The 144,179-nt window shown below is 35.8% G+C and overlaps 5 protein-coding genes, 2 long non-coding RNA genes and 1 other non-coding gene across 8 annotated transcripts; 3 read left to right on the top strand and 5 right to left on the bottom strand.

Moving 5' to 3' along the window:
• Positions 1–31,894: 31,894 nt before the first annotated feature.
• LOC110792951 (calcium-dependent mitochondrial ATP-magnesium/phosphate carrier protein 2) lies at positions 31,895–43,039 on the bottom strand. The gene is made up of 4 exons (XM_021997774.2): positions 41,893–43,039; positions 33,499–34,284; positions 33,296–33,386; positions 31,895–32,379 (listed from the first exon to the last, which is right to left on the bottom strand). The coding sequence occupies exons 1-4, from the start codon at positions 42,311–42,313 to the stop codon at positions 32,202–32,204; spliced, it is 1,476 nt and encodes a 491-aa protein (XP_021853466.1). The 5' UTR covers positions 42,314–43,039; the 3' UTR covers positions 31,895–32,201.
• Positions 43,040–64,331: 21,292 nt separating this feature from the next.
• LOC130462640 (uncharacterized) lies at positions 64,332–68,837 on the bottom strand. Its single transcript, XM_056831342.1, has 4 exons — positions 68,240–68,837; positions 67,722–67,883; positions 64,992–65,355; positions 64,332–64,841 (listed from the first exon to the last, which is right to left on the bottom strand). The coding sequence occupies exons 1-4, from the start codon at positions 68,522–68,524 to the stop codon at positions 64,585–64,587; spliced, it is 1,068 nt and encodes a 355-aa protein (XP_056687320.1). The 5' UTR covers positions 68,525–68,837; the 3' UTR covers positions 64,332–64,584.
• Positions 68,838–81,318: 12,481 nt separating this feature from the next.
• Positions 81,319–84,161, bottom strand: LOC110777354 (uncharacterized). The gene is made up of 5 exons (XR_008924501.1): positions 83,663–84,161; positions 83,401–83,570; positions 82,088–82,367; positions 81,868–81,934; positions 81,319–81,706 (listed from the first exon to the last, which is right to left on the bottom strand). It is a non-coding gene; the product is annotated as an uncharacterized lncRNA (long non-coding RNA).
• Positions 84,162–84,496: 335 nt separating this feature from the next.
• Positions 84,497–87,457, top strand: LOC110777357 (protein FAR1-RELATED SEQUENCE 5-like). The gene is made up of 6 exons (XM_021981959.1): positions 84,497–84,602; positions 85,207–85,287; positions 85,397–85,547; positions 85,623–86,315; positions 86,461–86,625; positions 86,986–87,457. The coding sequence occupies exons 1-6, from the start codon at positions 84,497–84,499 to the stop codon at positions 87,455–87,457; spliced, it is 1,668 nt and encodes a 555-aa protein (XP_021837651.1).
• A 15,758-nt stretch (positions 87,458–103,215) lies between these two features.
• LOC130463367 (uncharacterized) lies at positions 103,216–104,024 on the bottom strand. Its single transcript, XM_056832476.1, has 3 exons — positions 103,675–104,024; positions 103,453–103,585; positions 103,216–103,278 (listed from the first exon to the last, which is right to left on the bottom strand). Exons 1-3 carry the CDS (start codon positions 104,022–104,024, stop codon positions 103,216–103,218), a joined length of 546 nt encoding a protein of 181 aa, XP_056688454.1.
• Positions 104,025–108,525: 4,501 nt separating this feature from the next.
• Positions 108,526–112,098, top strand: LOC110780303 (putative 60S ribosomal protein L37a-1). Its single transcript, XM_021984720.2, has 6 exons — positions 108,526–108,557; positions 109,148–109,229; positions 111,227–111,266; positions 111,598–111,686; positions 111,781–111,863; positions 111,948–112,098. The coding sequence occupies exons 1-6, from the start codon at positions 108,526–108,528 to the stop codon at positions 111,997–111,999; spliced, it is 378 nt and encodes a 125-aa protein (XP_021840412.1). The 3' UTR covers positions 112,000–112,098.
• A 447-nt stretch (positions 112,099–112,545) lies between these two features.
• Positions 112,546–112,633, top strand: LOC130464728 (small nucleolar RNA Z102/R77). The gene has a single exon (XR_008925081.1). It is a non-coding gene; the product is annotated as a small nucleolar RNA Z102/R77 (small nucleolar RNA).
• A 7,992-nt stretch (positions 112,634–120,625) lies between these two features.
• Positions 120,626–124,636, bottom strand: LOC110777353 (uncharacterized). The gene is made up of 4 exons (XR_002530428.2): positions 124,384–124,636; positions 123,875–123,935; positions 122,379–122,477; positions 120,626–121,075 (listed from the first exon to the last, which is right to left on the bottom strand). It is a non-coding gene; the product is annotated as an uncharacterized lncRNA (long non-coding RNA).
• Between the last annotated feature and the right edge of the window lie 19,543 nt (positions 124,637–144,179).

The raw sequence follows: 144,179 nt of genomic DNA on the forward strand, positions 1-144,179 counted from the left end.
ATAAACTACTCTAGAAAACAATAAACACACCAAAATAAACACACCAAAAATAAGTAAAAGCAAAAATAATAAGAAAACATACCTAATATGTACAAGTGAGTGAAACACCCCCCAAGCTAAATCAGACAATGTCCTCATTGGCTCAAGGGGTATCAAACCATCTCGATCTCATCAGCATCAGTGACGGCCTTGGCCATCATCACCATCATCTCTACCAACATGCCCGCTAGGACCTACTCCAAACCCTCCGTACTGGGTAGGTGTGAAGGTGCCCATAGAACCAGGAGCTCCATATCCCTCCGCGGGATAGGTAAACCAGGAAGGGTGCTGATAATCTGGGCCAATGTAGCCCTGCCTGGCATACTGATCGTAGAACGGGAACATGGTCCTCTGGTGATCAGTTGCGAACTCACGGAAACCGAGCTCAAGTCTGCCCAACCGCTCATGAATGGACCCCTCCTCCTCCTCTAAAGTCGGGCCACCCTGAGGCCTCCCCTCATCCCCTCGACACCCCCTCCTAAAGTAAGTGCGAGGCTCTGGCTGGTACTGGTGGGGCTCTGGCTGTGGGTCAGGCTGGGGCTGGGGGTTAGGTTGTTTCTCTTGCTTAAATCCAACATATAAGTAATGAGCCTGACCGGGTCTGAAACTAGTGCGGCCTTGAGGGTCAGGCAAGGAGAAAAGCATGTTCCCCTCAAACATCCAATACATGGCTCCCGGCCTAAACAACCCGTGCTCACCCTGTAGTCGGCGGAGTCCAGCAAAGTAGGCCAAGTCAAGTAGGTTGCTACCCAGAACTGGAGTCTGGTTAGCCTCAGCGAAGTTAACCGTGGCCATGGCTATGTGGGTGATCAACCCACCAATGGTAATGAGAGGAGTATGGGTGGTGGTGGCTATGGAATAAAATTGAGAAGCCATATGGTGGGCAAGGTTCATTTTATATCTATTCTCCCCTTCTAAAACAAAGCCACCCAGAATCTCAAGCTCTGTACTCCTGATGTTTTGAGTCTCCTCCCTCCCAAAAATCGTAAACCCCAGAAACCTGTAGAAGACAATAGGGACCGGGTGTTGTATCTTGGAAGCATGCAAATGTTGCATACTCCCGGGATTGGCATTACCCGTAAGCTTTCCCCACATTTCACAGTTATTATGGGCTCCCCCAGGTTTCCTACTAGGTGCGGTAGACAACCCAAAAAGCCTACCAAAATCAGCTAAACTCATAGTAACAGTTCGGTTCATCAAGCGAAATTGAACCGACGACACAGTTCGATAACCATCTTTACGCAAGTTGAAAGAGATCAAAAATTCCAAAGTTAACCGTCTAAATGTAAGACGCAGCATGCTATACATATTTCTCATTCCAACACCAATAAAGACCCGTTTGACATCACTTTCAATACCCATTTCATGTAAAGATTTTTGGCAAATAAAGCGAGTAGGGATTACCTCCCTCAGTTTGAGGTGGATGAAACGTGCTCGTTGCTCCTCCGAAACGAAAATAATATCCGGAAAATCCCGGTCGGGCTCAAATTGGGGCGGCGGAGGTGGTGGTGTCGGCTCCCGAGCTCGGCTCGTTGAAGCTTCATGCTGATTCCTTGGTTGCCTCGTGCAATTCCTCTTTGGTCGGTTAGCCATGGTGGAAAATCTGAATTTTTGAGGTTTTTGAGCTTTTTGGGTGAATTTGGGGGTTTTGTGGAGATTGGAGCAAACTGAAATCGGTTGGGTATAGGTTGTAGAGGATGGTGAGAGGATGATTTTGGTGAAAAGATTGTTGAATTTGGTGGAGATTTGAGGGAGATATGGTGGTTGGAAGTTTTTGGAGGTTGGGGTTTAATGGAGGAAGAGAGAGAAAGTGAGGTTGAAGATGAAGAGGAAGTGAAAGAAAAAGGAAGTGCTCGTGCTTACATATCGCTGAAATCGCAATTCGCCCGATCGGGCAGAAGCTCGCCCGATCGGGCGATTTTTGAACAAATTCTTTTGATCTGTGCGCGCCCGAACGGGCGCTCCTCGCCCGATCCGGATCGGGCGAAATGCAATGCCCTTTTTGTTGACTTTTCTCAGCCCAGAACCCTTCCTTGACTATTCCACGACGTCATCATCAACCGCCCGATCGGGCGGAATTTCGCCCGATCGGGCATTCCACTCGCCTTTTGTGTCAACGGGCCTCCGTCGCCCGGTCGGGCGAATTGCCAAACTTTTCTTTGAATCGACACGCGCCCGATCGGGCGCACCTCGCCCGATCCGGGTCGGGCGAAATGCAGGCTGCTCCGTTTTGCTTTGATTCAACTTTTTTTTCGAACTTTGAGCCTTAGACCTGCATAACATTAAACACCAAAACCGTAAAATACCCTCATCCCGCCTCTCCAATACCAAAGGCTACACTGAATCACACACTTGATCAAAAGGTATACTAAAACACACAAAATGAAATCAAAAGGTATACTACGGAAAGCAATAAATGGATAATGAAATACTCATCCCCTATTAGATTGATGCAATGTCCCCATTACACAATCTCGGTTTATACGCAGACAATCGACGGGAAAGGGATGAGAGCCACGACAGCTCATCGAATGGGGGCACCAAAGATGGTGCCATCTGGTGTCACATCGATTGCCTTGGATGAGCTGTGTGGTGCTGGAAGTGACAGATCACGACCCCTATCATGAATGCGGTGCCCACCGTTCACCGAGCTTTCGGTCTTTCGGGTCTCAGCATCATCAAATCGTGCTTCCTTTCGAACCCATGCCAAAGAGTTCATACTCCGATCACCTCCACCTGCAAAACAATTTGAAACATGTGCTTTTTCCGAGGAGTTATTAGAGTTAGTATGAGTCAATTCAGTATTAAAATAATCATTAGAAACATTGACTCCAAAACATGACTCCTCTACCATAGGGCTCTTAGCAACATGGGTTAAATTGAAAGTAACCTTGTCATCCCCCACATTTGAGGTCATCCCCCACATTGAAAGTAACCTTGTCATCTCCGGCAACGGCGCCAAAATTTGACAGGCTAAATCGCACTCCTATCAAAGATAAACCTAATGTTCACCAACTAAAAATATAGCAAGGGAAGCAGGGATCGTATCCACAGGGAAACAACGTTCTTCTACTATTAATTAACTAATCTAGACTACTGGTAACAAAGGGTTGGATTGGTTTGTATATTAAGCTAAGGCAAATAATCAAATCGGAAAATAACAATATTAAAAGAATCTAGGGCAGCGGTTCACCATAAACACAGACCAGGATTGGACAACGGAAAATAACAATCAATTAACAATCATTACTAGAAAATCATGCATCTCTCGAATCTTATGAATTCCTTAGGATAGAACAACTAGCGGGCTCTCGCTACGTACTAGAAATAATTCCTATCTAATAGCCACAGACCAAAAACATTAGATTTATACCTCTCAGCGCATAATCTAAGGTTAATCAAACTCAAATCAAAATAGTCCGGCCGAACAGAATTGACGAGCAATAATAATAAGCTATAGAAATTATAATCAATCAACCAAATATCATGTTCACATATAATCCCAATCATGCATTCATGGATCCCCTAAACCCTAGAAATTAAACTACTCACTCATGATAATAAATAACAAAGAAATTAACATAATAGAAAACATGATTAAAGCAATAAACTAAATTAGAACAAGAAACAATACCTAATTGAAGAACAATGAATAATGAAAGATTGAATTTTTGATTGAAAATAAAACTAAGTGTTGGAACAAATTTGAGAGAATAATAAGCTAAGGAAATAAACTAAGGTTCAAAACTTAAATTCAAAGGTGTCCTTCAAAAATAATAAAGGCTAGCTTATATAGTTTTCCTAAAATAAAGCTTAAAAACGGAAAAGAAACCACGCGAAAATAGCTGGAGGTTGGCGTCGCCCGATCGGGCGACGCTTCGCCCGATCGGGCGAAGTGCTCGATAGTCGGCCCGATCGGGCCAAATTCCGCCCGATCGGGCGGTTTGCGAAGTATCCATATTGCCTTCTGATGGGCGCCCGAAACGGACCGGGCGAGCTGCGCCCGATCGGGCGCGTGTAGATGACATTAATTCTCTTTTAAATCCGCCCGATGGTCGCATTTCGCCCTCAGCTCACAGGGCGATTTGCAATCTTCAATATCCTTCGCCCATATCACCAAGTCTAACTCTCGGGGCTCAACCATAAGCATCTAAGGCTCCCGAAAGTCGACGATAAAGGTCCCGGACTTCCTCGGGCTCGAGTAGTGGCCTAAATCAACATGAAACGGGTCTTAAAAAGACCAATTTCTCATAATCAAACCTGAAACTCAAGGCACACTCAATAAAGCATATTAGTACTAAAAACGGCTCCTAAGAGCTCATTTGACGCATAAAAGTACTAAGGGACGGGGGTGAAACACTATATAAAACACACATATCAGTTATGCACATTTAAGCTTCGTTAGTTCATTATCGGTCACGTTTTGACTAAAATGGCTAATTTCGGTCCCAACTTTCAACTAATGAACTTAAATGAGTATTTTAAAGTATTTCCATGTTTAATACACTTATTTTTATGTTTCAAAGACTCATTATCACCATTTTGGTGAAGTTATGCACATTTAAGCTTCGTTAGTTCATTATCGGTCACGTTTTGACTAAAATGACTAGTTTCGGTCCTAACTTTCAACTAATGAACTTAAATGAGTATTTTAAAGTCTTTCCATGTTTAGTACACTTAGTTTTATTTTTCAAAGACTCATTCTCACCCATTTTGGTAAAGTTATGCACATTTAAGCCTCATTAGTTCATTATCGGTCACATTTTGACTAAAATGGATTATTTCGGTCCCAACTTTCAACTAAAGAACTTCAATCAATATTTTAAACCATTTACAAGTTTAATACACTTAGCTTTATGTTTAAAAGATTCATTTTCACCTACTTTGGTCAATTTATGCACATATAAGACTCGTTTGATCATTATAGGTCAAATTTTCACTAAAATGGCTTATTTCGATCCCAACTTTCAACTAATAAACTTAAATGATTATTTTAAACCCTTTAAAAGTTTAATTCACTTATATTTATGTTTCAAAGACTCATTCTCACCCACTTTGGTCAATTTATGCACATATAAAGCTCGTTTGATCATTATAGGTCAAATTTTCACTAAAATGGATTATTTCGATCCCAACTTTCAACTAATGAACTTAAATGAATGATTGTTCTGGTGACTGATTTTATTCTTCATCCTCATTGTTCTCTCCAAAATGTCTTTTTTTTAATAACACGACGTTTTATTGGAAAGTCGGGCTCAACATTCATTTCAATTGCAACACTTTTAGCAAGATCCAAAGTTTTTTGTAAAGCCTTCCTCTCGATACTTTTCAAAATATGAAGACATATTTTTCAATTGTTTAATGGTAGCATCAAGGCACATAGACTTAGATTGCAACTTTTTGCCAACAACATTAATAGCATATAATATATCATACCAAATGACCATACCAAGCAAAAATTCAAAACTTTTTAGGGCATTGATCAAGCTCTCCGCTTCACTTTTTGCCAATGCATCCTTACCCCAAGAGTCAAATAATTCTTTCAAAGCCAACATTATTTGGGGAACATTGAAATCTAATAGCTTTAACACTCTCAATTCGACTCTCCTAACGAGTATTAGGCAAATATTTCATAGTTAAACCAGGAACATTATCAAGCAAAATTTGCCAAAAAAAAAAAGAATAAAAACGTTGAATGATTCCAAAAAATGAAATAGCCTTAGTACAAGAAAGTGCCATATCACCAAGAGTAAGATTAAGACTATGGCAAGAACATGGCATGTATAATGCTTTAGGATTAATTTCAAGAAATCTCTTTTGAACACCTTAGGGCTTTCCTTTCATATTGGAACCATTATCATAACCTTGTCCTCTCACATCATCAACATTAAGATCAAGAGTCTTTAAAACAGATGGCAATTCCTTAAAAAGTCCTAATCCAAATGTATCATCAACTTTCAAAAACTCCACAAAGAACTCCTGAATTTTTATTTTATTTGACATATTCACACAACGAATTATAAGAGTCATTTGTTCTTGATGGCTCACATCAGGAATGCAATCAAGAATAATAGAAAAATATTTTGCCTCTTTAACAATCTGAATGATAGACTTCCTAACACTTTGAGACAAAATATAAATAAATTCATTTTGAATTTTATGTCCAAGATAATGATGATGATTTCATTGTTTTGAATACGTCTCAAATGATCTTGCATTACCAAATCAAAATTCGCAATCATGTCAACTGATCCAAGATAAATGTCATTGCTATCTGGAAAATTTCGTATTTACTACCTTTTAAATACCCGGCTTTTGTAATTACTACCTTATGAAATTTTTATTTTATTTTACTACCTTAAACTTCCTATAATTTTTTGTTTACTACCTCTTAACAGTTTCCATCCAAAATTCCGTCACGTAGGGCCCCCTAACGTCTTTAATTCTAGTTTCCCTCTTTGTTTTGAACTTCCTTTCACGATTTCTCTCTCTTCTCCTTCAATGTTTAATGTATCTTCAACCTCTCAATTTTCTCTCTTCTTCACTTCCTCTCAACCACCTGTTGGTACTTCATCATTAATATTTTCGTTCAAATCAACTCATCAAATTTCCCCCAAATTTTTTGCTTCGAATTTTTTTTCTCGAATTGAGTCAAAATTTGACGAAATAGGATTTTAATTCACCCTAATATCTCATAATTTCGCTCACAAATCTTCTTTCCAACCTTGAATCTTTCCAATTTTGATTCTTGAGTTTTCCCCCAATTTCTAGGGTTCATACCTTTTATTCGCAAAATTGAGCGATTTGCCCCAATTCAATTTTGCTAGGTTTTTCGATTGTTTTGGTAATTCTTTTGCAATTTCAGTGTTCCTCAAATATGGATTTCTTGAATTTTTTTGGGCAATTTCATATTTGCAAGAATCTGAAAATTGGTGATAGATTCTCGAAGGTTTTGGGCAATCTGAAAATTGGTGATAATTATTTTTGGGCAATTTCACATTTCTTGAAGGTTTTGGCGGAAAAGCCAAGGTTTAATTCCCAATTTCATCTGTTCAATTGAATTTCTTGTTGTTGGTGGTCTTGTGTAAGAATTGAAGTGAGTTTTGGTTGAGATCGTTTCGATTTTTTGATGGATTCGCAAAATTTGATCTCATCTTCTTCGACGAATGTCTACGAGCAGTGGTATAGCTCCTTCTTCAATACATTTGTGCCCTGGTCTGCTGGTCTGTACAATGGTCATGTGATGATCTTTCCTCTGGGCCTCTTATTTGGTGCTGAACTATTTCTCCGCAATATCTGGCTTTGTCCAATTGCTCTGCTTGTGTAGCTTTGTCGCCCTCAATCACAAAACACACATTGAATCAGCTGGTTGAACAGATTTCTCGCCCATTTGTTGTTCATGAGAACAGTACTACAAGCAACTGCAAGCAAGTATTGAAGTTCAACCTTGCCAGACCTCTCTGTTGCTGCTCCTTTTCTTGCTTAATGGAAATCCAACAATCCAGCATCATCAACTGAGGCGACAGTCTGCTATTATTAATTGGGCTTAGCACCTGTTACTAGGTGTTAGACTCCAATTATTCCAGCCTCAAGTCGTCCCAGCTGCATACACAAGAATGGGGTGTGATGTGTTTTTTTGGTTTATCTCTCACGTTTGCAGACTGTAGTGAACTGTGGACGCTCGACGATGCTGTGAAATGGGCCTTCCTACTCTTGCGGCGGGATATCAATAACATAATCATGTTTTTGATAACATGATTATGTTATCAATTCGAAAAATTGTAAGCTAAATTTGACAATTCGTTTGAAGAAGAAAAAACCCCCAAATTGGATTTAAACCCTAAATTGAAGAACAACAACATAAAATTATTACCTTTAACGAGAAGATTTATCCTTGGTATGAGCACAAAACGGATGATTGACAAAATGAAATAAAACCCCTAACCTAATTGCAGAATTGGAAGTGATTTGAAAAGTTGAGAAAAAATTGGAGGAAATTTGAGCAAACTCGTGGTTGAATGAAAGAATATAAGGAGGGAAATCCTAAACTAGCCGTTAGTGGGCCCCACGTGACGGAATTTTGGATGGAAACTGTTAAGAGGTAGTAAACAAAAAATTATAGGAAGTTTAAGGTAGTAAAATAAAATAAAAATTTCATAAGGTAGTAATTACAAAACTTGGGTATTTAAAAGGTAGTAAATACGAAATTTTCCTTGCTATCTTGATATAATTTTTCATTGGATCCTCGAAAGGCAAGATTATTCTTAGCAAGAAATTTCACAATAGAAAATAATCTTTATAAAACTTGTCTCCAACGCTCTTTTTCTTTCATAATTTTTTCTTGCACGTGTTTATCAATTGTTTGATTTTTGTCTAATCTTATTCTCAATTCATTCCAAGTATTCATATTAGTCATATGCTCGGCACTATTTTCATGTTGTTTGAGCCTTTGGCTAAGATGCTTCCAATCACTTAAGCCATCATTTGCTAGCAAGCTTAAGTTAGTAGAAGATTTAAACAACTTACAACAGAAACAAAATACTTTATCGATAGGTTTGCAATAAACTAACCATTTTCGATCACTAACCTCACCATTGCTCAATTTTCTGGAATAATAAGAATATGAAAAATGCCTAAAAAATTTGTCCAATGGAAAATCAAGATTCGTCTCTCTTGTAGGCCCTTTTTCAACTAGAATATATTTCGATTTATTATCAAGATTTTCCCAATATCTCGGATCATAAATATTCAAATATGAAATTTTTGGTTCATCATCAGGAGATACATTCGGTACATCATTAGGAACATGACCATCATTTTCATCAACCTCAACATTATCATCATTCTCATTAACTTCGACATTATTATTATTTTCATTAATTTCGACATTATCATGATTTTCATTAACTTCAACACTATCATTAATTTCATTTAAGTAATCTAAATTTTCATTAGTGTGATCCAAATTCTCATTTGCACCTAACCTTTTCACCACAAATTTATCCATGGCTCCATACTGTGATTTCCTTATCTCTTCCTCTCTTTTTCTCTTTTTTCGTTTCGCACTTCCAGAGAACATCTTAAATAAAATAAATAAAATACAAAGTAATAAATCAATTAATCAAATATTCAAAGAACAATAGCACCTGTAAATTGGAAATTTAGATAGAACATCAAAAAATTAAATCTCCAAAATTCAATTGATTATTGATTCTCAATATGTAACAAAAGATACAAATTGAAAACAATTAGAATAGTAATAACTAAAATTCATTGCCAATACAACATCAAAAATTAAAAATTCACAAATTGAAATTAAAAGAACTGGAACTAAAATTTAAAGACTTTAATTGAAGTTAAAATATTTAGAGCTGAAATTAAAATGATAACTAAAACGAATCAAGAAATGAATCAATGATTTACATAATAACCGATAACTAATAGGCATACCTGATAATCTAATTGAAATATTGAATCTGGCAGTGCCGCGGCTTCCGACTTCCGAGTTCCGCCTAGTCGCCTACCCTTGACGTGCCGACGGCCTGACGAGTGATGACTGCCGAGTTTACACCTTCCGTCGGACCGCCTGAGTGACCTGACCGACTCCCCTTCGCACCGGAGCACCCCCACCTCCGCCGCTTTGCATTGCGCTGCCGTGAGAGTAGCCAAAATCTCAAAAAGATAAACACTTTTTAATAGAGAAAACCACTAACAGAAGAGAGGGGTGAAGGATTGATGATTGATGAATAATCTCCCGATTCTCCCTCTATATATCTTGATAAAAATATTTCCGTTGCCATTGTGTTAATTAGAGCTTGAAAATTTAAAGTTTAAAACTAGGGAATTGGAGAAGAAAGTGAATCAATTATTCAATTAATTTGATTCGATTTAAGATTTAGCTATTGAATTATTGAAAAATGAAAATCTTGAACGACATTGATGATTGATGATTGATGAATAACTAAAGGAAGAAGTTCAGAAAATAGAACGAGGAAGGAAATTAAAGGGCCGGGACGGAAGATTCGAGGAAATGAGGAAGGTGAAGTTTTTGGAAAATTTATCCGTGATTTTAGCATTGCGAATTGTAACTGACATTTTGGTGGTCTTCTTTAATTTGACTCTTCCGTGATTTTTTTTTCCTTTCCCATTGAACTAAATATAGTAACCTAATACTCCCTCCGTCCCAGATTAGTTGTTACACTTACCTTTGCACATAGTTTTAGGTGATAAGTGGTTGTTTGGTTATCAATTGTTATTTTATTGAAAAAGTAGATGTGATAGGAGTTAGTGGGATATTTTTTAATTGAATGAGAGAGGGTGTGGGGACAAAAAAGAATTTAGTGGGAAGAGAAAGACAATATAATAATTGTTGGGCCATTCCTAATCTAGAAGTGTAACAACTAATCTGGGACGGACGAAAAAGGAAAGTGTAACAACTAATCTGGGACAGAGGGAGTAACTATTTTTTTGGGCCCCCTTTTGGCTTGGGCCCTAGGCGGTCGCACTCTCCGCCTACCGCTAGGGCTGGGCCTACTTGCGCGGAAGTAGCTTGGGAAAAAAGGTAGCCGGTATTCCTAATCCTAAAATATGAGGAGTTTGGGATTATCCTAAATCCCAAGAGTTTGTGATTATCCTAAACTTCCTAATCCTAGGGGTTTTGAATTATCCTAATTCTAGTAGTATTCGACTGCCCATTTTCCTATAAATGTATGACCCATGGTCATAAGTTTATAACACACATACTTACATACACTCTAATACAGTTGTATTTTTCCTATCACATTAGTGAGATTCTAATTCCATAATAACTTAGATTATATTCTAATGGTTGAACATAAGGCGGATCCGAACGTGTTGTGGACTATCTACAGATGGGCGACATTTGGAGCTTTATACTTGTTCTTGTGTCGGTTCAGGAACAGCTTGGGAAGGTACGCATCACATAGTATGTTTTTAGAATTATGCTAATTGATTATGTGCAATTAATGTGGATTATGAAAATTTATGGTTTTTCCGCATGCAATTGATGTGTACACGGTAAGAATCAGAGTGAATTTCATGCAATTTATAATTTAAGTATTCACTCTGATTCTTACTGTGTATTATTCATTTCCTTTGCTTTTTTTACTTATGAATTTGATGTTTCACGCTTGCGAATGCATATTTGTAGTCATTAATATGTCTAATTATACATTAGCTGAAATTATAAACAGTTGATATTTTGAAAATATATATCGAGACGAATCTAACATCTTACCTGAGTAACATGGCAATATAATTCATTGAGTGGACAGCGGTACAATTACCCCATACCCGGGATAAAATGGTAATTTTCTCTCATGAATTGAAAAGTCAAACAAAATACTAAGTATTAGCAACAATGACAGTAATTAGTACAACAATGACAGTATTTTAATACAACAAAGACAGTATTTATGCAAACGATGACAATACTTATATAACACTTGTATACATACTTTTACCCATTCATTTAATATGCAACACTTTTATCCATTCATTTAAGTGGTCTATTTACTTTTTATATTTCATTACAGTTGTATACATAATTTTTTTTTTTTGGGTGATTGTGACAGTATTTTAATACAACAATGACAGTATATATACAACAATGACAATACTTATATTACCGTTGACAGTGTATAACAAATTAGCAACACTTTTACACATTTATTTAAGGTTGGGCTATGTTTCCAACTTTTTTTTAAAGGTGGGTATGGGATCCTTATTTCGCTGGTGACCAGCGATGTAGACAACCTCATAATTCATTATAAATCACAAAAAATAATACTCCCTCCTTTTATTTAATTGCATCACTTGTATGGGCACACAGTTTAAGGTGGCCCATGCAAGAATAATATTAAATGGTGCAAGAGAGAAGTATTTATTGTAAAAATGCAAGTGGGGGTGAATAATGAAATAATATGAAGTGGGGACCAAGTTTTTTGAGAGGGTGGGGTGGGGGGGTCAAATTTTATGAAGTATTTCAAGAGGGTCATAGATTGGGCGCAATTAAATAAAAAAATACCCAATTAGGGTAAGTGATGCAATTAAATAAAAATGGAGGGAGTAAAAAGGATTGTATGATTATTGTAAAATTGTAAATGCTGCAAGTAAAAAAAAAGGAAGAGTATAATTTATATGTCGTTATTTTATACGAAAAATTTATACGTCTTTAATTGATGATTTGATCTATTTGTTATACGAAGTACTAGACTTGTGGTCCTGTGATATATGTTTCTATATAAATACAATATTTTGATTGAAATACATACAATTCACAAACTTTTCAAGTCACGATAAGAAAAGGCGCCATGAACTAAATATAGAATCATTCTAAACAAGTCAATAAGTGTTCCTCTTTTTTCATCGGGTCTGTGAAGAGACTAAAGATCTTGAGTGACCAGTCCGACAGAACAACTCAAAATATAAATAATTATGGTTAATTTCTTCATGCTCATTCCGAGTTCAAAGTACATTTGACTACTAATACCTCTAATTGTCAATTACAAAATGTTGTAAAAAGTTTTTTTTAAAGGAAAATGTTGTAAAAAGTTGATATAATGAAATTATAAATTTTGACTAATTCGACGACATATTCAATAATAACATTTAATTTTGTATACATTTAACAAAAGAAATCAAGTCAAAGTTAGTACTTCCTCCGTTCCGGATTTGTCGCACGATATGCTTTTGGGCTAGATTTTTTGTAGTGGGAAATGAAGGGTAAAATTACTTCAATGCCTATATAATAAGTTAGTTTAAAGTAAAATTAGGAAGTGTATACAAGTGGATGGGAATCTGATTTTGGGATCTGATTGTTACTGTTGCATATGGGTGGAAAGTGGGGAGAGGGCTGCTTTTATTGACATTCATGGGGAAAGGTGATATCCCACCAAAATTAACGCAGAAAGTCTGACAATAATACAATTTCAGTTTTGAAATTCAAAACCCTACCAAACTAATTGAACAAGATCAAGAAAGTATGAAACTAATTGAACAAATACAGAGATGAGGAACTGAGCATCTTATTCACAGGCCACAACAACAACCTTATCAAATCATTCTCATATTTCAATACTTGAAATACAGTACAATAAAACAAAACTAAATATACAACTGAGATTGCGTTTGAGACTTGTACTCCTTGTGTTAGACCCAATGAATTTCTTGTGTTGTCTAATGGAGCATTGCCTGCTGTAAACGGCTCAAGTGCCCAATTTCATTTCCCTGACAGTAATGAAGACACTCCCAATAGGGGGAATGAACAAATTGTACCTATAGATGAAATCAACCTTGGTGTCATTAATGTAGAACTGAAAACTGACCCTACAGGTTTGGAACAAGCGGCAGTAACAAAAGAGGTTCTAAAAGATACCATTTCCGTAAATATGGAAAAGGATATTGTAGAAAATAATTAAATTCATCTGGTAAGCAAGGCAGAAAAACACGCGATTTATCGAGCTACTAAGCTCGCTAATCGCGAAAAAAAATATAAAAAAAACAACAACATGTAACCCTAACATAAAAATCATTTGTATCCCAAAATCGAGTTAAAAATGTCAAATCAACAAACAAAACCCCAAATCATAGATTCAAACTAACCCAAACCCTTAAAGGAGAGGTTTAATTCATACTAGATCTGAATCTCCGATCACCTTCAAACCGGATCTGAATCTCTGATCACCTTCAAACCGGATCTGAACCCTAGATATTCGCCCCTTTATTTGTGAAGAATATCTGGGTTTTTTCTGTGGGATGTAAACAGGGGACTTTACAGGTAGTGTGTTTTTTTTTGTTTTTTTTTTAACAATATGACTAAAAAGGAAACAAAACAAATAACAAACAAACAAACAAAGAAACAAAGACAACAAATAGAGCAACCTAAGAAATTAAAACCTATGACACAGAAGCTGACGACGACGAGCAGAAGTTGCCAGGTTATGGGCAGGCATAACCAACCGACGAGAAACTTTACGAGCGCAAAACCAGTCCAAATCATGAAGGATGTCACCTAACTGATGAACAATCCAGAGAACAACAACCGGGGCGGGATGAGACCCTGAAATCAAATCCACCACAAGTGAAGAGTCTGAACATAGTAAAATACTAGAATAAGCTCGCCTAACTGCCATCTGGACTCCTTGTAAACAAGCTGACAACTTGCCTGAAGCGCGAAAGCCAGTACACAGGCCTGGGCCCCACCCCCCACATGGGACAAGGAAATCGGATCCTGGAGAATCCAACCTATCCCTGCATCATTAGACGTAGACATCCAGGCCCCGTCCGAAAGAAGACAAATATCCGCACTAGCACCAGAATGAGGAAGAGGAGATGACCCGGGAACGAGAGCAGGCCGAACTGTACGCCTTAGACCACATTGATAAACCTTGGAACGACGATGAAGTGACCGAACCTCAGAACACCGAACCCTCCAACCATCCATGATGCTTTGAAAAGCTCCCGGATCCCACTCAGCATCACGGAACCGAGCATGATTACCCATAACCCAAATAGTCCAAAGCATCGAAATAAAACTATCCAAAAGACCCATGGGTGCCATTGAAAGATTAGCAACAAACCGAAAACACCATGGAATAAACGAGTCCGAAGAAAACAAAGGAAAGAACATACGGAGAGGACCAGTGGACCAGAGATGGAGAAGCAAAGGACAATCCCTAAACAGGCGAGACTCATTTTCCGGCTCCTGATGACACAAAGAACATAAAGGATCAACTGGCATACCCCGTTGACCGAGAGAAGAAGCTAGTGGAAGAGCATGGCGAAGCAATATCCAAAGAAAAAGCTTAAATCGGGGAAGAATGTCCAATCCCCAAAGATGTTTCCACCAAGTGGAAGAAGGAACAGAGGATACCGAAGCAGCCTGATGAGAATCCCGAAGAAGCATTGCATAAGCCGAGCGAACCGAGAATCTTCCATCCGGAGCAAACTTCCAGTACATGAAATTATCCATCACTGAGGAAGGACGTTCTAGAGCCAGGATATGGCATGAGACATTATCATGGAAAAGGCGCCGAACCAAACCAACATTCCATGCGTAAGAACGCGGATCAAGTAGAGAGTACACATGGGTGGGACAAGCCAACCCACTAACAGACGATTTAAAAGCTACAAGTGCAGAAGAGACCCAAACATCATCAAGAATACGAATACGAGTACCCAAACAAGGCTTCCAAGCAATGCCCTGACCAAGAACCTGAAAACCTTGTGCAAGGCTCCTGAAACCCCAGGACGGACAAGAAACCCTAAATGAAGGAGGATGGATGGCCAAAGAAGGGTACCGAACCTGGTAAATACGAGACAAAAGCAATTGGGGATGATGAACAATATGCCAGGCTGTCTTAGCTAACAGAGCTTGATTGAAAGTACTAATCTTCCGAATTCCCAGCCCACCCATACCCTTAGGCAGGTGGATAACATAACAAGAAACCATAGCCATATCCCTCGACGCTTCAGAAGAACGCCACCAGTAACGAAGACATAAATTGTCAATGAGATCACAAATGGATTTCGGAATCAGGAACACTGAAAGAACATGGGTGATGGATGCCACCAACACAGAGTTGATGACCACCAACTTTGCAGCCGCCGACAAGTGCAGCGACGAGAAATTCGCCAATTTACGAGCTATAATATCCACGGGGAAAAAGAAAGCAGAGCACTTCGAGCGCCCCAAGTCAACCAGAACACCCAAATAAGAACCAAGGGAAGGGCGCTGATGAAGATGCACATTGGCCGCCAAATAGTCACGATAATCCTGAGGGGTGTTGGGACTGAACTTGACAAAAGACTTATGATAATTAATCACCTGACCTAATAAAGAGCTAAATTCTTCAAGGATTGAAATCACCTGGTCACAAGCCTCGAGAGAAACCCGAAAGAAAAGGAGCGAGTCATCGGCGAAGAACAAATGAGAAATCGGGGGAGCACCCCTGCATACCGAGATACCCTCAACAAGACGTTGGTGCTCAGCCCGACGCAATAAAGCCGAAATAACTTCCATGCATAAGACAAATGAGTAAGGAGACAAAGGATCCCCTTGCCGCAAACCACACTTGGGAATTGAAGGAAGGATCGAGTGGGTTCCCCATTGACCAAGACTTGATATGAGACCGTTGTAACACACTGACGAATAATGTTAACCCAGTAAGGAGGAAAACCAAATTCATGCAAAGCTTGGAACAAAACATCCCAACAAACTCTGTCATAAGCCTTATAAAGGAAATAATGCCCTTGGTCCAAGTATGCATTCTATGTTAAGTCTAATAAATGCGGTTCAGTATTAATTAACAAGTTAATAATTCAGTGAGATCAAGTGAACTGAATGCCTAGCTAGAGGCCGCTTCAGTTCAAGTGGAATTAATGATATTAATCCACAGCTTACTCTTGACTGAACCCGTAGGGTCACACAAATATTACGTAAACGGATCAAGTATTTAATGGCATTAGATACTCCATCTATGGATATTCGGAATCGACGGATCTTGGTTTCAGTGGGAGCTGAGATCGTCACAGGCAAGAAATGAATACTCCGGAAACGATGATATTGCCGGAAACGGAAATATGGATCGTATCGGAAATATAAATATTATCCAAGTCGTAGATGTTGCCGGAAACGGAAACATGGTACGTATCGGAAAATATTGTCGGAAATGGAAATATTACCAGAATCGGAAATATTGCCGGAAACGGAAATATTGTCAGAATCGGAAATATTATCGGAATCGGAAAATAATTCCGGAAACGGAAATATTAAATATTTGTTCGAAACGGAAATTGATTCCGGAATCGGAAATATTAAATATTGTTCGTATCGGAAATGAATTCCGGAACCGGGAATTTAATCGGAAGTGTATCGTACGAATTAGCATCGGACGAGGCCTGCCGGACGAAGGCCCAGCACGAAGTCGGGCCATCGCCCAGCAAGCCAAACGCGCTCCACAAGCCCAGCCAAGGCAGCGCCCAGGCCTACCGCAAGGCAGGCCCAGCGCGCGCCAAGGCCACGGCTGCGTGGGCCTTGCTGCGTGGGCTGCTGCTCGCACGCACGCGCATGGGCGGCCCTTGTGGCTGCCGTGTGTGTGTGAGTTTGTGTTCATGCATGATTCCTAAAACTATTAGAATTAGTATATGATTAAATTCCTATTCCTAAAAGGATAAATTAATTAATTAGAGTTCTTATAGGATTCTAAGTTTAATTAATTCGTATCCTACTAGGATTCCAATTCCCTTTCCATAACTCTATAAATACGTGCCTAGGGTCACATATTTTCAGAGATTAATTCAAGTATTCAAAGTGAGTTTTGAGAGAAAAATTCAGTCATATTTCTTACCTAAGAGTGCCGAAAATTCTAGTACCTTAAGGGCGATTCTAGTTGGTCAATCTTAAGGCGGATCCGGACGTGCTGTGGACTATCTACGGAGGGACGACACTTGGAGTCCTAAAGACTTGTTCTTGTTCGGTTCGGGCGCAGCTAGGGAAGGCACGCAACAAAGAGTATGCATCTAAACTATGCTATATGATTATGTGTAAATAATATGTATTCCTGGCTAAATGGTTTTTCCGCATGATTTATGAATTGTCATATGTATCATAACCTAACAGTGGTATCACGAGCCCCTTATTATTTTCATAATCTAAATTGCATGAACATGGTTAAATATTACAAATTTGCAAGAATTAAAAGGGGTGATTAATTTTCGTAATTGTTAATTAATTGCAAATTGCGTTTATTTAATTATACGTACTCAGTTTTTCGGCATTTTCTTCGTTACTCATCCAAATCGAGTGATTTTTGTGTCAATTCCGCATGTAAAAGGCATTCTAAAATTTTGACAAAAATAGCATTTTTCTGCCGAACCCAGAATTCTCAAATTCGAAGCCTAACTATGACTTTTCGAAGGTTTTAGTTTTTCGAATGCAAAATTTCGTAAATTTAAGATGTTAAATTAAATATTTGCGATTCTTGTTGATAAATCTTGAATTTTTGATTGACCTACTGTATATGTTTAACAAGTTTGAATGCCTAGCCTTGTTAATTATGCAATCTAATTTGTAATTATGATTAATTTGTTGAAAATTAGAATAATTTAGAATTAATTTGATTTTCATAATTAATTATAATTTAATTAGAAACCTATGATTAAAAACCACCATAAAAATTGTAAATTTATGATAAATTTTAAATTTTTATGACCTAGACTTGAATCCATAATAATCGGAAATCAATTGGATAATAAATTTTCGATTTTTTCGCCCTAAAATTATGAAATTAATATTATTTATTAATTTGTCATTAATTTTAAATATAAATTTTAATTTTTATGCGATTCGTTCATATAACTTGCACGCACAAAGCAATGGAGGCTTCGTGTTACCCTTAAGGGGTGTTGTATAATGCGGGCATGCGACGACGAGCAAGGGAGCTCGTCGCCCGTGCGGCACGAATGCAATGAGCAAGGCATGGTGCACGAGCACAAGGCAGCAGCCCTGCCTTGTGTCGTGGGCCACGAGCTATGGACGAATGGGCATGGGCGAAAGGCAAGCCAAGGCAGTCGCGTGTGGGCAGCAAGCGAGCTGCGCCACGACGCGCACTGCCTCGCGCAAGAGCGCGCAGCCTCGCGCGCAGCGAGCGCAAGCTCGCGTGCCACGAGCGCTGCGCCCAGTGTTGAACGCGCGCAATTGCTCGCGCACAGCGAGCGATGGCTCGCGCGCACAGCGAGCGATGGCTCGCGCGCACAGCGAGCGATGGCTCGCGCGCACAGCGAGCGATGGCTCGCGCGCACAGCAAGCAATGGCTCGCGCGCACAGCGAGCGATGGAGCACGCGCAGTGAGCGCTGGCGAGCGCGCACAGCGAGCGATGGCTCGCGTGCGTCGAGCGCTGGCGCGCGCGCAGCAAGCACCATAGTGTGCGATGGCTTGCGATGGTAGATGCAGCAGCTATGCGACGAGCGCATGGGCTGCGCGCACATGGCCAGCAATGGCTGTGTGCGTGCGGCCCATGGGCGTGCGATGCGTAGGGTGTTTGCGTTACGATTAGATCGTTTTGAATGTTTAATTTGAAATTTTTCAGTTTACGTAATTTTAATTAATTTTAAAATTAATAATTTAAATTATTTTCTAGGATTTTAATTTTGAATATTGTAATTATAATAAATTTTATTTATTCTAATTATTTTACTAAAATTAAAATCATGAATTAATTTAAATACGACTGAAATTAAATTAAACTTTTGGATTCAATTATAAATTTATATGAGCTTTAAATTTTAATTAAATTTGTATGTTTCCGGTTAGACTTGAAATACATTTTTATGTTTAAAATTAGTAAAGCATATGAATTTATTGGTTTGAGTGGGAGCCCTTTTAGTCATAAAACTCTTGATTAGGTCTACAAATCCTTAAGGTTAAAACAACTTGATTAGAATTAATAAGGACTGAATAATTGGTAGAGTATTGGTGCCCTTGATTAATTGCTGCAAATGTTTACGTGATGCATAATGTGTTTTACTAACCAGCTATGTGGGCCATTCATGATAATGAATGGGTGAATGGTATATATTGTATATGTACTGTTTTTCAGGTTATGAAGTGACTAGTATGGCCCAAATAGGATAGAAAATATGGTCTGCGTACCATTAATTTGAATGTAATTGGTCTAAAGTACCAAAGTTATTTTTGAATTCAAATATGGTCTGCGTACCATCAAATAGTTGTAATTAGTTATAGCTTATCCTATTTGAAGAAAATGGTGCCTCCCACGGAGATTTTCAAGACGGACTTTGAAGTCAAAGCTTCAAGATGAAGTCGGGCCATACTAGATCACATTTATCTTATGCATGTTTTAAGTTATTTATTGCTTTTAAATATGTCTTAAAATGCATGAGATCAAAAGCTTGATTATGTTGCATGATTAAGGATTTTAGTTCACTTAAAATCTAACCAACATAGTAAGAGCCTTAAGTTCCAAACTTAAAAATTGAGTTAAAAGGTGCCATGCCAAAATATACACTTGCTTGGATATCCTTTACATCAATCTAGTAATAGTTTTCGCTCAGCGAGGTGTTACTTATTGGTCCTAAAGGGGCAAGGTACACAAATAATTGTGAGTACATGTTAGTTTTGGTGAAACTCAACGATATAAGTAAGGAGTCCTTTTATGTCGTGGCAAAATCGATAGGTTTACCTAATAAGTTCTTAGACGTACCTATCAACCAAGAATAGTTTCTAGACTATTAGCAAAAGGCTTTTGCTTACCTAAGATATTTTAGGATTAAGTCGACAAACTGTGCTTAGTTCTTCAATGATTTTAGGATCTTGGAATCATTTTATTCACACCTGCCGGAACACATAATTCGAATAAAATGCTAATGACTTGCTTAGATTGCATGATTGCTTTCATTTTCAAGTTATTATTCATGATAAATGTTTAGACTTTGCATGCTTCAATGTATGTTTTAATTATTGTTTATAATTAAATATCTTGCACTGCAATAAATCCTTTTAGAAAGGTAACAGTAAATTTCCTCGATTGGTAGTGAATCCAAGAACGATTCACGGAAATGAGAGAAAATGAGCAATTTAAAATGTACGTTTCTTTTAGCGACTTTTATGGTTGTTTTCGAATATCAAAATCGAATGGCAAACCAATTGGTGCTTGTGAATTCAAAATACAATGTAGTTTTGAGATCATAAAGCATTGAGTTTAAACGCTCAGCTTTACCAATGGTTAACAACCTAAAATATTTTTTCCATTTAATTCTCGAATGAGTCTAGACCCTAGACATTCGAATAGATCGATGCTTAGAGAACTTTAGAAGCTTCTGGTAAGATCATCTAGTTGAAACAGAATATTCAACATAAATTAAATAGAAAGAACCTTGTTGGAGTGACATTGGACATGTCTAACAAAATATAAAAGTCAACACTAGAGAAATCAATTCTTAAGGCTATAAGAAAGGGTACAAGAAATAGGAAAACAAGGAACAAATGAAAGGAATTTACGATTCCGTTTCTACCTATAAGTTTATGTTTAAAGAGAAGTGACCTAGCAATCAAACTTCCTTGGTATCATATACCGCTTGAGGTTCTTACTTTGGTAATAACTCAAACAATGGAAGCTAGGCTACACTAATGACCTACAAGTGGGAAATGAAGCATGGCAATGCTACATTAGTTGTAGGGTCATCTAATTTGTTTTAAGTCCTTTCAAAGGCTGGAACTTAATGGCTATTTTGTTCCATAATCAACATACCTAAATTTCTGTTTTCAAACACAGAAAGACTCACATTCAAGAAAAACAAAAACAATGTTTGTTTGTTTATTTGAATGAAATGGTCAATTACAGGTTGAGTCAATATGCTTGATTAAAACAAACAACTCTTTAAAGAACTTTACTAGGTTCAAATCAACCCCTTGATTTGAGTTCCACTAATCTTTGGCATTGTTGCTTAGACCATATCAACAAGTTAACATTCAAAAGCTCTATTTTGATGGACTTTTGAAAGTTGATTGATTTCTAGATCATTTTAAGACAACTAGTCTTACTTGTTGAAAGTAACAAAAGATATGAACTATTGTTAGAACGCCTAGACAATAGAGTTCAAAGCTAAAGAAAGATTTTATGACTTTATTATTTCACATGGATTTGAGTGAATATAGGTTTATTTACTCAAATGTGATATAAGTTGAATCTGTTTGGCTAGTTCAAAGATTCAGAAGTATAAAATCCACTTGGCAAGAAATCATAAAGATCTAGGTTAGATCATGTTGATGATTACTTGAGACCAAATATGATCATCAATGATTGTGTGTTGTAATTTCACAATCTAGGTCCATAAGATATGGCATATCTTAGTTGGAATAATCGAAGTCAATTAGTACTTGATTCGATTAATGATGAATCATAAAGACTTTTCCTATAATTTCTAAAACAAAATGCTCAACTACCACCAAACTAAACCAAATTCGTCAAAGCTATTGAAAAGTAATTTCAGAATAACTTTTCATAAAATATATCTAGAGAGTTGCAAAACTCAGTGGGAGCTTAGTGTTTGTCATTCGACAAACTAAGGCCCAAGTATAGATATATGTTTCATTGTGATTTATTCAAATGAGACACAAGGGTATTGTTTCTACCACGAATGTTTGAGAACATAATGTTTGTTTGCTCGAAATAATGTCCTTTTGGAGATTCGTTTCCAAAATGACAAGTGGGAGAAAATAGACCTCGAAAGTCTTCGAGGCAAACAACAAACATAAACGGACATTCCGGAGGCTTTTCGAAGTGCTTCAGAAAATCCGAACTTATTCTGTAAGGACTTTAGAAATGGCTTTAAAGAATAGACATCTCTTAGAAGACTTTACAAGTGCTTCAGGAGAACAGAATATTCAAAGGACTTTCAAGTGGCTATTGATATTCTATTGTTTGATGTTCTAAACCCTAGTAGGCATAGAGTTCAAGTCACTGGAACTATGAGATTCTTCTATTAGATAGTGAAGAAACATGGAGTTCAGGTCACTGAAACTATGCAATTCTTCTATTAGATAGTGAAGAAACCTACAACTTGCGGTCAAACTATTATCATATAGATTAATGATTTTGTGACTTGTAAGAAAGCTATGACGAAATATAGATTCCCTAAAATGGTTAGAGGCCATATATAGACTATATGTTTAATTGGTTAAAGGCCATAAAACATACTCAATGTTTTGATGACAAAATTGAAATTTTGTTGATTTGCAAGAATAGTTTCACACCTATTGGTTGCAAGTTTGTTTTAAGGATAAAAACCATCAAACATGGAATTGTGTTCACACACAAAGCTAGATTAGTTGCTAAAGGTTACAAGAAAATTCATGGCATGGATTGTGTTGAAACCTCATGCATAATCATAATGCTCAAGTCTATAATTCAAGCAATGATTGCATATTGGTACATATGGCAATTGGATGACAAAACATCTTCCTCAGTCAAATGTTGGAAGAAACTATGTACATGGCATGTCATAGGATTTGTGGATCCAAATAAATGCTTGAAAAGGAATGCTAACTTATGAAATCTAAGTACAGATTTAAGCAAGCAATTGGGAATTGGAACTGTATTTTAGTGAAGCTAATAAGCACTTTAGTTTCATAAAATATACATAATTCTTATAGATATATAAGAAGTTTAGTGGGAGTACGTAAAACTTAATTGGTCCTATGTGTATCACACACATATCTCTCTATTGAGAAATAACATTCAAATGCTAATGACTTAGATTTGAGATTATTCATCAATGATGGACCATGGCGGAACTTAGTACATACTGGGTATTAAGATCTATTTACAAAGATCTTATATTATTGTTTTGGATTAAGTAATGGCATTTACTAAATCAAACACGAAATACTCCATTGGAGATATTCGACCCATGTGAATAAATCTAAGTAATGAATGTTTGAACTATGTATAAGCATTTACTAAGTTAAACATCAAAGAATCTAATGAGATTCTTCACCTATATTATATGTCAAAGAATTTAGTTGGATTCAGTATCTACTGTAACTGAATGAGCTAAAGTTACATGAATAGAATTCAATTGGGAATTATTCTGCAAAAGAATTTATCATGTATATAATATAATATGAGGATCGCCAAAAACGTATCATATGACTTTAGGCATGACGAACATATACCAATCTCTATTGATCTAAGTAAAGATCAACTAGATTGAGATCAAGAATACTTATGGTACTTGAAAAGGTACATAGGAATAGTTCTTGATTCAAGGAAATAAAGATATGCTAAATATTGATGCTACACGCATAAACACTGGCAAAGGATCAAGCAAGACCCTTTGGAGTTAACCATTGATAAGGACGAGCTATAGAGCATCGTGTTTTGAAAATGGCAACATGGGTTGGAGACCATGAGTTGTTGCGTGGGAAATTAAAATAATAATTTCTATGTTCTAAGATATAGTTGGAGAGTCTTCCACATATCTATGAACTGCTTGGATAGGTAAATCCAAACAAAGCATCACTAGCAACCTATACAGTTGAAGTAAAAGTAATTATTGCCTAAGAAGCAATAAAACAGGGTTATTTAAAGTTCTTCACTGAACTTGGGTAGATCACCTATCTGCTGGCTTGATGGTTCTTCATTGAAAAATGCGTAGAACCACTCTTGAAGCAAGAAAAACGTCTGCTAACTTGATGGTTCTTCATTGCAAAATGAGTGAAACCACCATCAAAGTAAGAAAGACTAGATCACATAATAAACAAACTCGAAAAGATCTTATCATCATATCTCGAAGAACATTCGATGAAAAGGATATTAAGATTGGCAAAGCATGATAACTAAACCTATGCAACAAGTGAGAAGCAACACTCACATTGTAGCACTGGAAATCAAGCATAGCTTTGAATTCCATGAACTGTTTTAAAGATGGGTTTGAGGCCCATGGTTGTAAAACAATGGGGTTAAACATTTATCATATATGAAATGTATTTTCATATTCCATTTAATCTTGGTTTAGTATTAAATGATGAGTCCCTTCAATTTGACAATATATTCAAGATAGACTGTCAGGACCAGTCCTGTGACTAAGAAATGTCTATCAAGTGAACTTGAATGTCAAAGGTTGAAAATGGTCCCTAGTCGGAGTTTTCTATAAAATTGGACGCATAGAAAACGTTAGACGACTAGAATGCAAGATGACTAGTAGTTCTGTTTCTTGAACTATATGGACATGGCAATGTCATAATCATTTGCATAGATACTTACTTTGGGAAGACTAGTATCGGACAAGACCTATGAAACTTTACTGTAAGAGATGAAAATCTGTCATAAGTAAATTTCATTAAAATTATTAGACACTAAATCCTCAATACCTGAGTGATTTGAGATTACTTGTTTGAGAACTGGTTGCTTTGACGTTAACCAACCGTCGCACCGTAAAAGGAGGCTATAAAGGCAACGCTCAGGTAATCACCTATCAAACGAAGTCTAATCTCAAGATCGCAAGATTGGGATTGTCCTCCCATAAATCGGGATGAGATGCTTAAAAGTTGTACAAGGCCACTCGGAGAGCTAGAAACTGTGAAATGCATGGCCGTGCTCGGATAAATCATAGGCTATGATTATCTGTTTATTTGATCAGTTGAACTCTGAAACCGAGGAACACCTCTGGACATAATAAGGATGACGACTCTTACCTTATGTTCAAGAGCAAGCATCGAGCGACAAAGGAATTAGGAAATGCACACTTGTCCCTAAGGACAAGTGGGAGACTGAAGGAAATAATTCCCTTGGTCCAAGTATGCATTCTATGTTAAGTCTAATAAATGCGGTTCAGTATTAATTAACAAGTTAATAATTCAGTGAGATCAAGTGAACTGAATGCCTAGCTAGAGGCCGCTTCAGTTCAAGTGGAATTAATGATATTAATCCACAGCTTACTCTTGACTGAACCCGTAGGGTCACACAAATAGTACGTAAACGGATCAAGTATTTAATGGCATTAGATACTCCATCTATGGATATTCGGAATCGACGGATCTTGGTTTCAGTGGGAGCTGAGATCGTCACAGGCAAGAAATGAATACTCCGGAAACGATGATATTGCCGGAAACGGAAATATGGATCGTATCAGAAATATAAATATTATCCAAGTCGTAGATGTTGCCGGAAACGGAAACATGGTACGTATCGGAAAATATTGTCGGAAATGGAAATATTACCAGAATCGGAAATATTGCCGGAAACGGAAATATTGTCAGAATCGGAAATATTATCGGAATCGGAAAATAATTCCGGAAACGGAAATATTAAATATTTGTTCGAAACGGAAATTGATTCCGGAATCGGAAATATTAAATATTGTTCGTATCGGAAATGAATTCCGGAACCGGGAATTTAATCGGAAGCGTATCGTACGAATTAGCATCGGACGAGGCCTGTCGGACGAAGGCCCAGCACGAAGTCGGGCCATCGCCCAGCAAGCCAAACGCGCGCCACAAGCCCAGCCAAGGCAGCGCCCAGGCCTACCGCAAGGCAGGCCCAGCGCGCGCCAAGGCCACGGCTGCGTGGGCCTTGCTGCGTGGGCTGCTGCTCGCACGCACGCGCATGGGCGGCCCTTGTGGCTGCCGTGTGTGTGTGAGTTTGTGTTCATGCATGATTCCTAAAACTATTAGAATTAGTATATGATTAAATTCCTATTCCTAAAAGGATAAATTAATTAATTAGAGTTCTTATAGGATTCTAAGTTTAATTAATTCGTATCCTACTAGGATTCCAATTCCCTTTCCATAACTCTATAAATACGTGCCTAGGGTCACATATTTTCAGAGATTAATTCAAGTATTCAAAGTGAGTTTTGAGAGAAAAATTCAGTCATATTTCTTACCTAAGAGTGCCGAAAATTCTAGTACCTTAAGGGCGATTCTAGTTGGTCAATCTTAAGGCGGATCCGGACGTGCTGTGGACTATCTACGGAGGGACGACACTTGGAGTCCTAAAGACTTGTTCTTGTTCGGTTCGGGCGCAGCTAGGGAAGGCACGCAACAAAGAGTATGCATCTAAACTATGCTATATGATTATGTGTAAATAATATGTATTCCTGGCTAAATGGTTTTTCCGCATGATTTATGAATTGTCATATGTATCATAACCTAACACCTTATTCATGTCCAGCTTGACCACATCAAAGAACTTCTTCCTCGCTCTAGCTCTATTAACGAAGGACATGAGTTCATGGGCTACCAGACATTCATCCGACATTAAACGACCCGGAACAAAAGCATTCTGAGTATCAGTAATCAGGGAAGACAAAACCAAACGCATCCTATGGGTAAGACACTTGGAAATACACTTATAAATGATATTACAAAGACCAATCGGGCGAAAATGAGAGACTGACTCCGGATGCACCACTTTTGGAAGGAGAATCAGGAAAGTGCGGTTCCAATCTCTAAGCATAAAACCATGGGTGAAAAAAAAAACTGAATTGCATTGACCACATGGCCACCAACAACATTCCAGTGAAGTTTAAAAAAAGCGGCAGAGAACCCATCAGGGCCCTGGGACTTGTTATCAGAAATATGAAACATGGCACGACGGATGTCCTCAGGAAAAAAAGGAACCATAAGCAGGGCCTGATTCGCGTTCGACAAAGAAGGCAAGTGAAGGGAACTCCAGTTATACACAAGCGGATCAGCTGAAGGTTTACGAGCTTCGAAAAGATCAAGATAGAACTCCGAAATGAGATGGAGAAGTTGAGGACCATCACTAACAGTGAGACCAGCACTATCTTGCAAGCTATAAATATAATTCTTCCTCTCCTTGGACTAAACCGAAGCAAAAAGGAGCTTAGAATGAGTATCACCAAACGCATCCCATTTAATCTTACACCGTTGACGTCAATACATAAACATGGCCTGAGTCCGGGCCACACATTCGTCTTTAGTAGTAATAAAGAGGGAAGCCGAGGGCCCTGTTGAAATTGAAGCAGCCGCAGAAGCAACCACCGAGGACACCTCCCTCCAATTTTTCCCCCAAAGGCGATGATTATGAATACACCAAGAGAAGAGGAATTTCCGAATTAACGAAAGCTTGGAACACAAAGTGAACATCGAAGATCCCCGAAAGCGTTGATTCCAAGTAGTAAATGACAAATTCTACAACAGGTTTAGCTTGAAGGCACCAGTTTTCAATATGGTACAGTCGTTGAGCACGAGAAACCACATCCGAAGATAAGATAATTGCAGAGTGATCCTGAAGAAAAATAGGTTGATGACTGACAGAGGTATTAGGATACAATTGCAACCAATTCGAAGAGGCATAAGCCTTATCTAAGCGCTCAAAGGAAATAATATTATCTCGATGATTGTCCGTCCAGGTAAAAGGCGAGCCAAAAAGGGGAATATCAAGCAAGCCATTTTCAAGACGTCATTGAATAAATTCAAACCTGCCCGGAATACAATGTTAACCCCCTAATTTATCTAGATATTCAACTTGATTAAAATCCCCTATAAGAAGAATTTTAGGATAATTTGTAATGATAGTTGCAATATCATTCCAAACAGAAGAACGATCCTGCACATGAGGCGCCCCGTACACAAACAGCATGTGACTTATTTCATTATCCACAACATTTGTACAAAAACACAGTACAAAACGACTACAAACTGAAATAGGGGAAATAAGTACATTCGACGACCAAAGCAAAAGTAACCCACCACTTAAACCTTCCACGTCAACCTCACAAACCCCAGGGAAAGAGAGGGAAGACAACTTTTGACAAGCACTAGCTAAAGACACCATAGTTTCCATAATAAACATAATATCTACACCAAAAGAGCGAACTAACGAAGCCAAATAAGGAATCTTAGGGGAGTCCGCATTACCCAAACCCCTACAATTCCAGGAGCATATTTTCACTGATCATCTGGTGGCCCATTAAGGTCGACCACATTACCTAACCCAGCACCATCGTGAGGAACACTATCCAACACCACAGGAGCATCGATCCCCTTAGAACAAGAGCAACATACCCTCTTTTTCACGGGCAAAGCCAAGGAGCAAGAAACAGAAGCAGGTGAGTTTTCCAAGCCTTTCCCCCGCATCCCATCCTAAATTTTACGCTCCACTGGGCAAATATTTCGCACCCATTTCCACACCCTGTCATATGTTCGAGACAACTTCAGAGGAATGGGGTGTTTCCCATTCATAGAAGAAGAAGAAGACTCACCAGAGAAGGTAGACTCGTGGGAGTCGACCATAGATTTCGGTGAGTAGTCCATTGGTGTCGGCTCACTGTCATCATCAACCGACGACTCCGAACGTCAATGAAGAACCACCTGGTCCGAGGACTGGAATCATGAGGCGTTGGGGAACAGTAAATTTAGAAGGCCGCGGATGAAGAGTCGGCATCATAATCGTCGTCCGCCGGTGCTGGGTGGTCGGGAAAGGAATCCGACGGTGACGGTGAGGGAAACCCGCAAAGAGATTGTTGTCTTTCTGGCGAATTCCGAGTGAGGGAACCTTCCTGAAACCCATGCTAGTTACTTGGCCCAGGACCAAACGGGTCAGGAAAAACCGGCCCATGTGAGAGGATACCACCCGCACCGGATACAAACATGGACTGGAAACCATTTCGAGGTCCAGCATGCCTTGAGAAGGCCAAATTATGAGTGGGCCTAGAAACATGAGAAGCAGGCAAGCCCAACACAATCTCCCTTTGTTGAGGAGGAGGAGATGGGTTGGGCTCAATTAACCAACCATGAGCTTGGGCCGCAGGAATCAAACCAAGACCAACAGATCCATCCCAACCAACATTATGAGGATCCAAAGAAATGGGCTGAACCTCAGCTTGTTTACCCTTGAGATCAGATTTTGGGCCCAAATAATCAGGCCAATCTTGAACAGGAGATCCATGATCAACTAATACCCCTTTACCTTTGTCACGATTAAGAGGTGGGGGAGGCAAGGGAAATGACGTGGCAGCATCAGATGAAAAAGGATGAACAGGCAAGGGTTGACCCAGAATACCCGAAATATACGTAACTGAATTTTGACACGTACCTGGGTTGACCTACGAACCTGGATTATCATGCAAGGCAGGCTGCTGGGTGTTATTGACATTACCACGTGTCTCTTGATGAGAAGCCTCGTCATCATTAATCCCAAATTCCTCCCTGATCCGACGACTAGCACCCATATCACGCCGAATAACTTGATTTCCATACCCACGAAAACCCGTTCGAGACCCGGCCGAGTAACGACCCGGAGATTGATTATCACGAGGCGTCGGTGGAGGAGCACCATCCGAAGAGTCAGAGTCTGATCCTGATCTATCAGACCCATCCTCATCCTCATGATCATGGTGACCATGCAGTGTAAAACGGACCTTAGTCGTCCAAATGGAGGGAGTGGGAAAAATACCTCGTATCGCATTTGAATATAACGGCGTATCCGTAGGACCATAAAGAACACGCAAACCACGTTCTTCAAATTTATGAAAGCGGTGCTCCAACAACGTGGTAATTGTGGATGGTGGCATACGACACGTGGTCAGACCGTGTCCGACAAAACCACACTTTTACAGAATCTGAAAATTCCTTCGTATTTAAATTGAACCCACGTAACTCGATTATCCAACGTGAGAAAGAAACACCCAAGAATAAGAGGAGAACCTAAGTTTACGCAACCGGAAATTGAGCTTCATCTACCATAGTTATGTCACCAACATGAGACAACAAATCAGACGCAACTTCAATAGTAGAGAACTGAAGGGGGAGACCTTCAACCTTCACCCAAAGCTCTCCATGGTTAAGGTTAAGATCCTTGACCACCATATCACCGCGCACACGTTGAAGAACAACCAAGCTCCCTTTAAAATGGACCCAGCCACGAACGTCCAAATCCTCAACATCTTCTTCATTTTGACATTGAAAAATTAAGTCTTCACCATATGCACGAACACGAACAGGCTGGCGAAGATGCCAGTGACGATCCACCATTTGTTGAATTAGGTTGAGCTCATACACACGAAAATCCCATACCCTACCAACCACAACACAGTCTCAATCTATTGGATCTTTTTCATGTATGGGAGGAGCGGTATCAACCAACACACCAATTCTATGAGGATAAACAAAGCTTGAAGGATTGAGATTAACCATGACAGGCGAAGAGGAGAAGAAAGAGTAACTAAGAGAAAGAGAGTGATAAAAAGGAGTAAAAGTAGACTGAATTTATACGAAGGAAACAGAGATAATTATGGAAAGTAAAAACAATTTATATTTATCTAGGTTTACTCGGTTATTTTTGTTTGATTGCAGAAACAACACTGAAGATAAACATAGAAGGGGATAAAAAGATGAATTGATGGTAGACTACAGAGGATAGAGTTATTTTGTTTGATTGTAGAGTAGGGCTGAAGAACATGTAGAACGGTAAAGGTGGAAGTAAAAGCACTTGATGTTCTCGGTGTATTTTGTTTGATTACAAAAACCACACAAGAAAAACAAAAAAAGGGAAAAAAAGGATAAGTTTCTAATAGACTATAGAGTCTAGGGACAGAATTATGTTTGTTTGTAGGGTAGGCCTCAAGAACATGCAGAACCGTTTGTAGAGAATACTCTCTCACTAACTTTTTCTCTCTCTAGAGTTTTCAGAATTATTACACAATGTGTTACAGGTTGTGTTTGGTAATCTCATTAAATAAAGATGATAGATGAATTTTGAAATAAAATTGGGGTTAAAATGAAAAGGAAAAAAAAAAAAAAAAAAAAAACTAGGTACCATTTTTGGTGAAGGATGAACGATGATATAAGATGAGAGGGATGGAGCAAAGGAGAGAGACGAGAGAGGAGGTGGAAGGATCGAGAATATGAGATGAGAGAATAGTACGTGACTTTTATTTTACTTGGATGATGTTAATGGTAGATGTTAACTAGGAGTAAATGGAGTATTAAGGTAAATTGTTGTGTATTTAGTAAGGACAAAGTAGTCAATTTACAAGGAAATGGTGCAATATTTGTGAAATTTCCTAAAGAGGTATATGGTGCGATAAATTCGGAACGAAGAAAGTATATAAAAGTATAAATAGTGCAAACAGTCCAAGTGTTGTAGTTATTCAGGATGGGAAAATTGCAAAGTCAAGTTGCCCGTGTCATCACAAAGTCTACTCATTTCGCTCTTTATTAAAGGGAAGAACAAAAGAAAACCTTGAGCTTCCAAAATGCGGACATGCCACAAGCGCACAAAAAGAATGGCATGCAAGGGTACCTGTAAAACAAGGCAGTTTTAAAAGGGGGGAATACAGTTGCCGTTCTAACGAAAGCAAACTTCCTCAAGTAACTACAAAATTTGTAATCAGCTGTTTCTATTACGTTGCTGATCATACTACGATCATGATGAAACATTGATTGAGAACAGAGATATTCAAATCATTAATTAATACACAATTCTACCATGAAATCTAAGGGGCTTTGGGGGTATGTATTTAATCAAAACAATAACATATCTACTCAATACGAACCCATTATTCCTGGTCATCCATGTCGGAGCACCAATATCGCCAATTTCATCCAAATAGTTAGCCATGTCAAGGTAAAAACATCTTGCAAAGCTACATCTTATTCCAGCTCCAGCCGCTTCTTCATGGCCTCATAAGCCAAATAAGTAATACTTGCAGATGGAATCACTTTTAAAAGATTGGGAAACAATCCTTTGTAAAATCCCCTTAATCTTTCCTTTTGATAAGTTGTCCAGAAAACTTCAGACATTCCAGCTTTTGACTGGCTAGCTTGCATTCTGTAAACAGGGATGACATTAGGGTAAATTAAAACTGCTATTTGGATCACATAGACTGATACTACAGCAGCAAATTTAGTCATATGAACAGCTGCGATATGACATGTAAGATATTATTAGAACTACAAAGCAAACATACACACATTAAGGCTCCGTCTCCCTTAGAATTTTTTTTCTCTTTTTCTATCCATCTCTCCTTTCCTCTTCTATTTTATTTTTCTCTTGTAAGGAAACAAACACAGGAAAACTAACGGAGCCTTAATGTGTGTATGTTTGCTTTGTAAAGGGGATTTTACAAAGGATTGATTCTAAGAGTGTTTTATTCACTAATTTTCACTTATTTTTTTCAAACTCATCTTATCTGAACCTATTAGAATTTATTTTCGTTATAAATTGTACTTGCATAGCCCTAAGTGGAAATAAGGTGAAATAGAACAAAGCTTAACATGAAAATAAACCCAAGGAAAAAAAGGGCTCAAGGGTGAGCTAGAACCCTTCTCTTCAATTCCCTCCACTTCCCTTTTTTCTCTCCCTACACTCCAAATACATTAAGGGGGGTGTTTAGTTCACGGATTCTAAGTATGAGGTATGAGTTTAGAATGGTATAAACATATACCATGTGTTTGGTTGGAAAATTTAAGAGTTTCAAACCCCCAAGGTATGGGGTTTAGAAACCTAGGGGGAGGTGGGTTTGGCTCATATACTCCAGGTATCAAATAAATGGAAAAAATCTATCCCCAAATTGAACTAAGCACATGATATTAAGAATCAAGTTCCAAACCATACCAACTAAATATCATTCCTGATTCCAACCCCATCCCAGTGTGCGAACCAAACGCCCCCTTTAATATGCAAACCAACAGATAATATCCAATGAAACATTGACAAGGTTTGCCAATAGACATTGATGACTTACCTTGTCCTGACAACCTGCAATGGATAAACACAAGTTGCTCCGACAGCACCAGATATGGTTCCACAACCCAATTGCACAAGAGGTCCAGGTTCTGCAGATTACATAAAAGGTTCAGTTTGAAGGATGAACTATCAGAATAAGTAACTGACTTAAGCAGCCATCAGTTTTTGAACAAACAAATCACACTTTTATATTCAACTTACCATTATCATGAAGAAGGTGTGTTTTAGCCATATCCTTCAGTGTTTCATAAGCAGCAAGATCTATGCCCGCGTAAGGAATTATACCTAAAAGAGATGGGAAAAGGCCCTTGTAGAAAGCTCGTGACCCTTCTTTCACCCATATATCCCTTGTTAACGCACCTATTCTAGGTACTTTTCCATCCAGACATTCAAATGTCTGCAACCTCGTCTTCACAAGATCAATTGGATAAATTGTAGTCTGCGCAACAGCACCAGCTAGGCCACCAGCAACAAGGCGACCCATACCACCAATATCAGCCTTTTCTCCTCCTCTAGCATCCATTATGACACCTTTAAGCAATTCATATGTGTAAAATCTAATGGCGCTTTCAGGTGCCACCTTCACAACATTTAATCCATTGCCACGAAAAAATGCAGGAACCTTTCCTTCTTTCCATATTCTCCTTACTTCCGGCATGATACGAGCATCCGTCGTCTGAACTTGCAAACCCACTTTCAAACGATCCAAAGGAGCAGTAGCAGTGCGGGATGCAGCACCCGCAATACCTCCTGCGATTAAGTATCTGCCAGCATGGACATGCTTACTGACACCTTCTGGTATAACAGTTTGTTCGCCGATATCAACAAGACAGACCCTCTCCCAGTAATGATAGATATTTGCAATTGTTACTTCATGAGGATAAAGAAGAAGAAAGTCTCGCCATTCTTCAAAGGTTATGACACCATCATTATCCTTATCCACACGCTCAACAAAAAGAGCAAGTTCCTCGTCATTGATCTCAATCCCTACATAAGAAAGACTGCTGTGGCTTATAGGATGAACAGCAAACCAAAGACAATTGACAGAAAGCAAGCACTTAAATGCACAAACAATGATACAGATAAAAAATGAATGAAGCATTAAACACCATAAATACAAATGTCACCTCTATATAGAACTATTTACTCTTAAAACTATTACATCTACGACATGGGACCGTACGCGTGATAGCTAATAGGTACCCTACAACCCTATAACGGATGTCTCACTTAACATTTCAAAGCTCCTAGAATAAATTTCCATTTCCTTCCATTCTGAGTTTGTTTGGTAGGATATCTCATGCTCAAGCTCAACATTACTCATCAGCTTATTTATACTTTAGTACGACAAAAACCACCACAATTAGGTTGAATATGTTTCCAAGCTATATTATCTTTAATTTGGTTTGTGATACTGCTTGTTCTGCGGATTACACTTCCACAAAGTTAATTATTTTCTTTGGTCAACTCAATGAAAAAAGAGGGGCTCAGACTCCTGGCTGAAAAGTCTCTTTACTGCAGCTGTAACTCAACACCTTTTCACAGCTTAAGAAAATGAGAAACATAAACAAATAATGAGAATCTAAAGGACACAATCTAAAGGCCAGAAGAAAGATAAAAAGAGAGCAGGAAAAAAGGAGAAATGCAATATGTTCAAGCTCCCCGCTTGCTCTCCATTCCTTTATTTTTATAGCACACATTCATCAGTAAACGAGATTCCCAGCCATACTTGAGCAAATATTTTGTCAACTTGAACAGGATCTATGCTCCAGCGTAAAGCTCAATGAAAATACCAGATGAGAAAATCTAAATGTATATGTCTAGCAACCAGTTTCTCAAACCATATGGCAAACAAAGTCTGTATATCTCAAACACAAAGAGAGAGAACAGAACTCATTAACCAAGCTCTAGCGCGGGCAAAGCTGTGGCTATTGGGTTACTTGCTAGTATGGTTACAGAATCAATTGGCGGCACTAAAATAAGTCTTAACAATCAATTTAAATAAGTTCGGATAAATTATGATATTCTCCGTTCTTGAATATCTGTCCTATTCCCTTATTTGAATTGTTTTTTATGTTAGTCCTACTTAGTATCTTTCTTTTTTTAGCCAATATTTAAACCCATTATACCCTCATATCAAAATTGTATTTCCAGTTCCGTCCCAAATAAATTCCCTTGTGGCCTTAATATTTTCAGTCTCCTACGATCCAAAGGACAAGTGGCTTTAGAATGGATTGTCCAAGATTCCAAACAAGACCAAGGGAATAACATATAAAAACGGAGGGAGTAAGTGAGAATAACGTGAATATAACGCACCTTGAATTAGGGCAATTACTAGGTTAGGTCTTACACAATGCACGAATGTTATTAAATACTTCATTCGTTTCTTTTAATTGAATCATTTCCTTATTGAAAGTTGCATATTAATTGCATAATTTCCTTTTATAGTTCACATGCCTTTTGTCCGTTCACACACAAAGTACCCGTTATATACCTGGTACATATTTTATATTTACCGTTCTTACCTAATCTTCTCTCTTTTGATTTTTTATCACATGGGAATTTTTGAGATTTTTGTCCATTTCCGATGGAGCGAAAGATTCGTTTGTTCTTTTGGTTGTGGGATGTAATGGACTAAATCAAAATGGCTCTTAATACCTCTACGCTTCCTTTCCATGAGGTAGAAGATGGTTGTCCCGTTGTTGTCCCGTTATCGCTATAGGGTCAATTGGAAACAACCTCTGTGCAATTGTAGGGGTAAGGATGTGTACGTCCGACCCCCACTTACCCCGCTTCTTATGGGGGCCTCTTTGAGGCAATGAGGTAATGATAATGATGATGATGGGAATTTTTGAGATTTACTATTTTTCTTAATGTTTGTGCTCAACCCAAATGGTGAAATTAAACTAAAATGGGGGAAGTACTTTTTAAGTTTTTGTTCCATACTAATTTACCAAAGAGAATTTTTCAATGAAGTAAAATAAAATCAAGTTTTGTGTTGGATTATTAGAAAAATAGAAAAGAGTTACTTTTTGTTCGAATTATAATGTGATTAGTACAATTTTATGAGTTCAGGATTTTAAACAAAAAATCTAAGTTGAAAAAAAATAAGAAAAAACCTTATCGAATCAAGTACCCGTTGCAGTTGGAATTGAATGATAAATTGATAACCATAACCATATCGGTTAGAATACCCTATTTTCTAGACCGGATATATGATCGGGTTTCGAATTTTTAAGTAATTTTGTTGAACCCACTTTTTGACACTTACATAAATGTAACAAATGAAAATAAATAAATATATTCTTGTTTGAGTATGGACGTATAGTAACAAACATTTATTTTCAACTATTGTAGTCTTTTTTTAAAGTCGCTAAGTAGGCTAAGAGTATTATGAGTTTTTAATAAAATACTCCTTCCTTTCCAATTTAATCGTCACTCTTTCTATTTACATCTGTCCAAATGTCACACTTCTTTTACGGCATGGACCCACTAATATTTTTTACATCTCTCTTACTACTATCAACAGTTAAGGCCCCACACCCACTCACATTCAATAAAAAATTACTTCACCATCCCCCTACATCTAGTTTTCTATTAAAATATAATAGGTAAGCATACATCAACTTATCGAATAAAAGTCGGGGAAAACTTAGGCGTGACAATTAAATTGGGACGGAGGGAATAATTGTGAAAATCATACTCCCTCTATCCCAATTTAATTGTCACACTTTCCATTTATGATCTTCCCAATTAAATTGTCATATTTTCTTTTATGGCATGGACCCCCTAATATTTTATTATCTCTCTCTTTCCACTACCCAAAATTATGACCCCACATCCTCACATTCCATTAAAAATATTCTTCCACTATCTCTCACCCCACCTACTTTTCTATTAAACTATAATAGATAAACCTACAACAACTTATCGCATAAAACTCCGTGAAAAACTTAGTGCGACGATTAAATTGGGACGGGGGGTAATATTTTAAATCATGGTACTAGTAAAAATACTACGTACTGTATACTTCATCCGTTTCACAAATATTGCAATCATGTGGGATTTTGTTAGATTCATATCGATATATAGTTTTCTAAATATCAACTTTTTATAATTTTTACTTACACATAATTTGAGATATTAAGAGAAAGTATATTTTGGAAAGTGTAAAGTCAACCATGGTGCAATATCTAAGGAACGGAGGACTTTGCAAGTTTAAATCTGGAGGTCCAATTGATCTAATCACATTATAATTCGTATAATTTATCCTAAACTCATAACATTTAGGGTACAATATTAGTCAACTTATATTTAAATCTAAATCTGGAGGTACAATTGATCCCTAAATGTTAAACAAAAAACAAAATTGATCCTCTATAAAGTCACACAATGTCTATTATGGAATAGAAACAAACAATTTCAATAACTTTGTAATTCAAAGTTACACCATCAGCAGTCAGCTCACGACCACAATTATGCAAATCCCACAAGAACATTGCATTCAATCCAAAGCCAAGCTGCAGTTGATGGTACTATATCCCCCACCCCCAATTCCATAAGATATAAGTTAACCTCGAACAGTTGAAGAGGCATAGATGTAAAAAGAGCAATGTTGCCTCAACTCTTCATTTAATCTTATGTATTCGATTTATCGTCGGTCATTCAACACTCCAACACTGATGATATCAATATCAAATAATTCAAATTACAGTTTAATACTATCTTAAAGTCTTGAACCACATATTGGAAGATAAATTATAAACAGGGAAAAGAGGATAAAAGCTTGTGCTAAGCTCAAAAATGGGATGGTAATTCAAAGTTTCACCATCAGCAGTCAGCTAACCACCATAATCCCCCTTATGTAAATTCCACAAGACATTCGCATTCAATTTAATCCAAATTAATCTGCCATCTACTGATTGACCTTGAAAATCCAAAACCAAAAGCTCATCTGCATGTTATATAGTGATCCAACCCAAACCCAAGCTACAATGGATGGTTTTAATAACTTTGCAATTCAAAGTTCCACCATCAGCAGTCAGCTCACCACCAAAATTCCCCTTATGTAAATCCCACAAGACATTTGCATTCAATTTAATCCAAGTTAATCTCACATCTACTTCCAGAGAATCAGTCTTCGATTAACCTTGAAAATTCAAAACCAAAAGTTCATCTGCAGGTCATCTAGTGATCCTACCCAACTCCAGCTACAACAGATGGTTCCATATTCCCACCCCCACCCCCCACCCCCCACCCCAACATTCCATAAGATATAAGTTAACCTCAACAGTTGAAGAAACATAGATGTAAAAAGATCAATGTTAAATCTTCACTTAATCTTATGTATTGGAGTTAGTGTTGGTCATTCAACACTCCAACATTGATGACATCTAAATAATACAAATTACAGTTCACCACTATCTTAAAGTCTTGAACCAGATATGAGAAGATAAATTATAAAAAAGGAAAAGAGGATAAAAGTTAGTGCTATGCTCACAAATGGGATTGATACAAGGACTTTAATAAGTACTAAAAAAAATTAAGCTAAAATAAGTATAATTATATCTGCGAACAAATTAACATACAAGTCGCATGCAAAACTACAAAAATCTGGAATACATTTAGGTAGACAAATTGCAAGATGGACTCCTCCATTAAATAGCACCATGAAGCGGAATTTTGATGATAGGTATGCAAAATGGTGCATTCGGCTGCTTATGAGCAGTGAAGCTTGCAGTGACACTAGAAATCGATCCACTCGATTATTTTGTCGAATTAGATCGATTTCGTACTCGTATTAGTACGAATCGCACTAAATCGGAGTACGAACAGGCACCAACCGTATTATGTGACCCTGGTGACTGACACATGCCTACCTAAATATAACCATGGAGCTGAACTAGCAGAAGTAACAGCAGCAATAGCGGCAATGGAGATAGAGTTGGAAATGTCTAGAAGAATATTGCTATAGAAGGTCATGTACAATTAGTAGGTGGTGGTAAGCTGTTGCAACAAGGTTTAGCTAGATAAATACTCTGATTGATTCTATTTAATGAAAGCTTTCCTTTTTCTCTCAAAGAAGGGATATATTTGACGTATATAGAGAAAATCTCTCTTTCATCACTTGGGAGCTGTGAGAGATGAAAGTCTCATAGCCGGTTTTGAAGAGAAAGACTTTTTGAGTCACTCTCTCACCCTAGTCAGAGCCTAATAAGCATTGCCTTTTTTTTCCTATTACTCTGAAAGTAACTACTTGATCTTTAGACACTTGACTTTTCGATAATCCTTTTTCTTTCTCATCAAACAAATAGCATCTTATATGGAAACTGTAGCTACACTTGGTATGGTATTGAGGGATATCATTAGTCGTGCATTCATTCAGAGGTCAAATTGAAAATATAGTTATTACATAGATCGAATCAAACAAATAAACATGCAAGCATGATAAACTTATATCCGTGTCCAATTTTTTAGACAAAATCTTCTAGACCAAGCTTTTGAGTAGAGCCATGACAGTCGGATACTAAGATCTGTACCCAAATCAAAAACTCGTAACATAAGCTACACTTCACATCCACAATACTACAGTCACTATCAGTCAACCAAGGACGACCCCTACTCTCTTCAGTTATCAAGTAACATAAGCTACTCAGTTGAGTAGACACTACAGTTTGTTATGTCTAGAAATAGGAAATCAGTTGCATTCCCACTATGCTAGCGAAGCTCATCCAAGATTTCAACAGCAGATATGAAGCATGATACTATAGATCTGAGTGCCACAGCACGATGAGCTCAAATGAATAACCACTTTAAGAAAACATGAAAGAAAGCTAGAACTAAGTTGATCCTCTTTGTAAAATCTTCCCAACTAGGCAATGAATTTCTTAAGAAACAATTTGTAACAATTTTTTATTTTTTAGTTAACCATTGTCAAACACTTGAAAATACTAGCCAAAGCACAAATCAATTCCATGAAGCTAATCCAAATTAAACATCAACCACCACAAACTCTTCCTTCTTAATTTTATCCCCAAAAAATATGAAGGTGAGATAAAATGAGTCGATCTTCATCCACACTTCACCCATTTAAACTAAAGAAAAATTTAATGGCCTTAGTTTCTCACCCCTTTTAGCCTTCACATCTTTCCAGATCATAGTCTCTCACTTCAGCCAAAGATGCAAATTCCCTTACCGGTGGTTGGTCTTCAACATTTACCTCAGTCGGTTGTAATAGATCGATCATTGTTGTCAGACAGTTTATTGAATTTAGACTGGTTTGTACTGAAATAGCCAACAGATAAGTATAATCTTTCATCATATCTATCCACAGTCCACACAATACCCTCTTTCATCTTTAGATTGAGGAATGAGGATTTGTTTGTATCTCGCCTTATTCAGCCACTTGCCTTTGTAGTTGACTCTTGAGAGCATTATCATTCCACAATGTCCAATTGACCATCCAACTTTATGGCTAATTTGTTACTGGATTCATGGAGTATGAGCCTTTTATCTATTGGTTCGTTATTCTATACTTTGTTTGTAAAGATTAGTAGCTAGGTTGTACATAATACAAGATTTTTTTCCTTCCCTCTTTTTATTACGTAGTTTAAATTTTTAGTTCGGTGTAGAATTTTTGGTGGTCTTGGCTTCGGGCAATTGAGGAATCATCGAGTAGATCCAAGAGTTTTCATATTATGGCGCAGTTTATCTTTCCCCAGTGAAAGGTTACATGAACGTTTCTTTAGGTTGGGCCTAGGAAAATGGTGCGAGTTGACACGAGCTTATTTTAGTGTGCTCTTTTATCTTTATTTTAGTTTATCCGAGCTTGTAATACATCCTTTTGGATGGTTGAGGTTGGTGCTTCTTGTGTAGGTACAACCTAGGTTTTCTTTCCTAATTAAAAAATTACAACTAGGCAATGAATTTTTGGAACTAATTTCATAATTTTCTAAGTTATCTACAGTTAGACAATAATCAGTAATTCAATGAAGCTATTCAATATTCAGATTAAATAGAGTATATTTTGTAGTCATCAATTCATGATAGTGACAGGAATACAAACACATTTAGAAAGAATATGTTCCACTTTTCAAGAGTTAATGAAAAATTAAGAGATATTCTTCCAGGGCGAATATGTCGACTATAACAAAACTGAAACCTCGATTGTGGAAAAAAAGCATATCGGCATTCAGCCTCGTACCTCTAAATCATAAATCTTATATGGCACTCTTACAGACATAATCACAACCAATGATTAAGATACGAACTAATAAGAAAAACTATGAATAAAATACGAATTGATTAGGGTAAAATATACTCAAAATCAACATATGGCCAAACACAATGGAAAGTAAAGCGCATAAGGATCAGCAATCATAAAAGATACCAAAACAAAGAAAAAACTGTGTGCTTATATATGATGCCTGGTAGTGAAATATGAGAATCCTAATGACTTTACACACCAATCTTTTCAATGTCTTAAATTGGAGCACAGTGCCTAATTCAAATAAAGCACATAAGGATCACCAATCATAAAAAATAAATCAAGCACCACAAGTAAACATATAGAATGAAATAAACATATATGGTTACCTGCTTTGAGAAGTGCATCGTAGAGCTCTTCCGGCAAAATGCAACCATTGTGCTCCACATCAATAGTTTGGAAAATCCGATACAATTCAAGCTCTTTATCATCCATGTACCTCCGGAACTCCTCATAATCGACTCGCCCATCCTTATTAGCATCACAAACATGCAAAAGATCCCTAGCATACTTGTAATCCGATGGAATTTGAAGCGCGGACAATCCAGTTTCAATCTGGCCATTGTCCAAAAACCCAGTACTCGCCTTATCGAAAAAGTTGAACAGACTACGAATCCTCAACTCCCTCTCATCCTTAGTTTCTTGAAGGGCCAACAAAACATGTTCCATAGAAACCGGCCCAGGTTTCTTCACAGGATTACAACCCTCACATCGCTTCACATCCTTATCATTCTTCATCTTCCCCTCCATATTTTCTCTTTTTCACAAATTACTTACACATTACAAATCGCAATTTATTTATAACAGTACACCCCGTCAAACAACTGTTCAATGTAACTCCAAATTCTCAAACTCATCATCTCTTTTCCCCCATCAAATTCCAATTAACAAGAAATATTCAAAAAAAATCCCTAAATTCCCAAAGAGACCTAATTTCAATGGTTTTGACCCTTTCAGTCTGAAGGGTCAAACGGGGTTAACTTGTTTGAATAATGATAACAACAATCTACTACTACAAAGTTTTCGTAATCATCAAAACTGTGACCTAAATTTGTCACTCAAAGTCGAATTGAATACAACAAAAAGTTGATTCAACAGTAAAATGACTCGAATTAGAAGTCGTCTTATTTTCGGTGGTCAAAATTCTTACCGAAGCGCAAAAGGAGATAAAGGGATTCAAGGAGTTTGGGAAATTGGAAGAGAGATAAAATTCCTCAGGTTAGCTAATAGCTGAAGTTGTGGATAAATGGCTGCAGGGAGAGAAGGAGGAACGATCTCCAAGAGCACACCGGAATCAATGGAGGTAGTTAGGTCATCGCCGGCGGAGATCGCCGAGGGAGGGAGGAATAGACGGGAAGGAGAGGGGAAAGTGCATTGTGAGGAGGAGAGAGAAAGATCGAGAAATGTGAAATGTGGATGCTGATTGATCGGAGAAAGTGTAAGGTGTATGAATGACGCACAATAAGGGGGAAAGAAACTAGGAAAGCTGAGTAATTAGATGATATTTTTATGGGAAATTCTCATTAGTACACTTATAATATTGGCTTTTGCCAACGATATACTCAATATAAATTGACTTGTCAATAATACACTTATAATGTTAACTTTCTTATTACCATAAACTTTTCTATTAGATAGTTTAACTTTAGTTAACCATTGATTAAAAAAATAAAAAGAATAATAAAAAAAAAAACATAACCCTTTAAAGTTCTAAAAACATAACCCTTTAAAGTTTTAAAAACATCAGCGTTTCTCTTTTCTTCCTCTCTTCTTCCTCTGGCATCTAATACAACAGTGGTAAACTATGGCAGTATATGACTGTTTGGTGTAGCTACCTGCACAAATTTGAGGTCAATATTTATGAATTTATCAGTAATAGCAATATATAGAAATGAATTGTTCGTTGGAGTAAGCGTCGGAGCTGGAAATTGATGCTTGAATTCCCATCAACCTTGCTTCTTCAACCACAATGTTAAAACATATTATTCATACGAAGCATGGAGTAATATGTAGTATTATGAGTTGATCAAATGACTAATTTGGAGGTACGGTGCTTGCCTTCTTTTACTGATGAGAGGAGTCTTAATTATTATTTTCTTTAATTTATTTATTTTTATAATTTTAACCGCAGTTAAATATTTAATGGAATGATTCATGGTAATAAGGAAGTCAATACCTTAAGTGTACTAATGGAAATATAATTAAAAATAAGTGTATCGTTGGTAGAAGCCAATAGTACAAGTGTACTGATGGGAATTTCCCTATTTTTATTTATGTTTTCAAAATAAATAATTCGAATTTCTTAATATTTTTAAATTTGTTAATAAGAGCTTTTTTTTTTTCATTGTTGTTGCTTCGTAAAAAGGAAAATCTATCTATCTATCTATGTATCTATATCTATATACTAGATTTTAGCCCGTGCGATACACGAATTTTATTAAATTGTTAAGTTAAAATAAAACTCTTATACATAACAAACTGCTAGATTTATATAATGGATTATATTAGTTTTTTATTTTGGATTGAATTTCATTTTAGATTTATTTTTTAATTATCAAAGTGTTTGATTTTGGATGAAGTTGTATGTGTAATATTAGTAATTAATTAAAAATATTTACGTGGCACCTAATTATTTATCTACGTAGCACTCGATTTTTTTTAATTCAAAAATAATTTTGAAATCTTATTTTTCGTTGGCCAAAATCATTAGATTAAATTTCTTACATGGCTCTCTAATATTGGATTAATGTTTGATTTTGTATAATTCAAAAATAATTTTGAAATCTTATTTTTTATTGGCCAAAACCATTAGATTTCCTACGTGACGCTCTAATATTGGATTACTGTTTGATTTTGGATTAAATTCTATTTTATATTAGTGTTTGATTTTGGATGAATTATTTTATTTTATTTTTAATTATTTGAATTTTGGATAGAGTTGTATATATTAGTAATTAATTAATTAATTAAAATATCCAGGTGACATCTAATTAATTATCTACGTGGCACTCAATTTTTTTAATTCAAAAATAAATTAGAAATCTTACTTTTCATTGGGCGAAACCATTAGTAATCCTATGTGGCGCTCTAATATTTCAGCAAAAATGCCTCCTTTATATATATATACTAGTCTTATATGCACGCGATGCGTGCGAGATAATATCAGAACTTTAACGGTTTATTGCAACTAATCACCCAAAATAATTTTTTTTTTTTGATAGCACAAAAACAAACAATCAAACAACTGTTCCCTTTCTTCCGTTAGTCGCTAAGATGTGGGCCGGAGAGATGGTTGTTCATAAAGTTGTTCATAAAGTTCATCTAAAGAAAATTTACGCATATCTAAAACAAGATTACAGGCATGTCCAACTAATACAACTTCAATGGGCCAATAACTTCAATGGGCCAATTCCTAGCAAATGGAGAAGGCTTGAATTGAACCCCCCTTAGTCGGCAAGAACGTAACAGTATATTCTGGTATGCAAACTTGAGAGTGGTAAAAGATAGAGTAATAAATACATGGAAGCTTAGAAGATGAATAACTCGTAAGTGAATAACTCAATATCATGTGATAAGTTTCCTAGAGTTTGAGTTAGTTTTCTCACCTTAGTTTTTGCTTTCCGGGAAGGACCGAAGAAGTGAACTAAAACCACTTAATCATTCAGAAGCATATTGCATAATATTCCTAACTGCAGTTTGCAGAATATCCATTGTTCTTTAATGATGTTGTGACTCTGTGAGCCTGCAAGGCATCATAATCTTAACCAATGTTGTTCATTCCCTTGGACAAAGTAGAACTAACTACTTAGTTCTTACCGATATTAGATTGACTACATGTTGGCTACATACACATCAAAACCTTCACATCTGCACAAAGAACAGATACATATACTTCGTATATAACAATGTAGTTCAGCCAACATGCGATTTTTTGAAAGTCCTAATATTTTCACATGCAAATTGTTGTCAGTCTTAGTTCTTACTGCATTAAGATGACATTAACCTTTGGAGTTCGGACTGCAGTACATGTACAGTAGGTGTATACACCAGATTTTTCTCCCCACTGAAGTTTAATTACACAGTCTAAACTTTATCCTTCTTCAAATATTTTTTCAAGTTAATAGAAACCAATTCAAGAAAGAAAGATTTAGCCTTGTCTATACCTTCAACAAGTTCTCAAGTACACTGATATTTACCTTAGAAAATAATAGACTGATTGTTACAGTCCTGATATGATTGTTACAGGCATAAAAAACTTAAAATTTTATTATTATAACTAATCCCAACAAATATTAGGCAAGAAAATATTCGCAAAGTTCATATTTAAAAACATTAAGGCCATACTATAGGTCAATTTTGCAATCTAAGTTCATATTAACTAATCACAACGATTGCATCAATCAAAAATTTATTTATGTAAGAAATGAAAATAATAATACAAAGTAATAAACATTTTACATTAGTTTCATCTCCTAATATTTGCTGCTGAAATACTGACAACCAAAAGATATCTAAGATTAGAAAAGAATAAGTGACATTGTCATAAACAATAAACTACAAAGGGAAGGAAATATTTAAAAGGGATGAATTTGAATCAACAAATATTTAAAAGGGATGAATTTGAATCAAACTAAGTACTACTAATACATCAGAACACATAGTAGAAGAAGCATTTCTAATACGGCTCCATGGAGAGTAAAGTTTTAATAAGGTCCAGTGCAGTTTCGGGCATATCTTTACAGCTAAGTAGCTAACCATTAGAGAACTCTCGTAACGTTGTTGTGGCTTAAAAAGTTTTGCATGAGGAAGTTTAGATTTCTTCCAGTTGTTGCATAAACCCTAAAAAACAAAGAGACGGAGTGAGTATGAAATGATGAATCTGTTAGGTTATGACAAATATAAAACATATATTTCATGCGGAAAAACCATAAAGCCAGGTATCCAAATTAATTGCCACATAGTCAATTAGCATAATTTAGGATACATACATGTGACGCGTGCCTTCCCTAGCTGCTCCCGAACCGAACAAGAACAAGTTCAGGACTCCAAGTGTAGTCCCTCCGTAGATAGTCCACAGCACGTTCGGGTCCGCCTTAGATTCAATTAACTAGAATATAATCTAAGGTTTTTTTTAGGTTATGATGCATATAGTTGAATATAAGTCATGCGAAAAAACCATAAAGCCAGGACTCCAAATTAATTTCCACATAACAATTAGCATAATTTAGGATGCATACTCTTTGTAGCGTGCCCTCCCTAGATGCGCCCGAACCGAACAAGAACAAGTCTAGGACTCCAAATGTCGTCCCTCCGTAGATAGTCCACAGCACGCTCGGATCCGCCTTAGGTTTAATTAACTAGAATTGCGCCAAAGGTACTATGAAATTTTCGATTTTTATGACAAATAAAAGTCTGAGTTTAAGCCTAAAACTTGAATGAATACTTGAATTACTCGTTATAAATTGTGAACTATGATCACCTATTTATAGGGTAGGAATATGGTATTGGAATTCTACTAGGACTTTAAGAATCCTAATTCTTTTAGAATTAGAGTTCCATTAAAACTAGTAAATCAGAAAATTAATCTAATCCTAATCACTTAAGGATTCGAAGTATGCACAAACTCCAACACGCACACGAGCATGGCCCACATGCGAGCAGGCCATGCCTGCGCGCACGCAAATCCCGCAACAGGCCTCGCAGCCCATACGAGCTCGCTGCCATGTGCTCGCAGCCTTGGCGCGCTGGGCCTGGCCTTGTGCTGAGCCTGGCGTTGCCTTGGCTGCTGTGACGCGCGCTGGGCTTGCTGGACGTGGGCCTGGCTTCGCGCTGGGCCTTTGTCTAGCAAGCTCGTCCGATGCTTATTCGTACGACGCGCTTCCGATTAATTATCCGATTCCGGAATTCATTTCCGATGCGAATAATATTTAATATTTCCGATTCCGGAATAAATTTCCGTTCCGAACAAATATTTAATATTTCCGTTTCCGGAATTTTTCCGATTCCGATAATATTTCCGTTTCCGACAATATAGTCCGTTTCCGGCAATATTTCAGATTCCGGCAATATTTCCATTCCCGATAATATTTTCCGATACGTACCATGTTTCCGTTTCCGGCAAACATCTACGACTTGGATAATATTTATATTTCCGATACGATCCATATTTCCGTTTCTGGCAATAGCATCGTTTCCGGAGTATTCATAATTTGCCTTTGACGATCTCAGCTCCCACTGGAACCAAGATCCGTCGATTCCGAATATCCATAGATGGAGTATTTAATACCATTAAATACTTGATCCGTTTACGTACTATTTGTGTGACCCTACGGGTTCAGTCAAGAGTAAGCTGTGGATTAATATCATTAATTCCACTTGAACTGAAGCGGCCTCTAGCTAGGCATACAGTTCACTTGATCTCACTGAATTATTAACTTGTATAATTAACACTGAACCGCATTTATTAGACTTTAACATTAAATGCATACTTGGACCAAGGGAATTATTTCCTTCAGTTTTATGTTATTCGAAATTAATTATTTGGCAAATTATTAAGCTTAGTTTAATCTTAAAGCTATATGAATACTTATGATTATGTCTTATAAATTGTGATTATGTATCACCTAATATAGGGAGGAATTATCGGATTTAGATATCCACTAGGATTCAATTTACTAATTCAGTTAGAATTCTATTAAAATTAATCCTTTGTATTTTAGTGTTTAATTAAACGACTAACACTAGTGGATTTAGGAAAACAACTAACCGGACAAATCCTAAGCATCTAAGGATTCGTAACATGCATGAACACAACACACACACATGAGCAGCCCACAAGGGGTGTTGTGCGCGCGCTGCCCAGCAGCGCTGGCACGTGGCCCATGCAAGGGCGCTGCCAGCCTGCTGCCTTGCTTGCCTTGGCTGGGCCTAGCCTTGCTTCGTGCTTGGCTGGGCCTGCCTTGCTAGGCTGGCTGCTGCTTTGTTGTTGCTCGCTTTGCGCGGGCTTCGCTAGGTGCGGGCCTGGCTTCGTGGTGGGCCCTTGCGTCTAGCAAGCTCGTCCGATACTTATTTCGTACGTCGCGCTTCCGATTCGTTTTCCGATTCCGGAATTCATTTCCGATTCGAACAATATTTAATATTTCCGATTCCGAAATTTATTTCCGTTTCGAACAAATGTTTAATATTTCCGATTCCGGAATTTATTTCCGTTTCCGATAATATTTCCGATTCCGGCAATATTTCCGTTCCCGGCAATTTTTCCGATTCCGGCAATATTTCCATTTCCAATAATATTTTCCGATAGTACCATGTTTCCGTTTCCGGCAACATCTACGACTTGGATAATATTTATATTTCCGATACGATCCATATTTCCATTTCCGGCAATATCATCGTTACCGGAGTATTCATAATTTGCCTTTTGACGATTTCAGCTCGCACTGGAACCGAGTTCCGGTAATTCCGAATATCCATAAATGGAGTACTTAATTCACTTAAATACTTGATCCGTTCACGTGCTATTTGTGTGACCCTACGGGTTCATTCAAGAGGAAGTTGTGGATTAATATTATTAATTCCACTTGAACTGAAGCGGCCTCTAGCTAGGCATACAATTCACTTGATCTCACTGAATTATTAACTTGCATATTTAATTAATACTGAACCGCATTTATTAGACTTAGCATTAAATGCAATTTTGGACCAAGGGAATTATTTCCTTCAGTCTCCCACTTGTCCTTAAGGACAAGTGTGCATTGCCTAATTCATTTATCGCTTGATGCTTGCTCATGAACATAAGGTAAGAGTTGTCATCCTTATTATGTCCAGAGGTATTTCTCAATTTAAGAGTTCAACTGATCAAATAAACAGATAATCATAGCCTATGAATCATCTGAGCACGACCATGCATTTTACAGTTTCTAGCTCTCCGAGTGGCCTTGTACAACTTTCAGCATCTCATCCCAATTTATGGGAGGACAATCCTAATCTTGTGATCTTGAGATTAGACTTCGTTTGATAGGTGATTACCCGAGCAATACCGTTATAGCCTCCTTTTACAGTGTGACGGTTGACAACGTCAAAGTAACCAGTTCTCAAACAAGTAATCTCAAATCACTCAGGTATTGAGGATTAGTGTCTAATAGTTTTAATGAAATTTACTTATGACAGATTTTCATCTCTTACAGTAAAGTTTCATACGTCTGTCCGATACTAGTCTTCTCAAAGTAAGTATCTATGCAAATGATTGTGACATTGCCATATCCACATAGTTCAAGAAACGGAACTACTAGTCATCTTGTATTCTAGTCGTCTAGTGTTTTCTATGCGGCCACCTTTATAGAAAACTCCGACCAAGGACCATTTTCTACTTTTGACATTCAAGTTCACTTGATAGACATTTCTTAGTCACAGGACTGGTCCTGACAGTCTATCTTGAATATATCGTCAAATTGAAGGGACTCATCATTTAATACTAAACCAAGATTAAACGGAATATGAAAATACATTTCATATATGATAAATGTTCAACCCCAATGTTTTACAACCATGGCCCTCTAACCCATCTTTAAAATAGTTCATGGAATTCAAAGCTATGCTTGATTTCCAGTGCTACAATGTGAGTGTTGCTTCTCACTTGTTGCATAGGTTTAGTTATCATGCTTTGCCAATCTTAATATCCCTTTCATCGAATGTCTTTCGAGATGGGATGATAAGATCTTTTGAGTTTGTTTATTATGTGATCTAGTCTTTCTTACTTCAATAGTGTTTCTACGCATTTTGCAATGAAGAACCATTAAGTCAACAGACATGTGATCTACCCAAGTTCAGTGAAGAACTCTTTACGTAAACAACTCTGTTTCATTGCTTCTTAGGCAATAAGTACTTTTACTTCAACTGTATAGGTTGTTAGTGATGCTTTGTTTGGATTTGCTTATCCAAGCAGTTCACGGATATGTGGAAGACTTTCCAGTTGTATCTTAGAACATAGAAATTAATATTTAATTTCCCACGCAACAACTCATGGTGTTCAATCCATGTTGCCATTTCAAAACACGATGCTCTTTAGCTCGTCTTTGCCAATGGTTAACTCCAAAGGGATCTTGCTTGAGTGTTTATGCGTGTATCATCAATATTTTGCATATATTTATTTCCTTGAATCAAGAACTATTCCTATTTACCTTTTCAAGTACCATAAGTTTTTCTTGATCTCAATCTAGTTGATCTTTACTTAGATCAATAGAGATTGGTATATGTTCGTTATGCCTAAAGCCATACGATACATTTTTGGCGATCCTCATATTATATCATACATGATAAATTCTTTTGCAGAATAATTCCCAATTGAATTCTATCCATGTAACTTTATCTCATCTAGTTTCAGTAGATACTAAATCCAGCTAAATTCTGACATATAATACACATTAAGAATCTCATTTAGACTCTTTGATGTTTAACTTAGTAAATGCTTATACATAGTTCAAACATTCTTTACTTAGATTTATTCATATGGGTCGAATATCTCCAATGGAGTCTTTCGTGTTTGATTTAGTAAATGCCATTACTTAATCCAAAACAATATCATAAGATCTTTGTAAATAGATCTTAATACCCAGCATGTACTAAGTTTCGCCTTGGTCCATCATTGATGAATAATTTCAAATCTAAGTTGTTGTGGGATCTTTTACGGTGATGACGTGTCACGCGTTCCTCGGAGGTATCAAGTATGAGCTGGCACGAACTTCTAGCAACCTGCAAAACAAGAATATTCTCGTAGGAATATTCCCTCCGATGCCTAAGTAAGTATTGGCTAGAGAGAGAAATAATTTGTAGAGAGAAGGCAGAGCAAAGATAGTTTTAGGTTGGTGGGAATGAATTGAATGCCCCTTTTACCTAGGGATCTGCACTATTTATAGTGCTAGGGTTTCTTGGGAATTGATCCCTAAACTCTGGATGCATGATTGGATGCTTTATAAGATCGGGACACGTGTCCGATAGTAGGAGGCTTGATTAGACCTGTTGGACCTTTTGAATGTTGGGCTTGCCTGCAAGCTTTGGGCTTTTAGACATAATGGATCAGGATCCTTCTAAGCAAATACGTCTCATGGCCTAAGCGATGGGTCTTGGATCTGGATGCGGGCATTGGCTATGTATGGGTTCGAGGTATGCCTGCTGGTGGGCCTTCGAGCCTCCTTTCTGGGCTATCATAGTACAGTCATGTGGCACTCTTTAGTTTAGGCCACATCATAAGTCAGTAGAATTTGAATGTTATTTCACAATAGAGAGATATGTGTGTGATACACATAGGACCAAATAAGTTTTACGTACTCCCACTAAACTTCTTATATATCTATAAGAATCATGTAAATTTTGTGAAACTAAAATACTTGTTAGCTTCACTAAAATACAGTTCCAATCCCCAGTTGCTTGCTTAAATCCATACTTAGATTTCATAAGCTAGCATTCATTTCATACATTATTTGGCCGGATCCACAAATCCTATGACATACCATGTACATAGTTTCTTCCAACATTTGATTGAGGAATACCTTTTGTCATCCAATTACCATATGTACCAATATGCAATCGTTGCTTGAATTATAGACTTGAGCATTACGATTATGCATGAGGTTTCAACACAATCCACCCTATGAATTTTCTTGTAACCTTTAGCAACTAATCTATCTTTGTGTGTGAACACAATTCCATGTTTGATGGTTTTTATCCTTAAAACCAATTTGCAACCAATAGGTGTAAATCTATTCTTGTAAATCAACAAAATTTCAATTTTGTCATCAAAACATTGATTCTGTTTTATGGCCTTTAACCATCTAAAAAATTTGAGTCTATATAAGGCCTCTAACCATTTTAGGGAATCTGGGTTTCGTCATAGCTTTCTTACAGGTCACAAACTCATTAATCTACATGATAATAGTTTGACTGCAAGTTGTAGGTTTATTCACTATCTAATAGAAGAATCTCATAGCTTCAGTGACCTGAACTCCATTTTCTTCACTATCTAATAGGAGAATCTCATAGTTTCAGTGACTTGAACTCTATGCCTACTTGGGTATAGAACATCAAACAGTAGAATATCAATAGCCTACTTGAAAGTCCTTTGAATATTCTTGAAGCACTTGTAAAGTCTTCTAAGAGATGTCTATTCTTTAAAGCCACTTCTAAAGTCCTTAAAGAATAAGTGTTCGGATTTTCTGAATAACTTCTAAAATCCTCCGGAACGTCCGTTTATGTTTGTTGTTCGCCTCGAAGACTTTCGAGGTCTATTTTCTCCCACTTGTCATTTTGGAAATGAATCTCCAAAAGGACATTATTTCGAGCAAACAAACATTATGTTCTCAAAAGTTCGTGGTAGAAACAATACCCTTGTGTCTCATTTTAATAAATCACAATGAAACATATATCTGTACTTGGGCCTTAGTTTGTCGAATAACAAACGCTAAGCTCCCACTGAGTTTAGCAACTCTTTAGATATATATATTTGAAAAGATATTCTGAAATTACTTTTCAATAGCTTTGACGAATTTTGTTTAGTTTAGTGGTAATTGAGCATTTTGTTTTTAGAAATTATAGGAAAAGTCTTTATGATTCATCATTGATCGAATCAAGTATAATTGACTTCGATCATTCCAACGTAGATATGCCATATCTTATTGAGCTAGATCGTGAAATTACAACACACAATCATTGATGATCATTTTTGGTCTTAAAGTAATCATCGTCATGATCTAACCTAGATCTTTATGATTTCTTGCCAAGTGGATTTTATACTTCTGAATCTTTGAACTAGCCAAACAGATTCAAACTTATATCACTTTGAGTAAATAAATCCATATTCACTCAAAACTATGTGAAATAATAAAGTCATAAAATCTTTCTTTAGCTTTGAACTCTATTGTCTAGGTGTTCTAACAACAGTTCATATCTTTTGTTACTTTCAACAAGTAAGACTAACACGTCTTGAATGATCTAGAAATCAATTAACTTTCAAAAGTCCATCAAAAGAGAGCTTTTGAATGTTAACTTGTTGACATGGACTAAGTAACAATGCCAAAGTTTAGTGGAACTCAAATCAAGAGTTTGATTTGAACCTAGTAAAGTTCTTATTGTTTAAAGAGTTGCTTGTTTTAATCAAGCATATTGAATCAACCCGTAAATGACAATTTCATTCAAATAACAAATAAACATTGTTTTTGTCTTTCTTGAATGTGAGTCTTTCTGTGTTTGAAACAAAAATTTAGGTATGCTGATTATGGAACAAAATAGCCATTAAGTTCCAGCCTTGAAAGGACTTAAAACAAACCAGATGACCCTACAACTAATGTAGCATTGCCATGCTTCATTTCCCACTTGTAGGTCATTAGTGTAGCCTAGCTTCCATTGTTTGAGTTATTACCGAAGTAAGAACCTCAAGCGAATATGATACCAAGGAAGTTTGATTCCTAGGTTACTTCTCTTTAAACATAAACTTATAGGCAGAAACGGAATCGTAAATTCCTTTCATTTGTTCCTTGTATTCCTATTTCTTGTACCCTTTCTTATAGTCTTAAGAAATGACTTCTCTAGTGTTGACTTTTATACTTTGTTAGACATGTCCAATGTCACTTCAACAAAGTTCTTACCATTTTATTTATGTTGAATATTCCGTTTCAACTAGATGATCTTACCAGAAGCTTCTAAAGTTCTCTAAGCATCGATCTATTCGAATGTCTAGGGACTAGACTCATTCGAGAATTAAATGGACAAGGATATTAGGTTGTTAACCATTGGTAAAGCTGAGCGTTTAAACTCAATGCTTTATGATCTCAAAACTACATTGTATTTTAAATTCACAAGCACCAATCGGTTTGCCATTCGACTTTGATACTCGAAAACAACCATAAAAGTCGCTAAAAGAAACGTACATCTTAAATTGCTCACTTTCTCTCATTTCCGTGAATCATTCTTGGATTCACTACCAATCGAGGAAATTTACTGTTACCCTTCTAAAAGGATTTACTGCAGTGCAAGATATTTAATTATAAACAATAATTAAAACATACATTGAAGCATGAAAAGTCTAAACATTTATCATGAGTAATAACTTGAAAATTAAAGCAATCATGCAATTTAAACAAGTCATTGGCATTTTATTCGAATTTATTGTTCCGGCAGGTGTGAGTAAAATAAATCCAAGATCCTTAAATCATTGAAGAATTAAGCACATTATGTATTTAGACTCAATTCTAAAATATTTTAGGTAAGCAAATCCTTTGCTAATAGTCTAGAAACTACTCTTGGTTGATAGGTATGTCTAAGAACTTATTAGGTAAACCTATCCCGTTTGCCACGACATAAAAGGACTCCTTACTTATATCGTTGAGTTTCACCAAAACTAACATGTACTCACAATTATTTGTGTACCTTACCCCTTTAGGATCAATAAGTAACACCTCGCTATGGCGGAAAACTATTACTAAGATTGATGTAAAGGTTATCCAAGTAAGTGTTATTTTGGCATGGCACCTTTTAACTCAATTTTTAAAGTTTGGAACTTAAGGCTCTTACTATGTTGGTTAGATTTTAAGTGAACTAAAATCCTTAATCATGCAACATAATCAAGTCACAATCTCATGACATATTTAGAGCAATAAATAACTTAAAGCATGCATAAGATATAAATGTGATCTAGTGTGGCCCGACTTCATCTTGAAGCTTCAACTTCAAACTCCGTCTTGAAAATGGATTGGAAACTCCGTCTTGAATTTCACCATGGGAGGCGCCATTTTCTTCAAATAGGATATGCTATAATTGAAGCTAATTACAACTATTTGATGGTACGCAGACCATATTTAAATTAAAAACTTTGGTGCATTAGACCAATTTTACATTCAAATTAATGGTACGCATGCCATATTTTCCATCCTATTTGGGCCATACTAGTCACTTTCCATAACCTGCAAAACAGTCCATTTACAATATACCATTCACCCATTCATTTATCAATGAATGGCCCACATAGCAAGTTAGTTGAACATATTATGCATCACATAAATATTTGCAGCAATTAATCAAGGCTTCCAATAATCTACAAATTATTCAATCCTTATTAATTCTAATCGAGTTGTTTTAACCTTAAAGGAATGTAGACCTAATCAAGAGTTTATGACTAGAGGCTCCCACTAAAACCAAGAAATTTACATGCTTTACGAATTTTAAACATAAAATTGTATTTCCTAGTCCAACCGGAAACTTACAAATTTAATTAAAATTTAAAGCTCATATAAAATATTATTTAAATCCTTTATTTTATTTTCAGTTGATTAAATTAATTAATTTAAATTTTATCAAGGTTTTAATTTTAGTAAAATAATAAGTATAAATGAATTAATAATAATTAAATTATTCAACATTAAATTCCGAGAAAAAATTAAATTACGAATTTAAATTTAATTAATATCGTTTTCAACCGAAAAATTAAAATTTAAAACGAATCAATCGGGCCAAGACAAGGCCATAGGCTTGCGCCCATGCCTCGTCGAGGCCTCGAGCAGCAGCGCCCATGGGCTACCACTCGCAATGGTCGTACCGCAAGACACGAGCAGCCACACGTAGACGCAACAAGCCGAGCAAGCCACGCCTACGCGCAACATGCTCCCTCGCTGTGGCATGGCTGCTGGACACGGCTGCGGGGCAATGCTTGCTGGGCGAGCCAGCGCTCACTGCCTTGCTTATCGCCTCTCTCCCCACGTGCACATAGCACAACGGGGCTGCTGCCTTGCGCGCATGTGCCACGGCCTTTCTCGTTGCATCGTACCGCATGGGCGATGAGCTCCCTTGCTCGTCGTCGCATGCCCGCACTATACAACACCCCTTAAGGGTAACACTTAGTGTCCATTGCTTTGTGCGTGCAAGATTCGTGAACGGATTTCATAAAAATTAAAACTTTTATTATTTAAATTTATTGACAAATTAATAAATCATATTAATTTCATAAATTTAGGCGAAACTTCGAAAATTTATTATCCAAATTAATTTACGATTATATTTATTTTCATGGATTCAAATCTAGGTCATAAAATTTTAAAACTTTTCAATTTTAACAAATTTTATGGTGGTTTTTAATCATAGGTTCCTAATTAAATTGCTAATTAATTATGAAAACCAAATCAAATTCTAAATTATTCGAATTTCAACAAATTAAATACAATTACAAATTTGGTTGTATAATTAACAAGTGTAGGCATTAAAATTGTTAAACATATATAGTAGGACAATCATAGATTCAAGATTTACATACAAGATTCGCAAATATTTAATTTAATAACATAAAAATTATAAATTTTGCGTTCGAAAAACTAAAACCACCGAAAAGTCATAGTTAGGCTTCGAATTTGGGAATTCTGGGTTCGATATCAAATCTCTAATTTTAGTCAAAATTTTAAAACGTCGTTTACATGCGAAATTCACTATAAAATTATACGATTCCGACCATTATTGACTAAACTGCCGAATCCTGCGAACATATAATTAAATAATCGCACGAATTTGCAATTAATTACAATCAACGAAATTAATCACCCCTTTAATGCATTGCAAATTTATAAAATTTAACCATGTTAACTATAATTGATTATGGAATTAATTAGAGGCTCGTGATACCACTGTTGGGTTATGACAAATATAAAACATATATTTCATGCGGAAAAACCATAAAGACAGGAATCCAAATTAATTACCACATAGTCAATTAGCATAATTTAGAATACATACATGTGACGTATGCCTTCCCTAGCTTCTCCCGAACCGAACAAGAACAAGTTTAGGGCTCCAAGTGTAATCCCTCCGTAGATAGTCCACAGCACGTTAAATTCCGCCTTGGATTCAATTAACTAGAATATAGTCTATGGTTTTATGTTATTCGAACTTAATTATTTGGCAAATTATTAAGCTTAGTTTAATCTTAAAACTATATGAATACTTATGATTATGTCTTATAAATTGTGATTATGTATCACCTATTTATAGGGAGGAATTATCGGATTTAGTTATCCACTAGGATTCAATTTACTAATTCAATTAGAATTCTATTAAAATTAATCGTTTGTATTTTAGTGTTTAATTAAACGACTAACACTAGTGGATTTAGGAAAACAACTAACCGGGCAAATCCTAAGCATCTAAGGATTCGTAGCATGCACGAACACAACACACACACACGAGCAGCCCACGAGGGGCGCTGTGCGCGCGCGGCCCAGCAGCGCTGGCACGCGGCCCATGCAAGGGCGCTGCCAGCCTGCTGCCTTGCTTGCCTTGCCTTGGCTGGGCTTGGCCTTGCTTCGTGCTTGGTTGGGCCTGCCTTGCTAGGCGGGCTGCTGCTTTGTTGTTGCTCTCTTTGCGCAGGCTTCGCTAGGCGCGGGCCTGACTTCGTGTTGGGCCCTTGCGTCTAGCAAGCTCGTCCGATGCTTATTTCGTACGTCGCGCTTCCAATTCGTTTTCCTATTCCGGAATTCATTTCCTATTCGAACAATATTTAATATTTCTGATTCCGGAATTTATTTTGGTTTCGAACAAATATTTAATATTTCCGATTCCGGAATTTATTTCCGTTTCCGATAATATTTCCGGTTCCGGCAATATTTCCGTTTCCGGCAATATTTCCGATTCCGGCTATATTTCCATTTCCAATAATATTTTCCAATACGTACCATGTTTCCGTTTCCGGCAACATCTACGACTTGGATCATATTTATATTTCTGATACGATCCATATTTCCATTTCCGGCAATATCATCGTTACCGGAGTATTCATAATTTGCCTTTTGACAATTTCAGCTCCCACTGGAACCGAGATCCGTCGATTCCGAATATCCATAAATGGAGTATTTAATTCACTTAAATACTTGTGTGACCCTACGGGTTCAGTCAAGAGTAAGATGTGGATTAATATTATTAATTCCACTTGAACTGAAGCGGCCTCTAGCTAGGCATACAGTTCACTTGATCTTACTGAATTATTAACTTGCATATTTAATTAATACTGAACCGTATTTATTAGACTTAGAATTGAATGCATACTTGGACCAAGGGCATTATTTCCTTCAGAATCAACACATGATAAAGTAAAATAGAATTGTACATTTTACACTCATTAATCAAAACTGATTACTTTTAGATCAATGTAGGAAATAAGTGTTTAGTTTTATAACTTTTAGACAAATTTGATTAATTGGCCTCAACATTTTATCAGGCACAGGATCAAGGTTGAAGGTGTTTCAGCTAAACTAGAGAGAAACACATTTAAAAACCATCGAAATTCAGTATTAAAAAAAGACAATACTGTCAGTTAACATAATCATAATGCTAATTTTCAGTCTACCTATGAACTTAATAAATCAGACCTAAAAATTTCGTCAATCAGTTCTGCGGGCTAAAGAGATAAGCATTTCTTAACACAAATAACTCAACGAAATGCGCTTTTCATTCTTGGCAACTGGGGGTTCTTGCAGCTAAGAAACCAAATTTTGATCCTATTTCTTTGCATATAAACTAATTGTCTTGGTTATTCAAATATCATGTTCTTACTTCATCACCAGAAACATCGAATTGAAAATTAACCACAACAATCAATTTTTTCAAAGGAAAACATTGAAAATTTCAAAAGAAAACCAAAACAGAATCAAACCAAATAGATGCAAAGAAAAGTCAGGGGCACAAAATATCATCAACTCCAGTAACCCAAAAGCTAAAAATTCAAATACATTGAAGAGCATACAAAGATTCACAAGTACCCATGTAAAAATAGATTGAAGAGCATTCAAAGATTCTCTAATCTAGCTGTAGTCTCAAAAAGATTATTCAACTAATTCAGGTTGTGATGCCCAAGAAACTTAGCAGGTCATAATGTAAATTGGTAGTGAAGGATAGTGAAGGAAAAGTAACTTACGCAAGATTAAACCCCCAAATCTTACAAATTTGAAATCGATCATCAATAATATTGTGAATGTCCAAAACATTAACGACATAGGGGAGGCAATAGAAAAGAACATACCCAATTGTCGGAGTGATAATAACATCTGCCATGGAAAATATTTTGTAATAGAAATGCATATGCCGGTTCCTGCAGGCAAATGAGAGAAGTAGTGCTACACCAAGTCATCAATCATCTCTCCAAGAAACCATAATAATAATCAGGAAACCTATTGAATGCATAAAAACATTTAATTCATGGAATTTGGGAAACCTTCGGTGAGGAATTGTAGAATTTACACAAAAGATTAAAATACAGAAGAAGCAGGAAGATTACAATTCAAAATTAAAGTTTCAAATAAACCCAATTCAATGTAATCAGAAGATATTACCAAAAACAAAACAAAAAAGTCCGATAACAGAAAATCAAAAACCAATTCAACAAAATATAACTCATTTTGAAACATTCGAAAACACAAATAGTATTAAAAAAAAGTAAAATAGGAAAATTGAAGTTTATCCAGGTGAGAAATTTATTGGTTTTCAAGATTTTGTCGAGAATTGATAGAAACCCACAACGTTTTAGGAAAAAGAGGGCTGAATTTCAATTTGGATTCAACAATCAGATCTGACAAAATTGAGCCAAAGTGACCAGACGAAGCGACATCAAAACTCACCAGCGCCACCCACGAAGAGTAAAAGGCATTGAACAATCGCCCTCCACCTCCTCAGACTCAACAGTAACCTCATCAACAGCGGAGTAATGAAGAATTAGCATGGAGTAATTAGATAAATTCAAAAAGATTCAAATGTGAGAGGAGATAGAAAGGGAGAGGATGAAGAATTACCATGGAGTTGAGAGGCGAGAGAAAGGGCGTTGGAGTTTAGAGGCGAGAGAAAATGTGCGCTTAAACTCTGAGAGTTTCTAGGGTTTGTGAGGAAGGCATCCTGTTAAATTAGAAATGAGGGTATTTTCGTCAATTGCTAAGGGGACACGAAAAGTGATTTTACCGAAACACACTCAGCTGTTCCTTTATATAATAGAGATTTATTAGTTTCCTAAGTTTACCTTTACGGCAAATCAAACATATAGGTGTTTCACATATTAAGTATGCCAGAGAATAGAATAATTGCAGTAAAATCATAGGAACTGCATAGTGTGAATCGAATTCAATTCAGCAATAAATAAGCAGAATCACATAAAACAATCAGCAGAACCAATTCAAGTTACTCATCAGAACCAATTCAAGTATATCAGAGAATAGATTAAGTATTGTATAATAGAGAAGAGATTCTCTAAAGTTACTCATATTGAGTGAATTCAAGTTAGCTACATTTTGGTTTGATTTGAAAACTGAACGGAACATAAGAAAATTAGTATTGCTACTTACATCATAATTAAGCTTCGCTGATCTGGTGGAAAATGTTTGACCAATTGTCTCCTTTGCATACATCTGGATGATACTGCAATGCATTACCACCAAATTACAATCAGATCGACAGTAATTAAAGAGAACACACTTCAAATTCCACAAAAATCAACCGGAAACCATAAATTATTCATAAAATGCTGCTCAAATAGTGAAATGTTTCAAATTAAAAGAAAAACGATGATTTTTTTTTACAAAGTCGGACATCTCCGGTCAAATCAACTGTGAAACAGAAACAATTTATCTTTCAAAGCCCCTTGATTTGCATATTTCGACAATCAAGAAAATAAACTGGTTCAGACTTCGCATAGACTCATAGAGGACACTTAGTATTAGTGTTTGCACCATTGTTACTCCATGTTCTCCCGAGTTTCAAGAAACTATTTTATTTTAGTAGGTGGGAGTACTTTCTCTAGATAAACAAAGTCCCGATTTTGATGGTGTTTAGCCGCATAATTTTTGTTGAAATAACATTCGAATATTGTGCGTTAAGTCCTACTTTTAACGTAATGTGTTGAGAACCAATAAAAAATAAATGTGTTATTTGGTTCTATACCAAGAAAATCAGACAAAGTAATCAAACTTTACTCAGTTAAAAATATTACAGTAATTTAAGAGCAATAAAGTTACCATGTGTATGTGCATTATGAGATTACTTCCTCTTGAGAATGCCACTGATTTAAGTTATTACCAGGCGAACAATTAGGGCTCCAATTACCAGCATCAAGAAGACCTCATCCCAACCATTTCTTGAAAGGAATCTAGTGAGAAGAGGACTTAATGCTGCACCGGCTGATCCTGTACCATAAATAATAGCACTAACAGTTACCTATGAGTGTCCAAATCCGCAGAAACAGCAGTAATATGAACCAAACCGAAACATCAAAATAACAGATTAATTTCTCAAAATAAACCAAACTGATATCCTGGGGTTGTGTCCCTTCCACAGAAACAGAAGGCTTAGGCTCATTCTCCAAATCTCCATAACACCATCTTAATAATACACTCTGAAAGATTTCAAACAAACAACAAAACTTCATTATAATTTATTACCAAACCACCACATTATCTCTCTTAGAGGCATTTCATCTAACACTTGGTGCTAAAAAATAATTCCAACCAATTTAACTATATACATGCAATTTCCACATGAACCACATTAACTGAAAATAATCACCGTGATTTTCAAATACTGAAATTCCACATTCAACACAATTTTTTTTTTCCAATTTCCCATTCAAAGAATGAACTAATCAAAACAAAGAAACAAAATAGATGCCAGAAAGTAGAAAATCAGCGCCAAATTTTTCAAAAACCCTAGCCTCATGCGATTCCAAAATAATTGATTGATGCCAAACAAAAAAACTTAATTTCCGAATTCAAGCTATTAAATTTGTCATCTAATAGATGCGATTTGAAAACCCTAATTTGATTATTGTTTCGCTCAAAAATCAAAACCCCAATCCGCAAAAGCCACTCGATGTTGACAAATTAACTCATAATTCCTCAGCAATTGACCAACTTTACTCTTGGAAAATGAAGTCACGCATTTATCAAAATCATTGAATCGTGAAATTGAAGGATCAAACAATTCGAAAAACTGAGGAAATTAATCGATGTATCAAATCACAGAAATCGTTACATTGAATCGGAGATTCAAGGAACTACTAAGCGAGAAGAACCAAAATATGAATGATTAAAACTAACCTTGAGAAATGCAGAAATAGCTATTGTCAATTAACAAAAAAATTGATTCAAGGATCCGAAAACAAAGCACTATCGATCGAAAGAGGAGAGAGAAATAGATGAGAGAGTGACAGGGTCGAGGGAAGGAGATTGAAGATTTGAGGGAGATCGGAGGAGATGAAGATTTGAGGGTTTGAGGGTGATCGAGGGAGATCGAAGATTTGAGGGTTTGAGAGAAGGAGAGAGAAAAGTGCGTGAGAGTGATAGACTGATAGGGAAGCGGATGAATGAAATGCGTGTTAAAAGGTAGAGGGTATTTTTGTAATTTACTCGGTGGACACGAAAAGTGTGTTTACAGTAATACCCCTCCCCTCTTGGCTTATATAATAGAGATTATAGAGATTAGATTCAATTCTCTAAGCTTAATAAGTGTACCGGTCAACATATGACTCCTAATATATATGCGCTACTTTACTTTTTTTTTTTTTTTTTTTTTGGCTGTAATTACAAACAGAGAACAAAAACCTACTAAACATACATATTTTTCCTAATCCTATCTACCTGAGTACGGATTTGCATAATTTCATCCTTATTACAATTTCTAATACTACATTTTCTGAAATAGCTTGCCAGCTTCATGATCTCCTTGCAGATGCTATTCATGTTCATCGCACAATTTGGCCAATTTCTTATGGCCTGAATGACCTTGTCGCTCTTCATCTTGACTTCAATATTGCTGGACCCTTTCTCTACTGCTCTTGCTAAACCACTACATATTGCCTGTGCTATCGCTTGTCAACTTTTGTGTTCACAATCTCTGTCCCTTGTTTTAACATCCACCCAAAAATTGCACATATATTATGTGTTCTCTTTGACTTGCTCCACATTCCATCCACCAGGAGGACATCTGTATTTCCTTCCTCTCCTGTGCTCTGACTTCCCATCCAAATATTCTTACCTTGCCATCTGTTTGTCGAAGCTGTATTGCCTTCAGTAGAAGTTTTAAGAGCACTGACTCTAGCTTTGTCAGCCCACATTGAATTAGTATCAAATAGATCATTCACCTTGTCTACTTGTTGTAGTATATGATGTTGCCCATTCTTGAGATTAACTTGTCTACTTGGTAGCCAATCGCCAGGTTGAATTCTTGAATTACCCTTGTATATGATCTTATAAAAATCCATCTTTCATCCCTTGGACAATTTTTTCGTAGGCTCACCGTTCACCAAAATCGAATAAGACACAGTTGTGATGCACTGCATAATCCAATGTCTCCAACGTGCTGGAAATCCAATAGTGTTTAACAGCCATTCCACAAACTCCCATTTCACTCTATCGTACGCCTTATTCATATCAATTTTGAGTATAGCCAATCTGTTGTATCCCTTCTTCTGCCGTTTAATATGAGTCAAAATCTCATGAGCCAACATACAATTATGTAACCTTGTTACTGGAGTACCGGGGAGAATAACCAGCTGCCCCTTAATTTTAAGACCATGTAGTGATGTCGATGATATGGTACAAAATATCACTAGTCAATTCATATTCATATATTTGGATCAAAATTGTTGGGAAAATATGATCTCGTCATGCAAACACATTGTAATTGCCTCATATTCACCTGTTTCTATCATCCGTCTGCCGGCAATTCATTATACGTACATGAAGGTTAGCTGGTGGAGTTGGAGTAGCATCTAATGGTGTACATGCTGCCGTAAGTTCAGTTTGTTACATACAACTTTAACTTACATCAGTTATATATGACACATTCACTACGTTACACACTTACACAGAACTAGCTGGTTACAAAGAACATACACTACATATTACAAAGTAGTTTATACATATAAGGAATTGTCACTTCATTTTCGGAGACAATCGACGCACAACTCGCATTGAAGATTGCAAATGCACACTTCACTTTGATGACCCATTGCTTTCTCAAACCCAGCCTGCTTGCTCTCCTTGCATGCGCTCTGACATGGTTTTCGTGACCTGAAGTAAGTTTTCTCTGTGAATAGAAGAATTCTCCACCTGGCAACACCATAACTCCTCTTCCAACTCAAAGGACATATCCTGTAAGGTAGTGCCTGTCGCAAAATTGACTTCATTTTGCCCGTCTTTCAGCACTGGCTGTTTTGGGACAAGTATATCCAACTTCAGAGAGCCTTCCGAATGCGACTTTTCATAAGGCAAACCTGATCAGTGCTCATATGACGTCAACAAAATTCACAAAGGAAAAGGAAAAGGAAAAGGAACCAAAATATAATTTATCACATGAAATTAGATTTTCACATGGTGCTAATACTGCTAAAACAGAAAAAGGACTCAGAATAGCTATAACTTACCACATGAAATTGGATTTTCAAGTGGTGCTAAAGTTATGATAACAGATGCTTCAACATTCTTCACCAGGGATCCATCCATATTCAGTAAAATGTTATTATTTTCAGTTGTCATCACTGAATCTAATCCGTTTCCTGAAATATTGTTTTTAGCTGAATGAAGGACTGTAAGGGATCCTGGTGATATCCCATCTGCTACACCAGACGACCCGTCCACTCCATTCTCTATTTGTACTTGATTCTCTTCTGAGGGAAAAACAAGAGCGCGCCTCACCGCTGCGTCAATTTGAATTTCTGATTCAAAGCTCAGGTAATCTAATTCTTGACCCTCTTCCATCCCTTGCTTAAACTGACAAGCTCCCTGTCCCTGTAACATGAATATCAACCACTTATTCACAGTCAGCTTGGATTGCATTTCAAACGCCAGAAAGCCCATTTTTTACTCGAAGAGAATTCAGATTTTACAGGTACAACTTTTCCATTTATCTTTCAACAAGTTTTACAATTAATTCTCAACATAACTTAATGCAAAAATCTATACGTCCCCATAAATGTGGAAAAAACCAAGAGTTACCAATATGATAAATAGCTAGGTGTAAAAGCAAAATAAGAACGGCATCATGCAAGGCTTCATGATATTTTTTATAACAACGGAACTATTCTATTAGAAAACACATGGACCTCAAGATCAACATGCACATCTGGAATCCTGGATAAATCAAATTTAACACATCGATCAGTTAAAACTCATACAAAATGATGACAAGTTACAGCATAAATCTGAAAATTTAACAAACACAACAAAGGCAAGACATCTAATAAAGTTATGTAATAAGAAAAATAAGTAAAGAAGCACATAACCAAGCAAATTCAACTTTTGATCTATTGGAAAGTGTAGAATGGCCTACTATAAACAAGCCAGTGTCTAAAATATGGACGACCTTAGATTAAGGCTAGGCCAACCTTATGAAAGTGTAGAATGGTCTACTATAAACTATAGGAAAGTTGTAAAGAACGGATATTCTTGAGCATAAAAATAATGGCAGAAACTATAATAATTTGCCTGAAAGATGATTAACACAAAAGGGGATACAAAAGTAGTGACTTGAGGCCACCAATATCCAGATTTAGTGACTTGATCGAGGTCAGTGTGATTGTGAAGTCCTCTAAAAATTGCTCTTGTGGCTTGGGATGAAGTGTGCTATCCTAGTTCTGCAAGAGGCTGAGGCTGAGGCTGAAATGTTAAGAACTAGAATCACTGGAGTATCATTGGAATAGAGCTGCCATGACCAACTTATGTTAGGCTCTTTCCCATTAGCAAGACAATTTGAGGTTTAGGCCTAGGAAAACAAGTGTGGTTCACATATTATATGCAATCTTCTTTCTGAAGTTCATGTGAAGAGCTATATGTTCTTCATCACACCATTGGTTTGAAACAACTCCAAAGTCAAATGATTCCTTATTTAGTAATTTGAGGAAACAAAACCAATGAGTTCGAGAATGTGTCACTAAGAAAATCTACTACAGTGGCCAAAAGTGCAATTCCAAGGGAGTGTTTGGTTGAGTAAAAATATTTTCAACGGAAATGATTTCACGTAAAACTTTTTTTCTTTTCAAAGTATGGGAAACCAGTACCACTTTCCTTCCCTCCTCCTTAGTCCTTACCTCCTTTTTTGCTGTCTATCCATCCTTGCCTTGTACTACCATTTTATTTTTCAATATAATTTTTCTTGTGAAGAAACAAATAAAAGAAAACTAGTTAGGACTTATGTTTTCTCTTGATAATGTTTGAATATTTCCATGGAAAATCATTTTTTATTCAAAATGTATCAAACAAAAATGAGACCAACAATGTGTTTGGATAGATAAATATGAATGGAAAAGGAGGGAAGAGAAAGGGAGGGATTTAACTTCCCTTATTTGAAAATGACTTATGGGGAGGGGAGGGGAGGGGAGGGGAGGGGAGGGAGGGATCCATTGTTTTGGAATGATCCATTTTCCCTCCCTTTTAATAAACCAAATGATAACATCAATCGAATTCATCTATCCCGCCCTTTATTTGTATCCTTCCAATGTTGAAAATATTTGGAAGGAAAATACAAACTCACTCTTCCCGCCCCGCCCCTCACCTCCCTTTCTTTTCTCTCTTCTCCCTCCCCTCCCTTTCCTTCCAAAATTGTTATCCAACCACATTGCAAATCAGTTATATTAAGGAAAACCATGTCTCCACTCAAAGCAACAAAGCTCACTTGTTGAACACTATTAAGTATTAACCCATACAACAATACAGTACAACTGTACAAGTTATAGCAAAAGAGACCACAAAAGTATAAAACCTTCCCTTTCAATACTTTATAAGCATGTCACCAAGCCCTAATTTAATTGTCACACTACTAGTTTAAAGTACACTAACAATTATCAAAATGGACACCATATTTTGATTTAGGTACTCCATATTTATTGCATTATGGTGTGCCAAAATCATTTCCGAAGCCTAACAACTCAACGTGTCTATAAATTCCGGACACACGGAGCAATTACAAGTTGCAAAAAACAACCATTACATTTGGTAAACAAATGGGAAAAACATTCCTCTGGTTCCCACACCACACTACAGGGGAAAATGTTTTTTGTCCCAAAAATGAACACATGCAACAAAAGGTAAAATAAGTTACCAGAAAAATAAATCCTATAAACAAGATGATCCAAATAGAATTAAATTAAAATACTAACCTTTTCAATAGGACAGACGAAATAACTATGCCCATCTTCAGCTTCAACTGTACAAACCCCTGCCCCACATCCACACGTTGGAAATGGTTTTTCGGGTGGAACCGCACGAATTTCATCCATCGTCATCTTATTGCACCATTTAAAATAGTCGCAATGATTTTCCTACATCGATCAATAATAAGCTAAATTAAAGACTTACCATTTTAAATATGGAATCGGTAGTAATCAAATACTAACTCCATTCCATGATACATGAAATATTTCTTTTTACACGTATTTTTTAATACGTTTAAATTAATATTCTAAAGTATATGAATATGGGTAAAGCTTATAAAAAATTGATATTTGAAATATTTGCATTAATACGAATTTATCAAGATTTTATTTGAGTATGTTTTTTCGTAAGTAACAACTAAAAGAACATTATTATTGGTGAATAGCTTTTAAATGAGAAATTATACATATATTTTGGAACAGAGTTAGTATAAAATAGAGGAAAAGGAAATCGAATTACTTACAAATTTGCCGGGGCAAACGTAGTATTCGCGGTTGGGGTTGTTCTTGCTGGCAGAGACACGGATTTCGCAAAACCCGGCACCGCAAGGGCAGTGAGTGGCCGGATAATCATAGGTGCGAGTAGGATGAAAAATGGGGGTCCGATTCTTGTAAGGACTCCGGTTGTTGACTGAACTTTCAGGGCAGTTCTTAGCCCAGTGACCCGCCTTATTACACCGGTAACAGATATCGTTGGTGGTTTTGCTTGGTGTTTGAGGCGACTGTTGCTGGTGGTGTGTTGGATGCATTTTTATTTTATTACGGAGTACGGAGAGGGAGGTTTTGGAGTGATCAAATTTGCATGTAAGATGAAATGATTGAGATTTTATAACTGATTACTCCAATTTTAAATGGAAGTAGTAGGAGAATCTGAAAGTATGTACATTTGGAGCTCTTACGAATTACAATTACTCTCCCACTACTCTCCAATAAGAATTATCTCTTAGCCAACGTTGGGGCTCTTAAGTGGTTCTTGATGGGCTCTCGAGTAACTCTTTACGGAGATCTACCTCAAGGTAGCTCTTGTCTAAAAGTCCTTCGAGAGTTATTCCCATTGAAAATTGGAGAGAAAAGTTGCTAGTAACTTAAAGAACAATTAATTGTGGACTATCAAATAGTTTGGAAAGCTCACTTGAGAAACTAACCAATATTGGATGTTTTTAGAAATGAATTCTTGAGTGTGTCTTATGAAGAAAGAGTGAATAGTCCTCCAATAACACTTTTAAAGAATCAACCAATATACATGCTCTAATAGAGATATCATACAGTACAGTACAGTACGAAGTATGTTGTTGTCATGTGAAGGAATAGAGAACCGAAAGTCTGAAACTATGAGCACAATTCTGTACTACTCCCTCCGTATTTTTTTAAGAGATACACTTGGTTGGGCACAGGTCTTAAGAAGAATAAAAGAAGTGGGGTTGGGGTAGATATTTTAATAAATAAGTACTGTGGGGACCATGTCCTTTTAAACAAGTTGGGGTGGGAGTGGGGTGAGTGTAGTTGTAAAATTATTTTTTTAATTGGATGGTGGCCCATAAAGTGTAGTATATATATTATTTAATTAGGTGGTGGGGTTGATAAGTTACCAAAAAAGGCAAGTGTATCTCTTAAAAAAAATACGGCCAGAAAAGGCAAGTGTATCTCTTAAAAAAATACGGATGGAGTAACACGTTTTTTGGGTAGTCTAGAAGAAATTGTGTCAATTTTTTTTTTCGACAACTACACATTGTGTCATAATCTAATGAGTCTCGTGTATACATGACCGTTGTTGCTTGGTAGTCTAGTACGGAAGAGGAAATTACCAAAAATAATAATAATAATAATTTGTCATAAAGAACCTGTTAAAGGTCAAAAATTTCAAAAGGTCTTGTGCGCACAAGGTGTACAATAAATTTATTGTACACCAAGATAATTTTTACTCATTTTTGTGTAACTTTAACCTAGTTATGATTAACTTTTATATTAGTAAAAAAAATTTGATAGATAAATATTTTAAAGTGTTAAATGATTATTTTTATACATTATTAGTGATTTAGAAGAAATAAGTTTTATTAAAATGAAAAAAAAAATTACTTAAAAATAGATAACTTTTACATATATAAGCTTAACTTTTAAGCATTTTGAGTTAACTTTTACTCTGGTGTACAATATTTATTGTACAACCTTTGTAAATAAGAATTTGTGCAAAAATTTTGAGAAAATTTTAAAAAAAATTGTTGTAAGATAACAGTATGACTTAAAATGGTTTATTTTATGGTAAGATGGGACCTTTATCTATTTTCTGAACTTTAATTTCAATTTTTCGATGTTGACTAACACTTGTCAGTCACGTGGTTAATAAAAAATTATTTTTCATTTTCTTATTTTTCCCTCTATTTCCTCCAATACTTTTTTTTTAATTCCCTCCAATACTTTAACAAACGATAGAAATCACACTTGGAATGGGTGGACAATTATCTAGAACAGCGGGTGCTGTAGCGAAACTGATTGCAAAAGAAGGGAAATCGGCCACATTAAAATTACCTTCTGGGGAGGTCTGTTTGATATCCAAAAACTGTTCAGCAACAGTCAGACAAGTGGAGAATGTTGGAGTGAACCAGAAAATGTTGGGTAGAGCCGGATCTAAGCGTTGGCTACGTAAGCGTCCTGTAATAACCTAAATACCTAAAATACCTAAAATAAAAAAACAAAAAAAATTAACTTTGCAATTACACTAATATAAACCTGGTCCAACGTGGACCAGGGTAATGGATTAATTTAGTTGGGCAACATGTGTAACTGTCACGTGACAATTCTTTCGTGATTTTAAATAGTAACTATATGAGTATTACAATAATTATGTGTTTTAAAGAGTTACTATATGTTTTGTAGAGTTTCTATACGATTTGTATCTATCCCACTTTATATACGTTTTAAAAATAATTATTTTTCAAATTTTCATATATGCATTCTGTTCATTTCTCTGTCTTTATTTTCTCTCTATGCTTTTCAGATTTTTGGCCAAAGTTCTAGGGTTTGTTCAATTTTTATCTTATAGTTCTCATAATTGGATCTATTAGATGAGGAAAAAATGGAGGAAGTAATAGATCAAGAAGGAGGTTCGTCATTACCGAAATCGAATCGAAAATTTTGTGCTCGTCTACAAATCATCGCAAGAAATTTGAGAGATCACATCTCGGTTCGTTGTTTTTTAAAGTATTCTAAGTCTATTTTTATTTAAAATTAGAAAATATTTGTTGTTTGGAAAAATTAACGTTTGTGTTTTGCCGAAATACCGTTTTCACTTCGCGAATTCGATCAGTGATTTCACGATTTTAAATAGTAACTATGTGAGTTATACAGTAATTTTATGGTTTAAAGAGGCAATGTGATTTTTAGAGTTTCTATGCGATTTTAACTATAACATTTGCTTATTGTATGTTATAATGATTTATCGACTATATTTGACTATAAATTTCATGATTACGTGACTATAACCAAAAGGTTTGTGCTCTTCTACAAATCGATGTAAGAAATTTGAAAAATAATTGGGCCTACAAATTCCCTATTTTCTAAATTGCCATATGTATGAAATAGTTACTATGTTTTGTTCATGTTTTTGATGTTATTCTATATTTTATGACCATCGATAATATTTATAGATACTATATCTTGTATAATAGTAACTATATGTTTGATATAGTTATTATGTATATTATAATGTTCTTTTTATGCTCTTTGTTGTCCACTATGTTATTAGTAATAAGAGTTACTATGTTATGATCACAGTAACGTAACTATATGATCATAACAATAACATTATCGATCTGCAACTGATCTGCTAGTACATACTATCATTAATATAAAGAGATATTATATCATGTATAATAGTAACTATATGTTTTAATAGTTACTATGATATCATTATGTTCCCTTTAAGTTATTTTTTTGTACTTTAGGGTGGCTATATTATTATGACAAACACTTTTTTTTGTCCTGATTGAACTGTATAATAATTAGCTTCAATATACTATGTTGATATATACTTGGTGATGTTTGAATATTCGTAAAATTAGCTTTAATATACTTTTGAGAACATTTTTATACTACTATTGAATAATAGTTTTGAGGTATCTTTTCTGGTAGTCATTTCTTTGATGCTTCTGTAAAAAAAAAAAATTCAATATATATTTTAAAAAATTGAATACAAACTTAGGCCCTGTTTGGTTAGGAGCTGTTAGCTGTTAACTGATAGCTGGTTTGACTAGCTGTTAGCGGTTAACTGTTTGCATTAGCTGATTTGACTAGCTGGTTGCATTAGCTGTTTGTGTAAAAGTGTTTGGTAAATTAGCTGTTAGCTGTTTAATATGTAAAATGACCATTAAGGACATTGACATACTTTGTTTTTTTTATTAATATTAGACAAATAGTTTATTGTGTTAATTTTTCTCTCTTTATATTCTTTTAATAAACAATGACTGAATAAAATAATTTTTAAAAAAAAAAAATTAATTAATGTTTTTTAATAATATAGATTTTTCAAATAGAGAAACATTACTAATGATATTTCAAGCATAATTGCAATATATTTCAATTGCTTCAAAGTAGTAATATAAATTTATTACAACAAAAAACGAATTTAGTAAATAGGGTGAAATGAAAAAGAAAGTGTGAGTAATGTTTTTAGGGGAAAAATAATATAGGGTACCAATGTTGATAATGGTTGTAATTATAGGCAATAGTAGGACAAAATAGTCATTAATTTTCATCCACTTTCTCTAACCTCTAATTGCAAAAAGCTCCTATATTGAGCTTTTTCAAAATTAGCTTTTTCACCCCAAAACTCTCTTCCAAACCTCTCCTAACCAAACACTTCCAAATAGTTTTTTCTAAAAGTCAAACCTCTAATTCATTCCAAAAAGCTCTTTTTCTCTCAAACCTCTCCTAACCAAACACCCCGAACCAAACAACATGAATGGGAGATAGAATTCATTCCAGGATTAAACCAAACAGTTTTAAATTGATATGGGAAATAGAATCCATACTCCGTTGGTATGAGACGTTATTCCAAACCATTCCAGATTAGCGAACCAAACGACCCATTAGCGATTAAGGAGTAAGAACTCATATCTTGCACTATAATAGCCAACAAAAATGATTTCAGATCAAATGAGGAAAAATAAATCTAGATTAGACCAAAGTGAATTAAGAGAAATAATACGAACTAAATAGGATCTAAATCAGTTTACTTTAAAAAAGAGGGGAAATAAATTAAAATATATAAATAAAAATAAAAATATAAATAGATTGGGTTCTGTGAAATCCATCCCTCCCAAATGTCGTTTGGGTTTTTCGCGAGTTCTGAAAGGGGCGCTTGATAAGGTGATTTGCAGGCCAGATGACATCGCTTGTTGGGTTCAGTTGCTCGTGTTACCTCTTTGTGTCCTCAAGACTTTTTCTCCACGAAGTAATCGTGAGTGTTCCTCCGGCGTTAGGCGGCGGCAACAGGAAGAGAGTATCACCTCTGCTATTCGTTCTTGGGGTGTGCCTGGTGGTTCTGAGCAACTTGTCATAGACACATTGGCTAGTGTGTCTCCCCCTCTATTGGATGTTGACGACGACCATGGTTTGGCGGAGCGTAATATTAAGCAATGCAAGAGAAAGATTTCTGACGGTCACTACACTGCTGCCGTTAGGGTTCTTTCTTCCTCAGGTCTTGCCCCTTACAATGATGCTACTCTTGCAGATTTGCAAGCAAAGCACCCTTCCGTTCCGGTCCCTACCTTACCGGATATCCCTGTTGATCACCACCTTATTGCTTCCTCCGCTGTTGTTTTGGAGCAGATTATGGGCTTTCCGCGTGGTACTTCGTGCGGTAGAGATGGCTTGCGTGCTCAACACCTTTTGGATTGCTTGGGTGGTGCTGCTGTAGCTGTTTCTGATGAGTTGGTGGATGCTATCACTCAGGTTGTTAATCTCTTTCTTGCTGGAAAGTGTCCCGCTGAGCTTGGAGGATACATTGCTAGTGCTCCTCTTACGCCACTTATTAAGCCTGGTGGGGGTATTCGGCCTATTGCCGTGGGCACTATTTGGAGGCGCCTTGTTTCTAAGGTCGGGGCAGCTTTGATTGGTCCGCGTTTAGGAAACTACTTTGGAGGTCTTCAGTTTGGAGTTGGGGTTCCAGCTGGTGGTGAGGCCATTCTCCATGCTGTCAATCGGTTGGTTGAGGCTCGTGGGGCTGATGTTGGCCTCTCTATGTTATTGGTGGATTTTCGGAATGCGTTCAATTTAGTTGATCGTTCGGCTTTGTTGCGTGAGGTACGGCTTCATTGTCCTGCTCTTTCGCGTTGGGTTGAATTCTGCTACTCTTCTCCAGCGCGGCTGTATTATGGGGAGCATACCTTGTGGTCTTGTCAGGGTGTACAGCAAGGGGATCCTCTCGGCCCTTTGCTTTTTTCTCTGGTTCTACATCCATTGGTGTGTCGAATCAGAGACTCATTTGATCTATCTCTTCAGGCTTGGTACTTGGACGATGGCACTATCGTTGGTGACACTTTGGTGGTTGGACAGGTCTTGGAGTTGATTTTGGAGGAGGGTCCTCATTTAGGTCTCCATGTTAATGTTGAGAAGACGGAGGTTTTCTGGCCTTCGGAGGACCCCCGCAGTCGTCTAGAGGGTGTCTTTCCTACGGATATTGCTCGTCCTGCGCTTGGTGTTAAGTTGCTTGGTGGCCCAGTCAGTACGGATTCCTCTTTTTGTAAGGAGTTGGTTTCGCAGCGTGTGTCGAAGGCTGTTGTGTTGATGGATGCTGTAGCCAAGCTTAATGATCCCCAGTGTGAGTTGTTGCTTCTTCGTGCGTGTACTGGAGTTTCTAAACTCTACTTTGCTATGCGCCCTTGTCCGCCTCATCTTTTCGAAGCGGCCCAATTATCCTTTGATGTGGCTTTGCGGGCTTCTTTAGAGCGCATCGTGACTGCTTCGGGACCTGGTTTCGGTGACTGGCAATGGCGCCTTTCCACCTTGCCTTATTCTTATGGAGGATTGGGTGTTTATTCAGCTGGTGATGTTCGGCATTTTGCTTTTCTTGCATCCCGTTTGCAGTCTTCTGGTTTGCAGGATTCGCTTCTTCGGCTTTCAGGTGTTGATGGTCCGGGACCGGCCTTTGACGATGCTCTTGGTCTTTTCAATAGGACCGTGGAGACCGACCTTATGCGTAGCCCTAGTGAGATCGCTGCCCCCAGACTCATGAAGAAATTGGCAGACATATATTTCACGAAGGTTACTGCTGATGCGGAATCCGCCTTCTCCTTATCTTCGCGTCTTGTTGCCCTATGGAAATCACGGCAGGGGGATCACTCCTCGGCTTGGTTGCGGGCAGTCCCCATCTCGGGGTTAGGCCAGACTATGAACGGTAAGACTTATCGTTCGGTTCTTTGCTATCGGTTGGGTATTCCGTTGTTCTCTTATTCGACGCCGTGTTCTGCTTGCTCTCGGGTTTTCGACGGGGACATTTATGGGGATCATGCCGTGTCTTGTGCTGGGATTGTGGGTATCAAACATCGGCATAATGTTGTTCGTGATACCCTTTTGGATATTTGCTATCGGTCGGGGATTTCTGCTCGCAAGGAGGTTGATGTTGGGCTGACTAGTGAGAGTGATGGAGCTCTTCGTCCTGCAGATATACTGCTTTACTCATGGGATGGTGGTCTGGATGTGTGTGTTGACTTGACTGGGTCTTCCCCTATGACGCAATCTGGGTTGTCAGGCTTCGTTCCGGGTCGGGTTGTGGCGGTTGCAGCGCAGCGGAAGCAGAATAAGTATGGGGCACGTTGTAGGGCTTTGGGTTACGGTTTCTTCCCTTTTTCCTTCTCTTCTTTTGGGGAATTAGAGAAAGGGGCTGTTTCTTTGCTGAAGCGGGTCCAGGCGTACTCCAGGGCTCAAGACATTGGGGCACGGGCAGCTGCCCACATTTTCAGCAGGATCGGGTTCGCCATAGCTAGAGGAGTGGGGGCCCAGATTGTATCTCGGCTCCCCTCCAACTTCTTGTAGTTCATTTGATCTTTGTAGCTTGTTAAGCTTGTAACGTTTTATAATAATAATAATAATAATAAATAGAGATAAATTAGTAAAAGCAAAAGATATGGTCAGAGAGTAAATTTTAGGCCCTGACATATGAGCAGTAACAAAAAGACAAATACTGACACTACGGTCAGCAGTACTCCGTAGCATATAAGCAAGTCGTAGTCTCGTTGACTAGAATTAGAGGTAGGTGAGGTGGCAGAAAGTTAATTGACTTTTAATTTATAAGATGGTAGTTGATGATGGGATATTTTTCATAATATAGTGGAAATGTGTCAAATATTTTAATGTTTTTTTAAGGAAGTAAGAATATATGTGGATTCAAAATAAGTGAAAGAAATGATATATTATTAGTAAAAGGGTGGATATTGATGAGAAAAATAGGGGAGATTTATATGGGCCATTAATTTTTCATTCAATGGTTGATATTATTCAAATTCTAGAACTCTAGAGGATCCGAAACAGGGCAAGTATTAAGGGACGAATTTATAAAAAAAGTGATATGAATATTAAAGGACAGAGGAAGTACCAATTACTCTGTATATAACATAAACAAATAAACAAAATATAAATAAGGACAAGAGGAAATGACAAAACCAATAAAAGAAAGAGGGGGAAAAAGACGAGGAAAAAAGACAATCAGAAGGGAGGGAAGAAGAAAAAAAGAGACAGAGAGAGAAAGTGTACTATATTTTTTAAAGTACTACTCCCTCCGTCCCAGAATACTTGCAGCTTTTCTTATAAAGTCGTTTCAGATTATTTGCACCGTTTCTATAGATGGTAAACTTTTATAAATATTATATCAACTACCCCTTCACATGTCATTTTGTGGTCCCATGCACCATTCCCCTCATATCTATCTATACCTATTATTTAAAAAGAAGACAATTAATTGTTAGACGACACGTGTCACCTGCATCTTTCACCCACACGTATCACCTCCATCTTTCATCCTTTTAAAAATAAAAAAATAAAAATTCATTTTGTTGTTTGTTATACGAAGTATTTATTTTACATCTTCAACACCTCTTACATTTGATCTTCCTAGGTTAACATCAATTTACTATTTTGTTAATATTAAACCCAATATGACAATGAGTTTCCGTTATGGTATATTACTAGATATTTATTTAGGAGATATATTATGTTATTGTATTCCTATTTTACGAGTTGTATTTTAGGGATAGATTTGTTAGTATATTGGTTTCTCCTAAATTGTAATATTCTAGTAATATTGTGTTTCCTAATACTAGGGCTAGGGTTAGGAAGTTGGGGTATATAAATATGATTTATATACCATTATGATTGACATGTTTGAGATCCTGAGCTTGAGCATAATTTGAGAGAAACACCTGTGAGGTTGATTGATTGTATTGTTAATAACGGTTTTGATCAATAATACAAGTTGGGACGTGGTTATACCACGTTATTTATATTGTGTGTGTTTTATCTAGATTGTTATCTCGTACTATTCCTAACATATTTAATTCATATATTCATTCAACGTCATGCACTCCATCTCCCACTCTAACACTCAATATTAATTCACTATCTAATATATTTTTTTTCAACTTTCAAATTTCACCTCTATATAAATCATATATTCCCACTAAAATCACAAACCATCAATATAATCAGCACTTTAAAATACGGCTTAACAATCACTATATAATCGGTCGCTGGGCTCAAAAGCTAGTTTATATTAAAAAAATACCCCACTACCAATTACTCCTCCGTATTTATTTAAGAGATACACTTGGTCGAACACGGGTATTAAGAATAACAATTGAATGAAATAAAATAATAAAGCACGTGGGGTTGAATATATTCCGTATATTTTAGTAAGTAAACAAGTGGGGACCATGTCATTTTGGGAGGTAGGGTGAGTTTCTGAAATTATTTGTTTAATAGGATGGTGGGTCATAGGGTAAATTAGATGTATTATTTAATTAAATGGTGAGTTTGATAAGTTACTAAATATGACAAATGTATCTATTAAATAAATACGGTCGGAAAAGGCAAGTGTATCCCTTAAATAAATACGGAGGGAGTACCGCCTAATTAAATAATAAGTCAATTACTTTGTATTAAACTCTGTGCCGGTCAAACCGGTTCAAGTATTCCGGGACGGATGGAGTATTTGTTTAAAATAAAATATTATTTCTTTAAAAAATGTATCATTTCTTAAAAAAATACCATTGTTTCAATTTTTTGTAGCATTACTTCATTTTTTAGTATTCATAATCAGTCTAAAAGTAATAATACAAATATTACGGAGTATTACAATAAAAAAAAAAGTTGATAATAAAAAGTTTTTATCTTTTTTCTATTTAGTCTTTTTTTTTTTTTGTTATGTAATTGGTATTTCCTCCTAGAATTAAGCCTATTGTTATGTTAAAATTGAATTATGCCTATGTTATGTTCTAAAAATCTGAGGTATTGTTTGGTTTTTTTGTTTTGAGGGAAGGTATTGTTTGGTTTACATAAAAATAATAATAATAATAATAATAAAGAAGTTGAAGTTATTTTCTCCATATTTTATTATTTGCTTCCTTTATTAAAAGTGCTGGTTAAGAATTGAGTTTAGTTGCTTGAGTGGAATTGGAAATAAAAATAAAAATTGGAGCTTAATATTTTTTGGGAAATTCTCTATGGTAGCATTATACTTTTGCAAATTCTCAATGGTAACAAAAATTTTGCTACTTTCTCTAAAATAGCATTAATAACATACAGTCTCTCTAATATAACATTATTTAAGTAATTTCTATCCAAATAACCAATACAATACTAACTATGGTTAAATATCGGTAAAAATTACTAAATAACCCTCTTTTTATCATCCTCAAATATTCCCAACAAATATAATTCACCAATATTGGGGGATTAGTTCCACCAAAATTCGGGGATCAGTTCCTCTGCAAAACCTTCGTTTCGAAATTCCTCCACGAGTCTTTCCTAAATACTCCTATTAATCTTCATTGTGGTTCCGACGGGAGCTGTTGCTGCCTATCTTTTCAATTCTAAAACTTCATACTGAGCACCACCGTCTTCTAATACCGTAATACCAGTTAGCAATATTCCTGACACTTCGGCAGAACTGAGAAGAATTTACAAAGCATTAGATTTTAGTGTCTTAGCTGGCTAATGTCATTTGGTCATTCCATTTCAAAGGCAAACCAAATATGCCATTTCTACCTGATTGAAAGGGTAAACTACAAAATTCTTGTTAGGCGCACATGTGATTAAGCATCAAACACTTCAATTTATATGTATGTTGCAATAAACTTTCACGCTCGAGCATATTCTTAATCCTAAACATCCCATTTTCCATATTCTTAACACGGTTCAACTCCAATCTGCGTATATTTGAGGTTTAATTTTCGTAACAATCAATTACAAGCTTCAGATTTGACCACAAAATTGACACGAAAATCGGATTTAATATAGAAATTGTATTTGAAAAGGATCAATGAAAGGGGATTATAATTGAACGGAATGAGGGGTTGTTGGTAATTGAATGAAATGAGGGGTAAGTAAACGAAATAGAAAACTCATAAGAAGAATAGCTCCAGGTAGCAGATGGAAGATGTGAGAAAAAGACGAAGAACATAATTGGGGAAAATGAGGGGTTGTTTGGTTTTTTGGTTTTATACCCTAGTGGAATGAGTTAACCATGATTAAGTTTAATTACGTTAATTAGGCTAAAATTACAAAAATAATGTTTTATTAGAGAGAATGTATATTATTAATGCTACTTTAGAGAAAGTGGCAAAATTTTTGTTACCATTGAGAATTTGCAAAAGTATAATGCTACCAAAGAGAATTTCCCATATTTTTTATATCCTATCCGTATTTTTGGCAACCTTTACCCCATTTTTTTAAATTCTTTTCATTCTTCCTACTTTTTTATGGTATCCACCACAATCATAGATTCATAGACCAGTTTTTTGGTAACTTTTATACTACAATTGCTTCTTTTCTTTCCGTTCAGTTTCTAAAAAATTGTCTCATATGATTTTTTACTATCTCGAATACATGATTTAAAACGTAAATATCTCTAGTTCTACACACGTGAAAATATTAGAAATTGATATTCCGAATATATATATTGAAATGAATCTAGCAAGACATTACATGACAATATTATTTCTTATATAGGCAATGAAAATTCATGGTCAAAGTTTTTAAAGTTTGACCCAAGAAATTACAATGGGACAATCTTTTAGGGAAGGAGCGAGTATCTACTATTTCACTTGCTTCGTTATTACTCCCTCCTTTAGGATACTCGCAACACTTGTTATTCTCCTTTGCTCCTTAATACTTGTAACACTACTATTGTTGAGAAGGTACCACACTTATTTTATTATTTCTCCATCCCAAATGCTCCCAACTGATACTCCATCCGTCCCTTAATACTCGACCTATTTTGACCGGACACGCTTGCCAATGCACAACTTTGACCACCAATTTCAACTTTGACCACCAATTTCTTTAACTACATATTATAAAAACTTATAAAAATATTAATATCTTGAAAATATATATTAAGATGAAGCCAACAACTTATTATATACTAAAATTTGTTTTCATATACTAGAAATAAAATAGGGTCAAAGTGAATTATGTAAATAGTGCAAAAAATCAAAACAGATCGAGTATTAAGGGACAGAGGGAGTATTTAGTAAGTTTATAAAAAAATAATTATGCCTAGACACCTTCTCACACCAACAAAAGTAATGGTCTCACCATCCTTGTGAAAACAATAAAAAATATCTCCACTAACCCATTTGCACCTTTTAATCCTGTTCTTTTTTGCTTAACTACAGTAACGAGACTTATTTCCCAGTTTAGTTCAGTTCAGGAGAGAGTAGAGATATTTGTAACATTCAACTAATGAAGTACTATATATTTTGTAACATTCAACTAAGTTTTGTTAATACTTATAAGTTTTGTTAATACTTATGTCGGTCAACATATAACCCTATACGGAGAGAGTAGAGATTAAAATTGTGGTCCCTATAATAATTTAAACTTGGGAAGTTAGATTGCCATGTACCATAATGATGACCTTCCATGGCTTCCAACTACAAACCATCTGAATAAAAGTAAAGTTTTTTAAAATATTACCTCACCTGTATTGGTTTATTGCCCTTTTAGTACATACTCCACTCCGTATATGTTTTCAGTAAACTTCGCCAAGATGATAAATGGCCTCTGCCGAATTATGCTTCTCTATCAGTTAATATTTTTTTCTGAAGTTGCCAAAATGCTCTTATACATGTCGGAGGAAACATATAAAATGCCTCCGAAGATTGGTTTACCTGGTATCTTACTATCTCCTGATCTTATGAATACTGTCAAATACTGTTCGTGGAGGTAGTCTTTATCGCCTTCTCCGGTAGAGATTACATGCTGTTTTAAGGAATATTCTAAAGTCATCCTTCAATTCTCAGCAGCTGTTACTAAAATACTAAACAACTCCTCAGGCACTTTGGTTAGTGAGTAGTGACCTGCATGAAAACTTCCAACAAATATGAGCCCTTACCAGTTTCTACCACAGTTTCGTAGAAACCTCTGGGTATATTCTGAACTCTGTTCAACTTTACTACTAAAGTAACAACTACACTATTAGCTAACTTTGCACTTCGATCAATTAGGTTTATACAGATTTCATTAATAACATAAAACTAAACATCTAAGGATACTATATTACTATAGTTAATCTCATCCCTTCAAATGTAGCTTCTGCGGTATATACTTCCCTATGTTATTGATGTTTGGAGCTCCCATAACATCTTTACACATTGCACCTCACTATAAGCTACGACGGCAACGGAATCCTTAGAATAAGCCAAGTCACTAAGCAAGCACTGCCTCCAAAAATGGAAACTTAATCAGATATTGTAAAATACTTGTTTGGAGTAAGAACAAGAGACAGTTGCGAAAACATATAAATGCAAGCTTTCAAGATATTCAAAGCAGCAAATGAAAAGATGGTACAACTTGTTTGATGCCAATTAATCTTTCTTACCTAGAAGAAGCATGTTAGAACAGTAGTCAATTGCGAGGGAACCACTTAACCACCATACTCTGAGAATCTATAAGAAGCAAAAGAAGATGATATAAATCTGACAACTATTAACAACAAAGATTAGAAACAATTCTAAAACTAGTTAAAAGCGTATAACATATCAGATTTAATTTGAAAATTGATTCTATTGTATTGACACGTCCTTAAACACAGGTTATACCTGTTGATGCAAGAGCTGCCACATCCAATGGGCTAACGGGGCTTGTTACAGGACTAGAATGAGTCATGTTGTCTCCAGAAAATGTTACACTTGAAGAATTGATTTCGATTTCATCTAAGGGAAAGTCGAGATCCATACCACCGTCTTCAAATTCCTTGCGAATCATGTCAATCTCATTGGCTATGCTATCATTATAAGCTATGGTATCTTTAACCACATTTGATGTAGGCTGATAATACTTTTCATCCTTCCATTGCCAGAAATTGCAAGCACCTTGTAGCTGCACATAGCCCTTAAATCATTAAGCTCGCCTAGCCAACAAGATCTTGCAAACTTAATATTTCAAAGGGATAAATCAACACTATCTAAAGTAAACAACTAAGTAATTGTAGAGACTAGGATATTATTATCCGATTTGCAGCCTCAATAAAAACCTCTTGATAAACACTATATTTATGAAACTGAACTCAAGTTGGAATCCTTTCAGTCTCTGTTTACGGTAAGTTTGCTGAGAGTTGGCCCTTCAAACTTCAAAGGGAGATGACATGAAACTTAAAATACAACATGAGAAGTTGACAACCAAAATCTATTGCTACACGTTGTTCAATTCCAAAAATTATCAGGAGATTATAGAATTGCAGTAGTTTTATAAGCTCAGGTAAAAGTAAATTAATAGAACACAGTAAGCGGATTCAATGCACGCCACTTACACCTAGGGCATGCTTGAATTGAGGGTAATGTATTAAAGGGGTAATAAAAGTCAAACTACGGTAATTGAAGGTGATGATGAGGGGATGAAGTGGTGGCAAAGGGAACACGCTAGTGTTGGCAAGAAGAAAATAAAAGGGAAGGGGGAACAAATACCCTCATCATGGGGGAAATAGTTACCACAACTTTTCATCACAATACCACCACACCACCCCTTGCAACACCTCAATTAACCTTCATTGTCCTTTTATTATGGTATTACACCCGATCCAAGCGTGCCCCTAGAGTGAAAACTGAAAATTAACCCACAATGACCACTTAATCATAAAATACAACCATCATCGTATTATTATCAATAAAATAACAAGCACGCATGAGTCATTATCATCATTCATCACCATTTTACCAACAGTCCAAAGGTGAGGATTATTAACAAATAGGACAAATTCAAACTTCACATTCCGCAATGGACCACAACAACATCCAAACAACATATATTGTATATTGTATATACACCAATAAGTTTAACTACCTCTCTAATAATGATAATTAAATAGCGGTCCCAATTGCGATTAGTAATTAAAAACTCCAGAAAAAGTTCTTACTTTCTTTTGCAAGCAAAATAACTCCGACCAGAATCAGGGCCTTCTCTTACAATTTCTAACCTGCAAACTCCAGCCCCACATGAACAAATTGGAAAAATCGGAGGAGATTTATGCAATATCTCATGCGCCTTTAGATCCTCACATAATTTGAAGTACCCACAGTGCAATTCCTACAACCAACCAAAATCTCCCAATTACAACAAAATTTTAAAACTTTAATTAAGAAGAAAGAAAGAAAATCCAGAAATTTTGAAACACTTACATAAATGTTAGGGCAAGTGTAGAAACATTTTTGAGTTTTAGGAGTAATCTTGATTTTGCACAAACCTCCACCACAACGACAATTTGTGACTGGGAAACTTTGGAAAGATGATGACATTGAAGGCTTCAATTTCTTGTTGAGGTTATACCCACATGATTTTTCTGGGCAAAATGTAGAAAAATGACCAGATTTACCACAATTGTAACAACTTATTTGCCTCTTCATCACTCCAAACTTTATTTTTTTACAATAAAGATTGATCATTTCTTTTCAATCATCTTTTAAATTTTACCAAGTAAAAAATTGACTGATTTAATGGCAGCTTTTTTAACTATCTTTTAAAATTGAAAAATTGACTGATTTTATGAATAGTAGTAAACCTTATTACCAATAGCGGAACTTTAAAACTTTTAAAGTGAAACTTGTGAGTCGAAGGAGTTTAGAATTCCAGAAATGAAATATTGAAATGATACTAGGAAAGGTAAGAGTGAGAGAAAACTTGGTTGACGTAGTGGCCTAGTGCAAAATACTTCATGGTTTATTTCGATGGTGCAGGCGTGTGCACCTAGATCTAGGTGCACCGGGATTTAAACGCAGACATTTTAAAATAAAACGCGTGTTTTCATTAATTCTGCAGATAAAAAGAACATGTTCCACTTTACAAAAGAACATCATGTGCTTTGTTCTTCTCTGTTAGTTTTCGCGATTTTTTTTTTGTTCGCTCCTTTTGGGGGTATTTATATGTCTGGGCTTCATAATTTTCAATTCATAAAGTATGAAGAGGAGAGAGAAAGCTTACATTTGTGTTTAAATTGTTTTTAGAGAGAGAATCTGATGGAGAATTATCAAATATTCCATGATTTCTCTGTTTCAAAATCAATTTCGAATGATTATTCTTCTTCTCATTTGAATTCTTCAGCTGAAAATCAGACTTACGAAGGTATTTTTTCAATTTGTAATAACGAATTGCAATTTTTTTGATTTTATGATTTCGATTTCATAATAATCGTACTTTTTATGTTTTGGTGATTGTAATTAGTTTGATTAATCTAACTTTGAATCTCATTCTTCGTTGATTTTGGGGATTGTTGATAATGAAGGTTAAGAATTGGTTTTTTCGTTGATTTTGCATTTTATTTCATTTATGTGGTGAAATTGATTGTGTAATAACTATTATATTTAAGGAATATACGTTTGGTTATGTTCGTTTGCAGAAAAGAACATTGTATCATTTCAGAAAAACATATGTCAGTTTCAAAAGAACATGTTTAGAATACGTATTGAGACGTTCCTTTTTATTATATTTAGCTTTTCAAATCTACACTGATTGTTCTTTTAACTCTTCATTGATTGTTCTTTTAATGCCTAGTGTTCTTTTCAGTCTACATGGATTGTTCGTTTACTCTTGGTGCATTGTTCTTTTTAATAGCTACTGTTCTTTTGATTATTTTTTGGTTGTTCTTTTATACCCGCACTAATTGTTCTTTTAAGTTCCTTTTATTGAGTTCTTTTTCTGATTTTTTTTTTATTTTATAAATTTCCAGATATTTTAAATAATGCGCTTAATAATTCAGAACAAAATGATGCTAATAAAGATCCAGAATCCTATGTGGTTGTTGGCCAAGGTACATAATTGCACTTTTACTTGTTTGTCACAATGTTCTTTTACTTCTAGTGTTTGTTCCTTTATCTTACTTCTGATGTTCTTTGTGTTCTTTTTTTATCGTCACGCAGATTTTGAAGAACCAGTTTCATTAGAGGGAAGTGTAGTTAAGGAAGATGATGAGGCGTATGAGTTATACAACAGTCATGCATTTAGGAATGGTTTTGGTACTAGGAAGGGTAAAAAGGAGTATAGAAGTGGTACTAGAATAGTTCGACAACGGTTTTTTGTTTGTGCATATGAGGGGTTTAAAAATCCAGATGGTGTTGTGCCTAAATCCTTTTAAAAAATTGATAGGAGAATTGGATGCAAGGCTTCAGTTCAGTTTGATGTTGATAAGAAAACTGGAATGTATGTTCTTTCTAAACATTGTCGTCTGCATAACCATTCAATGGTTCCTGCTAATAAGAGATACCTTATTAGGTCACATAGGCACATTTCAAAAGAACACTTGGCTTTTCTTACTACTTTTACTTGTAGTGGCACTAAGCTTGTTGATATTCTTAGAGCTATGAGGAAAGAAGTTGGTGGTGAGGCGCATTTAGGCTTCACTGTTCCCGATGCGTATGATGTTGTTTTGGCAAAGAAGAAGAAAATTTTGGATGGTTGTGATTCAAATCAGTTGATCAGATGGTTCACTATGAGACAAGCTAATGAACATGATTTTTATTATAATTTTCAACTGAATGAAGAGAATCAGTTGACCAATTTTTTTTGGAGAGATGGAAGAATGCGGTCTGATTATGAAGCTTTTGGTGATTTATTGATTCATGATACAACTTATCGTACTAATAAATACGATATGATTTGTGGGCCTTTTGTTGGAATGAATCTTCACACCCAAAATATCATGTTTGGAGTGGGTTTTATATTGAATGAGAAGGCAGGTAGTTTTGAATGGCTTTTTAATTCTTTTTTGACTTCCATGGGAGGGAAGCAACCTGTGACTATCATGACTGATCAATGTTCTGCCATGGACAAGGCTATAAGGTAATGTTCTTTTAGGTTGTTTGTATGTTCGTAAATCAAACATTTTTGTTCTTTTGTATTTTTGTACAATTTTTTATGTTCTTTTTCTTTTGTCTTTCTGTTTAGTTTATTTATTTATATATTTTTTTGGTTTATGTTTTTTTAGGGAAGTGTTTCCAAAATCGAGGCATCGGTTGTGTACGTGGCACATTGGAGAAAATGTTATTGTAAACATCAAAGGTGTTATGGCCAAAGAAGGATTCAAACGTCGGTTTGATTATGTTTTGAAATATACTGACACAGTTGCTGAGTTCGAGCATTATTGGAATAGGTAAAAATTATTTTTGCTAATAGACTGATTAGTTTTTTAAAATTTTATTTTGTTCTTTCATTCCAGAACATGTTCTTTCTATTGTTAAGTACTGTTCTTTTTCATGCTTGATGAAACTTGTTCTTTTAATCTGGTATTTTAATGTTCTTTTCTTTGATTAATAGAGTCTATACTTCTTGTACTGTGATTGTTTGTACTTTCCTTTCCCTCACATCTTATTTTTTGTTCTTTTCAAGTTTTATTGTACTGTATGTCGCTGTTATTGTTCTTTTTTTCTCTTCATTTGTTCTTTGTTTTACTCAGGGTGTTCGTTTTGTGTCCCTGATTGTTCTTTTGTTCTCCTTATTTGTTCTTTTGTAGTCTTTTGGCTGATTACAATTGCGCTAAACATTCATGGATAATAAGGTTATATAGTTTGAAGGAGAAATGTTGTCCTGCATATAACAAAGAGTGGTTTTCTGGGGGTGTTTTGTCTTCTCAAAGGAGTGAGACTACAAATCATTCTATTTCTAGGAGGTTGCATAAAACCAACGGTTTATGTGATTTTTATAAGTGTTTTTTGGAGGTAATTGATGAGTGGAGAAGTAAGGAGAACACGGGAGATTATAATTCTTCTACTGGTAATAAGTATTATGCATGTTCGGATAACATGTTATGTTTACATGCCCGGGAAGTGTACACTATTGCAATATATTTGATATTTGAGCAACGATTCATCAAAGCTGTTGGTTTGAGGAGTGAACGGATTCGTTTTGAGTATCCAGTTTCTGAGTATATTGTTGGGCATCCTACAAAGGATTTCATTAGACACAATGTCAGATTTAATGAGTAAGACATGGTTGTTGATTGTACTTGCAAGTAATTTGGAGAAATAGGCATTCTTTGTTCTTCGAGTTTTTATCGTCCATAATGTTGAAAGGATTCCTAATCGATACATTATGAAGAGATGGACAAAACAGGCTATGAATACAATTGTTGAGGAGGGAGAAGATAGAGATAATGAAGTAAATGTTGTTTCTGCATCGGTGTGGAGGATGAAAACCATAAGGAGTTGCATTAAAGTTATAAATGAAGCTCAACACTGTCCGGCTGCAAGGAAGATTATTGATTCGGGTATGCTGGATATGTCAACTAAAGTTAAGGAGTACATTGGTGGAGTTGGAGGGGCTGATGTTTCATCAAACCATTTCGTGCGTAATGAAACTTTACTTGATGCTTTTGAGCCTTCAACAGAACCAGTTTTGCAGGAACCGATTGTTGAAGAAGTTATTCCAACAATGATTAAAAATCCACCAAAGAGAATAAAGAAGAACAAGAAAGGGAATGAAAAGAGTAATGAGAGGAATGTTAGGCCAAAAGGGATTGTTGAGAAGAAACGCAATAAACTTAAAGGTTGGAACAAGAGAAGGAAAAGACATGTTGATAATTTGAGGGAGGAAACTCAGTCTACTGATCAGGTGAAGTGTTCTATTTCGTATATAAATTTGTTCTTTTGTTTTACAAATTTCTTCTTTTTGTTTTTCCTTGTTCGTTTATTCTCTGTTGTTGTTCTAGATGTTCTTTTACTTTCAGTTTAACATGTTCTATTGAAATTCTTTATGTTCTTTTTCATCTCTAAAATGTTCTTTTTGACCCCTTTTTCGTTCTTTTTTTTATCCAGCATATCATAAACCTACCTGTTGGTGATGTCTTGGTTCATCCAGTATTTATTCCAGATGATTATTTTGGAGTACACATACATCCCTTGTAGATTCATTTCACGACTGGTAATATTTTTATTTTTAATTTGTTGTTTTTTTATTATTTTCTTTTTGTATTCTCATTAATGTTCTTCTAATTTTTTTGATGTAGATTTTTACATGATGCTTATGTTCTTACGGGCTACTGATATTTCGCTCAATCAATATTTTGAAATGAGAATTTTAGTTGTATACATTTTTGTTTTACTTTTGTGCAATTACAATATATATTATTTCATTGCAAAATAATTGCATACAAGTACATGCTTAAATGCTTAAAATGTGAAAAGAACATGCTAAAAGAGAATAAAAGAATATCGGAATAGAAAGAATATGTCCAATGATATAGTAGAACATGTTCCTGGATTGAAAGGAACTTGTTAAAAGAGTGAAAGAACAACTTTGGAACCTTTAATTGAAATATTTGCTTAAAATATCCAAACAATCTAGATAGCATTCATATCTGAAACTAATAGAACATCTAATTGTTTAGAAAAGAACACGACACATATTCAAAAGAACAACCCATAATTTCAACAATAACTACAGTGATATCTACAGAATAAACCATTGTTTTTAAAAGCATAATTCTAATGAAAAGTAACTATGTTCCTGCCTTCGTGAAAACACACCAACTATTCTATTTGATTAGCTCTCTTCAATGCCAGATACGTTAGCTCATGCCTTTTGTTCAAAGCGGATAATAACATTTCACCACCGTACCGCATTCTCAGCTTGCAAATATAGTCCTTCTGAAAACCTAAAATAGTGCATTATTAGAAGATTATATATTAAAATAATATATGTACGTATATTAAAAAATTTCTTACATCTTCATCTGTGTTTTTGAAGCCACAATTCCAATTCTGGTTGCCTTTGTAGGTCTCCACATGCCTCATTGCATATACCCCACAATCAGTCTTGTTTATTCTGTTTTTCCATGGCATTTCAAGCAACACCTTTTCATATGCCGAAATTTGTGCCTTCCGCAATGGATGTCCCTCTTGTGCTGCAAATATTGTCCAGGCTTCAAACTGGAATGATCCGAAGAAAAAAAGAATAATTTAACTTAGTAAAAGAACAAAAAAATAACAAAGAAAAGAACAAAAGTATATAAGAGGAATAAAAGTACGAAATAAAATATATAAGAGGAATTTCTACAAATAGACTTACAGTTCTTTCTGCAAATGTTTTATATTTATCATCATATGAAATTCCTTCAGGTAAGGTGAGATTGTCAATGATCTCCACCTTCTTCGCCTTTTGGTTGATTATAATCAGATAAAAATGATCAGCAGACCAGACCGTAAAGAACAACTACAAGGAAGAAAAGAACATTAGACAAAGGAAAACGAACATATGTAGAAAAGAAAAGAACAATTTTATAATTTTACCAGATGGTATCCCTTTAAATACTTAACACCAGCGGTTACATACTCATGTCGTACACTTACAATAAAATTTTCCAAGCGTTTGTCCTCGGTTGCTTGACTATCCTGTGATCCACCATATGGATCATTCTGGCAGAGCATATTTTGCACCCAAAAAAAATATGCTTAAATATATCTTATATAATAAAAATAACTGAAGAAATATGAAAAATGAATTTTTAGTGATATTAAAACTTACGAATGGAATTGTAGAGAAATAGAATTTCAAGTTACTCTTGGAACTTTGATCTGGATCATCATTCAGTATTCTTGCAAATGTGTCAATAACATTATTCATCACCCAGACGTCCGGAGCTGTTTTAAAGGAAAAGAACAAAAATATGAGTAAAAGGAACACCAACAACATTTAAAAGAACATTGAAAATTTCAATGATTAAATATATACCTAGGGTTTGAAACTCTTCTCTGGTAATTATATTCCAATCATCAGTGTACAACACCTGACTGTTTTAAGAATGAAAATAATATTTCCATAAGAACATGAAACGGTACAAAAAGAACATCTACATTAAAATACTTGTAATAGTATAAAATTACTTACGTTGGTCTGCCCTCTCCAAAGGCATAATCCAGTACGCATCGCATGTCCTTTTCTTGTTGATCCAACTGATCCACCTCCATCAGTAGGTGTGAATACTGAGTTAAGAAGGGTGACACTCGTGATAGTAACTTGATGGGAACATTTTTCTTTCTCTTAACAAGTTCAGGTACTTGTACCATATCTAGATCCTCTTCCTCGCTTATGAAAACAAAGACATTATAAAGTAAAAAGAACATATTAGAGGGAAAAACGAATTCAGACTAACAATAAAAAGAACAACAAAGTGAAAAGAAAAGAACATTTTATAAATGATTATGAAAAATTATATTTTCAAAAATAAACGAAAAATAACTTGTAATAATAAAATGCAGTAGGCTTACTTTATAGATGTAGTTGCATTTTCTGGCTGCGAGTAAACCGCGCTTGGAGTGCTAAAAAAGTGGAAAGAAAAGAATATATTACTATGGATAAAAAGAACAAAAGAGTGAAAGAAAAGAACATTTAATTAAAGATTATGAAAAATTATACTCCCTCCGTCCCAGATTAGTTGTTACACTTACCTTTGCACAAAGTTTTAGGTGATAAGTGGTTGTTTGGTTATCAATTGTTATTTTATTAAAAAAGTAGATGTGATAGGAGGTAGTGGAATATTTTTTTAATTGAATGAGAGAGGGTGTGGGGACAAAAAAAAGTTAGTGGGAAGAGAGAGACAATATAATAATTGTGGGGTCACTAGTAGAAAAAACCCCTGTTGCAACCCCCTTGTTGCAGCGTACAAGTATTAATACGTTTCAACAACCAGTCGGTCAACGCGGCTCAAACCCTTTAAAGGGTTGTTGCAGCGTACAAATTAATTGCCCCCTACAAAATAGATTTTTGCAGCGTACATAGTAAAATCCCCCTGCAATTAGGGATGGCAATGGGTAGGGTCTGGGTAGGGTCTAGTAATACCCGAACCCGGACCCTAACTTTTTGATATATACCCATACCCTACCCTACCCTTACCCTATAGGGTCTAAAATTATAAGACCCTTACCCGGACCCTATGGGTCCGACAGGGTATGGGTAGGGTCTAGGGTCTTATACGGGTCCGCGTAAAACTAAAACTTTTATTTCCTTTTTTGTATGTAATTATATGTAATATGCAAAAATAATACAAGAACAACGATTAATAAGACATTTTAAAACAAATAAATAGCTAGTCTTCAAAAATTATCCCTGTCTTTCCTTAAACACAATACATTTTAAAGTACGAAGCTCATAATTACAAAATCCCACATTCTTAACTACACAACATTAATGTTACTAAATATGCATCCATTTAGTACTTTAGTAGTAGTTATCGTCCATATCATCATCTACTTCATCATCAAGATCCAACAAAAAAGTGAAGTACATAAAAATAACAAAATTTAAGCGGGTCTAAATATAGGGTATGGGTAGGGTATGGATCTAAAGGGTCCGCGGGTAGGGTATGGGTAGGGTACGGGTCTGAAAAATTAAGACCCTTACCCTACCCTAAAAAAAAACAGCATATGCCCATACCCTACCCTTACCCTATAGGGTCTAAAAAATAAAGATCCATACCCTAATTTTAGGGTAGGGTCTGACAGGGTCCGGGTAGGGTCCTGGACCCGCTGCCATCCCTACCTGCAATAGGCCTTTTATTTTGCAGCGTACATGGTAAAAGCCCCCTGCAATAACATATTTGTAATTTTTTTCGTTGCAACTTTAACTCAGACCAAACATTTCTATCTCAAACCTCGTGACCAATTTTGCAGCGAATATCCCACTCTCATTACTCCCTTCTTCTCTCGGCTTACCCTGCGTCTCGACGGTGGTTCTCACCAGTGGTTGTCGCCGCTGGGTTTCGCCCATCGCCGGTGGTACTCCAACAAGAGTCTATTTAATTTCCTCGCCTCCTCACCTCTCACCGGTGGTTCCCTGCTCGAAAAACCCCCGCATAAGGTATTCCCTGCTCGAAAAAACAACCGGCAAAGTGATTCCCTACTCGGAAAACTAAGCTTCTTTGCTCGGCCGGTTCGCGAACCCTGTTCTCCGTTAATCCTCGCCGCGGCAAGTAACTTTCTTCCCTGTCCCTTTTTATTTCCGTTTTCAAAATTAGGGTTTGTTCATTTTTCATTTTTGCAGAGAAAGCAAAAGAAATTGTGGGCTGACAAGATTAGGAGAAAATACATGCGTTTATCTCGGGTGGGTTATGATTTCTTTTGTTTTAAATGATGAAATTTTGCAAATTCTTGAATCTTGATCTTCGTATGTAATTTAAGCAGAGATATGTCAATTAATTTGATTTTCTTGATGAGAAAAATATTGTAATAATCCCTGATTAAGGAAATGTAATTTTGTTCATGCTAGAAAAATTCACTCAAAGATGAATGTTGAACATCCGACTACCGTAAAAGTGATGTGAAATCGAATGTTTCTGGTGGTTTCATCTTGGTTAGTACCTCAAATCATGTTTTAGGCTCTTTCATTAGGCAAATGTGAAAAACTATTCCCTCCATTCTTGAATGTCAGTCCTTTTTTGAATCTAAAGCAATCTAATTTAAGTAATTTCATGTTTTAGGCCTTTTCATTAGGCAAATGTGACAAACTATATATTATTCTGATGAAATTAATATGCTTATTTTGAGGTGTTTTCTTACTTGGTTCATTTGGTGGAGTCACAGAGACTTCCTCCGCCCTTTTGTAGGGCGCATATACCAGTAAAAAACCGTACTGTTATGATACTCGAGACAGATACTAGAGAACAATACGAAGCCAATTATCTGCCTCAATATCGTGAACTCAGTGGTGGGTGGAAAAGGTTTGCCATGGTTCTGAAATTGGAAGGAGATACTGTTGTTTTCCAACTGGTTGAACCTGCCAAATTTAAGGTAGTTTTTGATAAAACTTTATTATCTTTAGTTTGCATTTATTTTCTTCTTGGTCTTGCACATTGAAGTGTTCTTTAATACTAGTATATGTTATTGTTCATGGACTGACTGATATGGGGATAAGGGTAAATGTTAGGATTCTGCTTTACTTCAGGGGAATTCAATTGATCAAGCTTATATTTTGAAATCAGCCATACTTTGATACGTTAAAACAAAAATTGATATGTTTCTGCTAGGCCAAGCTTACTATTATCTGTCATTTTTTATTCCTTGCAGAATTCCAGTTATGGTCATCTAATAGTTCTATTCCACTTTCAAGTAATTATATGAATACAAATGATTCCGTGCAGTGGGTTATAGATGTGGATGTTAGCATATTGTTGTTAAGGGGTAGACTGAAGCTTGAAAATAGTGGCCAAACAATCCAGCGCAGCTTTTATTCTTAACTTTGAGTGAATATGTATTCCTAACTTAAGCGTAACTGACAACATCGAGGGTTGTTGATTGAGCGAAAAGTCTTTTCAATTCCTAATTTTTATCCGTCCCAAACACATGTCTTAGCATAACCATCTGAACCACCTTTCAGCTAGCTGCACTTTGATTTAGGGTTTGAGGTATTGTCTTAAGCCTTTCCAAAGTTTCAGCTTTCATAATACTAGTCCTTTAGTTTGGCTAGTATTATTATTTTCAGTTTTTCAAGGTCTTGTAGTGATCACTGATTCACTGCAAACTAGATATTGATTATTTATACACTGTATTAGATGAACTGCAGTTTCATGTTCGAGAGGGGTTCAAATCACTCTCTGATCAGTGGTTCCACACTTCCAACTCTCCTATGTAGTACTTATGCAATATATGCCGAGAAGCTACCTCCAGGATAGGTCTTTCTAGTAGTATGTTACAATGGTGTATTGGTGACTGGAATTTTTAAAATTATAATTGCTTCCACTAGAGCATTGATAGTCCTAGGAAACTACGTTGAGCAGCTTGGTATTGTGCGTACCGTAGAGACCCAGATGAATACAACGTTTCCTGGTATCTAGAAATCACTTTCTCTTGGGTTTAGATACTTGTGCCGCTGTCTCCTTTATTCTCTGATAAATTGACGGGTTATTTCCTTTGAGAGACTTGAGTTTTAGACCCTCATCCCCTGTAACTAAAAGCTGAAATGAGTCCAGTTTTGAGATTGAAAAATGCGCTTGACTATGTAAGAGATGCAGATGCTGGAGCAAGTCTTTTTTGGAAAGAGTATAACTGGTGTTCAGTGTAAGTTGGAGAAGAACCAGAGTGATGGCCAGGGACTCAGTTACAAGCCAAGACCAGAATTTGTCTTGCGGACTCTTGCCTTTATGGGTTTTGTTTGAGATGAGAGGAGGGTGGACATACTAATTTCAATCTATTTACGCACATTTAAGGCTCATGCCACAAACTTTTATGTTAAAAGGAATTTTATGGATAAAACCGTTCCACTGTTTTTTTTCCTGTTGAAGTTAAAAAAAATCAGACAACTGTTATTTTGATATTCCTCTGTACTCTAGTTCTGTTGTGATAAATTCACTTCTCCAACTCTTTGTTTGTGTAAATGCAGTCTGACATATCTTCCTGTGCCTCTACTTACTATGTGATCTATTCTATCTTCTTGTATCTGTCCACAGTCTACCTCTTTTAGAATCAAATTACTAAACTAGTTGAAGTTGAGGATAAACGCTGCTAATGAAGCTGAGGCAGCTTGCCAGCGGCGTCTCTCTGTTGTCGAGGCTGAAATAGCTGATTTAAGAGCCAAATTGGATACTACTGAAAGGTTTGGACTTGGTTGAGTTTACTTCAGGACTTGGTTTTTTTGTGCTTTTGGATCCACTTTTAAATACTAGGAGCTAGGCAATTGTTTTATAGAGGTATGGTAGGCAAGCACTTTTCGTAAAGGTATTCCATTGTATGTTTATTTTGTTTGAAGAAAGGGTTTTATATCAGTGAACTGAACTTGTATGCTCTTGCTGGGCAGGGAAAACTGACCCAGACAACTACACCCCAGTCATAATGCCATCAGCGTCTCACCCCCCCCTCCCCGCCCACCCCACCCCCCACACCCACACACACACACATGTAGATTTGGTCCAACTCATCATCCACTTCTTACTCGAACCACTTCTATTTGCTTTATTTGAGTCACTTCTTCCACAAAGCTTTTGAATTCCCAACATTGAATCATTAGTTGACAAGTGATCGTTGCGAGGATTAGAAGCTTCGATAGACATTGTGTACTTTATAGTAGTTTTTAACAATGTTAACTAACTTGGGTATAGGTGTTAGGTATCCGTATATGTTTTCTGTGGCTCATTGGTTTGGATTTATCACTACTTAGGGTGGAGTTGTGGGAACATGATATTTTATTCAAGAATTAAGTATTTATAAAGAGTTATAACAACCTGTAAGTCTGTAACTTATTTTATTCAGAAAATAGGACCCAAATTTCAATCTTATAAACAGGTTTGCTCTCAAATGTTTTGTGAAGCTGTTGAGATCCACATATATGAATATCCCTTAAACCTAAGAAGTGACAGGGAGAGAGGGATCACCCTCTCAATGGTTGTTTGAATAACATATTCGCTCCATGTATGTAGATCACCAAATTAATGTATTAACTTCTATGCAGCATGGAAGGCAAGCATTCGTTTCTGTGCCTAGCACTTTTCCTGTGCCTAGAGAAGAACTGATGTTTTGATGATTGTAAGAGGGGCAAGGAGAAGCTTGTTTGTGATGCTGCTCAAGTACTACTCAAGTACTGCTTTAAGATGATCTATGTTTCTGAAATGACGCACTGCTAAATAAAGGTTTTTCTTCTTAACTATACCACTTCAAAGCACTATTTCTAATGCTTTCGTGTCCTGTTTCTCTTATTGAGTTGTTCAAATGAAGGCGAGATTTCTTTTCAGAGTTTCTGATTCAAGAACATTCTAGCTCTTATTCTCAAACACCTAATACAGCTTAAGATTTAGAAATGTTTCACGATAATACATTTGAGCGTAATAGAAGTATCAACATAATTAAGAGACTATATTCTAAAATAGATAGTTGCTCTTATGTCTCCTGTGTCCGTACTGCTCATAAGCACTATTTATAGAAGAACAAAAAAGTGAAAAACAATATGAAGCTATTAAAGTGAAGTACATAACTCAAACATATGAGCTAATTAAGTTTCCAACACTCATTCCAATCTATCTATGCACTTTTAAGGCTCATTAGGCTTTTGTAGGTCATATTTAGGCTAAAATGACATTTTCGCTCCCAACTTTGAAATAACGAACCTAAAAACTCATGTCAAACTTTAATACAAGATTCATATGATTAGTTTTAACTTTCCAAGACTTAATCCAATCTATTTATGCACATTCGAGACTTCTTTGGCCGTTATAGGTCATATTTAGGCTAAAATGACATTTTCAATCCCAACTTTGAACTAACGAACTTAAGAACTAATTTCAAACTTATTACATGATTCATATGATTATTTTTAACTTTTCAAGACTCAATCTGATCTATTTATGCACATTTAAGACTTGTTTGGTCGTTATAGGTCATATTTAGGCTAAAATGAGACATTTTCGCTCCTAACCTTGAACTAAAGAACCTAAAGACTCATTTTAAACACTTTACATGATTAATATTCTTAGTTTTAAGTTTCCAAGACTCCTTCCAATCTATTTACGCACATTTAAGGCTCATTGGGTCGTTATAGGTCATATTTAGACTAAAATGACATTTTCGTTCCCAACTTTGAACTAAAGAACCTAAGGACTTATTTCAAACTTATTACATGATTAATATGCTTAGTTTTAAAGTTTTCAATACTCATTCCAATCTATTTATGCACATTTAAGGCTCGTTGGGTCGTTATAGGTCATACTTAGACTAAAATGACATTTAATCTAATGCTCCCATCAATTTTTTGTTTTTGAAGGTCTATATATACTACGAGGAATGCGCCTTATGGTAGTGAGGAAATTGATGTGGTTCGTGAGCAATGGGCTAAGTTTTTTATCAGCAAGTATTTATTATTGGCCTAAGCGCGTTTGATCGAGTTGGCTTAGATGTTATAGAACAATCTTTTATATTAAAATGTATGTGTGTGTTGAAATTGGAACGTACATATATTTAAATGTACTACATGCACTTTGTTTTGGGATATATAGTATACAAAACACCAGTTATTTTTTTATAATTGTTATACAGGTTGCGATATTATTATTGTTGTGACAGGTTTCTGTATTTGGTGCAAGGCACTCTAGGTATTCCTAGATAAGACTAAAATTTTTCCGCCAAAATTGCTTTGTTACAGCGTACATATATATGTGTACGCTGCAACAAGGGTGTAAAATTTGGCAAAATTCCTGACTTGTTGCAGCGTACAAATAGATGTACCCTGCAACAAGTGGGGTTTTTTGCAGCGTACACGAATTTGTACGCTGCAACAAGTCTAGATTTTGGGCAAAATTTTGACACTTGTTGCAGCGTACATGCATATGTACGCTGTAAAAAAGTACTTTTCGCACCGAACATTGTACGCTGCAACAAGTTCAGACTTGTTGCAGCCCCCCCAGTTGCAGCATACGATGTACGCTGCAACAGGGGTCTAAAAGCCCGCTGCAATAAGGGTTTTTTCTACTAGTGGGTCATTCCTAATTTAGAAGTGTACCAACTAATCTGGGACGGACGGAAAAGGAAAGTGTAACAACTAATTTGGGACGGAGGGAGTATTTTGAAAAATAAACGAAAAATAACTTGTAATAATAAAATACAGTAGTCTTACTTCAGGAACATTGACGGAGTTTCCATTTCAGTCTGCCACTCAACGGCAGTCGGAGTTTTAAACTCGGATTCTTCAGTTCTAATGCTTGGAGACATTGGGTTTCCATCTTCAACTCCTTTGTTTAAATCTTCCATATCTGATCTCACACTTTCAGGCTCTCTGTGTATTACAGAAAAAAGAAAAGAACATGTGAGAAGGAACAATAGAACACTATGAGTAGACTTAAAGAACAAAAGTGTAATGAAAAAAAACATATAAGTAATATTAAAAGTAGGAAGATATTAAACTAAAGATAGAAAAGAACATAAAGAAATATATGAAAGTAACATTCTGAATAAAAGAAACAAAAGAAAATAATTGTATAAAGACACAGAATTATTAAAAAGAACAAATTAAACGAATAAAAGAAAAAAAAATTGTTTATAAAAGAACACTCTGAATAATAAAAGAAACAGTCACATATTTATTATACATGTGTATGTGAACTGTTTTAAAAGAACGCATACTCAGTTTTTTCTGTAGGTGGCTGTTGTTTGTCAGCATCATCTTTGTTGTCCCCAGAAATTGTCTCCAAATTAAGTTCAGTTAAAGTTTTGTTTGCCAAGATTTCTTCCAAATTCATTTCCTCTTCATAGTCGTGTGCCCGGGGAGGAGGATTTGAAGCGGAAGCCATTCCAAGCTTCAAAGTCAAATCACCAAACACATTAGGCTGGGAAGGCATATTCGGAGGTGTTAAAAATGGTGGCGAATCTAATGAAACATCCTCACATTCCTCTGTTTCCTTTCTTTCATTCCCACTGTGGCCTTTCGTACTGCTTCATCAAACAGTATTATGAAGTAGTCTGAGCTGAAAAATTATTTGTCTTGACTGAGGATTGAACCAATCTCCTCAGTATTCTTTCCTTCTTGCTCCTCTTGCGTAGACTTTCCCTTCTCAAAATTAACTGGAATATCAGTTCTAGAGCATTTTGACCACATTTTTTCCATATTGAATGGCAGACTTTTTTTGACATCAATAGTAGTGTCAAAGAACTTTCTAGACAACGACAATAAGTCATTGAACTTGTTCAGGACACTACTGAGTTCAGTAGTGGTTTTAGTGAATTCAGCATGGAATTCCTGTTTAACAATAACAAAAATAAAGAACATCATTTAAGGACTGAATGACTAAAAAGAACATTCGATTGAAAAAAAAGAACAAGGGGGGGTGTTGAAAGAACATGCATCAAGAGCTAAAATAACTTTCTTAAAGATCGAGAGAACATATTTAAAGAAATAAAAGAACATGTTTAAGTAACATGCTTAAACTTATAAAAGAACATGTTCAAGAATGCCTAGTTGCATGAAAGAAAGAACATCTTTAACGAAAAAAGAACATGCTTAAATAACATGAATAAATTAACAAAAGAACATGTTGAAGAATGTAAAGAACTACTTTTTGATAAAAAGAACATAAACACATAAAGAAAAAGAACATATTGAGGAAGCAAAAAAGAACATATTGAGGATGTAAAAGAACATTAGAACAAAAACGTTGAAAAAAATATGCAATTGTTGTGCTAAGTGTATTTAATTTTTCGGATTTGTCATGAAATACCCCTGAATTTTGGCGTAATTCACCAAATGCCCCTCGACTTTCAGAAATACATAAAATACCCCTATTTCAATACTTATTACACGAAATACCCTTATGACGTCATCAACACTAATTAACCCAATTAACCCACCCATTAACCCATTTTTTTCCCTAATTACTTTTTCGTTTCTCTCACCCCCTTCCTCTTCCCTTCCCTCCATGGAAGTTACTTTGCTGCTACTCTGCCCTTCGTCTTCGTCGAACCCGCAGCCCAGAAACGACCAAGTCACCTCCTCCAAACACAACCATTTCCAACCGATGTGCCTGCAATAACACCTGCAACAGCACTTTGTTTTCACGTTCGTTCGTGCTCTTTTGCGGAGGAGCAACTCAATGCAGTGGAGAGTGTGGTTTTCCGCAGCGGTGTGAAGCGGAGCGAAGCCGAAATCTCCGTCGACGTCGTTAACTGAAGGAACGACGGCGCCGCCGGTAATTTCGCCGCTAATCAGAACCTCTGTTGAGTTCACCGAGTCGAACTCATAGCAGAGGTGAAGGAGTTTCGACATCATCACTCGATTGAACGATTCCGACCATTTTTCTTCAATCCTCTGCATTTTCTACCAAAAAGAAATCCCACAAACTACCAAATCGTCCGAATTTAATTTTCTGCCAAAAAGTAATACCACAGACTACCAAATCGTCCGGCAAAAATGCTTGAAAATGCTTGAATTGAAAAAATAACTACAGCTCAAACATAAATTCAGAGAAATATGGAATGAATTAAGAGAAAATTGAAGAGATTCAGAGAAAAAATGAAACGGTGGCAAGGTGGTGGAGGAATCTGGGTTGCTTGATTCGTGAATCTGGGTTGCTTGATGTTTGAGGGGTATTTTAATAGCAGTGGTGGTGGTTGTTACGGTGGCAGGAGGAGGAGATAGAAGAAATGAAATGGTGGGCGTGGTGGGGAGGAATCTGCAATCTAGGTTGCTGATTTTTGAGGGGTTAATGGAAGAAGGAAGGGGAAGAGACCAGTGAGTTAATGGAAGAAGGAAGGGAGAGAGAAAAGAAAAAGAAATGGGTACGTGGGTTGGTGGGTTAATGGGTGGGTTGTTAGTGGGTGGGTTGATTAGGGGTGTTAATTAGGGATTAGGTACTTTAATTACACGTTAAGGGGTTGATTATGGGGTTGATGACGTCATTAAGTATATTTGGTGTATTTAGTTTTGAAATATGGGTATTTCATGTAATAAGTATTGAAACAGGGGTATTTTATGTATTTCTGAAAGTCGAGGGGCATTTGGTGAATTACGCCAAAATTCGGGGGTATTTCATGAAAAATCCGTTAATTTTTACCTCAATTGTAGAAGGGACTTTTGCTTCCTCACTGGGGTGTGCCTCTTGCTGTGGCATATCCTTGTCATCGCCAAGTTTAGTCACTGGTGCACCTTGATGTGCTCCAAGCACATCATTTATGAACCAGGGTTGTTGGTGTTGGTGTTGCTGTTGTTGTTCCTGTTGTTGTTGGTGTTGCTGTTGTTGTTGTTGTTGTGGTTGTTTCTCTTGGTGTTGTTGTTGTTGTTGTTGTTGTGGTTGTTGCAATGACTGTGGTTGTTGGTTTGCTGCTGGTTGTTGTGGTAGTTGAAGAAGAAGTCGTGGTGGTTGTTGTTGATTGAGTGCTTGTTGCTGTCTAAGCATCTCGATCTCGTCCCTGTACTGTTGCATCTCAGGTGGACCTTGAATTCGGTCAAGAATCACTCCATGTCCGAAGCCTGTAGCATTGTCATTGCGTACCCTGCTGCTTATCATATTTCTTGTCCAGCAAGAAATTAGGGGGAAGTTCCTTGGAGGGTACTCTTCCATGATCTGCACCCGATCGAAATAACATACCTAATTCAACAAAAACAGCATACTTTATTGTTAGTTAGATGAAAAAGGAAGATAAAAGTAATATATAAAAGAGGGAAATGCTAGCTTAATGATTGAAATTTACCATTAGAAATGGTAGTGGACCAACAAACCATCTACTACGGTCCACATTCCAGTACTTAGCTGCCCCGAGAAGGCTGGTGTAGGCATACTGACACCAATTCAGATTCCTCACTTGCTCCAAGTCAACAGTGCTTGCTAGGAATCTGAAGTTTGGCTTTTGAAACAGAAAAATATAAAAGAAAAGAACATTAATTATGTTTTTAATAGAATAAGAAAATAGAATATTCAAAAGAAAAGAAAGGAACATTAAAGTTAGAGAAAAGAACAATGAAAACGAGGAAAAGAACCTTGAATACAACTGAAAAGAACACAACTAAAATCCAAATAAAGGAAAGTACAACAATAGGACATTCAATGGAAAGAAAGGAATATCATACAGAGATAAAAGAACAGTGACAGACAAAGAAAGAACATGGAATTCAACTAACAAATAAAAGTATAATAAAAATATTAATGAGCCACAAAAGAACATAAAACGCAAACAAAAGAACATTAATTAGAAACAAAGGAATTTGATTTATACCGCTATATTGGTAGTGGATTTAATGCAGGTGTTAACTGCAACCACTAGGAAAGATCTTTTCCAGTTATCATCAACTAGAGTCTCATCTTTGATCAGTTTTTCAATCATTGTTTTCAATTTTGGGCATCCAGACCTCACTTTCCAGTACGCCAAAAATTCAGCAAAAACCCTCATGATTTATGGATCATGTTCATCAGTCCATTCCACCACCGGAGCTCCTCCAATAGGTATACCGTATACCAGGTATACATCCTCTATGGTAATATCAAGAGAAGATTTTCCTAGATTCAAGGTCCGGCCAGACGAGTTGAAATTCTTAACCAACTCGTACGGGAATGGATTTTCATTTTGTGGGATGTCAAGTTGCAGAAGAGATCCAAAGCCTAACTCCGTGATGGCTTGTTGTTTCTTACATCAGCTTCTTCATTAGATGCAATTCCTATCAAGAATCGCATCATCAATTGCAGAGTTTGCCTTAGATTCAGTTTCCTCTCTTCATCCTTTGGTTTGGCAACAACCAAAGCATTTTCTTTCTTAACATCCACATCCTCCATGATCTCATCACCAACAACAATTTGTTTACCTTTTGTACCTCTCTGGAAAAAAGAACAAACATAAAAGAACATTTGTCAGGCTGTAAAAGAACATTATAACGAATAAAAAGAACAAATAAATAGAGAAATTCATTGACCTTCTCAATTACTCTTTTCCCCTTCTTCATTTCAGGTTGACTTTCCTCTTCTTCTTCACCTTCTTCTTCATCTTCTTCGTCTTCATAAACTTCCCTCACAACTATCTGATTATTTTTTCTACCCCTCTGAATGAAAAAAGAACATAAATGATAGTGTAAAGAGCAACAGACAGGAAAAAAAAAAACATTCTTTATATAAAACACAGCAATTATCTTTATTATAAAAAAAGAAATAAAAAAAAGAACATTAGTCAGTGTGTAAAAGAACATCATAAGGAAGAAAAAGAACAAATAAATAGAGATATTCTTTTACCTTCTCAGCTACTCTTTTTCCCTTCTTCATTACAGGTGCACTTTCCTCTTCTTCTTCACCTTCTTATTCACCTTCTTCATCTTCATAATCAGACTGAACTGCTAACTGTTTTCTTTTGTCACCTATCTGAATGAAAAAAGAACATAAGTGTGGGTGTAAAGTACAACAAACAGAAAAAAAAAAAGAACATTTCTATATATAAAACATAATAATTATCCCTATTATAAAATAACATTTGAGGTAAATACAAATAGGGGAATTTGAAGTTTACCTTAGTTGCGATGGTCTTTTTTAAAGTACCTCCTCTCCCCTTCTTAGCAATTGGAGCAATTCGTACTTCAACTTCTTGAACTTTTCAGCAGGAAACAGGTTCTTCTTCCTGTGTGCATCATCCAATTCTTGCTTCACCTCTTTTTCCTTCAACATTTGACCTCTGATGACCAAAAGAAAAGAACATTAGTGGTAACCAAAAGAACATTAGAGAAAAATAAAAAGAACACCATTTTTTTATGATAAAGTTACCTTGTTCTTTTTCTGTTTGGTACTGTTTTCTTAGATTTCCCCTTTGATTTTTGAGGTTCCTCTCCAGGTTCTTGTCCATCTTTCTTTTTTTCATTTTCTAACACGACAACTGTTTCCGTGTTTGTTCCATCTGCTTCATCTTTCCTCTCAAGTTCTTCCTGCTCTTCAGGCACTCTTACCTCATCCTCATCCTCATCCTCATCCTTTTCAGGTTCTTCCTGCTTCTCACGATCTTTGATTGTATTTTTTTGTTCTTTATCTTCCTTTTCTTTCTCAACCATCTTTTTATGTTCTATCATTTTCAGCTTCTTTTCCTGTTCTATCAGTTTTCTTTGTAGTTCTTGCACCATCTTCTGTTACTCTTGCAATGCTTTCCTTTGTATGGAAAGACTATTATAAAAAAGAACACATTTTATGAAAAAAAAACAACTAAAAAATAAGTGCACAGTTCTCATCCTGCACACTTTTAGCAACACAGTTCTATTTTTTCAGATACTATATAAATAATGTTTGTCCTCCATAATCTCAATAATTCATCATTTCATAATTTTAGCAACACATTTTAGAGAGAGAAAGATGAGAGGTTTTATTTTCTCTCAACAGATGAGAGAATTTAAAACAGAGAAAGTGTGAAATGCGATTTCTACTTTGTTCTCTCTCCAACTTTTCGTTGTATCATTCTAGTTTTTTGAGAATAAGTAATCAATGAGAGGAACAAATAAAATTTTGATAATTTTCGTAGAAAAAAATCGGAGCAGAGCATGAAATTCAAGAGGATTGGGATCAATTTCTGAAGATTTATGTTGATGTTGTTGATCAAGGTACGCTTATATGTTCCTTTTCTTATGTTCTTTTTAATAAGTGTTCTTTTACTGTGTGCTAACACTTTTATGCTTGTCTTTTAAATATACATGGTTTGTTCTTTTAGTCGTTATAGGTTGTTCTTTTTATTCTTTAAAATACATTTAACAATAAGTAAAAAGAACACAATCTCATCAAATCTACACTGGTTGATCTTTTAACTCTTCACTGATTGTTCTTTTAATGCCTAGTGTTCTTTTAAGTCTAAATGGATTGTTCTTTTTACTCTAGATGGATTGTTCTTTTAAGTCAACGTTGATAGTTTTTTTAATTTTTATCGTTATTGTTCTTTTGAGTCTTCATTGGTCGTTCTTTTAATCTGCACGGATTGTTCTTTTAAGTTTTTATCAGACAGTTAAATAAAATACATTTTAAAAAAGAACATAAATCAAATTCATTAGATAAGAACAAAATTCAAGATCTAGTTGTAAGTTCATCAAATAGTAAGGCAAATGAAAAGAACATAGATCTGTGTTACGTCTATATTGATTATTTTTTAAATTTTAATAGCCACTGTTCTTTTGAGTCAACATTCATTGTTCTTTGAACTCTGTACCATTTTTCTTTTAAGTGTATGATTTCAGTGACTTAAAATACATTTTAAAAAAAACATAAATGTAGATCTACTTTTAAATTCGTCAAAAAATATAGCTGGTTTCGTTATTGTAATTAGAACATTAAGGCAAACCAAAAGAACAAACAGCAGATGTAAATGAACCTAGATCTCTGTTTAAAAATGAATAATCAACTTACTCGCTCTCTTCTTCTTCTTCTTCTTTTTCAGTTACTGAACTTTCTTTGTTGATAGTTTCCAACAAATCTGCATCAATTGTTGGTGTAATTTGTTTGTCCTTCCTCTTTTTGTTTCTAATATCCTTCAAAGTCGTCGTCAAAGGAACATCATCGCTTGAAATGAAAATTTATCGAAAATTAAAATTCATGAAAAATTCACTAAAAATTAAAATTCACCTGAAATTCAGGAAAAAAAAAAAGTGAAGTTGAATTCTTACTTAATAGAACATGTCGCATCAACTTCTTCTCCTTTTTTCGATTTCCCCATTTTCAATTGTTAGGGTTCAAGTTTTTTTAACCAGATAGAAGAATTGGCGAATTTTTTAGAGTGAAAATAGAAGAATTGCAAATAATTTGTTTCGAATTTGCAAGAATTTGAAAGGTTTTTCAGAAGTTCAATTGCATGTAGGTTGAGTGTGAAAGTGAAAATGAATGCCGCATTCAATGATCTATTTATATAAGAAAAATTGAGGAGAGAGAAAATAACTGCTACAGTATTTTCAAATTTCAATTTTATTTTTGTTTTGTTGTTCTTTCGTCCTCTCTTTTTGTTCTTTTGGCTGATAAGTAAAGAAAGTGATGTTCGTTTGAGTCTCGTTTGTGTTCATTTCCTTGAGTGATTATGTTCTTTTTTTTAGCTTGTACAACGTTGCTGTTAGTATTTTTAAATTTTTTTTTATTACTGTTTTTTACTTTAATTATATTTTTAAATTTTTATATTTTAAACAGTAATCTATTTTTTAATTTTTTAAAATACAAAATGAGGAGAGAGAAGTAACTTATTTAATTTTTTTTTATTAAAAGATATTGAGGAGAGAGAAATAACCCGCCACGTTCTATATTTTCATAGGAAAACTTCTGTTTTGCGGTTTTTTTTCTTGCCAAGTTCCATATTTCAAATAAAAACTTCTGTTTGGCTGTTTTTTTTTCTTTTTTTAACGTTTCGGTTGTTCTTTTCGTTGATTTGTTTTGTTCTTTTTCATATAAAAAAAGAATGTGATTTTTTTAAGGCATATAAATATTTGTTTTAGTTCTTGAATTATTTGTTCTTTTCAATTATTTTTGTTTTTTTTTTTCATTATCAATACCCTTTTTTTTTGTGCGTCTGCTGTTGCATTTGCCATGTTCTTTTTTAAAGTACTTGCTCTTTTTATAGTTTATTAGGACAGAGAAATCGTTCTTTTCTTGTTTTAACTTTTTTGGTTTTTAATATGATTGTTCTTTTCTTTTTTTCTTTTTTTTCTTTTCGTTTACTTCCTGATGTTCTTTCTTTTTAGTGTATTATGTTCTTTTACGTGTTTTTTCATGTTCCTTTTATAGTTTATTAGGACAGAGAAATCGATCTTTTCTTCTTTTTACTTTTTTGGTTTTAATATGATTGTTCTTTCCTGTTTTACTTATTGTTCTTTTCGTTTACTTCCTGATGTTCTTTCTTTTACGTTTTTTATGTTCTTTTACGTTTTTTGTGGTTTTTTGTACGGTTTTGCGTTTTGTTCTTATTTTTCTGTGTTTTGGTGCAGGTGCACCTTCCTCTAGGTGAACGCGCCTGCACCATCCGCGCATTGTTATGCACCCTGTTTTTAAATGAATATATAGTTCAAATACAAAGAACATATTGTTCATACCCAAAGAGCATATAGCCAATGAACATATAGTTTAAATCCATAGAACATATAGTTTAAATATTTCAGTAGTACATGTACATTGAAATCATTCTTAATGTTCATTAGATTTTCGATAAATGTTCAACAGGGTGCACAATGAGCACTGTGCACCCGGGTGTATAATCCAAATTGCGGGCCTATTGGGTCATTTATCCTGAATAATGTGGCATGAGTTAACATATGTCGGATATGATGTCCAAGCAAAAATATAACCATGGTTGGTCATTTAAGAGGTACCATGGTAATTTCGCATCATATAAAAATGTCATTTTCACATAAAAACACCATTGTTGTATATACCACCGTTTTTATTTAGACAACGCCACTCTTGATCTTTTAGTAAAGACTAATGAACATCTGCTTATTACTGTTGATGCTTGCCTTTTAGTTGAACATGATTCTGTATAAGTTGAATTTGAGAAGCTGAATATCACACAAAATGTTGAAGATATCATAGTTTTATAGGTTAAATTTAGTTGTACATAATTCTTTATATGTTGAACACTAGGCTTGAGAAACTGGACATCACACAAAAGTATTGAACATATATTAGTTTTATAAGTTAAATTTAATTGAACATGATTTTGTATAAATTGAACATAAGACTTGAGAAGTTGAACATCACACAAAAGTATTGAATCTCGCCTACATCACTGCCCTTTAGGGCTCTCTACACCGAACAAAATAATTAATTGCATCAAAAATCTCACCACACTCATAATATCAACTCAGCTCGATATAAACTGCTTACTAAACTAATGAATGTACTCCATAATTTCAAACTCGTTAACAAAAAATAACCTCTATCATCCACTATAAGGCAGGGAAAGACTTGTGAATATATAGAAGATACATTGAGTATAACTTTCATCTCTGTCATTATAGAGAATATCCACCGATCACCAAAATGATTAATAAAACAAGAAATCAAGGCTAATGACACAAATTTAAAACATTAGATGGCATAAACAACCAACAAGTAATGAACATCTGGAAGACGAACCTGGTACCACGAAGATACGAATCTGAATCACCTCTATTAGCTGAGTTAGGTCCAGAACTCGGTCTATCGCCCTCGTTTGCAAATAAAGAAATTCTATTCTTGATCACAATTCCGTAACCTATAAATTAAAATTAGAAAGGGGAAAAACATGAAGAAAAGGCGAAGAAGATTCAAACCTTGTCAGGAGAATCAAGAGGAGGAGAGAGATATATGCATCATGTGAGAGAAGCATAGATGAGTTTAACGTCGTCAACATTAACAACGGCTTAAGTTCCTTTACCAGCTTTATGTCCATAACCGGGGCGGAAGAGATCAAAATTCCGACTGAAGCATCGTCATCCTAAGCAAAACAATTACAAAAATCACAAATTAATTTTAGCAAAAACTCAAAGAAATTGCAATTGATGTTTCGGAGAAGGGAAGGAGAGAGAAAGAGAGATATTACATATTAAGAGCAGGAGCTGCGAGTGCGGAAGGTGGTGGTGGCGCCGCCGGTGATTCGCCCCATGGCACAAAAAATGGGGAGAGAAAATGGGGTTTGATGAGAGAGAACATGGTGCAAGGTTAGAGGAGAGAGGAAAATGGGTAAGTTATACTTTCTCTGTGTTTTTTAAATGACACAGTTATTTAGGAATGTTTGCCAATGCACGATTTCAAACATTAATCTTAACACTTATAAAGACACAAACTTTGATTACTATTCACACAATAGTGTAATGTATTATTTACCCCTAAAATTCTTCATGTTTTATTTTTGTCCTTTTCCTTAAGAATAAAGTGATTACGTTTTTAGCCTTCCCCTTCTTGCAATGCACGTGTCCTTCATTTCACAACACCTATCATCTCTCCTCTCCCTTACTCCGTACCTTTCTATTTCCTGTTGCTTCTCCTCTTTCTTCCATGGTGTTGGTATTTCTCATCCCTTCTCATACTTCTCTTCTTCGATCTGTCCTCCTTCTCTTCTTTAATAACCTTCTTTCTTAGGACATTTCCCATGGCGTTCTTTTTGAAGGACTCCATTTACCTCGATGTGTATTCCTTCAGTTATAGCAATTCTCTCTCGCCTCTTTTTCAAAGTTCCAATCTCTTCAATTCATATTTAATCAACGTAATTTCTAATTCTGGGTTTTAACAAAATTGGGGAAAAAATTAGGTGTAAACCAGTTGAAGTTCTCAAATTTATGGTTGAAGGTTCATCTGCTATTTTTAAAGATGATCGTTGCAACTCTTTCAAGGTTAGTTCTCACATTTTTCTTTTTAATTTCGATCATAATTTGATTTTTCAGTTTCTAATTGGGGATTAATTTTGAATTTCTAGGGTTTGTAAGGGTTTGCAATTTCAGTTTCTAATTGGGGATAAATTGTGTATAGTCGGCGAATTGGATAGCAATGTCAGACGATAATGGCGATTAAAGAGGTAGATGGGATGATCACTTCTTTGAATACTGAGTATTATGATAGTACGTTGCCTTCATTTTGATCTCCCATTTCAGTAATTTTATTTTTTGTGTTGTTTTTTTGCTTTTGTACATTTCAACGAATGATAACTATAGGCTTCAAAAGGGCTTAGACATGGAACAGATGACGTGGATACATCCTCTCGTTTTTGTCTTCTCGGCAATCCTTATTACTGAGATGTGCTTGGAGAATTTGGAGCCTCCTTTTCAATTGCTAATCAATTTGACATTGTCCACAAAAATATGCATAGATAGGGTTCCAATCTTGGGGAGCCAACTAGAAAGGTGCATATTTTTACCTTATTTAAAATATAAAGCTTTCTTCTTCATTTTCATTTGAATAGATAAAACACACAATAGATCGATATTTACTATTTGAGCTTAGCATGGAATATTTTCTAAGACTGAGGAGAAAGCATTGCTTGAAGCTGTTGAAGGCTTGAAGCACGAGAACACGGGGACACATTCCACTTTTGGGTTCAGATGAATTTGGATCGAGACCCCCCAAAACAAAGTCTTTTGTTCATTTTGGATAAGTCCTCTTTTATCCCCCAACCCAAATGGTGTCAATGCTTTTTAGTGACACTAAAATTATTGTGCTTGAAGGTATGCATTTTTTGATGTTTTAAGAGGATGTATGGCATTAAGAAAGATTGGGATTCCCTCCCAACCATGCCTATGGATGGAGATACATGGTTTGTAAGCCCTGCCAACTAGGTTATTTCTAGAATTTACCATGTTTGCCAGATATTTGACATAATATAACACTATGCAGGTCTTGTAACCTTTTTCAATTGATTTACTTTTCTACATTCGTTTCCTGTTGTAAATCATCTTTGCACTTTTCATTGTTGCATAATGTTTGTTGATGCATTAGATGCTCAAATATGTATGCAGAACACCATCAAAGTGGGCACTGTTATTTTAGCTTATCCAAAGTAAGACTTTAAGCTTCGGTTTGTCACCTGAATGAAAAAAACCTTTAACTGAACTTTTTCCCTTTGTGTTGGCCCTTATCCGAACTGTTTTTAGCTGGGATTTGAACTTGGGTAGCCCTTATTTGAACTAATTGTCCTGAAACTATATTTTGTATTATGCTGCCATCTCTTCTCTTTCGAAGACAAGATATGTTAGTTTGAATTATATCAGGACAAGTAGAAAATTAGACCTAAGACTTTGGTGTGATGTGCAAATGAACCCCATACCTTTTAATTAAAGCAAATCAGTCCCTTACCTTTTCTCCAACGTGCAACCCACACCTAATCAACATTTACCAGCACAATCTCACCAGAAAACAACAATGTAAGATAAAAATACGTTATTTTTTTCTAAATTAACGACAGCCAAATACTTGTTACCTTCTCCTACCCTCCAAATCTCCAATCTATGTCTCAATTTGTAGACAAACCTTCTTCGTCTTCCTCAAGGACCCATTTTACATTGCAATCTGTAGCCTTTTGTTCTGCTGGTTCAATATACAAATTTAAGATGCCCAGATCTGTCTTTATAATGTGAACATATATTTATAAGGGTGGGTCTGCAAATGTCTATTCTCATGGGGATTTGAGAAGATAATGGTTGAAGATATGATAAAATATGAAAAGCCAATGTCTTCAGTTTTTATCCCTTTTTTGCATTGTTGTTTTTGTTATTGATGCCATTTGTTTGTTTTACATTTTTGGGTGAGCTGAGTTGAGTTAATAATGCTCATTAAAGTTCTTAGAGATTTTTTTTCTGATGGCTACTTTAACTTTGTATGTTGTTGATGCATACAGGCCAAGAGAACCAAGAAGGTCGATATTGTTGGAAAATACGGTGAGTTCTGTTGCGATAATGTCAAAGGATGTCATATAACATTAATTAATGCCATTTGTTTTGAAACCATGTATGTGACAACAGTGAGAAAAACAAGATATCATCCGGTATCTTTGATTAATAGAGATTTAATACATTTTTGTCTAGAATAGCTTCATACTAAAGTGGTGTAAGATAACGAGAAGTTAATTTGAGACTTTTCTGTTTAAATGTTTCTGTTTGATTATTATTAGGAGCGAGTTATCTTCTCTAGGGTCTTGATTTTGTTGTTTGTCTGGCTGAGTGGATGAAATGTATTATCACAATTATTGAATATCATTATATTGTTTAGGTACCCGGTCTGGTGCCACTCTGTGTAAGCAGATTAAAAAGATGGAGGTCAGTCAACACAACAAGTACTTTTGTGAGTTCTGCGGAAAGGTAAAGTTCATTTCTCAATCAATAAGATATCTATGGTCTGTGAATCGACTTAACCTTTGATGTCTGATTGCAAAAACACTATGATGCATTGCAGTACGCCGTGAAGAGAAAGGTTGTTGGTATCTGGGGATGCAAGGACTGTGGGAAGGTCAAGGTTGGTGGTGCTTACCCTTTGAAGTATATAGGCAGAAATTTATGCTAATCATACATAATTTCATTGTTTTTATTTCTTTACTTATTTGTTTTTTTATGTTTGAACAGCACCGCCAGTGCAGTAACCTTGAGAAGTACAATCAAGAGGCTCAGGGAGTAGATTGAGAGTTACTTATTTGCGTTTGTTCTGCTATTTCTCTTCACTTTGCTGTTTAATTGGGTACTTTTTTTGGCATGAATGTTTTGTTGCAGGGTTAACAATATCGAATTCGAGGAGGTAAAAATTGATGTGGCCAAGCGTCAGCATTTATCTCAAGAATGAATTTTTGGCATGAATGTTTTGTTGCAGGGTGCGGCTGCTTCACTGGCTCTTCTCTCACGCTGCCGTGTACTTTAATTCTCCGGCGCCATCTCATCAGGTATGAATCATTTTTCCTTCTTCCTCATCTTCTTTTGTTAATCTGGTTTCTAACTTTCTATTTTAGGTTTGAATTGATCTAATCAATTGATTTTGGATTGAATTTAATTAATCTTATATGCATGCGATGGGATGGAAATGTAATTATCGTATTACTCTCATCACCACTCTTCATCCTCTTTTGCCATTATCGTATCTCCCTCCTATCTTTTTATTTTTTTTCCTTCTATTTTTCAGATCTACGTAGTTTTGCTATCACATTTTGTTCATTTTTATAAAATTTATAAATTATGAATGATGATTGAACTATTTTGTTCCCTATTGGTTTGATTCGCCGATATGATGGCAACAATGTATTAGCTATACCTGATCCTATTACTCATCTCCCCCAACTTCATCATCTTTTTATATTTTTATTTTTTTATAAAATCAAACAATTTGATGAAATTTTTCATAAACCCTTGAATTTTCAAGGTTTGGTCGCCGGAATGATGGCGATTTCACGTATTTGTACTCTGTTCGTTCTCTATTTTCAGAAAAAAAAAAAATAGAATTTCATTCTATATAGAGTGTAAATTGAGGACAATTGGCGTTCAAACTTTTTTTAGATTTAGGACAATGCAAGAAGCAAACTATAACAAAAAAATGGTAGTCATTGTAATTAATTCATTTTCCATGATTGAACAATCTTGACCTTGAATGAATAATCAAGGTTACTAAATTAAATTGGAAGATTGATATTTAATTAATGGCAATGGATGCCTCAATTGCTGAAGTTTATGATTTGCTGTTGAAATGAAGGATCGTGTTGTAAGTCGTGATTATTGGACTAGAGTACGTTGTCAATTGGATTATGATGTTCTTGGAAGATTAAGGAAGAAAGTATGAGGGATGTTAATGCATAAGCAGATGAGTAAAATACTTGAACTTTTTGATTTATTTTGGGAGGAAAAAGTTTATGGTGCTTAGCTAATGGATGCTTTGACTGAAAAATGTCAAGGTCGGTAGATTCTACACGCGTCTGAACCATATCAGTAAATTCTTTTACCACTTTGATGATAACATAAGCTGCGATGGTGATAAGCATCACTTCTTATGACCTATGTTGCTCTACTGTGTTGCAGGAGTGGATTGACAACCATTCTTACTATGAGGCTATAGTAGATGGAGCAAATATTGGGCTTTATCAACATAATTTTGCTGATGGGGGGGGGGGGGGGGGTTCAGTGTTGAACAAATAAAATATTTCTATTTGCTTCATTTTCTTGAGCTGTTCCTTTTTGCATGCTTTTGCATTCAGTTTCAGTTTATATGTGAAACAAAACTAATTTATCTCTTTATTCTTCCTCATCTTCTTTTGTTTCATAGAGAGGGAAACCCTTCCAGTCAAAAGCGGCTTGAGGAGTGGTTAGCTCAAGGCACACTCTATGAAACACCTAAAGGTCATCATCTGTATGGTTCGATTTTTCGTCATGTAAGGCTACAAGTATTGTATGAACTCACTATCGTAAAACAGTTAATAATATTTATAAGACTACGAGCATCAATTGTATGGTTCGATTTTTCTTCATGTAAGGCTACGAGTATTGTATGACCTCATTATAGCAAAATATGAACTTTGCGAACGGTTTTTAGTGACAAATATTTGTACAATTCCGCACGCATCGCGTGCATGTAAGACTAGTCTAATAAAACCCAACACGGTTATGTTTTTTCTTAAATATAATAAATCACACAATTAAGTCAAATGAGCTTGTGTGAATAATGTCCAAAACTTAATTATGTCATATAAATAAAAACGGAGGAAATATATAATAGGTGTCGTTTTAGCTCCTACGCATGCTGTAGATAGCTGCATACATATGCAACCAATAATAATTACTCAATCCGTTCCTAAGTAAGTGTCCATATTGAGAGAATTCGCGGTAATTAAGAAAAATAAAAAATGTGTAAAACAATGATTGAGAGTATTTTTTTTGGGAAAGGATAAAATAGATAATTTTTTATTGATAAAATACATATAAAAGTGGATGTGGAGATGAAAATGTGGGAAAAGTGTAAAATGTGTAAGAAAAAACAATCATAATTCATGAAAAAGTGGGAAAAATATATCTAAAAAAAAAATAGGACAATTATAAAGAAACGCCATTTTTAAAAAGTGGATACGTGTTTAGGAACGAAGGGAAAACCGTTAACCAACCTGGTTGAACGATCTTGGACTCGTGATATTCTAATATCCCAATGGGCTTTCCCAAATCAAACAATCTAACAATGTTAGCCCATCAACCATTCAACCGTAATCTCAAGTTCTCAACCCTTAACCCTGCCTCTCTCTGACTCTCGTATAAATAGCGCGCTGAAGCACCTCATCTTCATGCTTACTTCAAAACCCTAAATCATCCCTGCAACGGCGATTCTAGCGCAGGTTTCCCTTTCTATGTTCCTTAATTCCCCTATTATTTTTCTCGAAAATCTTAGCAGTCTGATTTTCTATGTTAATTTTACTTAGTTATTCAATTTTGTTTAATGTTTTTAAAAATGAAATTAAATCTATGATTTAGAAAAGCAGACGGGCGGTCTGAACTGATGCCATGTTGATTTGTCTGCGTTGCTCATTCTCTTGAGTTTCTCTGAGATTTTCCCCTAATTTGAACATTTCTGTTTATAGATATAATGTTTTTTTTTAATTCATTTATTGTTATTATCGAACAATCTCATAAACGTAGAGATGATAAAATCCAGACATCGGCAGGTGTCAATCGTGAATTACTGCGACATAGACCGTTATTTGTCTGGAATAATAAAAATAAGTGCCCATCGTTGACTGGTAGTATGAATGTGTTGCTACTATGATACAATTGGTGTTCTATATTTCTATTGATTCAATTTATTGACCGTTAAGAAGAGTGTTTATGATAAGAATCCAGACATAAAGTCAGGTGTCTACTAATGATAAATGATAGGTACCGTTACATGGCTGGGAGATTAAAGATGGAGAAATAAGTTGGTTGATGAGGTTTCTCATTAATCTTGGTTGTTTTTCTTGTAAGTGTCCATCGTTGCTCAGCAGTATACATTAACTACTATTGGGCTTCATCTGGATTCAACATATTTGGGTTTAATTTGGTATAATTTGTTTATGCATAATTGTTGCTCGATGATGATTCAAGCAATGCTTTAACCACACTGAAGGAAGCATAGTATTTGTTGGGTGATTTCCGATCTTGAAATTTTGATTCATAAAAAGTGCTTGATTTCAAAGTAATTCCAGATGATTCTTTTCTCTAGAAGTTAGCGGGAATGAAATCTCTAGCTTAATTTTAGGTTAGAGATGAAGGCGTTGTTTGAGAAATTAAGCATATTTTTGGATTGGAATTTCTTTCGATTGGTTGTTGCCTTACGGAGAAATGCTAATATGTGGAAAACGTTGGCCCTTGTCTGAGAGCAACTTTATTTTTAACCTCACATATATAAACTTTAATTTCGAAAAATAAATAAATAAGGAACAATCTCCTCAATATCTTAACGATTTGTATTGGTAAACAAGTAATTTTATATTATTAAGACGAAATAAATAAATCATCATACATCCTAAAACATTAAGTGAGGAACTTGTTAACGAAATAAATTGTGTTATTTGAGTTATGTACTTTAGTTGAGATATAGGGAAAAAACTATTCTACCCAGAAAGTTGTTGAAACAGATGGAACACAATGCAAGATCTTGAAACAGAAGGAACACAATACAAGATCTAATATTAAGGTTAAACATCTAATTTTAGGGTATGTCCGGATGAGGAAGTCTTAATCTATAGTGGGTATACCATTGAAATGGTATACTAATATTCTGCATTTTTATTTAGTACCAAACCACATAGTTCAGTATAAAAAAGTAGTTGTATTTTATCATGTAATACCAAACAACATAGTTTGGTAACATGGTTTCATTTTTATTTGGTTTTAAACAACATAGTTTGGTACTCACAAGTCAAATATAAATTATTACATGAACTTATCATTTAACCCTTAATATACCAACTGAAGTTACTATTTTCCCCTTAGTATACCATTTTAATGGTATACCTAGTATAGATTCAGAAAACCTCATGTCCGGATTTCCTTGACTGAATAAGGGACTAAAAGTTTGTGAAAGATTATTCTAGGGGGCTAGAATTAAAGTTATCCTGCTTTTTAGCAATGTCCTCTTAATATTTCACAAAAACTAATCCTTGGCTTTATTCGCTTTTCTTTTATTCAACTAATGTTCCTTGATTTGACTAGACTTTTGGACATGATTCAGCCTTTATTCGGGCGCTTATACGGGCAGCGCTCTGTTTAAAAAGAGTTAAAGCGGCGAAACTACGAGATGTATAAGGATGTATAGGGACCTTTGACCTAGGCTTAGAGTTTGTGGGTAGTATGAGAATATTTTGTGCCTTTTACTCGGCTGATTTAGCCTCTATCTATACTAATATATTAAAAGGCGTTGAGAAAAATGTCTATCTGGCACGTAGTACTCTTCCCTTTGCGCCACATCATTCACTCACCAATGATATGTCATATCATGGACAACCAAAAATCAATACGTACAATGAGGTTCGAACTCTAGACCTCAAGTGAATAACTCTCATTACCATCTTAACCAACAACCATTTGTAATTTATCTCTTCACATTAATTTATAAATGAATGTTAACATGAAGTTTGCAACAACTAAACTTTTATGTGAATTTTTATTTTCTAATGACTATTTTGGAAAAAATTATAATTAAAGAATTAGGACAACTATGAATAAATATGATGTTAAGTCTCATAAACATCAACTACAGAAATGTCTTGCATGGCTGCATATATCTAATTTGGTGTTTGTTAATGTTGAATCACTTATTTTCATTAGAAAACAAATTATACAATTGTAAGGTGATGCAATTGAAAAATTATTTCTCATGATAAATGACTTAGTGTGTGACGAGCTTGATGAATGCTTTCACTTAATGGTATACATGTATCTTATCAAATATTTTGCTCAAAAAAATCTAAAATTTTAACTATTCAATGTAGCAATCGGGGCATCGCCCGAGCCACATACTAGTTTATAGTGATTAGGTGATGTTAAAGAATGAGATTTGTAAGTGTTTCAGCTACGCTGGAAAAGCATTGCTCGTTGTTCGAGTTAGAATTGAATTAGGATTGTGGCATGAGAAAAGAAATGGCGCATGAATGTTGGCGCGAATGAACAATTGCGCTGGCCCCTTGTGTGCAAGAATGTTCTTGCGCATGATCTTGGTTTCACGCGTTTTTCTCAGTTTTCTAGATTTCTAGTTTTTATTCTGTTTTTTATGCCGTATTAAACTTTTTTAATCCAATGTATTCAACTAGAACTTTGTTTAATCATTTTCTTGATTTTTAGGATTCTAGGAATTCAATCAGAATGCGACTGAATTCTCAAGTATTCAATCTTTTCTAGAATTTTAATTGGAATGCAACTAAAAATCCCGTAAGTCTTAAAATTTTAATTGAATTGCAATTAAAATTGTGTTGACACAAATCTATCTTCGGAAGGTTTAGTATTTTAGCGGATACTTAAAGAGGCATCTACTATAAATAGCAGTCACTATGAATGGAAACTTTAGGCTTTCGTAAAAAGAAAGTCAGTCAGTCTTAGAAATTTCGTAGTTTAGGAATGCGTTGCCAAGTGGTTGTCATGTTTATCATTGAACTTATCGTTTCTAGCCGGAGACCAAATGTAGGTGTCCACACATTCCTCCTCGACCTCTCTTCTGCCAAACTAACAACCGGCAAGTCCTCTAATGAACCGGCTTGAAGGCCCATTGGGAATGCGACAAAGATCATCACCCTCTGATCAAGATTAATGCCAAGTTAGCTAACCATTCCCCCACCCGATTAGCCTCCATGTAGCACCATGAAATAGTGACCTCCCATCCCATTCTCTGGGTGAGAGCCTTACACTTCCAAATAATATGTGTGGACAATGGGCAGGTATTTCCTCCACCAAAACCACACAACTGTTTCAGAGTATATCGTTAGCTGAACCTTACGATGCCTTCCATTCCATGCTATAGCCAAACCTCTCATTACCCCAAGTAACTCAACCTTGGCACAAGAGTAGGATATGCAATTGGCCGCAAACACTTCATGGAGAGCTCCCACATATCCCCAAATCAGACCTCCAACCCCCGCCCTTGCCGGGTTCCCCTTAGCTGTCCCATCCATGTTTAAACGAACTCACCCTTCACGAGGGTACTCCCATTTAATAAACCTTTCCACTATTCTATTAGGACCATACCTAGTACGCATCAAATCAACACTCAAATCTCTCGAAATCTCGTCAACTCTAGTGAAGATGAAAGCCACTTGATCGACTGGTACGATGGCTTCCCGATTGAAACACCTTAATGCCTCCACCTCCACAACCACCAACTGGTTATAACGAACACCATGGCACAATCCTCACCTCGGGCTACATTTGTTTTATCAATGTTGGTCAATAACCACTGTTGGTATTCACCTCCAAAGTTAATATCCACCTCCTACTACCTAAGCCTTTTCCAGACTACTCGTGGAGTTAGGCATTTCCTTTTTCAATTCGGCTTTCGCACAAGCAAAGCACCTCAGATCATCAGTAAGCTTGCTAATAAACCGATTAACATTAGTCATTAATCGGTCTTGTATCTCCAACCATAAAATATCTGGATATGTTGTGGTATTGAGACATTTCAGATAGTTTTCGACCCCTTGCCTTGATCCACAGTAATAGGCAAGGTGGTCCGCATCATCCGGAGAGCTGATGGAAAAACCACCTGATGGGCTTCCATTCTAGTAAGCTTCGTCAACCGCATCAACATCATTTACTTGTTAGGTAATGACAAATATAAAACATATATTTCATGCGGAAAAACCATAAAGCTATGAACCCAAATTAATTGCCACATAATCAATTATCATAATTTATGATACATACATGTGACACGTGCCTTCCCTAGCTGCTCCCGAACCGAACAAGAACAAGTTTAGGACTCCAAGTGTCGTCCCTCTGTAGATAGTCCACAGCACGTTCGGATCCGCCTTAGATTCAATTAATTAGAATATAGTCTAAGATTTTATGTTATTCGAACTTAATTATTTGGAAAATTATTAAGCTTACTTTAATCTTAAAACTATATGAATAATTATGAATATGTTATATGAATTGTGATTATTCATCACCTATTTATAGGGTGGAATTATCGGACTTAGAAATCCACTAGGATTCAGTTTACTAATCCAATTAGATTATACTTAAACTAATCCTTTCCACACATATGCACAAGCAGCCCACGTAGGGCGCTATGCGCGCGCGGCCCAGCAGCGCTGGCACGCGGCCCATGCGAGGGCGTGGGTAGCCAGCAGCCTTGCCTTGCGCTTGACTAGGCCTGCCTTAGTTAGGCGGGGCTGCATGCTTTGTAGCTCGCTTTGCGCGGGCTTCGTTAGGCACAGGCCTAACTTCGTATTGGGCTTTGCGTCTAGCAAGCTCGTCCAATGTTTATTTCGTACGTCGCGCTTCCGATTCGTTTTTCGATTCCTGAATTCTTTTCCGATTCGAACAATATTTAATATTTTCGATTCCGGAATTAATTTCCGTTTCGAACAAATATTTAATATTTCCGTTTTCGGAATTTATTTTCGATTCCGGCAATATTTTCATTTCCGATAATATTTTCCGATACGTACCATGTTTCCGTTTTCGGCAACATCTACGACTTGGATAATATTTATATTTCCGTTTCCGGCAATATCATCGTTTCCGGAGTATTCATAATTTTCCTTTTGACGATTTCAGTTCCCACTGGAACCGAGATCCGTCGATTCCGAATATCCATAAATGGAGTATTTAATTCACTTAAATACAATACTACAAAAAGGGAATAGAGTACTGTTGAAATACACTTTATAGGACGCCTTAGAGGCGTTCTCTAACTCAGCGCACTATAAAGTTTATAAAACGGGTAAAAGAAGCGTTTTATATACCTAGTTATAAAGTACAGTGATAAGAGATAAGCGTACTCTATTCCCTTCCTAAAATCAGAAAATGAAGAAGGCATATAGAACGATTAACGTACATAACCGTCTCCTATACTCTACAATAAAGCGCGCCTTCCGTACATAACCGTCATCTATTCTTCCTATTAAATATTGAGATACAAAACATCTTCCGTACATAGACGTACTATATTCTACCCCCCTTTTTTTTAATATTATTTAAAAACAGCACGTTCAATTTTTTTTTTAATATTATTTTAAAATAGGATATTACGATTCTAGTATGTAAACCAAATCTAAAACGATAAAATATAAATGATATCGACGCGATTCTTTCCAAAATTCCTTTCATTCAATAACAAAATAATATTATTCATTCATTCATTCAATAACAAAATAAATTATCTACACAAGGTACCACAAAATAAAAAAATTCTACCCAAGGTACGACAAAAATAGATATCCATGTAAAAATAAAAAATAAAAAAAACTCAACAGCAACAGCGAACAAATTCTCCAGCAACAGCAACCCTTGCAGCAGGAACAACAGCGTAACAGCACCGTAACAGCAGGAACAACATCGTCTGCAGCAACAGCAGCGTCTGCAGCAGGAACAGACTCTGCAACAACCATCTCAACTATCTTAAGTCACAATAGATCATCGTCATCATCATCTTCATCTTCATCGTTATTTAGTTGGTGATTGGTAACATATGACATCCACCTCTTCCTTAGCTCGTCAATCATAGTTTGAGAATACGTGGGAGTTTTGGTAAAATACTACAAGACAAGTTAAAATGTAAGAGTAAGAAATAAAGAACATGCAGCAAGCAACAGAACCACTAAGTGATGAATATATATCAAGCCACAAATCAATTGATTTTCTTTTTAGGAGTTCAACATTGGGAAGGATAAGAATCATATATTAGTGTGATTTGGGATCTTTTTGGCAAGGGACTTTAATGAATAATTGGATGGATCAAAAGTGCTTCTCTGTAACTTAGAGATTGCAAACAAGTCTCAGCTCGTTGATTGGGCATAAGTAAACCAGTTTTCATTTCTGCTTTTATTGTCTCTTAAGATTGTTTTATCTCACTAGTTGTAAAAATGCACTAATACTTATCATTTTCCTGCTGGAAATCGTAAATGGTTCTCATATATATTCTCATTTGGAGGAATCATTGTCACTTAATTATAAATATTTTCACTTCCAATGACTCACCGCTAAAATAAAAGCCCAGGTAAGTGATACCAGTACTTGTCAGTAGAAAAAGAATAAACCACGGAGTGATATTAGTTGCCAGGTATGTGTAATGGACCCAACTAATAGGCCATGTGTTCAGTATGTATATAGTAGGAGGCCTGGAGAGAAACAAACAACAACAACTGCAGCCACTAGCACAACAGAGAACCAACACAACAATTAGGAGTGGAGACGGATCATTCTGTTGCCACCAAGGACAATAACAACATCATCTCAATTCATGAAGCGTGCCAACTTAGAGTCTAGGATATAAATAGAGGAAAGGAAGATAAAAGAGGCATTGTGTAATTTGTGTTTTCTTTGGGAGATTAGTAACCTCTAGCTACTTGTTTGGAGATTGATAGACTCAAGCTATCTGTCTGTACTGTCCATATGAGTATTTTGTGAATCAAAGCTTCGACCTTTCTTTATACTTCTCTCTATTGTTTGTGTTTGATGTGGAACTGTGACAGGGAGTGCAAGAGTATTGCAGTATGTAGGCACACATACTAACCGACCAGTTAACATAAGGTTCAATGCTAACAACCAACTCAAACACATAATCATCGACCCCCATAGGTTCCATAATCAAACCAAGAATATAGCATCAGGTTATTCACATTTCCTATTCAATATATTGGAAATGAATGTCTGCCAGAATGTAGGAATGCATAGTACATTGCATAATCGAACAAAGAATATAGCAGCAGGTCCTTAATAACATTCCGTTTTAATATATTGGCAATGAATATATCCTACTCTAATATGGTAAGAAAGAGCATATCACAATTAAATCAGGCATGTTTCATTATGTCATATTCTATGCATCAGAAGAAATACCTTGTTAGGAATGATCATTTGTCTGGATTCTATTGTCTCGATCATGTAGCGGCCCATATAATAACCCTTATCCTTGGATCCTGGAGCTTGACGAGGGCACTATTACACAAAAAAGTTTTACTAATTAAGCTGCTAATAATACAACATATTATCGAACTATGTATAAAGTGTTACGAAATTGTAATTAAGGTGAAGTACCTCTATTTTTTCCATGTAATGAACAAAGACCATGGGATAACCATAACGTTTAGGGACAAAGGTAGTAGGTCATAAAAATTCAATATATTGATCTAATTATCTAATAACCTATTTTGAGTTCTTGAACATTCAGTTGACCGATTTATTCTTCTTTCATTGAGAAGTAATCAAATATCGTTGATTCCACCTGGTTCTGAATTTTTTGATCATTTTAGAACCCACTCACAGAAGTAAGTCAGCTTTCACTACAAAATTAGGCTCCTAGTATGTTACTGTGCACAGCAAGCATTTACTGATTGTTTTGGGGATTAACTGGAAAACTCGTAATTAACACTGTTGGATTTGTTTTAATTGCTCAGAAGTTTATTTTGTTTTCATTTCACATGATGTCTACAACTAGACCACTATCTTTTCTAGTATGCTTTATGCTAATATTCCTAAAACCAACTAACTAAAACCCAAATACAGGCATAGTGCGCCTGGAGTAACAACCTTCTACAAAATGGTGGATCCTAAAAGCTGTACAATTGAGTAGCATAGATTTTAACCACAGAAACCCACCTGTATGAGCCATGGAAGCTTGATTACAACATTAACACTACCCCAATACCTCTACAAAAATAATCCCCTCTTATCTACAGAGCATTTCCTCAGTCACCACAGAGAGGCCGTTCCCATTAGACCATTAATTTGAAATACAATGACTGTGTTACAACACATTAAATGAGAAATGGTTCTGAATATCATCTGGAGACATCGGTACTTCAGGTTGCTAAACTAATAACTAAATACTAATTGAGTTGCATAGAACCGTTGAGCCAACACAAAGTTGATTACCCAATACAAGTTACATAAGTATAAAAGGTTATACCAAAATCAGAATCATGGAGCATCAACCACAACCTTTAATGCGATGTAAGAGTAAAATATACTTCTGAATCGAGTGAAATCTAATAATTTAATACTAATTGATCAGTTGCCTGTCAAATCAATTAAAAAAAATCACCGACCTCATTCTACCACCAAATAAAGATGTGAAAGAAATTATTAAACTTATAATAAGAACTTATTCAAACGCCTAATGTGTAGAACCAAGAGTCCCCACTTTACATATAAGGTCTATTCCGAAAGACTTTGAACTACAAAACTGATCAAATAATATGACCAGAGAATAATAATCTAAGAGTTGCTTCTTTATTCTTCCGCAAACAACAAATTTCACATACATTCAACATCATCAAAATCAGAAAAATGATGAAAATTTCGAATAAAAGCCAATAGAATTGTCAATCAATTACCTGAAAAATATCTACATCAAAACCTGGTTTCGAAATATCATCCTGAATAAACAAATGCTACCTGAAGATCAAATAAAACAAACAATAACATAGAAATCTGAATCACATGAACATTACTATGATAAATTTCGAAATTTCAATGATAATTTGTCAGTTGAGAGGAGATACAATTAGACTTCTGGGGTTTGTTATGAAGATTCGTTCATCGATAATACGACCTTGAATCCCTTGAGCTCTTGATCCAATTTAATAAGACGTAAATCATATTAACTAAAAAATCAGTTTAATTGGACTAATTCATCAAATTTTTCGACAATAATCCTACCAAATTAAATATATTTCGATTTAGTTAATATACCATCCTATATGATTTGACCTAAAAATTCAATTATGAAAGTCTCTTCCACACAAGTGTAAAGAGCTTACAACAAGAATTTGACATTATAATTTCATAATTAAGAACTATTAGTTGAAGGATAAAGATGTAGAACAAAATTAAGAATACCAACCTCGAAATTCGGAGTGTGGAGAGTCGACGTTCACCAGAGGTTGCAAATAAGCAGTGGTACAATAGTGCGGCGGTGATCTGGTGTGGTGCACAATTATTGTTTAGGTTTTGCAGGAGATTGAATTTGGGGGTTTTGTTAGAATGGTTTAGGTTTTGCAGGAGATAGAAGAAAAAGTTAGAATGTCTAGATTTTGGTTTTGAGGGAGGTTTTTTATTTTTAGGTTTGAGTAATTTAGTTGCCGCCATTGCTTGGGTAGAATGCTTTTTTTTTAAAGACAATATAGTACGCAGTTATCAAGCGCAAATATGATTGGTGCAGGGGTGTGCACAGTCAAAAGGTCTTGTGCGCACAAGGTGTACAATAAATTTATTGTACACCAAGATAACTTTAACCCCTTTTTTGTAACTTTAAACTAGTTTTGATTAACTTTTATATTAGTAAAAAAAATTGATATATAAATATTTTAAAGGGTTAAATGATTAATTTTATACATTATTAGTTATTTTGAAGAAATAAGTTTTACTAAAATAAAAAAAATTTATCACTAAAAAATAGACAACTTTTACATATATATGCTTAACTTTTAAACATTTTGAGTTAACTTTTACTACGGTGTACAATATTTATTGTACACCCATTGTAAATAAAAATCTGTGTATAAGCACAGTGCTCTTGGTGCACTGGTGTCCAAACGACATGCAATAAATATAAAACGCGGATATCTTGTTGAATCCGGAGAAGAAAAGAACAAGCGTTGTTTTTTTGATAAAAAAAGAACAAACGTTGTTCTTTTGTTAAAAAAAAGAACAAACGTTGTTCTTTTGTTAAAAAAAAGAACAATGACTGCTCTGTCCCTTTTTTTTCGTTCTTTTGTTTTTCACTCCATTTTTCTGGTATATATACCTTCTTTTTTATGATTTTCAAATCAGAATTTGTGAAGAGGAGAGAGAAAAACTATGGAAAGGAGAGAGAAACTGTGAAGAGGAGAGAGAAAGTAATGAAAAATTCTCAGATATTGGTTGATTTTTCTACTTCAATATCAAATTCTATTGATTCATCTTCTTCAAATTTGAATTCCTCTGCTGATAATCCGATTTGTGAAGGTAATTTTTCAATTTTTTAAAACGAATTACTTATTTATGATGATTTTGATTTCCATGTTCATTATTTTCATCATTTCAGTTTATTTTGATTTTTTTGATCATTTCGATTTCTGCATTTCTCAATAACCTTGATTAATGTATTTTGATTCTATATTTTGATAATTTTGATGATTAATGTATCTTGATTATATATTTCTGATGATTTTGATTTCTGTTCTTTTTTCGATTTTATATGTTCTTTTAATCTTATCTTTTGTTCTTTTATATATTGGTTCTCATATATGTATTAAGAGATTGTAATAATACAAAAAATAATTATTGAACATGTTGTTCTTTTTTGCTTTAGGTTGTTGTTCTTTGTTCTTTTTTGCTTTAGCTTGTTGTTCTTTTGATATTACACACTTCATATCAAATTGTTCTTTTACCATTTTTGTTGTTCTTTTATCTTTTTTGTTGTTCTTTTTTCACATGGTTAAAATAAGTGTTCTACATGATATGTTCTTTTCTGCTATTTTTAATATTCTTTTTCTTTACTTTATTATGTTCTTTTATGCTCTATTGTTGTTCGTTTTTTATTGGTAATGTTGTTTTACATGGTTAAAATAAGTGTTCTACATGATATGTTCTTTTCTGTATTTATAATGTTCTTTTTCTTTATTTATAATGTTCTTTTAGGTTCATCCTCTTTTTGTTCTTTTGAGGAATTGCTTTGTTTGTTCAGCCTCTCTTCTTGTTCTCTCAGCTGTTTTTGAAGATTTAACATCATTTGTTGCTGGTCAAGTAAAAGCTTCATTTTCTCTTCGATACTGTACTTTTTGAAAAAAGAACAAACATAAAAGAACATTAAGATTTATATCTAATAAACATAAAAGAACAGAACAACAAAACCCAAAAAAAAAAAAAAAAACAAGTGCACCGTTCTTATCATGAACATGGCTTGTATTTCTTCTCCTTCCCCCTCTTTTTTTTTATTTTTTTTATTTTTCATTTTCTATATATATAATATTTCTCCTATTGGATTCATAACTTCTCATTTTAGAAACACATTCTTGAGAGAGAAAGAGGAGTGCTTTTAGTTTCTCCCAACAAAAGAGAGATTTTATGAGAGAGAAAGTTCAAAACAAATTTTCTCCTCCTTCTTTCTCTGAAATGTGATTTTAATTGAATTACGTTTACAAAAAACTAGTTTATTAAGCGAAATACTATTTCAATTTCGCTATTTTTTGATTTTTTTTATTCATTCAAAGAGGTTTATGCTGTTGATGAAGGTGCATCGGGTGATTAAGGTAAATTTTCTCGTTCTTAATTCTATGTTCTTTTTAAATTTTAATGTTCTTTTCTTATAACTTTCTATTTCTGTGGCATCAAGACAGTGTGTTCTTTTTTAGAATCAGCAATTGTTCTTTTTACATATTTATAGTGTTGTTTTCAGATATCTTTTGATAAATAAAATAACGGAATTAGAACATAAATTGGTTGAAAAAGAACATTTCCAGAACTTAAAAGAACAAGAAAAAATATAGATCTGGTTTTAAAGTTCATCAAAGGTTCGTCGTTTTATTTTTTAATTAGAACATACTGTAAATTGGTTGGAAAAGAACATTTCCAGAACTTAAAAGAACAAGAAAAAATATAACTGCTTTTTATATTTGTACATTTTGTCTGATTTGTCAATATTAGTGTTCTTTTTGTTAGTGTTCTTTTTGTTAATGTTCTTTTTGTTAATGTTCTTTTGTTAATGTTCTTTTTTTGCGGTTTTTATTTTTGTTGCGTTTTATTGTTATTTATGTGCGTTTTGGGACAGGTGCACCAAGAGCACCATGCACACCCCTGCACAATCTGAGCGTTGGTTATCAAGGACTTAAAACACCGCTTTATATGTTATTGATTCATATACATGTTAAATATATATATGGTTAAAAAATATGAAACGTTTAAGTGACATAACCGTTCTCTATTCTTTCTTCTATATAATTGTTATTAGAGAAAACCGTACTCTATTATCCTATGAAACGCTAAACACTCTTAACCGTACTCTATCTAGCGTTACTTATTCCAAATTTTGTAGTAGTGATACTTGATCCGTTCACGTACTATTTGTGTGAACCTACGGGTTCAGTCAAGAGTAAACTGTGGATTAATATTATTAATTCCACTTGAACTGAAGCGACCTCTAGCTAGGCATACAGTTCAATTGATTTCACTGAATGATTAACTTGCATAATTAATTAATACTGAATCGCAATTATTAGACTTAATATTTAATGCATATTTGGACCAAGGACATTATTTCTTTCAGTCTCCCACTTGTCCTTAGGGACAAGTGTGCATTGCCTAATTCCTTTGTCGCTTGATGCTTGCTCATGAACATAAGGTAAGAGTTGTCATCCTTATTATGTCCAGAGGTATTTCTCGGTTTCAGAGTTCAACTGATCAAATAAAACAGATAATCATAGCCTATGATTCATCTGAGCACGGCCATGCATTTTTCAGTTTCTAGCTCTCCGAGTGGCCTTGTACAACTTTCAGCATCTCATCCCGATTTATGGGAGGACAATCCCAATCTTGCGATCTTGAGGTTAGACTTTATTTGATAGGTGATTATCCGAGCGTTGTCGTTATCGCCTCCTTTTACAGTGCGACGGTTGACAACGTCAAAGTAACCAGTTCTCAAACAAGTAATCTCAAATCACTCAGGTATTGAGGATTAGTGTCAAATAATTTTAATGAAATTTACTTATGACAGATTTTCATCTCTTACAGTAAAGTTTCATAGGTCTGTCCGATACTAGTCATCTTGCATTCTAGTCGTCTAGCGTTTTCTATGCGTCCATCTTTATAGAAAACTCCGACCAGGGACCATTTTCAACTTTTGACATTCAAGTTCACTTGATAGACATTTCTTAGTCACAGGACTGGTCTTGATAGTCTATCTTGAATATATCGTCAATTTGAACGGACTCATCATTTAATAAACCACAAATTAAATGGAAAAATGAATTCTATTCATTTATATGAATGGTTAACCAATAACGTTTTACAAAGTATTAAACTCTAAAACTTTTAAACATTAAATAAGGACATCAAAGTCATTCTCCAACATGCTTGATTCCCATAGCTGCAGTGTGCGAGTTGTGCTTCGCTTGCGGAAGAGGTTTAGTTAATGGATTTGAGATGTTGTCGTCAGTTCCAATCTTGTTTATCTCGACTTCTTTTATTTCAACAAACTCTCGTAGAAGGTGAAATCTACGAAGTACATGTTTGACTCTCTGGTGGTGTATAGGCTCCTTTGCCTGTGCAATAGCTCCGTTATTGTCACAATATAGTGAAGGAAATAATGCCCTTGGTCCAAGTATGCATACAATTAATTTATACAAGTTAATAATTCAGTGAGATCAAGTGAATTGTATGCCTAGCTTGAGGCCGCTTCAGTTCAAGTGGAATTAATAATATTAATCCACAGCTTACTCTTGACTGAACCCGTAGGATCACACAAATAGTACGTGAACGGATCAAGTATTTAAGTGAATTAAATACTCTATTTATGGATATTCGGAATCGACGGATCTCGGTTCCCGTGGGAGCTGAAATCGTCAAAAGGCAAATTATGAATACTCCGGAAACGATGATATTGCCGGAAACGGAAATATGGATCGTATCGGAAATATAAATATTATCCAAGTCGTAGATGTTGCCGGAAACGGAAACATGGTACGTATCGGAAAATATTATCGGAAATGGAAATATTGTCGGAATCGGAAATATTGTCGGAAACGAAAATATTGTCGGAATCGGAAATATTATCAGAATCGGAAAATAATTCCGGAATCGGAAATATTAAATATTTGTTCGAAACAGAAATTAATTCCGGAATCGGAAATATTAAATATTGTTCGAATCGGAAATGAATTCCGGAATCGGAAAATTAATCGGAAGCGCGTCCTACGAAATAAACATAGGACGAGCTTGCTAAACGCAAGGCCCAGCACGAAGCCAGGCCTGCGCCTAGCGAAGCCCGCGCACAACAAGGCGAGCCAGCAGCCCGCCAAGGCACGCAAGGCCCAGCCAAGCAGCATGCAAGGCCAGGCCCAGCGAGCAAGGCAAGGCCAGTAGGCTGGCGCGCCCAAGAATGGGCTGCGAGCCAGCGCTGCTGGGCCGAGCTCCGCGCACGCGCGCTTAGCGCCCTTCGTGGGCTGTGCGTGTGTGTGCGTTGAGTTCGTACATGCATCGAATCCTTAAGCGTTTAGGATTAGTTCGATTAAAGATTATTTTCCAAAAACTACTAGAATTAGTTGTTTAGTTAAACACTAAATTAATAGATTTAATTAGTATCTAATTCTAATAAGATTAGATAAATTGAATCTTAGTAGGTTTCTAGTTCCGATGATCCTACCCTATAAATAGGTGATGGCAATCACAATTTATAATACATCAATTCAAGTATTCATATTTTCTATCCTATTTGGGTCATACTAGTCACTTTTCATAACCCGCAAAACAGTACATTTACAATATACCATTCACCCATTCATTTATCAAATAATGGCCCACATAGCTGGTTAGTAGAACATATTATGCATCACATAAATATTTGCATCACATAAATATTTGCATCAATTAATCAAGGCTTCCAATAATCTACAAATTATTCAATCCTTATTAATTCTAATCGAGTTGTTTTAACCTTAAATGAATGTAGACCTAATCAAGGGTTTATGACTAAAACGCTCCCACTAAAACCAAGAATTTTACTTGCTTTACGAATTTTAAACATAAAATTGTATTTCCTAGTCCAACCGGAAACTTACAGATTTAATTAAAATTTAAAGCTCATATATATTATTTAAATCCTGTAATTTATATTCAGTTGATTAAATTAATTAATTTAAATTTTATCAAGGTTTTAATTTTAGTAAAATAATTAGTATAAATAAATTTATAACAATTAAATAATTCAAAATTAAATTCCGAGAAAAAATTAAATTACGAATTTAAATTTAATTAAAATCGTTTAACCGAAAAATCAAATTTTAAAAACGAACCAATCGGGCCAAGACAAGGCCATGGGCTCGCGCCCATACCTCATCGAGCCCACGTAGCAGCAGCGCCCCATGGGCTGCCACTCGACTGATCGTATCGCAAGACCCGAGCAGCAACGCGCAGACGCAGTAAGCCAAGCAAGCCACACCTGCGCGCAGCACGCTCGCTGGCTGTGGCGAGGCATCCCTCGCTGGGCTGGGCATCACTCGCTGGTCGAGCCAGCGCTCGCTGCCCGCGTGGGCGGTATGTGTGTGCTCGCTGCCTTGCTTCTCGCCCCTCCGCCCACTTGCTCATAGCACACAGCGCATAGCAGGGTGTCTGCCTTGCGCGCTTGTGCCACGGCCTTGTTCGTTGCATCGTACCGCATGGGCGACGAGCTCCCTTGCTCGTCGTCGGATGCCCGCACTATACAACACCCCTTAAGGGTAACACTTAGCGTCCATTTCTTCGTGCGTGCAAGATTCGTGAACGGATTTCATAAAAATTAAAACTTTTATTATTTAATTTTATTGACGAATTAATAAATCATATTAATTTCCTAAATTTGGGCGAAAAATCGAAAATTTATTATTCAAATTAATTTCCGATTATTTTTAATTTTCATGGGTTCAAATCTAGGGCATGAAATTTTAGAACTTTTCAAATTTTATGGTGGTTTTTAATCATGGGTTGCTAATTAAATTGCTAATTAATTATGAAAATCAATTCAAATTCTAAATTATTCGAATTTCAACAAATTAATTACAATTACAAATTAGGTTGTATAATTAACAATTTTAGGCATTAAAATTGTTAAACATATACAGTAGGTCAATCATAGATTCAAGATTTACATACAAGATTCGCAAATATTTAATTTAACATCATAAAAATTATAAATTTTGCGTTCGAAAAACTAAAACCTCCGAAAAGTCATAGTTAGTCTTCGAATTTGGGAATTCTGGGTTCGGCATCAAATCTTTGATTTTAGTCAAAATTTTAAAACGTCGTTTACATGCGAAATTCACTATAAAATTATACGATTCCGTCCATTATTGATTAAACTGCCGAAAATCCTGCGAACATATAATTAAATAATCGCACGAATTTGCAATTAATTACAATCAACGAAATTAATCACCCCTTTAATTCATTGCAAATTTATAAAATTTAACCATGTTAACTATAATTGATTATGGAATTAATTAGAGGCTCGTGATACCACTGTTAGGTTATGACAAATATAAAACATATATTTCATGCGGAAGAACCATAAAGTCAGGAATCCAAATTAATTGCCACATAGTCAATTAGCATAATTTAGGATACATACATGTGACGCGTGCCTTCCCTAGCTGCTCCCGACCCGAACAAGAACAAGTTTAGGACTCCAAGTGTCGTCCCTCTGTAGATAGTCAACAGCACGTTCGGATCCGCCTTAGATTCAATTAACTCGAATATAGTCTAAGGTTTTATGTTATTCGAACTTAATTATTTGGCAAATTATTAAGCTTAGTTTTTTCTTAAAACTATATGAATACTTATGAATATGTTATATGAATTGTGATTATTCATCACCAATTTATAGGGTGGAATTATCGGACTTAGAAATCCACTAGGATTCAGTTACTAATTCAATTAGAATTATACTTAAACTAATCCTTTGTTTTTAGTGTTTAATTAAACGACTAACTCTAGTAGATTTAGGAAAACAATCTAACCGGACAAATCCTAAGCGTCTAAGGATTCGAGGCATGCACGAACACAACCACACACACGCACAAACAGCCCACGAAGGGCGCTGTGCGCGCGCGGCCCATGCGAGGGCGCGACCAGCCTGCTGCCTTGCCTTGGTTGGGCCTGCCTTGGTTAGGCGGGGCCAGGGATGGGCATGGGCCGGATCTGGACCGGGTCTGGTGAGACCCAGACCCAGACCCATATTTTTTAGGCGGACCCAAACCCGCCCCAGATTCATTGGGTCTGAAAAATTCAGACCCATACCCAGATCCAATGGGTCTAATGGGTCTCGGGTCAAAAATGGGTCTAGTGTTATTTGTTTATTCTTAACATTTTTGTCTTAGAAAATTTTTCCGCACCATTAATTTAACCCATTTACCATCACATATTCACATTCGATACATAAAATATCACAATTTGCAAATTAGTGCCAAAATACTAATGCATGCATGTATCTAATTAGACTATTTCTAATTTCTAATAATTGACCGGGTCCATGGGCCGGATCTGGACCGGGTCTGGGTCTGAGAATATTGGACCCAGAGCCAGACCCATTTTTAAACACATGGATCCAGATCCGCCCCAGATCCATTGTGTCTCAAATAATTAGACCCAGACCCTTAAATATGGGCCGGGTCCAACTGGGTCTGGACCGGGTCCTGGACCCATGCCCATCCCTAGGCGGGGCTGCTTGCTTGTTTGCTCGCTTTGCGCGGGCTTCGCTAGGCGCGGGCCTAGCTTCGTGCTGGTGTAGACACCTACTTTTGTCCCCATTCCCGAAAGGGAAGGTTCGATGATGAAAACGTAAATCTCCACTTGACAACGCATCCCCTATAAAATAACGAATCTCAATTCCCCTTTTCATTTCACCCGAAACCTGCTATTTATAGAAACCTGCTATTTATGGAAACCTGCTAAAAATAGTAACTACCGTAATGGGCAGCTGTTAAAAGTGGCAAGTCATAAAAGATAGAAACCTGTCATAATTAGGTGTTGCACTCCAACATAAATCCTAAATGAGATAGAAATTACGAGAGAATCCTATTCCTAATATGATTCGAAAGTAAGAGTCACGTATTAATTAAAATCCTAACGAGCCTAGAGTTCGTAACGGGCCCAGACGCATTCCGTCATAAAACTAATACGCACTAAAAGACTCGATTAAGTCTCCTACACTCCGGATTCTAAGAGTCTGAATCTGACAAAGAAACGACCCAAACAGCAATTTCAACGCCCAGCCTTGGGCGCTGAAATTTCCTGGATACTATTTTCAACGCCCAGAGCTGGGCGCCGAAATCTTCGGCGCCCAGGCCTGGGCGCTGAAAATACCTGGTACGTGTTTATTCCTAATTCCTCGTGGATTAGAGTTCTGCAATTCTATCTTTCCACGAACTCTTTTCTATAAATAGGGCCTTAAGTTCGACGTGAAAAGAACACACAACACACAATTATATTCTGAGTATTGACTCTAAACCCCTAAGCCTAAGCCTCACGCTGCAAAACCGATCACGCATTCTGTCGCAATCGATCCATAAATCGAACAGAACGTATCCCGTCCCATAATTTGAGATTCGTTAAATAAAAGGAGAAATAGCAAAGTCAAAGTGGTTAGTTTTCTGAGAACCGTGACGCACCTCTCAAGGGTGCGTCGTAATGTCCCCCTTCTCGATGATTTAATTGCTTTCCTCGCCCTTTTTATGAACTGTTAAACTAACTAAATCTGATTGTTCTATCACGCCTAACAAATATAATATTTTCGGGAAATTGGATTATCATGCTAGGTCCCTTAATGCTACTTAAATCAGATAATCGCGATCGATCTAGTACTATATGTTGCATATTATTAAAATCAACTCAGATTAGTTTAATAGTTAACGCATGTCCCTTCAATTATTTATGCTGAGCTAGTAAGGATATCCTGCCTCTGGAGTTATCGAAGAGCGAGTACTCCTCTCGGTAGTTACAGTCCCCCGAACCCTCAATCTCTACCCTGCGGGTGTACGTTGAGCGATCCCCACCACCAGGGATCACAAGGGAACCTACGTCCGTCGTGGTCAAACATAATTGCACTCCCTTTATGTCACGATAACCGGGTTTTGTCAGTTTTTCTCATTGTCGTTAAAAACTGAATGGCGACTCCTATATTACTAGTCAATTGGGTGTAAACTCACAGGAAATCCAATTACACTTGATTTGACAAAAAAGAAGCGTCACACCCACGAGGGACGAGGTCACGCATTAGCCTCGTGCTTTTTCGACCCCCTCACAGTGGCGACTCCACTGGGGATAGTGAAGGAAATACTCGTGCTTGTAGGTAATCAAAATAGCCGAAGGGTGAAACGATCCTACCCCGCGTTTATTTCCCAATCAAGTTGGGACGACCTGAAAATCAGCATATTATTGTGAACGGGCAGAACCGCATAACGAATCTTGGCTCCCTTGGTGTTTCATCTTGGAAGTTGGGACTAAGGATACCCATTGAAGGAAATAATGCCCTTGGTCCAAGTATGCATTCTATGTTAAGTCTAATAAATGCGGTTCAGTATTAATTAACAAGTTAATAATTCAGTGAGATCAAGTGAGCTGAATGCCTAGCTAGAGGCCGCTTCAGTTCAAGTGGAATTAATGATATTAATCCACAGCTTACTCTTGACTGAACCCGTAGGGTCACACAAATAGTACGTAAACGGATCAAGTATTTAATGGCATTAAATACTCCATCTATGAATATTCGGAACCGACGGATCTTGGTTTCAGTGGGAGCTAAGATCGTCACAGGCAAGAAATGAATACTCCGGAAACGATGATATTGCCGGAAACGGAAATATGGATCGTATCGGAAAAATAAATATTATCCAAGTCGTTAGATGTTGCCGGAAACGGAAACATGGTACGTATCGGAAAATAATTCCGGAAACGGAAATATTAAATATTTGTTCGAAACGGAAATTAATTCCGGAATCGGAAATATTAAATATTGTTCGTATCGGAAATGAATTCCGGAATCGGAAAATTTAATCGGAAGCGCATCGTACGAATAAGCATCGGACGAGGCCTGCCGGACGAGGCCCAGCACGAAGCCAGGCCATCGCCCAGCAAGCCAAGCGCGCCGCACAAACAGCCACGCCAGGCCCAGCAAGCTGCGCAGCGCGCACAGCACGCGCAGCGCGCGCGGGCGCTGCGTGGGCTGCTGCTCGCGTGCACGCATGGGGGCCCATCGTGGCTGCCGTGCGTGTGTGTGCAAGTGTTTGTGTTCGTGCACGTTTCCTAAAACATGCAGAGTTCGGTTAATGATTAAATTCCTAATTCTATTTGATAAATTAATTAAATTAGAGTTCTTGTAGGATTCTAGGTTTAATTAATTTGTATCTGAATAGGATTTCGATTCCCTTTCCATACCCCTATAAATATGAGGCTAGGGCTCACAATTTATAATGAGTTTCAAAGTATTCAAAGTGAGTTTTTGAGAGAAAAATTCAGCCACACATCTTGCTCAAAAGTGCCGAAAATTCTAGTACCTTAAGGGCGATTCTAGTTGGTCAATCTTAAGGCGGATCCGGACGTGCTGTGGACTATCTACGGAGGGACGACACTTGGAGTCCTAAAGACTTGTTCTTGCTCGGTTCGGGCGCAGCTAGGGAGGGCACGCAACAAAGAGTATGCATCTAAATTATGCTATATGATTATGTGTAAATAATATGTAATCCTGGGTTAATGGTTGTTTCCGCATGATTTATGTAATATCATATGTATCATAACCTAACAGTGGTATCACGAGCCCCTTATTATTTTCATAATCTAAATTGCATGAACATGGTTAAATATTACAAATTTGCAAGAATTAAAAGGGGTGATTAATTTTCGTAATTGTTAATTAATTGCAAATTGCGTTTATTTAATTATACGTACGCAGTTTTTCGGCAGTTTCTTCGTTACTCATCCGAATTGAGTGATTTTTGTGTCAATTCCGCATGTAAAAGGCATTCTAAAATTTTGACAAAAATAGTATTTTTCTTCCGAACCCAGAATTCTCAAATTCGAAGCCTAACTATGACTTTTCGAAGGTTTTAGTTTTTCGAATGCAAAATTTCGTAAATTTAAGATGTTAAATTAAATATTTGCGATTCTTGTTGATATATCTTGAATTTTTGATTGACCTACTGCATATGTTTAACAAGTTTGAATGCCTATTCTTGTTAATTATGCAATCTAATTTGTAATTATGATTAATTTGTTGAAAATTAGAATAATTTAGAATTAATTTGATTTTCATAATTAATTGTAATTTAATTAGAAACCTATGATTAAAAACCACCATAAAAATTGTAAATTTATGATAAATTTTAAATTTTTATGACCTAGACTTGAATCCATAACAATCGGAAATCAATTGGATAATAAATTTTCGATTTTTCGCCCTAAAATTATGAAATTAATATTATTTATTAATTTGTCATTAATTTTAAATATAAATTTAAATTTTTATGCGATTCGTTCATAAAACTTGCACGCACGAAGCAATGGACGCTTCGTGTTACCCTTAAGGGGTGTTGTATAATGCGGGCATGCGACGACGAGCAAGGGAGCTCGTCGCCCGTGCGGCACGAATGCAATGAGCAAGGGCGTAGTGCACGAGCACAAGGCAGCAGCCCTGCCTTGTGTCGTGTGCCACGAGCAATGGACGAATGGGCATGGGCGAAGGGCGAGCCAAGGCAGTCGCGTGTGGGCAGCAAGCGAGCTGCGCCACAACGCGCGCTGCCTCGCACAAGAGCGCGCAGCCTCGCGCGCAGCGAGCGCAAGTTCGCGTGCCACGAGCGCTGCGCCCAGCATTGCTCGCGCGCACAACGAGCGAGGACTCGCGCGCACAGCCAGCATTGCTTGCGCGCACAGCGAGCGATGTCGCCCGGCCAGCGAGCGATGTCGCGCGCCCAGCCAGCGATGGCTCGCGCGCCCAGCGAGCGATGTCGCGCGCCCAGCGAGCGATGTCGCGCGCCCAGCGAGCGATGTCGCGCGCCCAGCGAGCGATGTCGCGCGCGCACTGCGAGCGATAGCTCGCGTGCGATGAGCGCTGGCGCACGCAGCGAGCACCAATGCGTGCGGAGGCTTGCGATGGGGATGCAGCAGCTATGCGACGAGCGCATGGGCTGCGCGCACATGGCCAGCAATGGCTGTGTGCGTGCGGCCCATGGGCGTGCAACGCGTAGGGTGTTTGCGTTACGATTAAAGATCGTTTTGAATGTTTAATTTGAAAATTTCATTTCACGTAATTTTAATTAATTTTAAAATTAATAATTTAAATTATTTTCTTGGATTTTAATTTTGAATATTGTAATTATAATAAATTTTATTTATTCTAATTATTTTACTAAAATTAAAATCATGAATTAATTTAAATACGACTGAAATTAAATTAAACTTTTGGATTCAATTATAAATTGATATGAGCTTTAAATTTTAATTAAATTTGTATGATTCCGGTTGGACTAGAAATACATTTTTATGTTTAAAATTAGTAAAGCATATAAATTTATTGGTTTAAGTGGGAGCGCTTTTTAGTCATAAACTCTTGATTAGGTCTACAAATCCTTAAGGTTAAAACAACTTGATTAGAATTAATAAGGACTGAATAATTGGTAGATTATTGGTGCCCTTGATTAATTGCTGCAAATGTTTACGTGATGCATAATGTGTTTTACTAACCAGCTATGTGGGCCATTCATGATAATGAATGGGTGAATGGTATATATTGTATATGTACTGTTTTGCAGGTTATGAAGTGACTAGTATGGCCCAAATAGGATAGAAAATATGGTCTGCGTACCATTAATTTGAATGTAATTGGTCTAAAGTACCAAAGTTATTTTTCAATTCAAATATGGTCTGCGTACCATCAAATAGTTGTAATTAGTTATAGCTTATCCTATTTGAAGAAAATGGTGCCTCCCACGGAGATTTTCAAGACGGACTTTGAAGTTAAAGCTTCAAGATGAAGTCGGGCCATACTAGATCACAAATATCTTATGCATGTTTTAAGTTATTTATTGCTTTAAATATGTCTTAAAATGCATGAGATCAAAAGCTTGATTATGTTGCATGATTAAGGATTTTAGTTCACTTAAAATCTAACCAACATAGTAAGAGCCTTAAGTTCCAAACTTAAAAATTGAGTTAAAAGGTGCCATGCCAAAATATACACTTGCTTGGATATCCTTTACATCAATCTAGTAATAGTTTTCGCTCAGCGAGGTGTTACTTATTGGTCCTAAAGGGGCAAGGTACACAAATAATTGTGAGTACATGTTAGTTTTGGTGAAACTCAACGATATAAGTAAGGAGTCCTTTTATGTCGTGGCAAAATCGATAGGTTTACCTAATAAGTTCTTAGACGTACCTATCAACCAAGAGTAGTTTCTAGACTATTAGCAAAAGGCTTTTGCTTACCTAAAATGTTTTAGGATTAAGTCGACAAACTGTGCTTAGTTCTTCAATGGTTTTAGGGTCTTGGAATCATTTTATTCACACCTGCCGGAACACATAATTCGAATAAAATGCTAATAACTTGTTTGAATTGCATGGTTGCTTTAATTTCAAGTTATTATTCATGATAAATGTTTAGACTTTGCATGCTTCAATGTATGTTTTAATTATTGTTTATAATTAAATATCTTGCACTGCAATAAATCCTTTTAGAAAGGTAACAGTAAATTTCCTCGATTGGTAGTGAATCCAAGAACGATTCACGGAAAAGAGAGAAAGTGAGCAATTTACAATGTACGTTTCTTATATCGACCTTTATGGTTGTTTTCGAATATCAAAATCGAATGGCAAACCAATTGGTGCTTGTGAATTCAAAATACAATGTAGTTTTGAGATCATAAAGCATTGAGTTTAAACGCTCAGCCTTACCAATGGTTAACAACCTAATATCTTTGTCCATTTAATTCTCGAATGAGTCTAGTCACTAGACATTCGAATAGATCGATACTTAGAGAACTTTAGAAGCTTCTGGTAAGATCATCTAGTTGAACCAAAATATTCAACATAAATTAAAATGGAAAAGAACCTTGTTGGTGACATTGGACATGTCTAACAAAGTATAAAAGTCAACACTAAAGAATTCAATTCTTAAGACTATAAGAAAGGGTACAAGAAATAGGAAAACAAAGGAACATATGAAAGGAATTTACGATTCCGTTTCTACCTATAAGTTTATGTTTAAAGAGGAGTGACCTAGCAATCAAACTTCCTTGGTATCATATACCGCTTGAGGTTCTTACTTCGGTAATAACTCAAACAATGGAAGCTAGGATACACTAATGACCTACAAGTGGGAAATGAAGCATGGCAATGCTACATTAGTTGTAGGGTCATCTAGTTTGTTTTAAGTCCTTTCAAAGGCTGGAACTTAATGGCTATTTTGTTCCATAATCAACATACCTAAATTTATGTTTTCAAACACAGAAAGACTCACATTCAAGAAAAAACAAATACAATGTTTGTTTGTTTATTTGAATGAAATGGTCAATTACAGGTTGAGTCAATATGCTTGATTAAAACAAACAACTCTTTAAAGAACTTTACTAGGTTCAAATCAACCCCTTGATTTGAGTTCCACTAATCTTTGGCATTGTTGCTTAGACCATATCAACAAGTTAACATTCAAAAAGCTCTATTTTGATGGACTTTTGAAAGTTGATTGATTTCTAGATCATTTTAAGACAACTAGTCTTACTTGTTGAAAGTAACAAAAGATATGAACTATTGTTAGAACGCCTAGACAATAGAGTTCAAAGCTAAAGAAAGATTTTATAACTTTATTATTTCACACAGATTTGAGTGAATATAGGTTTATTTACTCAATGTGATATAAGTTTGAATCTGTTTGGCTAGTTCAAAGATTCAGAAGTATAAAATCCACTTGGCAAGAAATCATAAAGATCTAGGTTAGATCATGTTGATGATTACTTGAGACCAAATATGATCATCAATGATTGTGTGTTGTAATTTCACAATCTAGGTCCATAAGATATGGCATATCTTAGTTGGAATAATCGAAGTCAATTAGTACTTGATTCGATCAATGATGAATCATAAAGAATTTTCCTATAATTTCTAAAACAAAATGCTCAACTACCACCAAACTAAACCAAATTCGTCAAAGCTATTGAAAAGTAATTTCAGAATATCTTTTCGATAATATATATCTAGAGAGTTGCTAAACTCAGTGGGAGCTTAGTGTTTGTTATTCAACAAACTAAGGCCCAAGTCTAGATATATGTTTCATTGTGATTTATTCAAATGAGACACAAGGGTATTATTTCTACCACGAATTTTTGAGAACATAATGTTTGTTTGCTCGGAATAATGTCCTTTTGGAGATTCGTTTCCAAAAATGACAAGTGGGAGAAAATAGACCTCGAAAGTCTTCGAGGCGAACAACAAACATAAACGGACATTCCGGAGGCTTTTCGAAGTGCTTCAGAAAAACCGAACTTATTCTTTAAGGACTTTAGAAGTGGCTTTAAAGAATAGACATCTCTTAAAAAAAACTTTACAAGTGCTTCAAAGAGAACAGAATATTCAAAGGACTTTCAAGTGGCTATTAATATTCTATTGTTTGATGTTCTATACCCTAGTAGGCATAGAGTTCAAGTCACTGGAACTATGAGATTCTTCTATTAGATAGTGAAGAAACATGGAGTTCAGGTCACTGAAACTATGCAATTCTTCCATTAGATGGTGAAGAAACCTACAACTTGCAGTCAAACTATTATCATGTAGATTAATGAGTTTGTGACTTGTAAGAAAGCTATGACGAAACCCAGATTCCCTAAAATGGTTAGAGGCCATATATAGACTCAAATGTTTTAAATGGTTAGAGGCCATAAAACATACTCAATGTTTTGATGACAAAATTGAAATTTTGTTGATTTGCAAGAATAGTTTCACACCTATTGGTTGCAAGTTTGTTTTAAGGATAAAAACCATCAAACATGAATTGTGTTCACACACAAAGCTAGATTAGTTGCTAAAAGTTACAAGCAAATTCACGATGTGGATTGTGTTGAAACCTCATGCAAAATCGTAATGCTTCAAGTCTATAATTCAAGCAATGATTGCATATTGGTAAATATGGCAATTGGATGACAAAAGTATTCCTCAATCAAATGTTGGAATAAACTATGTACATGGCATGTCATAGGATTTGTGGATCCAAATAAATGCTTGAAAAGGAAAGCTAGCTTATAAAATCTAAGTACAGATGATGAGTCATATTTGTATAGGGTATTTTAGGCGCATTTAGGTTGCATTAATAGGCATTTATATCATTTTAGTTGCATTTAGGATCACATTTGCATAAGTTATCGTTGTCGTACTCTATTACGCCCCGTTTGTGTTTTCTTAATGTTTCAGGTGATTTTACGGTCATTTGGATGCTTTCGGAGTGTTATGAGTTGATTTGGATGATGAACGGATGGAATGTTGACTCGAGGATCATTGCATGTCTCTAGGGATAATTTTGAGTCAACAACGAAGCTAATCGCTATTTTTCTAAGCATCAAAACGGACAAGCGTTCACTCTTTTGATGATATCTCAAGTTCTACATGTCGGAATGAGACGAATTTGATTGGGCTAGAAAGTAGACTTCAAGAGCTTTCCAACGACAGGTCACACGCCCTTATAGGCATTGTAGAACAAGAGTTATGACATAAACAAGATGGCTCGACTATCCGATTCGCCTACGGCCCAAAACGCAGGCCCAACTCTCCTCCTTGGGCGCGAAAACCAGCGACCAACCAGCGGGCCCGCTGGTTTCTGCGCCCAAGTGATTTCCGCGCGTGTTTTGGTCTTCGTGATCGTCCAATTAAATCTTAGCTTATGTAATTGTTATTTTTTCCTATTTTGTTTAGAATTTGAGAAGCATATAAATACTTCAAGGGAATGCTTTTATCCCTCATGCTTTTATTTCCTTTAGGTTTTAATTCTCTTGGAACTCCTCTCTCACGTTTTTTTTCTCTCTTTTCTTTTTCATGAACCATAGTTTTTCTACAAACTCCATTAATGTAATTCTTTGAGGTATTATTGATTTTCGTTTTTATTTTATTTATTGCTTTTAATTATGTTTTCATTCTTAGATTTGATTTTCATTGTTCGTTTCATGATTGAGTAGTTTCTTTTCTAGGGTTTGGGAATCCATGTTTATATTATGAATCCTTATTATTATTGTTGATGGTTTGATTATTCATTGATATTTCTAGTTGATTAGGTTTATATTGTTAATCTTTGCAATCTGATCAATTGTTTGATTAAATCATGCTAATAGGATTTAGAATCGAAAGATCAAATTTTAGAGGCTTACCTACAACTAGCAATTCTGATTATGTTAGCGATCGTACTGCATATGTTGAATTGAGAGTGTTAAGACCCGACCGTAGGATTAACTTGTGCTCTAGATAATTTGAATATTTGAGTTTTTGATGATGTTTTGATTGATTCTGAACTATGAACATGGTGAACCGTTGCCCTAGATCTTTTAGTTTATTTTTCTATTTATTTTAGTTTAAACATTGAATCCTAAATTTCGTGACATTGTTAGTTTCGCCATACCTTGGAAGCTAGATTTAAATAGCCATCTCTCTGTGGATTCGACCCTGCTTACCCTACTACATTGTTAGGAGGTTTCGTTAGGATTTTATTTTTGACGGGTGTACGACAGCCTATCAAATTTTGGCGCCGTTGCCGGGGAGACGGTTTTACTTTTCTTTTTAGCTTTCATTTTTGGTGAGGCTACATTGTATATATTTTTTCGATTTGTGTATAAAATTCCTTTTTTATAAAAAATATACATGGCTTCTATTTGTTTTCCTCAATTCGAGAATGAAGTGTTTTGGAGGTATTATTATAGGCTCGGAGATTTTCTTGGTCCAAATCATCTTTTTGAACAATGGGAACTATGTATGGTGATTTATGAGGGATTGAATGAAGGTACAAGATTGGTGTTGGATTCCATGAGTAGTTATATATTTGTGGAGAAGACTCCAGAAGAGTGTTGGGATTTTATTGAACAATTAGCTAGGGATACATATGAGTGGGAGACGACAATGTTTGTTGAACCTACTCTGCAAAATTTCTCTTTTCCTATTTCTCAAACTCACACCCCTCCCCCATATTATTGTTCTTATTGTCATTGTCATGACCTTGATACTTCTCTTTGTCCCTATAACGAGTCATATGTTAGTACTGTTAACCCTTTCCTTCGATTTAATATGCAAAATTTCCAACTCGAACCATCTTATTGTGACATGAAAATCCTTTATAATGATGATGATGATGATGGTGGATTTGTTGAGAATGTTAGTTCATTAGAGGAAGGTTATCATTTGACTTTTGGTACTGATGAGGAAAAGTTGGATATAAAGGAGACTTTGGAGGATGAAGAATCACTAATGGTGGTAGAATCGTTGGTTGCGAAACTTTCGGTTGACGATTTTAGTGACGAGTTTGTTCACGAGGGTGGAATTATAGGTAAAAGCATCAATGTTGAGCCTATATCTCCTCCCGCCTATGTCCCGTTTTCGCGGAGGCTTGATCTTTTTCCTACATCCCCCATGTTAAGTCTTTCGCACTTTATCAATAGGTCTCCATTCCATGATACATTTGACCTTGCCGACCTTGATGCTCATTCTAAAACGTTTACATTGCCCGAGGAGCAATTAGAGGGAAGTTGTAAATATTCTCCTTTTTCTTTTTCTTTTGATTTTTCCTCTACTTCTGATTCTTTTTCTTTTGGTTTTATTTTTTCTGTTTATCTAATACCCTATTTGCGAGGATGAATTTGGTTTTTCTCAAGCCATACGTAGTGCTCAATGACATGTTTGCAGGGGCATTTGATAAATTACTCAAGGCGTTGGATTCTTCTGATTAAATATTTGAGT

This window comes from Spinacia oleracea, chromosome 6, assembly GCF_020520425.1.
Source record: "Spinacia oleracea cultivar Varoflay chromosome 6, BTI_SOV_V1, whole genome shotgun sequence".
Classification (NCBI taxonomy): Eukaryota; Viridiplantae; Streptophyta; class Magnoliopsida; order Caryophyllales; family Amaranthaceae; genus Spinacia; species Spinacia oleracea.

Excerpts from the sequence above, each read along its gene's own strand:
- LOC110792951 (XM_021997774.2), bottom strand. The coding sequence starts at position 42,313 with ATGGAGGGGAAGATGAAGAATGATAAGGATGTGAAGCGATGTGAGGGT. Across the intron at positions 34,285-41,892 it reads CGATGCACTTCTCAAAGCAG|GGATTGAGATCAATGACGAG; the intron begins GTAACCATATAT and ends TTTCTTATGTAG. Across the intron at positions 33,387-33,498 it reads ACACCTTCTTCATGATAATG|AACCTGGACCTCTTGTGCAA; the intron begins GTAAGTTGAATA and ends TGTAATCTGCAG.
- LOC130462640 (XM_056831342.1), bottom strand. The coding sequence starts at position 68,524 with ATGCATCCAACACACCACCAGCAACAGTCGCCTCAAACACCAAGCAAA. Across the intron at positions 65,356-67,721 it reads TCGTCTGTCCTATTGAAAAG|GGACAGGGAGCTTGTCAGTT; the intron begins GTTAGTATTTTA and ends TTCATGTTACAG. Across the intron at positions 64,842-64,991 it reads TGAAAATCCAATTTCATGTG|GTTTGCCTTATGAAAAGTCG; the intron begins GTAAGTTATAGC and ends AGCACTGATCAG.
- LOC110777357 (XM_021981959.1), top strand. The coding sequence starts at position 84,497 with ATGGAGAATTATCAAATATTCCATGATTTCTCTGTTTCAAAATCAATT. Across the intron at positions 86,316-86,460 it reads GCCATGGACAAGGCTATAAG|GGAAGTGTTTCCAAAATCGA; the intron begins GTAATGTTCTTT and ends ATGTTTTTTTAG. Across the intron at positions 86,626-86,985 it reads TTCGAGCATTATTGGAATAG|TCTTTTGGCTGATTACAATT; the intron begins GTAAAAATTATT and ends GTTCTTTTGTAG.
- LOC130463367 (XM_056832476.1), bottom strand. The coding sequence starts at position 104,024 with ATGGTGCAAGAACTACAAAGAAAACTGATAGAACAGGAAAAGAAGCTG. Across the intron at positions 103,586-103,674 it reads CCAAACAGAAAAAGAACAAG|AGGTCAAATGTTGAAGGAAA; the intron begins GTAACTTTATCA and ends TTTGGTCATCAG. Across the intron at positions 103,279-103,452 it reads TGCTAAGAAGGGGAGAGGAG|ATAGGTGACAAAAGAAAACA; the intron begins GTACTTTAAAAA and ends TTTTTCATTCAG.
- LOC110780303 (XM_021984720.2), top strand. The coding sequence starts at position 108,526 with ATGGGGTTTGATGAGAGAGAACATGGTGCAAG. Across the intron at positions 108,558-109,147 it reads GAGAGAGAACATGGTGCAAG|GTGTAAACCAGTTGAAGTTC; the intron begins GTTAGAGGAGAG and ends GGAAAAAATTAG. Across the intron at positions 111,687-111,780 it reads TTTGTGAGTTCTGCGGAAAG|TACGCCGTGAAGAGAAAGGT; the intron begins GTAAAGTTCATT and ends GATGCATTGCAG.